This window comes from Anser brachyrhynchus (genome assembly GCF_964034855.1).
Source record: "Anser brachyrhynchus genome assembly, chromosome: 4".
Classification (NCBI taxonomy): Eukaryota; Metazoa; Chordata; class Aves; order Anseriformes; family Anatidae; genus Anser; species Anser brachyrhynchus.
In genome coordinates this window covers 53,390,407-53,527,754 of record NC_137698.1, presented here as the reverse complement: position 1 = coordinate 53,527,754, position 137,348 = coordinate 53,390,407, and the positions used below count along the sequence as shown (strand labels likewise).

Below are 137,348 nucleotides of genomic sequence, written 5' to 3'. Positions count from 1 at the left end.
CATTCTTCTAATATAACCATTTTGATGGGGTATGTAATAGGTAAGTTTTGTGGTATGGCTTTAGTAAGTTGGCTTCTGGAATAGAGTTTTAAACTGATATTTTTATTTGTTATCATTTATTTACAATAGAATTGCTTTTACTAAAGACTACACCCAGAGGTCTCAAGTGAATTGATTGCATAAGAAAGGTTATTTTTAACTCAAACCACCATCTCAGTCTCCTTCCAATAATATTGTTACATTTCTCACTTTCCTCTTCTTCAAGCAAGAATAGTATATTATAGAACAAAGACTTATACTAGCAAAATACGCAATGAGAATCTTCACAAGAGATTTCTCACAGAGAAATCCTTTTATTCTTAAATATAAAAAGTATGTCTGTATTACAAAAAATGATATATAAAGGAAATTTATATTAAGTATTGTTTATCAGCTGTTGAAACTGGACAGCTCTAAAAGTAATTCTATAGAATAATAATAAAATAATCTAATAAAGCATTATAGATAAAATAATATAAAATAAAAACAGGCTTGCATCTAGATGAACTGTGGGCACCATATGTGTAAGAAGAATTTTATTTTAAGCATATGTAAGGTGAGTGCCTAGGAATAAAGAAATGAACGAATGAATGAATAAATAAATAAATAAGAGCAGAAAGGACTCTCAAAATTTACAGAAATGCCTGGTGTTTACGTGTTCAGTGATGCAATCTAAGCACTTTTCTGACATCCTAAGAAAATGATTTATGGATGATGGGAGAAGAAACTTTCATGGCAAAAAACAGAACACCCAGGTGTGCAATTATTTGTATCTACTGAATTCTCTCTTGTTTCTTTCTGCATTTTTTCAATAAATTCATTTATTTTACGGTGATTTAAAATTCTTATATTATGTTGGTTTTTTTTTTGTTTGTTTTCAGTTTGTGCCTATTCTAGCATTTAAACAAGACAACCCTTTGTAACTTTGTCAAACATTTACAATCAAGAAAATGACAGTTTCTCAGATTTAATTGCATGTAAGAATTTGATGTTAAAAACAGCTGACAACATGGCAGATGTTCATCATGTGCAGTAGGACACAAAGGTGTTTTTTTTGCATCATGTCAGATGGAAATGTTTAGATAGTACTTAGTAGAGGCAGGTTAGGTGAAAGAAATATTTTGTTTTGGATCTCTGAGAAATAATAGATTATAATAAAAGGCTCCTTATGAAATAAGCTCTTAGGAGCTTCTTTCCTACCCAAAGAGAAGAAAAGAGAAGACTTGGACAGAAGATGAAGTATTTCAAAAATTTAAAACAATCAAAGAGGTCTCAATTCTTGAAGATGTCTCATCAGAAGGCAAAGACCTGATTTAAAACTTATTAACGATACTGTGAACAACCTCACTAATTTCAACTGTCTACAAGAAATTTAACTTAAAAACTCTTTGGCTAAATTTGTAATTAGAAAAAGATAGAACAATAGTCCTGGGTCTCTGGGTGGCTAGAGGTCAGATATCATTCTTAAGCTTCTTAGTTTGAAGCTGTAGTCTACTAGTCTACTGCTTGCTTTTGGTAAATTGTCTTTACAAAGATATATATATATATATATATATATTTTCTTGTTCTGATCATTGTTAATTTGTTCCATCAGAACTGATAGAAAGTTTGTTTAGTCTCATTATTGGAGGTGGTGCTATCTTAATAACCTTTCTCAGTTTTTCCTTACAGTACAGAAAACAAATTTGCAGAGACACTGCTCCATTAATCAGATTGATTCTAAGTCATTAATGGCTGTTAATTACTAAGCAAAAATAAACAAACATACCCCTCAACCTTTTTATTTCCTTCTAGAGATCTCTTTACACACTTGAAGGTTAGTTTATCTCTAACATAAATATATTCCATTTCATCAGAAATATAATTTAATTCTAATAAAATACATTAGAATTCTAGATCAAAGGTTTTTTGTAAAACAATATCATGATTTTACTAAGATAATGGTTTGTGTTTCACTATTCATATTCAATCTCAATTCTTACGGTTTTAATATGGTGCAAACTAAATGATTGTTCACTGAAACAGAAATCATTATTCCAATTAGAAAATACACTTGCCCTATACATCAAAATATTAAGACCTTTTAATTACTTGATGGATATAGGTAGATTCCTTTCCCCAGTGCTTCCTGAAAGAAATAACATAAAATCTTTATTTCATAGCAATGTTTCATATTAAACCACTAGCAATCTGTCAAAGAAAGGGGACATGAAATTTTCATAACTGTAAAATTGTCAAGTAAGAGCACCACTAAATTAAAATGTTACTGAATGTTATTGGTTTAAAAAAAAAGGGGGTGGAGGGGGGTGGGGGGAAGGAGAGGACGACAAGAACTTCCACACAAATATGTTAGATATTTTCCTATTTATTAGAACCCCCAAGACAATGAAATCTCAGGAAGACTCACTGTCAAAATACTTGCTAACTTTTGTGTGTCAGGAAGAGCTCAGAGGCAACTGAATCTCCATCTGTAAGAAATGAATAACACAATTTGCATTAGTAGGCTCTCAAAAATTAGGCTAAGTTTTAAAAATCAGTGAGCATAATACAGCTCCTAGACTTGCTTTTGCTTCATCTCAGCAATGTTGAACTCAGCCTTGGGATATGATGAATGACTTCATTAACCAGCTTCTTACACTAACATGTACATAGGATTCTTATCTGTATGCAGCTGCTACGGCACACTTGCTCCAGGTTTACACATGCCCATAGTTTACACATCTTCATTTACAGTCTAACTTCAAGTCAAAATTTAGAACTTTATTGTCAGTGTATTCAGCAGCAGTTGTCCCCAATTCTTACCACAGACTTCTCATATCACATTCTTCAGTCTTCCTATAAGCAAGAAAAAGGTAGAGAACTTCTGACTGCAGGTTACTGCTGTGAATGGAAAAGCTACCCCTTAATGCCGTGGAGTATGTAAGCTTTGTTAATATGATAGATGACTAAGAAGTGGATATTTAATTATTTACAGAAAGAAGTAGTCTTGTGAAAAGAAAAATAAAAAATGCTATAAGGTCTTGCATTAAAAAAAAAAAAGCATAGATTTTTAAAAAAGGCTATCTTTTATATTTAAGATTGCAGAAAACAAAGCTGACGGGGCATATGATTTGGGAGGAAAAGAGTTATTGACTGTGAGATGCAGATCTCAGAGAGAGAGAGATGAACGAAAAATTAAATGGAGAAATTTCCCTGATAGATTGGGTAGTTGTCTACATTTTACATATTCATAAATACAGTGCATGTGAAAAGAAGTGGTCGTCTGAACTTCATGTCTCTGTTAGAGTGATATGTTAACCTTTGTTTTACAATATGGCTTACTCCTAAGGATATTTTTCAAAGATTATTCAACCAAACTGTGTCAATATCCAATGGCAACTATAAACACAGTAAAATAGGAACACAGAAATTTAATTAAAACCTTTTGGAAAAAAAAATGCAATAAATAAATAAATAATGATAACCTTGAAGGGGCTGGATGGGGAAGGGAGTGCAGCTGGTATTTGTTTGGCAGAACGTATCTGTCAAAAGGGCTGATGTGAAAACTGAACAGGAGGGAACTCCAAAGCATGGCAGGAAGACAGACAAGAAATTTTGGGTATTGGGGAAACAAGTTTAATTGCAGTGCAGCATCAGGTAGCTGAAATCACACTGATCAAATGTGGCAGGAGAACAGGGTGAAGCTCCACAGAAGATGATGCCCACATGTCTTTGCACTTAGAATGGAAAGTAGAAAGGAAGTAGATGCTGCAAGTGGCATCAACCAATGCTCGTAGAGACAGTGACAGATATTTGTATTAACACAATTCCAAAGCTATATTATTTTTGGGCAGCATGAAAGAAAACATCTGTTGCAGAGAGTGCAGAGACTTTGCATTCAGAAGATGTTAAAGCTTTTATGCACAATTTGGAATTTAATGCATATTACGAGACTTTTATCGTGGTGCCTCACATAAACTGTGTCTCCCTTGTGAAATCTCACATTGGGGTAGGTTATGGGAAGCCAGTAGCCATTACAATGGTAATTTGAGCTGGGACAGAGTAATGGCACCATATTATGAACCAATAATGGGATACTAATGTTTGTAGTACAATCTTGCAGCGCATAACAATGAAGGGGAAATATAAGTTTAAAATCAATGCTTAATTAGGTGGATGACTTTCTGACTCTGACAGACACCAAGACTTGCCCAGAACTTCAGCACTGATTCAAAGCTTTTGAAATGTTTCTACCTTAGAGCACACAGGTCTCTACCCAGCAGTTTTTCGGGGCTGTTTTCTTTATCTTCGATTGCATAAAGTCACCCGAGTCTCTGAGTAACTTCTCGAAACCCTTAGATTTGCATGCAGCTTTATTCCTGTTGTGCAAGTGATCTTATGCCATTTGGCAGCACACACTGCTGCAACACATCACTATTTCAGCAGAATTAGAAAGCAAAAAAAGGGAAAATGCTGGTGTTTTGGGTGCAGTCAACTTTCTTTTGGTAAGTGTGAGGAAATAGCTGCCAAAAATTATTTCATTAAATACACTTTACATGTGCATACAAATGCTCCAGGTGGCGAAGCTTCACAGTGTGGGTCATGGCTGGCTACAGGACACCTTGCATCAGAAGTGATTAAATCAACCTGTTGAGTTAGACCAAGTTCAAATGGCACCCACAGGCATGATATGAAGGCAGCTTTATTCATCCCCTGCATGGCCTGAATATCATGCCTTAGTCATATGTGAGGAAGGAACTGGTGAAATAAACAAACATATGGCATGATTAAGTCTGCCACTGTTCTTACACACTGGCCTAAATTCTCTGCTGCTGCACAATGACATCAATCAGAATCTATAACTGGGGAGTGAAGTTGGGCTCCTCAAAAGCTAAACTGCACAATCTCATTTTTACTTTTATATTTGTGGTTCTGTTTTATTTATTTATTTATTTATCTATGGTTGGTACAAATGATGTGTAAGAATTCTGTGTGCGCCCTCAGGTTCAGCTGTACCAGCTTCATAGTCCATTAAGCTAAATGTCCCTGCTATTTTCACTAATTTTATAGATGTGATGTAAGGGTTAGGGAACTCTGCTAAATATCTCAGAAACACATTAAAATCTGAAATGTACAGATACTGTATGTAGAGCATGTTCATCAGTCCTTGTCTTCACACATCTGGAAAGCTGACAGACTGCTTGCTGGGCACTCACAGCACAAAGAAGACAAGTTTTATGGGGCAGCAAAACAGAGCAGCAGAAAGCAAGCTGCCCAGTCCTCTTTTCCTGCCTTTCATGCTTACATTGGGAATTCCTTAATTCAAAATATTATTTGAAGTCCCCTTGCTGAAGCTTGGGGGTTTTCCTAGAAATGTATGGAAATTCATTTAAAATTGTAATCTTTATGGGCCAGGGATAATATTATATAAATTATTTGTGTTTTCCTAAACAGATGCATTCTGTTCCTCTTAGAATATTACTAATTCCACCTCTGTTTTCTATTTACTGCCTGCTCACAGGTTAAGTCAACCAATTTGATTTTTTAGTGTACAATCATGATTTTAGGTCACTTCATTTAGAGCAATTAAGTAAGTTGCTAGAAGTTTCTGGACATACCAGGTCAATTCATTAAGTTTTATAATTCTTCTGAAGTTTAAATTTAACATTTTCTGTTGAATTACAACTCTAATTAATTATCCTCTGCACTATGCATCAAACGGAGATGTCTTCTCCTACCTTAACCTGCTAATAAATGGCAGTGTTTATAAAAAGGAATGTGTCAGATTCTCATTTGCACCAAGGCTGTTCATGAAAAATGATAGTAAAAGAGGCTTCATAGGGATGTAAGATGCACTGTCTCCAGTTTCAAAGACCCTTCTCTACTGATATAATGGACAGTTATTTTGATAGTGTCTAAATAAGGAAAGATCTAAGATTTTGTGAGTAGAGAGGCAAACAGGCAATGAAAAATGTCAGTTCTAGGATTTAGAACCCATTTTATTTTTATATATATATATACACACACACACTATTTTTTTGTTTGATACAGTGTTATATATTACTATAGGAAGAGATCTTTTCTCAATATCCCTAGGGACATGCCTGACTCTCTCCCTGTTGATAAGTCTTTTTAAGGTTCATACATTTTGTTCTACCAGCTTCATTGTTTTTAAAAGCCAGCCTTGGCAGATTTATAAATTGAAGATACTAGGGGGTAGGGGGTGGGTAGAGAATGGGGTTATTTTTTTGTTTCTGTGACAAAAAGGTATTTGCAGAAGCATGCTAACATTTCATCATCCTCAGGACTCTTCTGGTGTGGAAGGAGAGCTATATTTTGTGGGTGATTGTTTCCGATTCAGAGAGTAACAGCTTCATTCCTGTCCTGTATTACTATAAGCACATAACCTTTTTGTCCTGAATGAAATTATTATGAGCTGTTTAGAATGCAAGGAAGCAGAGATGAACAGTGAGCAGACCTGTCTAAAGCAGGTATTTGCATGGCTTCTATTTCCTGACCTGAAAAATACAATAAAATTACAGGAAAGAGATTATTTTCAATCAGCCAAAATTACTATATGACATTGCATTATCGCTATTACTGAATTTTTGTGCCTTTATTTATTTATTTATTTATTTATGTTTTACTACTTTAGTATTCCAGTCCAATTTTTCTTCCTAAAAATATACCTAGATGAACAGCTCCTGTACACATATACATTGCAGAGACTGTGGGGTCTCCCTGGGGTGGGAAAGCCAGGGTCAGCCAGGACCCAGGCAACTGGGGGGCAGCTGGGGGCAGCCCCAGCCCCAGGCATGGGGCCGTCGCTGGGCTTGGGGATGAAGAGAAGCCAGGATATCAGCCTGCAGGTGGGGGTTTATAAAGAAGCAGGATGGTACTTTTGTTTACAATCTGGGCATCCCAGACATTTTTTAAACTGTAACTTATCTGCAGCCTAACCCTCCAAGTATTCGCTCATTCAACATCACCTAACTACCGAAATGCCTGTAACACACCAAATGTTTATACCCCAGGGCTTGTACCCAGCAACAGTCCCCATCTGGAGCTGGTGGCTCCAGCAGAACATCTGGACAGCCACATCTGCCACCTCCTGGAACCCCTTTGCTACTCCAGATTTCTCAGAAAGCCTGTTTTTTGCCTGTTTTATTTATTTATTTATTTATTTTAATAATGAGGCAAGGAATGGGCCTGCCATGTTGTTGGGGTGGCTCAGTTAGTCATGCTGAAGCTGAGCACTCATTCCCCATCACATAACCATGTCCCATATGCAGCACTGCTTATAAGCAATCATTCAAAGGGCAGCTGGTGAAGAAAGCCCTGTCAGCAGGTGGGTAACGAGGAGGAAAGGACAGGTCTGATTTGGGACTTAACTTCCCCCTGGAGGTATGTTTCTATCCTCTGTGGCTTGTAAGGGAGAAGGAAGAAATTGTATTTTGTTTTACATTTCACCCTCACTGTGCAATCGCTGTTTATTTTCACATCCCTGACTCTAGCCTCAAGCTCCTCTCACAACCTTTCCCATGCAACCCAGAGCTTCTGACGGCTTCCTTACAGAGAATTCACTAAGGACTTCAACCTCAGCCTATGAAAACCATGGTGGCTGAGCACACCACACCTGCTTCAGCTTCCTCCAGGACCCCCCAGACCACTTCCCGAGGGTGATGCCAGGACAGCACTTCTTCACTGTGTGGTTGGGAGAAGCTGAGATCAGTCCATCAGCATCTCTCCCTGCGCTCTGCTTGGCCATTAGCTTCCCATATGCAGGTGCCTGACTGTCCATGCAGCACTTGTTCAAGGATTCTTCTCTGGGGCAGCACCAAACCAGCTCACAGTACCGTGTGCAAGCGTCGCGTAGCTGATACAAGCGAGCTGTGTGATCTTCCTCTGCCTTCTCTGCACTTTCCACAAGCTCAGTCTTATTTTTATTCAAGGAGAGACAAAGTTGGCTGCAGGCCCGGATTTGCAGCTGGTGTCTCCAGCTTACAGAGGGGAAAAATATAAACCATTAAACAAAATAACCCAAATTCTGTGCTGAATTTGCAGGCTATGAAGTTGGCATCATTCAGCCATACAAGACATTGGAAACATAGAAGGAGGTTAAGGCTAAGGTTTAGGAGAGTGTAGCGGTATCTACTGTCTCTCCCCCACTGGTGTCCAGTAAACTGAGAATCCTGGGGGGACCAATGCTTTTAGTTACATGGCTCTGCGGTGCAGTCCAGGAATTATAGCCTAAAAAAAGAAGGAAGAAAATAGGATTTTTCTGATCATGTGTTACAGAGAATACATTATGCCACTGCCAGAAAATATCTGCACTGCCAGAAATAAATTCCCTTCTTTTAAAATTGTAAATATATATACATATATATATATATATATATATATATATAAAAGCAGCTTGTTTTCCCACCTGGATTCTACACAAAACCTCAGAGACAGAAGGTACAGAAAGGGTGATTATGCAAGAAGGAGAATATATCTCTTTTCTCCTTTTCAGAACAGTGCTTTGGTAATTTAAGCAGATTTGCAAATATAAGTATTGTAACAGTTAATGGTAGCAATGGACCAGACAATTGTTTTGGACACATGCCTTCCATGGAGGCTGAGCAGCCAATTTTCAGGGCTACCTTTGAGAAACTTTGAGTGGTATATCCTATAAGTGAGCAGAAATGTGCCCTGTAAATGCAGAACACAGCTGTGTGGTATCAAGCTGGACAGACCCTACCCTATCTCTCTGGAAAGGTCCGGGTCTGTATTTACAGGTAGCTGAACTTGCAAAACTGTTAAACATTCATTCATTCATTCATTCATTCATTATTTATTTCTAGTCTTTCTGAGGAATGTGATGCTCTTTCATGAGGTAAGTTCTCATGGCTGCCATCTGCTTCAGAACATTGCTCTGCATTTCTAGGACGTGAACAGATGGGAATTTAAAGGGCAGAATTTTAAGGCATTCATCCTGCATTTGGATATACACGGGGAACATGTGCATTGATACCGACAGACTTTTGACCAACACAGGGTCTTGCTTAGCCACTGGGCTGCAAGATTAGGTCCTATGATAAAACATTTCACCCCTTCAGGAGCTTCCCTGCCTAGTGACACAAGACAAAATTTTTCAACTATCACACACAGACCAAAATGTTCACTACTGAGATAGATCGTAGGTAAGGTTTTTTTCCTTTGTTTTGCATTCACATGATGTGATTTCTAAGTTAGATGATCACACAGTTGATAAGCAAACAATAGGGTGCCATAATCTGGTAAGTCTTAAAAACATAAAAGTGTCAAAGAGAAAGATAGGTAATTAGGAAGATTTGGTGCAGAAAGGCTAGGTCTAGGCACAACATAACTGACAAGGATGTTCACTGATATAAAAACAAAGGAGTTATGAAAAGACTGTGATTGTACCCCACACTGTAATAAAGTTTAAAGAGAACCATTCTAGGGAATACTAATAGAAACAACATAGAACAAACAATCTCGTTGCATTTATGTTATATTTGTTGCAACTCTCCCTGTTCCTGTTTTGTCATTTTCAATCGTCTTGAGACAGGAGACAAGTCTTTATGCTTAGCTGTAAAGCACTAGCCATGTATGTCATGCAAAATAAATAAAAAATGAATCATGATAGGCATTCCAGGATATTAAGTAAATCAGCACACGCCTACTGCATCAATAATTCTTACTGAATATCCTTGGGTGACTGAGGTGCCAGCAGGGATGAGGAAAAATAAATAACATGCCTTCAGAACTGGGAGGAAGCATCAAACAGATAATCACACAAGCACGTATACAGCTTCAAATCCTGGTCACTTACCAGCTGAAAATAATCCTTTAACAGTTAAAGAACAAGATATGATAATTCTGGTCTTGGGTCCTGCACAATATTGCAGTTTTGCTGAGATCTTCAGGTAATGATGAGATGTGGCAAACATCCAAGAAAGAAATCCCTGGGGGTAGTCAACGCCTCTCCCACCATTATTAAAGCAATAATCTATGAAATTACTTCCCTGTTTACTACACTGATGGCTTTAGGCAATGAGGACCATGATCTTGGAAGTCCAATAGGAACTCATCTCCTGAGCCAGGAACAATTCAATAAACAGGGGGCCCCAGCACAGAATTGAGGTAATCATGTAGGAAGGATGAATTCAAAGAACCTAAAGATCTCTCTGCTCCCCTAGTACTTGGAGACTGGAGGAAACCACTCAAATCACTTTCAAAGCCATGCAGAATCTTTTTGTCCTGTTCTTGTTTTATTTTGCCTCTTTTTCCCCCTGTGGCAGCTTCACCATAAGTAGACTTACAGAGGGACACAGAAGCCTTCAGAAAACTCCTGTGGGTTTTCAGAAACACTAATGTACATCTAATTTATTTGAAGCTCATATGCAGTGGAGTTCTTCTCATTTCTGTACCCCACAGAGCAGCACCATGGCTTCCCTCCTGCTGAGATGCTTATCACAGGCTGGCTCAGGCAATTGCTGTTTACCCTAGTGTGAGACGAGACAGACTCACAAGGAGTATTAGAACATAGCTCTTGTCAGACAAACTTGATTATTCCTTTTAGTAAGCACTACAGAATTAGTGTATGAAGGGAATGGGATGTTATAATCATGCCTGATTTCAATGTTAAAAAAAAAACAAAAACTTTACTAGTATGATTAATTAAAATTGCCTTGGAGTGGAAGTGGGAAGCTGCAGTTAAAGATGATTGACAGATCCTATTGAGATGAGGGGAAGGACACAGGGATCACTGCAGAGGTAACAGGAGATTTTCAGAGGTAGAGAAAAAAGAGTTAGATACGCAAGTCTCAGTAAAAGCCACAGGGAATTGGGGCTCTCTCACCTATGTGCCTTTGAAAGTCTCTCTCACATTTTTATTTGCCATCCTCTCTAATTATCTAAGATAAAGTAAGTAGGATATTCATAAAATTCAGTTAAAAAAATAATAAAATAGACTCATGAATAATTGGAAACACAGAGAAAGGTAAAATGTGTCTGACATTATTTCTGGTCAGAAATAATTGAAAATCAGTGCTGTTTATTTGAAAAGGGCTGAAGTAACCAGAAAAACAATGGCAAGAAAAAGAGAGAAGAAAGAGAAAAAGAAGAAGAGAGAAAAAGAAAGTGAGAGAAAAAGAAAGTGAGAGAAAAAGAGAGAGAGAGAGAGAGAAAGAGAGAGAGAGAGAAAGAGAGAGAGAGAAAGAAAAAGAGAAAGAATAAGAAGGAAGGAAGGAAGGAAGGAAGGAAGGAAGGAAGGAAGGAAGGAAGGAAGGAAGGAAGGAAGGAAGGAAGGAAGGAAGGAAGGAAGGAAGGAAGGAAGGAAGGAAGGAAGGAAGAAAAAGAAAGAAAGAAAGAAAGAAAGAAAGAAAGAAAGAAAGAAAGAAAGAAAGAAAGAAAGAAAGAAAGAAAGAAAGAAAGAAAGAAAGAAAGAAAGAAAGAAAAAGAAAGAAAGAAAGAAAGAAAGAAAGAAAGAAAAGAAAGAAAGAAAGAAAGAAAGAAAGAAAGAAAGAAAGAAAGAAAGAAAGAAAGAAAGAAAGAAAGAAAGAAAGAAAGAAAGAAAAAGAAAGAAGTGAAAAAGAAAGAAAAGTAATACAGATCTTATTTCAGGCAAGACATAAGCTTACAATTTAAGAAGGCAGTAAAAAAAAGAACATAAAATAATGAATTCTATAAATGGGAATGTCCCTTTACAGTGCAGGAAGAGAATAACCTTTTTTCTACCCCTGTCTTTCTATTACTGACCAAAATGAGAATATGTGCATCTGTAAGTACCTGTTTCCCAAAAGAGTATTGAACACTTGGAAGACACACAAGGAAAGTAAGAAAACACTTTTAAAGAGACAGACTGAATCTCAATGTCAGCAGAGATACTTGCCAGGGAAATTCTGGACAAGTATTTGCATGACTTAGCCACAAAAACAGAAGCCAAGCCTGCGCTCTCTTTAGAGGCCAGGAGGGTGCCACTTAATTTTTCCATGAGGACATACTGGATCAGCAACATAAAACCTGTGAAAGAGCAACATTTTTTCCCTCAAAGACTAGGTTTAGTTCTGTAACGTGGTGAATCCAGAATTCTCTTGGGGACGGGTATGCAAGGACTCCACATCCTGCCCTGCCCAGAGAGAGAAGCACCACAGGCTCTGTTCCTCAGGGACTGGGTTTTTAATCCCTTGGGTTGCCTCTACATCCACAATAGCATGAAAGATTATTTTTAACACTATCTTTTTTAGTCCCATTTCCCTGCCTCCAGGGCATACTCTATGGCAATTGCTTTACTGCTCAGCAGTCATCTCAATTGCTGATGTCAGAAGCTTACTAATGTAATTTAAATCAAGGTTAGATATAAATCAAAATAATTCAAGACCAAAATGCCAGTAACTGTTTTGTACTACATTGAGTCCAATACTACCTTAGACAGAAAAATAGCATGAAATGAAACCCACAACTCACCTAAATAGGGAAGAAAACAGAAAATAAAAATAAAAATAGGGTCATTGATGGATGGTTCCCACACTTCATCCTAAACTAAACTAGCAATCTAGTAGGGAGGAGGAATATTCCATCAGGTGTTCCCTGCTGTCAAAATTTACACTTACTATGCACAGCATACATTTATGAACAAAATGGCCTGTCAGAAATTTAGCATGAAGTGTTGGCACATTATGAATTGATCAATATTAAATTAATGAATTGCATGCATGTTAAGCAGATAGTAGATAAAGTTATGGTATTTCAGCATTAAATGTTGCTTGAGAATCTGGAAAGATTATTTATCGCCAATTGTGATCTCCCTTCTTTTATGTTAATTTAATTTTCTTCTTGTTACTGGTAGTCATCTATTCTTGGGTGACTTCTTGCTAAGAATTACACTGTACTGTAATTGAAATGCTTACTGTGCTCAATACTAGAATTACATCTAATACGTACAGGAAAGATTATACAATCTAGTATCTCAAGACCAATGTCATCAAACTATTTCTACTCTCTCTCTTTATGTACATAAAGGAAGATAAAGTAACATTTTAAATAAGCAGATTTTAAAAGGCAATACAACACAGAGACTGTCAAATTCCCACTACCTCTATCTAGTCTGTTGTTGCTTCTCACTCTCTTTTTCTTTCTTTTTGGCCCAGCAAAAAGAGGACGAGTCCTCAGGGGAAGAGAAAATTCCCAAATATTTATTCCCTTATAATCTTCATTCACTGCACTCACTGCATTTGTGGTTTCCCCAATGTGTTTTACACAATATAATGCCTGAAATTGAGGGTTTCCAGGGTGCCAGCTTCCAAAGAGATGGGAGTACAGTCAGTGCTGAGTTTCTCCTCTGGGCACCATTTGTACTGTTTTCTCAGCACCCCATTCACATTACCATGAGGCCAGTTTCAAAGAAGGAACAGTGTGCTAAAGCAGCAGAGCTCTCTATCTGCTGCTATGGAGCTACACGTAAGGACTTGGTCCCATGGGACAGATGTTCTCAGTGCAAGCAGCGATGATCCAGCAGTATGAAACAATGGTCCCAGGTCAGATACAGTGATGAAGGGTGTGCCCCTGGAGAGGCAGCTATCCACCACAGCAGTCTGTAAAAAGTGGTATATCTTTATGAACAGACATACTGCTCTTACCTGCTCTGTGCAACCCAGAGTCATCCTGTTTGAATTTGGATCATTGTCGCAGCTGCAGTACCAACACAAAGTGCGTGTGCATGGTAAGATGAATACTGATGATATTGGGATCATATTTATCTGTTAGCAACATTATTAGGGATTGCTTCCATTGGATGACTGGACAGTGATAAAGAGATGTAGGGTGATTCACCTGACTTTACCTTTCAGCTTGTGCTTCATGTTATCTTCTTGCCAATAGTACTGAAGTTTCCTCAAACAAGCAGCACTCACAGTGTGCTCAGCTTCCCCCATCATTTTCTAGCATGAAGCCTGCTGTAGTCCCTTCTGAATTCAGTTATGTAACTTCAAGTGAAGAACAGATAAATAGAAGTGATTATAAGAATGTCCATAGTAACAATGGAGAAAAGAGAGGCAGAACAGAAAATATGAAATTGGATGAAAATTACTTCTAGATAACAGGGCCTGGAATAAATAAAGCTATTTGATGGCCTGTAATATATAAGCTAAAGTAATGTGTGAATGCTATTTTTATGGTGAGCTATACCAATGGTGTGATCCTGTAAATAGCTAAAGCCTTCTTGAGAATTTCTGAGCACTCCCAAGGAACTTGGTTCAGGACATGAGTCACTCATAGAGTGAACCCATCATTGCCCTGTTGTTACCCAGTATACTAAATTGAGTTTTCCACCTCCAGTAGGAAGTGTATTTTTGAACATCATTACTTGAACAAAGACAGCATTAGAAAGTCAAATGATTTTGAATAAGCACAGTTTTTAAAGGTGGACATGATGTTTTAAATACAATTTAGTTCATTTAAAATTCATTGAAACTGAATTCTAAAATATATTTCAAAATTAATTTCAAAGCATGTGCTCAGTGGCAATTTTATGGACACTACCGACTTCTGTCCAAACATTTTTGCTCATCTGATTTGTTTGGTAGATTTTTCTTCCAGTAGATAAATAAAAAGAATAAAATCCAAAACTTGAAATTTGGGTGAGAAATAATCCTCAGAAATAGGTTCAGAAGTAATCCTTCAGCAGTAATTAGGCCACCATGTGATTATGATCTTTCTTCACACATTTTGAAGGTGTAAACTCCATTGCATGTACCCCTGTTTCCCATCTGCTCAGTTAGGACAACAAAGAATATAAAAATAGACAGATGTGATATCCATCATGTGGTCTTAAAAATAATTTTTATAGTGAGTAAACATGGGCAACGAGAACTGTTTTTGTGGTAGATTCTGATGAATAGTGTAGAGTAGAGTAGAGTAGAGTAGAGTAGAGTAGAGTAGAGTAGAGTAGAATAGAATAGAATAGAATAGAATAGAATAGAATAGAATAGAATAGAATAGAATAGAATAGAATAGAATAGAATAGAATAGAATAGAATACTTGAATTTTGTGAAATATTAGTTCAATTAGGACATTGCTTCTAAAGGAAAATTTGTTTTATTTTTATCTGTTCCTAATCTTTAAAAACAGTTTATAATATACCTTTCTGTGTTGCTTAGCATGTTAAAAATTAGGAACTAAACTTGGCAGAAATATACAAAGGGAGATGGTTTTACAAGTTCAATTCCCAATAACATAATGATTTAAGCGTTTTTGTTGACTTAGAAAAAACTTTCTGAAAACAAAATATTTTTTTCAAAACGACTTACTTTCCTTCCAGAAATAAGTTTCATTTATATGTTATGTGACCTATTAGTATTTTATCTTATATTGATTTTATTTTTTTTATGTATTTTAACAAAGCAATTATCATCTAAAACTTATCATCTGCTGGCTAAAAACAACTTGTTCTATAATGAGATAAAAGTTAATGTCATTATTCTAACTGTGAAACATAACCCTTTAGAACGTGAAAATAATATGAAAATTATAATTGAAATATTGAAAGAAAAATAACAAATTTATTTTTGACATTCTTTTTCAAATTTAAGATTGAAAAAAAAATATTTTGATCTATCTTTCCTTTCCAAAGAATGTGTATTTTAAATGTATAAACTTCACATGGAGTGGAATTTTAATGGACTGACCACCTCTACTGAAAGACAATAAAGGACACAGAATTCCAATGTTTGTAGACTACTCCTCTGTAACAAAGTAAATAGCTGGAAAAGAAATACAATGAAAAAGGCTGAAATGGATAAAAGAGAAAGAAGCTAATTAGAAAAGTAAGAAAAAGAGGAGAAAGAAGGATGCAATCGAAAAACCCAGCTCTTACCACTTCCTGCTTCTATTAGAGAATTCTCTTATAACACTTGGGAATTTCCTGCCAACCCTATCCATCTAATCACCCACAAGCTCCTCAGTTACACCAAATGATGTGGCTTGCCATCTCCCTAATCACAGCCTGTAATCTTAAACCTGTAAATTAATAAACACATAGATGGGGTTGGAGCTGTAACTGTGTGAACTGTATGAAAAGCGTGACAGGCATCGCAGAATATGCCTGGAGGATTCACGGGAGCCATTGCTTTTTCCCAGTCTCTTACTACACGTGCCAATTTTTCACTCTGAAAGAAGGAGAGTGTGTGCTGTGCAACCCCCCGACCAAAACACTTAATCTGAAGATGCTAGTGGGGTTGCTAAGTAACAGCAATGTGGTTTATCTGACACATCACTTGTGCCTTGCGAACACTTCAGTTCTCTTCAGGAATGAATTAAATCTGAGAAATTTTAGGTAGTCCATTAAAAGAAAAAAAAATATCATTAAAAAAAAATCTACATATTGACAAATTAGAAGGGATAAACAGGTCAAACAAATACCTAGCCATACCATAGGCAGGTAGTGACTGAAGTGCTAAGAGTAAGTAGCACAAAACAGTCTCCAAACTCAATGGCAAGGTTTAATAGAAAGGTTCAAGATACTGTGTGAACCTAAAAGGCATCATCCCAAATGGAAACGGCATAAAATAAAGACAATGGAAAACTGCATAACCTGTGAGAAGCGCTATGAAGTCAGATTCAAAAAGCAAGAAGAAAATTCAGTGTGAGATTCTCAAAAATTCTCATTAGTCTTATTTTAAGTTATGAAAATGCTTTCAAAAGATGAAATGCTGGAGTAAACTGATTAGTTGAATGGGAAAGAGCAATAAGCTCTTTCCAAGTATAGCTGTCTGCACCACAGTTACCTTGTTATAATGAAAACCATATCAATTTTCCTGTATCTGCTTTGAGAAATTAGGTTTGTCATAGAAAAGACTATTCACAGAAAACTTTATTTTGTAAATGTGTAAATTTTCTGTGATATTTTAAATCCTCTGTTTCTAAGATGATTTTTGTGAACTTGTCGAGGTTGGACTGCTTTCAGTTCTGTTAGTGAAAACATGCAGTGTTTTAGTTCATTCCCCCCTGCAGCCTAGCATAGCTCTTCCTTCTGGAGTCTGTACTGTTGTTCCGATTAAATGGCACTGCACTAAACATTGTTCGCCCACTCCTGAAACATGTTTTTTTGTTTGGCTTTGTGTTGTGTGGTTTTTTTTTTCATTTTTTTTTCAGCAAAGTAGTTATGAAAACATTAAACAAAGCAAAACAAAACAAAAACAATTTGCTTGAGTCTCTTAAAGAGAGGAGATAACGATAGCCAAGAAAATCTACCAGATGGTTCTTTTAATAAATACATTAAAGTCTCTTTTATTTTTCTCCAATTTTAGCGACTAACATAACAGAAACTTTCAGACCATCAAACCAGTTTTCACAATCTGTCATAAGTTTGCATTTCACAGAAATAATCCTGACAAGCACTAATAGATGAACGTTGTTGGTGCAATAATAAAACAGTATAAGGCATATTTACACCATCCTTACATACAGAACACTGTACACACAAAAAAATCACAGACCCAGAACAAAGCAAATTCAATCCCTTAGACGTTTTACGTTTATAGGCTTGGTATCAAACAAATAATTCTCCAAGCAACAGACAACCTCTTGTTCTTGTGTGATTTATTTGTAACATTGTGCTCATGCAAAATAGGTATTTGTTTTATTGCATTAACATTGAAAGAACATTGGGAGTTAGTTCTGAAACCAGTTCAATCAAATTTTTAACCCTGTTTCTCTTCATCCATAGCAAGTCTGAGTCATTTTTATTTGTGACATAAAACGAGGCATTAACTGATGATTGAGATTTTTATTTGATAAATTCCAAAATGATAATGAAGCTCAACTGACTACAGTTCGAAAACCATCTTTCTTCACCATGCACGTTTTTCTTTGCTATTATGAGGTGGTTTAGATGAGACACTTTTTTGTATTTTTAAGTTTCTATCTTTTTATATATATTTTTAAAGAAACCATGTACTATCCAACATCCACTGTTCACAGAAGGAAATAAGCAGCAGGAATAGCTCTGGTGGCAGAGTTGGCCAGGAGGAGGACATCAGTAAGTTAGTGGCAACTTATTAAACATCAAATGCCCCAGAGATATGTAATGAAAGAGCTGAGTACTATAACCCATATTTCTGTAAGAGTTCAGACTGCCAGGGACGTTTGCGCTCTGGAAAGTAATCTGGAATGTGGATTTTTTTAAAATCTTGAATGCATTTTCTCATTTCTTCCTCAACACTCAGCTTCTCACATACCTTCTTTTTGGAAAGATTTGTTTCTCTGGACTTGCTAATGAGAGTTTGAAAGAGTTCACTGTTCCTGCGTTTGTCTGGCGGTGGCATCCACTGCACTGGGGCCTTCTTAGATGGACGATCCAAAGTCAGAGTATTTGGCTGGTGAGCTGTGGACTGCTGAGTGCTAGAAGCATTTTCTTGAGGAGTGCTTGCTTCTGAGTGGCTGTCACAACTTGAGGTGGACAACTCGTTGCAGGAAGTCCCACTTTCACTACCCTTGTCCAAGACTTTGTCGTGCTTCCTGTCCTCATGGTCTTGTTTGGGGGAAACAGTTCTCTGTGGTGGCCCTAATACAAGGCAGGAAAGAAAAAGTATTAAATATGTATCGGTTTACACAGAAAACTGATCAGCTGTCATTTAGAAAAACACGACACGGGGTCTCAGCTGAGATAAAATGGAGGCATTTCCTTTTAGTCAAAAGAATTATGTCAGAGTGGTATGTGACCTCTAGGTCTGGTCCTACATGTGTGTTCAGTTGTCAATATCCTCACACCTAAAAATGTTTTCAGCAAGAATTCAATGCCTGCCTAGGAAGAATCCAGGCAATGAAATATGTATAATCCTCACAGATTATCTGCATCAGAAATCCCTGCAGGCAAGTTTGAAAGAGGTATTTTGCCACCACATCCCCAGAAGTTTATTATGAGAAATTAGATTTTGTAGTATTAGGAAAATACTGCCATACATTTTGCAATCTCTTTCCTTTGCTTAAAGAAAAATATTCCAAGGGCATTGATTTTTTAATTTTTTATTTTATTTTCATTTTTATTTTTTTGAAACTCTAATTTATCTGTTCGGAACAGTCTACTGATACCATGCCCTACAGATGTCAGCTATGCAGAAACCCCGGTCTCCAAAAGAGTATTAATCCTGGAATAACAGAGATTGTTCTGTACTGACAGTCTTTAGGCTTTTTATTATTATTTATTTATTTATTTTTGCCATATACTCATTTCACTCCCCTCCTACTGTCAGTTGTTATGCCAGATTTGCCTCAGTGCACATTCAGGATTAGATTGTACATCTCCTACTGCACAAGCTGGCAAGGAAAAGGAGGCTATGAAGTTATCTGCAACGAAGCACTCTGTAGCAGCAGAGAGAGCAAGCTGATGGCCTATCAGCAGGAATTGCTCCGTGCTTCATGCAACTGAAAACAGGATCAAGGCTGTATTCTCTCCAGATATTATTTTTGCTTTGAAGTCTTGAGCAGAATTATGAATGTGAAGATGGTTGTCGCTAAATCTGTACAAGTATTTTCATTTCCGAAAACTTATTTCAAAACTCCAGCTGTGAAATGATGTTATGCTGACATCATATAAACATCATGATGTCAGTTTGGGACACTATCTAAAGCTCACAGAAATATGTACAGAGTTCAACAGGCTTCGGATCAGAGCAAAGATGTTTAAACATCTAAATGAAAATGAAGAGCAGTATTTCAGTGACAGTTGTGTGTCTGCTAGGAATCCTGACAGAGTCCAAACAGCATCTAAATGTCTTATCAAACCTAGCTTACCCTTACAGGTTACCCAAACACCACAAGCATCAGTTACTGTCTTTGCTTGGACCAAAACTCTGGGTATGACAGCCCAACTCCGAGTTAGTGGGACAAAGTTGCAAGGAGATTTTTGAGTCACTTATTATTCTGTTTTTCAGAATTACAAATCAGAAATACAATTACAATTATAAAGAATGCAGGAGCAATACAAACACTCTAGTGTCTTTTTGACAGTGCAGTTCTATGATTCAAAGGAATCTAAGAAGATGGCAGTATTTTATAAGAGACACAGGGGAAAACAAAAAAAAGAAAAACACAAAACCAAATATATATAATAAACTAACAAAGCAGCACTCAACAATCTGCTCTTCTTTTGTTTAAGACAGCATCCCAAGATACTGTGCCACATTTCTGTAGTCCACCTGGAGAAATCCATGAATAATCAAGATCCAAAGAGAAGAGAAAACAATCCATCAGGGCTTGTACTTACATTATTCACAGTGGAAATCACAAGTGATTTTCTACTTCTTTAGTAGAAAATATTTAGTGCACGGCTGCAGAAATTTCCCTTCTCTTTCTCTTCAGGTTCACCTTCTTAAATAGATTTACATGCCTGCCTTCTATTATTCTATCTGGCACTTCATTTCATACCTCAAAACTGTTGTATGAATATGCTAAATGTAGACAGTCAGCTGACATCATGGAATTACTCTGCCTGTGCAGCATGTGATTATAAAACTGAGTGATTATAAAACTGAGCAGTTAATCAGATAATGATTTCAGTATTGTTACTGTGATTTTCAATAACATAATTAACACCAATGTCTAGTTTACAATCATAGCTTCTTCAAATGTAACAACAGAGTCTGCGATTGAGAAATTAGTTTAGTGTTAGCAACACCCTGTAGACTTCAACTCTGTCTTTCCTGACCATTTTTTTTTTTTTTTTGCTGTAACCACGTGAATCAAGATATTATGTCTAGTTGGTCTATTACTTCTTTATTGCTATTCCTTGTTTCTCCAGGGCTCAAACCTGCACTGTACTAAGGATCTAATTCAAAAAAAGTATTGAAACACACATACATACTTCCAAGAATATAAAAAAAATAAATCCATTTTACAGCTACAAGGTTATCCAACTGCCTGATATTAGCAGGTATGTAAATGTTTATTTGGATCAGGGCCCTGACGTTCAGTACCTTACAGCTCTGAATTGCCTAAATTCACAATGAATTTAATCCATACACAGGTTTCTCTCACACCTCTCCTTTTAAAAATTAACAGATACTCCCTCAGAAAGAATTATTTATATGCTCCTGTACTTCTTTCTCGATAGCGCATTATTAACAGAAGTAAGAGTCCTGCTGAATTAGAGTTTTTTTTCTCACAGTATTTTACATCTGCTTAAACCCCCAAAGAATTTATAAATACACAATCAAGGGTCCTGAGAAGAAATTTCTTTTATTTTCAAAATTAGGGATTATTAGATAAATTTAGATATCTCTCTGTTTCAGAAAGCAACTCCTTATTGCCCTCATTTGTGACTGGGACTGTGTGATGGGGTGTTGGCTCCACTATACCTTCTCAGCCCTTCCAAAATATCACCAAAGATGTTCACACAAATCAGTCTACCTGGAAATATTTATTTTCCACAAGTATAGAATAGGTCTATAGAATAGAAACTCAGAGAAAGTATATTTGCTCTACTGTGCATGTAACTAAAAGGCTTCACTGACTTCCAGCCTTCACCCTTTCCTGTCCCTCTTTCTCCTGCCCTTTCCAGGACCTCTTACCTGCTGCTGGTTCTCCAGCTGGAAGCTGGAAGTGAGTCACTGCATCTTGGTCCTCTCCAACTCATTCGCCTCTACCCATATATGTCTGGTTGTCCTCTCCACTGCCCAGTTCTCCCAACATTTCCCAGTTAACACTTTTCTGGGCAGTTCGAATACATAAATAGAATAATTGAGTTGGAAGGAACCTACAAAGATCAAGCCCAACTCTTGACCACTTCAGGACTAACCAAAAGTCAAAGCATATTATTATTAAGGGCATTTATCCAAATGCCTCTTGAATGCTGACAGGCATGGGGCATCAACCACATTGCTAGGAAGCCTGCCACAGCGTTTGACCACCCTCACAATAAAGAAATTTTTCCTAATATCCCTCTTTTTTTTAAAAAAAAAAACAAACAAACCACAACCTTTTCCTAATATCCTCCCCTGGCCCATCTTTGTGCTGTTCCCGTGCATCCTGTCATCAGTTATCAGGAAGAACAGGCAGGTACCTCCCTCTCCCCTTCCCCTCCTCAGGAAACTATAGAGAGCAGTGAGGTCACCTCTCAGCCTCCTTTTCTCCAGAGTACACAACCCAAAGTGTCCCTAGCCTCTCATCAGAAGGTGTGTCTTACAAGACAAAAATTTTTAGCAAATACTTTATATTTATTGAGAATGCATCTTAAAAACATTGCAGCATTGTTAATAAAATAATGATGTAAAAATCCAAAACAACCTTCCATGTTTTAAACTGATTTCAACAAAAATGAAAACAGGAGGACAACAAGGCTTAAACTGACTGATTATCTTGGAAGGCTCGAAAACATGATAGCAAAGAGAACAAATGCTATTTTTATTTGTATTTATAAAAAAAAATCTAATCCAACAATATGGTTTTCAATTTGATTCATAATTTTTGCATGAATGAGAATATTGGCAGTATGTGATTTGCATATGATTTTGCATGACACGAAGACTTTTTTCTCATCATTTTGCGTAGCTACATAGGATTTCAGTCTGGTACACAGCCTTGTTAATACTCCTGAATGAAATTTTCTTCTACTTAGTTTCTCACATTACATTATTAAACAAATCCTATTGTTTTATGCTTTATTCTTAAAAATCTAAGTAAAATTAACTGTATTTAATAATCTATTGTAAAAAAGAACAACAACAAAAACCCCTCATCAAATCCCATATTATGATGGACTCATCCATCTTGTATATCTACCTTTTTTATTACTTTTCACCAACATTCAAAGTATTGCACTAACCTAAAAGCTTAGAGAAAAGTCACCTGTGAATTTTGATGACAGGTTATGATTACTGTGAGAACATTTTCATTAACAGACTTCTGAGTACTTAGTATGTTACTTTTATGATAAAGGACTATTTTTTTTTTTTTTTGTCTAATTTCACCTTTATTTTTTAAAAAGATTTTTTTTTTCAAAAAAGCTATAACAAGATAGCTCTATAAACCCAATATATTTGTGGTTTGTATTGTTACTCTGATTTTCAATAATATAATTAACACCAATGTCTAGTTTACAATCACAAGGGCACATACTCTGCCCTTGTGAGGCCTCACTTGGAGTACTGCATCCAGGTTTGGTGCCCCCAGCACAAGAAGGATGTGGACCGCTTACAGTGGGTCCAAGGGTGGGCCATAAAGATGATCAGAGGCATGGATCTTTCTTCACCTCTCCTCTGAAGAAAGGTTGAGAGACCTGGGGATGTTCAGCGTGAAGAAAGGAAGGCACTAGGGTGACCTCACTGCAGCCTTTCAGTAAGGGGGCTTATAAAAGAAGATGGAGAGCAACTTTTTGCTCAGGCAGATAATGATAGGACAAGGGGGAAGGGTTTTAAACTAAAAGAGGGGAGAGTTAGATGTTAGCAGGAAATTCTTCCCTCAGAGGATGGTGAGGCACTGGAACAGGTTGCCCAGAGAAGCTGTGGATGCCTCATCCCTGGAGGTTTTCAAGGCCAGCTTGGATGATGTCATGGGCAACCTGATCTAGAGGTGGCATCCCTGCCCATGGTAGGAGAGTTGGAACTAGATGGTCTTTAAGGTTGCTTCCAACCCAAGCCATTCTATGATAATCTGTGGCATATTAATGATATTTCCACTGATAGGAGAAAATCCAGCTAATTCCTTGAGACCAGCATGGGATTCAGCTTGCCTCTTACCACCAGAGTTGTAGGTTAAAACTAGCAACTGTAAGTTCTGTGCTATATCATCTTATTGAAATCTCTTCTGTGAACATACACTTTTTGAAGAATAGTGCTTGATGGCAAAGAAGTTTACAAAAGGACCACTGCACTCTGTCCTCTTAAATGCACAACAAAATCAAGCTAAATCAACTGCTCTATGGCCAGAAAAAGAAATATAATATTTGTGTTGTGGTGTTTGCTTGTTTGTTTTTTTAAAAAATAGCAAGTAAAATAATTAAAAAGCAAATAAATAAAGAAATAGATAAAGAAATAAGTAAATACTCAGTTTTCATCTTGTGTCTCCTCTGGAACAAAATTTCAAACCAGTTTTTGGATTAAAAGCCAGATCCAAAGAATGCTTAGTATAAAATAGTGAAGTATTTTTCAGAAGGAGGATTGAAACTCAGATTTTCCTATTTTTATTTCTCCTTTCAGATGAGTGATCAACTGCTATGGGTAGCCAAATGCTCACACTTGTGTGTTCTTTGACCCAACTGAGACTTGGCTTTAGTCAATGCAAAGTAGAATAGCTTCAATAAACTGAAGAGAATGTTCCCTTCACCTTCAATTACTCTAGTGCCTTCAGGGTAATATATACATTTGGAAGACGTGAGTTAACTTCCCTCAGGCACAAGAGAGAATTAGTATCTGGGAGGCTTTGATTTATTAATGCTTTAAGCCCTGAACTCTTGCATTAAAGGCCAATACTGTTGACAAACCAACTTCGGTACTTGGAGCAGAACCTAAATTTTATGTGACCTAAGAAAGCCAAGCAAGTCAGCTTCCAGATGAGACTGACACAGAAAGGTCTTGTGAATTGCAGCACAGCTTCCTTAACATGAAGAATAGCACTTAGGTTACTCACATCTTAACAAAACAGTTTTGTAACTATGACCTATGATCTGGCAAAGCTTCAAGTTCATGTTTTCAGAATATGCAAATTGGTTTGGCTTCACTAACAATCTGATTCTGATCTGTGAATCTGGTTCCAAAACTGCATCCATTTAAAAAAAATGTTTTAGACCAAAATGTTGACCCCATTCAAGTCAGAGACAACATAATCTGTGACCTTAAGTTATAAAAAATGGATTTCAAAAGAGTGTTCATTCTAGTGTGAATGTAAAAAAAAAAAAAAAAAAAAAAAAAAAAAAAAAAAAAGATCTTGGAAAGTAATTTAATGATGAAAGAAGGAGTGAAAAGATACTGTCTTATTGTTAATGTTTCAGAGCATCACGATTTTTAGCAATGTTTATTTGTTGTTTGAATACGTGGATATTTCAACAGGAAGAATATCTTTGTGATTGCACATTTGATGAAGCATTTTATTTAAATCCCCTTACCTGCCATGAAAAGTTTAAAAGGCACTGTGTAGAGATTTTGGCTGTACCGGGCATAGATCTCACAGGAGAAATTACCCTTTAATAGTGTTAAACTTGGTGGTGTGTGAATGGATATGTGGTACTTGAAGGGAATGAACCAATTCATCTTTCAGATTAGTACCACATGCCTGTAAGTGATAAGTGCTCTGTCTCAAAAACAAAACAAAAAACACAACACAAAAATATTTTTTTCTGTCACATTTACTACCATCTGATGTTAAATTAACTTCTAGAAAGGGTATAGTAGAATGAGTTAAACAAATCATTTATTTATTGAAAATTTCTTTTACTTCCAGTAAAGCTGTATTTGAAATATTAACATTATTCACAATATAAAGAGATTAACTTATATAGAGGGAACTACCTTTGTTATTTGGAATGACTGAAGATATGCAATAAGCACTCTGATGCCCAACTTGAATTCATTAGATACTTCAACCTAGTCTTGTTTTGAACAAATAACAAAACCATACTCTTTCCATTTATTAGTTTTCTGACTGGGTTCTGTGATAGGCAGAACAGTACATAAATATAGGAGAGAGTCAATGAAATTCTGACACAATTTGTTGCATTCCAGTAAAACTAACAAAGAGTCCACAAAACCGTTTTTAAATGTATTAATCTGAAAATTGTGAAGATGTACCAAGAAATGTCATTTCTTGGACCCAAATCTGAAACCTTTCTTAAGATAATTTTGATACTTAAGGACAACTTAAAAATGAGTTCATTGATATATATGAAAAATAAATAAAAAAAAAATCATAAAAATCAGGCATCTTCCATACCTTCACTTGCAACAGTGAACAGACCAAACTAATTGTATTTCAGAAATATCTCAGCAACTTCTGGTAAACATCCTTGTCATTCATTTCCTAACTGTCAAGTAGGTTTGCACTCAGCTCTATGTGCTAATATTATCTGCCTCTTTTTGATTATTTTTCAGTGGCCAGCAGAGTTAAGAGCTAAAATCTTTTGTTCTGTCCACAAGAAATGTTTGTTAGTTTTCAAAAAAAAAAAAAGAGCTATTCCTTAAAAAAATAGTTAATTAATATTAAACTATACCAAATCATCTTCAAATTATTAATCTATTGATCTGAAATTTAATAAGACTTATCTAGGGTGATATTCTCAATTGACCACAAAAAGAAGTCAGGAGAACAGTATCAAAAGCAGGACATTTTATCATGTAGTTCTTATAAACTCCCTTAAGACTTCATTGCTTCTTTCCCCTAGCTGATGCTGACAGAAAGCTTATCTTGTTACCGTTGATCACTGGAAGAGAATTCCTTGATGCAAATCCCAAGCTTCCAACTCTCTCTTTAAAGCTAAAAGGAAAAGTGTCTTCTCAATTCTTTCAACACCAGGATAGTGGTCTAGATACTACAATAAAATCCCAGTTTCAAGGATCCAGATGTCTTTAAGTTGTTCTGTTTTAACTATTTTCTTGAAATTACTTCTACCACAGGCTTAAATTACAAAAAAAAAAAAAAAAAAAAAGAAGTCAGAAGTAGACAATGCACTTGCAAAAGCTTTATGGGGGCAGAGTGACAAAGAAAGATAATCATTCCATCTTCATATTGCAGAAACAAACCCTAGATGCATCTCCCTCCCAGGATTCATAGGACAAACTATAAATTACTGTTTAACCTATGGGTTTATAGACTCACTATTCTCTTTCCTATCCTGTATCCTTAGGCTGCATTCAAAGAAAACAGGTGTTGGGCTGGGGAAGGACTTTTAGATCCCTGTGCTTTCCTTGGATCTCTGAGGTTGCCAAATACTTCTGGCAACTTATCATTCACCTTCCTCACTCCCTTTCCCTTTCTTCTAAGAACATATTTAAGGATAACCTAATCAGGAATTTCAGTCTGTCATCAACTGCATTGCTGGCTGCTGCCTTCTGCTTTGTAAATATTGATATTGGTTGGGCATCTGCTCAACTGTGAAACAGTCTTTTAGCCACTGGATCTGTATTTGGCAAAGCCCTAATCAGAGCTTTAGGCAACACGAAGTTGAATCCCTTTCCACCAAGATAAGTAACACTCCTTTTTGAACGACTCACATTTTATTTTTCCTAAATTAGTTTTAACTTCTCAGCTGTCAGATGCAGCTCCCTGTGTGGCCACACAAATGCTTGTGCCAGAACTAAAGGCACCAAAGGGACAGGAAAGAATACAAGAGAAGGGATTGCATTTTTCAGAGAAGGCTTATGGCAACTTGAAACATACATGAAACTTGTCTTTTTCCTACACACGCGTACAGTAATAATGTCCTCATCAACATGTAGTTTACTTTCAATAAAAATATACCTGGAATGTAAAAAATACCCACTCAAATAAGATCTACCAAACACAAACTTATTTCAGTGGGACTTCGGGGATTCTGTCACTTCCAAAAACACTGCTACGCCCACAGAAGCTCAAAAATTATTTCAAGACTGAAGGAGAGGGATTAAGACAATGATCTCAGGAATCTTTGTTTTGATATTTTCTTTTAATGTAAATTCATTCACAACCCTTACATTGGTAAGAACTCTTTGTGACGGACAGCATGGGCAGAAAAAAAAAAAAAGACAAAATCCATAATCTCAGACAATAAAACAAACTTTTTCCTCCACAGTTTTACTTCTAGTTTGTCTGGTATCATCTCACATTTCTTTGCTCTGTCAATTACTTTGTCAATCACTTTAGATAAAATGTGTAATCTCCACTTCTTCCTTCCATCTCTTTCAATTTCACAGGTTTCTTTCCTACTGGCATGCAAAATAAATTAATGTTAATGTGAATTTACAGAATGTGTATAAAACACACTAGTAGAAAGTTGCCAAAATACCACGCACTGGCTTGAAAGAAGTGTCTCATTAAAGAAATATATTTTAGACATCAGCAATTTTGGCAGGCTTACATGATACTAATGATAGCACTATAGGCAGTATGCAAGTACAAAATAATGAGAAATATACACTAAGAAGAAGTCTGTATTTTAATTTTGATTATTGACAGAAAGCAGAGAATTAAATGAACAGTTTAAGAGTCCACAGCGAGTTTTCCTAAGAGTTGAAGAACTAACAGAGTGGCAATTCAGAATATACTCAGATTATATTTGCATAGTTTTATGCCTTTCCTTGCAGGTTCTTGGGATGTGTCAGTCTTCAAGAATGCTGTGAAAGGAGCAGAAATGTTTGCTGAAAGCTTTTCCTCAGTAACAGTGATGACCATCAACGAAATCTTTCTTACTTCTATGTACAAGCTTTGAAGTACATTTCAGACTAACATTTCAGTAATAACAGTGCCATTCACCTATTTTATCATTAATGGCTGGTACATGGAAAATAAAGTAAAATAATATGAAATTAATGAGGCATCGCATCCTAAACTATGTAAAGCACATGCTGATAATAGCACACTATATTTAGATCCAAATTCCTAGATCAGCCTTATGGAACATTGAAAGCATTCACCCTAATAACTATAGAAAATGTGAAAACATGCAGAAAAACAATCTTATTTATCTGGTATATATTTAAGTAAAATAAAAGTTATTGAATATTGAATTCACTCAACACATATTTTCTCCTGTGCAAAAAAACCCAAAAAAACAAAGAATTTGCAAATGATTTGTATCTAGAAATATTATATATCTACACTTACTCAACCAAAATATTGTGACTATATCACATAAACCCACAAACAAAGACTGAAGACTGAATTCACTGAATGAATTCTCTTTGGGAAACAGTGAAACAGCACAGATCACAACTGCAGTGCAGTAAACAAAACGTGAAATCCTTAACAGAAATCCTGAGTATTTGCAGAAGAGCAAACTACATTTGTGACAACACAGAATCAAAAGCATTTAAGGGACAAGAGTACACTGATCACAGTTAAAATTTCAAAACAGCAATATTCAAAACATCAAAAAAAATTGTCATGCACTTCTTGGACAACATGTGAAGATAAGTGTGATGTTATATATCTTGAACTAAACTAAATGCTATCATGTAATCAGATACAAGGAGTAAAAATGAAGACCCAAAAAGGATTTGCCTTTATTAAAGATGTGGCTGTTATTAATAATAAATTTATTCCTCTTGCAGTTGCAGACTATATGCTCTATTAATCACCTGCATTGTGCACAACGTAGTTAGGCTGCATCAGCATTAATTAATAGATGACCTTTGCGCCTAAACAGTTTAAAATCTAAGAACATGACAAGAAACAACAGATGGGAAGAGACAGATGGGAAAGTACCAAAAAAATGCAGTATTGGTCAGCATGATAGGCTGCTTGTCTCAGACCTCCAGCTGTCTAATCTTTTGTCAAGACCTATATGAGCAGCATAGAAACAGAGAGTTTTAAGGAGGATTTTGAAGGAGAATAACACAATAGCAGTCCAGATTTAAGAGGTATTTTCTTCCTCAAGTAAGGAGCAGTATCAGCAATGACATGAATGTGAGCAATAGATAAAGTCACCATGGTCTGGTTGAAGCCATGAGTTAAAATTACAACAGGAAATATGTGGGGGCTAGGTGAGGATAGTCAATCAAAGGCCTGGAGTGTGAGGACGAACAACTCACCTTTGACATAAAACTGAAAAATTTAATGTAGGGACTGAGAAACAAGGGTCAAAACAATAAACTACTTAAAAAATATATATTATTTATTTATTTATTTATTTATTAACAGCACAGAGCAGATGCTCTGTAAGGAGAAAAAGTTTTCTTTTCCACAGTTACGTACTTAAAGTTTGGATGGAAGAAGAGGAAAATAAAGACCACTTATTAAAAGTATAATTAATTATTCATGTTTCTAAGCAAGCTCATTTAAGACTAAAAATACATGTTGCTGTTAATATACACAAAAGTGCCTATGACCAGTTTTCATTTTTATGTAATTTTCATTTTTATGTAATTTATTTTGATAAGGTAGAAAATACCATTTGCCAGAAGATTTTTCTGTGCCCTCTGTTATGCAGCTATGTAGGCCAATGGAGCTTGCTGGTCCTGGTTAGCTTTTCCATGATTTCCTCAACACTTCTTACAATACTCTCCTAAAATGCTTTCTTGCACCACCGTAGCTCTTCCTAAAGTAGTCCTCCCTTCTTCCGGCAGCACTAATCAACAGCTAAATTACACCAGACCTGTTCTGAGCACTTTTAGGTTCTTAACATCTGTCCTGCAAACACTATATCCACTTCTGATTCTATTCAGCTTATTATGGATGCAACACAATGCACGAATTTGTAAGCTGAGAGATCTTACCTGCAATATTTATTTATTGCTTAAATCCCTCACCAAAAATATTTGCTGCAAGGTGACATCTAGTTGTGCCCAATGGTTGTATTTACATGTAACATTTCCACCCCTGACCAAGTTAAAAAGACACTGGTTCCCAGCCCAGAGGAAACCAAGATTATGATAGGTAGGAGGAATTCATTCTCCCCTTATTTCCAAAGTTTCAGATATCTTATCAGGAGACACAATAAATATGCATAACTGAGATATTTAATCACTTAACACAGTTGCATGAATAAATTACGCCCACCACAGACTGAAATGTGTTTATTTAAGCTCATTCTTTCTTGAAATATTAACTATATTTGAAAAGTTTTTAAATAATAAAAATGTTAAATAATAAAACATGCACTGATTTTCCACTATCTTGCAAATTGAATACAAAATAAGTCCAAAAGACTATCATTTCTTTCATTATTGTTAGAATTTTGGATTTTATGAAACATACCATATCTTGAGATATTCACAAAACTTGTCTTATCAGTGCAGAAATATAGATATTAGTCAATTATCTAATTTAGCCCTAATAGAGGCAAAACAGACAAACTACAAGAATCAGTATGAGAATTTCAGAGAGATACACATTCACTTATACATTTTACAGCAATTCCAGTAAATTATTTGAATAATGTTTGAATTAAAAGTAGTAACAACAAAAGCAGTAAGAGCAGAAAAGAAAAATATATTTAATGTCATTTTGGGACAGTTGAAAGTACTAATGAAAGTTATTACTTCAGATTTCATCTGCCAAACAAACATGAGCAATTTTCATTTTAACATAATTTTCATTTTTCCTACCTAATAGGAAAAACATTTCATAGAAAATTACAACCTCACTCTGATTATCACTAACAGTTTTGCCTCAGTGTGACCAATGTCAAGTCAATAATTGTTTTACTAGAATTTCATTGTCTAAACTATTTTACTTTTATTTTATTTTTCTGTCTTGGACAGGCTCAAAAGAGGATTGGCCAGCAGATGGAATAATTACTTGGGAGTATCATCACAAAAAAAGTTACCAGGTTAGAATAGCAGCATTCAATGCATTTTAGCAAGTAATCATTCATAATGAATATAATCTCATTTTGTATTAATTGGCATCTTCATTGCATTCATCTAAGAGCTGTAATATCTTAGTTGTACAAATATACTAAAACACACAAACATTAAGATCTGGAAGAAGATAAGGGGCAGCTGATATGAAAACACTTCTTTCTTCTAATAACCATAAGGTTTGGGAATATTTCATCTTTCAGAATACAAGACTCATTTGTTGCCTTACAGGTGACAAAAAGAGCCTAGAATAAGTCGTAGTTCTGCATTTGGAAGTTTCCAACAGCATCTCAAACTGAAACCTGCTTTTGACAACAGCTTGAGGTGGTGCTTTTTTTCTGTCACGCTCCAGAGATGACAAAAGACTATATGCATAAGGACTGTCAGGGGTGTATGATGTAACTTCAGTAACTCAGACTTCCAAGTGCTATCTGTGTGGTGATTAATCAAGGAAAGGCCTACATGTTACTTTTCTTCTCACTCTATCCCCCAAACAGGAACCAAAGGTCAAAATACTCCTCTCTTTCATTGGCCTCAGGATTTTTGTACAAAATGTTTTGCTTCCAACATCTTGTTTCTCTTAATATTACTTCGTCTGATTGCCTCAAATGTTAGCTTCATTTAACCAAGTTTTACCAATGATAGCATATCTTTCCTAATCAGCTGTACATTGAGCTTTCAAATGCAACAAGACATTTACACTGAACAAATTGGTTTTGTGTCTGAAAATGTTATTTTCTTCTGCTTTTCAATGTCATTATGAACATCAGTGTGCCCCTGCCTTGGTGCCTGAGTTTCTCCATCTGTTAAATGTGGGTGGTCTCTTCTGAAAATGTTTTCCAGATCTACTGCTGAAAATATTGTATGATAACTGGATACTCATAATATTAAACCAGAAGAAATCTCACTGAGATGGGTTACACAATAAAGTACAGCTTGGGCAAAGAGAAAGTAAAATCAAGATCATAAACTCAGTAACAGGTTTATTTCTTGAAACTACAGAAGATATCACCCTTTTTCATTCTTACTTGGTTTCTGCTCTGCTAATGAGTGGTATTCCATGGTATCACTGTGGTTTGACAAATTTAGGAAAGCAAATGAAGTCTAAACACGAGGCAACTACTCTGTCCTTAATGGAAAAGATGAATGAAGATCCAATGATCTTAACATTGGTTCTTCTGGCTGCTTCTAATTGACTTTGATTTTCACTCATCAGTCAACAGTTTATGACATTGTTCCTTATTTCCTTTTAAAGAAAGTGCAAAGAAATTTGGAAAAGAGGAAGAAAAATGTGTCAATACGGAGTCCTGCATTTTTCATACAAGCTATTGTAAGTTACATGCTGAAAAGCTAGCTTTCATGTTATCCTTACTATGCATGAATGGCAGAGCTTCAGAGCTGCCTGTATTCCAGACGAGGTCACAGATGTGAGATGAACACTGGTAGACACTTTTTTTAACAGAACAAAAATGTTGATGTTTCCCTTGAAAGAGAATGTATTTAAAACAAAAACAACAAAAGAGGAACCAATTTCAGAACAGGAAATAGTTCTGTCTTTATTTCTGCAAGGACTTCTTCCACACTTCTTAAATTCCTTTCCCCTCATTATGATTATGAGGGTAAAAATCCCTGGCAAAATATATTTGTAATATCCTAGTCATAGTGGAGGTTTTACATGTTTTAAGTATATGATGGACTAGAAAAAATTTGCTTCTTCTCTTGCTCAGGATGTGTGTTTTTGTGATTTTTGCTTTTTATTTTTTTTGTCTCTTAAGACAATTTTTGTCATTTCAGCAATTTACATGTATATATATATGATATATATACACAATATATATATTAAAGATGAAATCCACATAAGTAAAAAAATGAATAATTATTGAATTAACTTCCAATACTTTGGAAATTTTCTGTTTTTCTTTTCTTTTCTCTTTTTTTTTTGGGGGGGGGGGAGGGGAGGAATAAATTCATTTAAATCCGTGTGCCTCAAATGTTTTAGCTTCTGATGAAACCCTTATTTTTCACTGAAAAAATATTTCAGCAGATTTTTCTGAACACAACCATATATATATATCCTCCTATATCTCCCTAAGTCTGTAACACAACTGAACCAATAGTTCTACAGATTATTATTTTATTATATATTTCTGAAGCTATTTAAAGTCTTTATGTGAAAGACTAAAACAAAGAAAGGGGCAAAGAATATGGACTATTTTAACATGCATGGCAAAGTAATTAGAATAAGAGTATTTATGGATTATGCAGTATCTATGGATAATGTAGACATAGATAATGCAGTACTAAAAATATAGATATAGGAATACATTGCTATTAATGGTAAGACATTATATAATATAACATAAAATATGACACTTTTTTCCTCAGCAGGTGGAGGCAGGCAATTATTTTACAATCATCATATCCTTTGCTTCCTACTGCTATTGTTTGCTCAGTAATGAGAATTTCAGTTCTGGCACATTCATAGGGATGCATTTTTGATAGCATGGATCAGATCCTGATCTGAGTTGCAGTACTGTAAGTATAACTTTGTTTCAGCTATGCTGAAGGAGGTGCTTTGGTCTTTCACCAAACTTAAAACAGAACATGAGTTCACTGACAACATCTCGTTTATTATCATACATCAGCCTGAATATATGCAAAAGAGACACAGTGCTATATTCAGCAATGTTATAGATGGACCTGGAGGAACTTAACACCTTCTGAAACTTCTCTGTTTCAAAAAACTCAGAAATGCTTTCATAGTCATCATCAAACAGCGCTGCTAGGATTGGAACCATTGTATTGCTCTTGCAGTTCATTTTTATTGGTTGTGTATTTAGATATGTTTTTAAAGCATAGCTACTAGGAAAGGATTCATCATTTTTAGATGATGAATTATTTTCTGCCTTGTGGAACAATCTCAGTAGGCGGTCCAGGAACACAGACATTGAAAGCTAAAAGCCTGGAAAATAGAAAACTCTGCTATAGATTGCACAGTGAAGCAATAGCTGAGTCAGGTTTCTCAGGATGACAATTTTGGAGTTGTCCAGCATATATACTTAAATCTTCCTTTTTTTTTTTTTTTTTTTTTTTTGTTATGTGGTTTTCAGATTTTCCATAACTGGAACATAGCTTACAGATGTTTGCAAAACATTCATTTGATTGAATGCTTCTCTCCTGTCATCTCTCATGTAAGCAATGAAAAATTTGGAAAATTTCCAGTCATGTTTTCCTCCTTTATATTTCTTTAATAAAGGCTTCACTAAGTGTATTAAGCATCTCAGTTTAGCCAAAATAAAAGGAAAACCTTATGGCTGGGAAGTAAATGAGTTAAAGAGGCTTGGAAATAGTAGTATATGGTAGTGTATGGTAGTATATGGTAGTATATGGTATGTGCCTGCTTGATTCCTTAACCCTTGTCCAAGCCTGGATATCAGGACAAAGTAGATTGATGTGAGAGCCCTCTTTTCCAAAACAAAAATAAAGCTCTTACTTGCATCAAGGGACACCCTGAGAATTGGCTCAGTTTATACAGAAGCAAATATTGCCTGATATGCACAATTTCAGACATAAGAAATAGCGATAGTCACTGAATGGGAGTCCACAGCATTAAACTAAACCCCCTCTGTGAGCAGCATGTCTTTTCAGGATTAACAATTTATGAAGTTAATGCAAATCTAAGTATGCAGCTGTCCTTTTCTATTTTTAATAAACAAAAAGAAAATGTCATGAAGGAAAGGGGGAAAAAGCTGTTTCTCAGCTGCAACTGTACAGAAAACAGTGGCAGCATTATTCTCTGGGCTGTAAAATTGTACTAACCAGTTTTGTCATGGAGCTTAAGAATACAAGATAGGCCCAAACATTTTAACTCAATTTATTGTGCCTTCATGTTATTATTAAAATGTTCTTTGAATGAACTTATTTTAACTGATCGTAAAATAAATATGAGTTTATGTGTCATGGCTTTGCATAAACAAGTGTTGCTGCTCTAAATATTCCAAGATTTCATTGACTTTTCTTGCTGTTTTATGCAAGAATTAATAATGTCTTAGTTTCCTTAGGCATTTAAGCATGAAGAATCTTTAACTGCTTTGCCAAATTATATACATGAAGGAAAAACTTGCAGCATTTAAGTGCAGCAGTCCTCTGAGTGGGCTTTGTGTAAATATACATATTTTTCTGCTTGCCGTGGGTTTCTTAGACTTTGGTGATGGGTGTGCTATAAATATGTTGATAGGAATAGAATCTGCAGCTGCATGAAAAGATGAATTCTGAGTAATAAATATTTTGCTAAGACATCAGCACAACTTCTCACTCATTTGAGGAGTATTGTGAAACTTCTGCAGCAATGATCTGCAAAAAGCCAGACGAGGAGGATGGATACACAAATACAAAGTTGGCAACCTTTGACTAAATGGGAGGTGAAGATGCACTGAAAATTGAATTGTTAAGCTAGAGAAAAGTGACAAGTGGTTTCCCTTAGGAATCATTCTTGAGAGGAGTGTCTCATTTAGTATTTGTAGTCATGACCTCTGCACAGAAGCATGCTGCTAAAATGTGTTGTTGACACAAAGCTGCAAGAACTGCCATTAAAAGGGAAGCTGGAGAAATGAACTGATGCTGAAGACCAAAAATGTTAAAAACAGGATGAAATAGATCAGTATAAAAGGCATCTTGAACATTATTAACAAGAATTTCTTCCCTAAGTATCTGAGCTGGAACAAAAGGATAGGAAATAATTGGTTGTGCTAATTGATCACAGTGCCTCTGAACAAAGTAATACAGACATTAAAGAGTAGGATGTATGCAATTCCTGAGCATGACAAGTCAGGCATACCCAGAAGAAAATACTGAACAGCTCTAAAGGGAAGACCTGACCCAGAATACCACATTTAATTACGGCTTCCCACAGTCTTGAAAGACAATTTCAAATCAAAGGAGATGTAGAAAGAGCTTCTAACTTTCCCTGTTCCTTCCTTCCTTCCTTCCTTCCTTCCTTCCTTCCTTCCTTCCTTCCTTCCTTCCTTCCTTCCTTCCTTCCTTCCTTCCTTCCTTCCTTCTTTCCTCCCTCCCTCCCTCCTTTTTCTTTTTCTTTTTCTTTTTCTTTTCCTTTTCCTTTTCCTTTTCCTTTTCCTTTTCCTTTTCCTTTTCCTTTTCCTTTTCCTTTTCCTTTTCCTTTTCCTTTCCCTTTCCCTTTCCCTTTCCCTTTCCCTTTCCCTTTCCCTTTCCCTTTCCCTTTCCCTTTCCCTTCCCTTCCCTTCCCTTCCCTTCCCTTCCCTTCCCTTCCCTTCCCTTCCCTTCCCTTCCCTTCCCTTCCCTTCCCTTCCCTTCCCTTCCCTTCCCTTCCCTTCCCTTCCCTTCCCTTCCCTTCCCTTCCCTTCCCTTCCCTTCCCTTCCCTTCCCTTCCCTTCCCTTCCCTTCCCTTCCCTTCCCTTCCCTTCCCTTCCCTTCCCTTCCCTTCCCTTCCCTTCCCTTCCCTTCCCTTCCCTTCCCTTCCCTTCCCTTCCCTTCCCTTCCCTTCCCTTCCCTTCCCTTCCCTTCCCTTCCCTTCCCTTCCCTTCCCTTCCCTTCCCTTCCCTTCCCTTCCCTTCCCTTCCCTTCCCTTCCCTTCCCTTCCCTTCCCTTCCCTTCCCTTCCCTTCCCTTCCCTTCCCTTCCCTTCCCTTTCCTTTCCTTTCCTTTCCACAGAAATTACAGTGCTGGTATAAAAATAAGTTGATTTAAACCAATTGTGAATATAGTAGTAGCTTTTTAACAAGCAAAACAACAAGGTTTTGAAATTTGATAAATTTGTTAACAGGATTCCATGTGGTTGCTTCTGTGATAGTACAGGAGCAAATTCAGTAAAATGGTAATTGTCTTCAAGCCACATCTATGATGAGGCATCCAGATCAGCTACAGCTTTGGATTTGCCTAGATATTTTCCTATTGGTAATTCTCAAAGGCTTTTACTAAATGAGAATGAACCACAACAGAAAATGGGTTTCCTTGAGTCATTTCTGCTGGGGGCTACCAGATTTATTTATTTTTTTCTCAGATTTGCACAACTTTTCTGTTCCAAGTGACCCAGTGATGGTACGAGGCAGAAGCAACATCCCTTCCTTTACTCAGCCTATATAAAAGATCACAGTGTCCAAGCTTAAGGACAAACAAATGAAATGTGCTGTCATGCCACCCTGTCAGAAATGAAGCTGGTCAGCTATACACAAAATATTTTTTGAAAAAATCCTGCATCTTGCTCACAAACAAACAAAACACCCTCCCCAATAGGTGTTTCTGAGAATTTGTTAGCTCCCAGTAGCATGTGTATTACATGTGTGATGTTGAGAATATGGTGATCTTGGCCAAGCTCTAAGACCAAGACTGTGTGCCTTCCCAGGCAAGAAGAGGCTACAGAATATTTTGAAGTCAGATGAAAATAATGGGAAAAACACAGAGTCGAAAAAGTATTTCACAGTTCAAACTCTATATTGATAATGGAGGAAAAAAAAAGGAGGAAAAAGTATTTCACAGTTCAAACTCTTTACTGATAGGAGAAAAGATGAAGCTGCATTAGAAGAGCTGCTGGATTCGACTAACTTTTATTATCTATTTAAAGCTATACATGATTCTCTTGATCACTTGGAAACAGAAGCCTGCCCTAACAGCTCGGTTTGGGTGTAATGGTAGCGGGTCCACCTTTCAGTGAAACCCTGTCATCATAATTGGTGAATACATATTCTGCACGCTGTTATTTCATCTCTTTCATGGCTGTCAGTCTCAGCACTCTCAACACAGTGTTTCTTCCTCCCACATTCTCTTTAATTTCTTTAGCAAAGGGCAGGTAGTAGAGCATGATGTTTATGCTGCCATCTTTGCTGCTGTTGCTTCCACATCTAATGCATCTAAGACAAGTTGTTAAATCATCATGAGAATAACATACGTTATGAAGCAGATTACTTTATTCTAAAAACACTATAGAGTAATGGTATTTTTAACATAAAGCTAATCTCTCTTTATCACTAAAATCTGCATAGGGCCAGTTAGAAGTCTAGTAAACATCAAATTATTAGTACTACAGGTTATTAAATAAATTCATAAATTCATATGAAAACCCTTCTTCTAATTCAATAGGGTAACTCTTCTGAGGTTATGTTAATAACCTGTACAATTCTCCAATGCATCTGCAGTGGTTATCACTTACTCTGAAAAGAACTATACCGTGCACCTTTCTGGGGCAAAATTTAACATATTCCTATCTTTTGAAGGTCTCAGCAGCAACTGAGTATAATACAATATGCACTGACCAATGAAACTAAGTATCTGTTCATGGGAGAGGAACAGGGGTAAAATTAAGGGCTGTATAAAGTTAACAGGCACAGACATCCTCTGGTGAATCTTAATGAATGGGGACAGAAGATCTTAAGCTTAGTCTCATCTGTTCTCTGTGCAACTCTGGAAGAGGTTATAGCCCCCTGAAACAACAAAAGAAAACAATGTGCCTGTATCTCAGATACCTTTCAACACAGCCCATTAACCAAATCTATTAAAATTTTCATGTATATATATATATATATATATAAATCAGTGTTGTTTTAAAGGAGTAAGCACTAATAAATGTTTTATTATTCTTGTTTGGTTCCATCATCATACATCAGAGTTCCTTCTATCACTGAAATACCATATATTTCTAATGTAAACAACAGTACAGCCTGTCAATTGATATCCTGTATTTTTTTACAAACTGTTGTGCCAAATAATCATGTAGTCCATAAATAATATTCTTGGTGAACAAGTCTACCAATATGTACCAAATACTTCATACTAAGAATATTTTTGCTATGGATTCATATTCTCTACAATTTCATCAGTAATGTATGTAAGACATCAGTAACGTATGTAGACTATGTAAAATAGTCTAATTGTATTGATATCTGTGCTGTTTTGACTGCTGCAGAAATCCATTTGGATTTATGTTTCTTTTCCAAATTTTTATGTAGCCCAACCTCACTTTTACTACTCTAAACAGACGTTTCAGTGTTGATTTTCTTTATGCTCTGACCTTTATTAATGAAATACTGAGCAATCTTCAGATTGTAGTTCAAGTCTGAATTATGCAAAGGAAAGCTCTACAGATAAATAAACACTAGTAAATAGACGCAACTTCAGCTACTGGCCAAGGAGATTGTTCAGGATGTGTAATTGCAAGCAATTTTCTTTGAACAATTTTATACCCAATGCCAACAACCTCTTTTCCAGACAATAACCCTACAACAGCTCTGTGATACCTCACAGAGGTATCTGTGAGGCCACTGCCTAGGCTTAAGCTTCCCATAACAGCCCCACACGTCTTTTAATGCTGCATTATGATTATGCTACACAGTCACTCTTCTGATGCCTGAAGATACTCATGATGAGAAGTGGGGGACTGTCCTGCAGCAGAGTTTCATAATGAAGAAATTGGGCATTGCAGTTTAGCAAGATATTATAGATAAAAATCACTCAAAGTTTCTTGTGGCAGAATGGTTTGGAATAAAGAAGGCAATTCTAGCTTGAATGCAAACTTACATATGGAGCTTAATTTGTCAACTTGGGGGATGCATTTTGGAAAAAAATATAGGTGGAGAAAAAGAGAGAAGGATGTATAAGATGATTACACCTTCCTGGTATATAAGCATACATCTTCATGGCCTGCGTACTTTCAATATATAAAGCTCCTGTTTTCCAAATAAAAAAACTCAACACCCTAATTAAAAACAGATATGTTGAAAAACAAAGGAAGAAGCATTTCCTAATCCTATAAGGTAAAGTAATAAAATGCCAGCTAACGGCATAATGAGATAAGGAATAGAGGCTAATTGGTGATAAAATGTCAATATTCCAATAGACGCATACTAGCAGTCCATTAAAATTAATTAGGCTCTCTTAGCAAGCAATAAATCATGCAAAAGACAAATTGAAAAGGAAATCAGCTGACTACCGTGAAACACTCACAGGTTGGTTTACCAAAGCTAATCTTTGGGCAAATTAAGGAGTAGCCCAGACATGTTAAACAGAGGATTTGAAAAAAATGACCAAAGTCTAATATTAGTACAGGATTAAGAGATTACACCTGAAAATCTAAAGGCACTGTTGATCTGCTCATGTTTTAATTATAATTTCATTTATTGATATCATAAAAAAAAAAGTATTAGGAAAGCTTTGAGTGAAGGGAAGCACTAGACTGGAAAACTGGGCTGCTTACACACAGCCTTGTTCTAGAAGCTGTTAATAATTAGTGTGCAGCATGTAGATGCTGTAGCTTCATTCTGTGTTCAGAAGGGCTCAATGTACCTGTTTCTGTACACACTATCAACTGGATTAAAACCTACGGGGCATGAATGGAAAACGAAGTGTAAATGACTCAGAGGCCTCATTTGCAGAATCAGGGCAGAGGAGTAGGAAGTGCAACATGCATTGGTTAAACGCATAAAAGCAAGCAGACGGAGGGTATGCGACTATGAGATAATAAAAGCAGCATTTCTTGGATTACCACAACACAGAACGGTGTTGTGCCAGTAGGATACAACATATCTGTCTAAATTAAAATTATTTTTAGATTGAGATCAATGATGGGATTTTATATTTCTATGACTATTCTCAGCTCTTTATCAAAAGATGTGTGAAAAGGAAAATGTGACATTTTAAAAAGTGTATGAAACACAAGGCACAAAGAAGCAAAAGAAAGAGAGGTTTTGTGTTAATATTTGGTAGAGGCAAAGGCACTATAGGAATAATAGGATACAAGAAAACACACTTTCTGGCCAAATCTGAAAATAACAATTGAAAACTTTTTTTTTCTTTCTTTCTTTCTTTCTTTTTTTTTTTCCCCTAAACTAATCACAATAATAAAAAATGTATCTGATGAAACTAGGAGAGAACTGACACAGAGCTCCACTTTCCCACAAGCTAGACCTCCTCTAATTATATGCAAAGCAGAGTAAATAGTTTTCATTTATTCAAAAATGATGTTCTGACAATTTGCATTAATGGCATTGGTGATAAAGGAAGGTTGGAGAGGACCTTTCTGGTTTTGGGTTTTTTTTTTTTTTTTTTTTGTATACAGTAAAAAAATCTATATTCTTTTAAATTTCCAGTCTTGATCTGCTCCCTGGGAAATTATGGGGAGGAGGAAAGGGAGAGGAAGTTAGAGGCAAAGTTTGACAACTGTTTGCTGGATTTAACTATTACTTTGTGCTTGTTTCCTTTTAACTATGTATTAATATTCTATGAAATTATCTCTGTGGTAAAAATGCTAACTGGAACGGTGATTTGCAGTGAATAATGGAGAGTAGCAGCAGAAAATAAGCTTTCGATTTGTAATCCTGTAAACTCTCAATTTGTGTCTCTCTGTGTGAGATTGCCTTAATGTAATATCAAAAATATTTTAAACCAAAAGTTAATAACCCATCTCTATTAACTTTCTTTCATGTAAAAATAAGTCAAATATTGGCCTTTTTAATAGTTGTGCTTGATGTCTGCTCAAAATTGCTTCAGGAAGAGAAATTTTGTACTCTGTTTTTTAAATAATTAACTGATCTTCATCTGTATCCTGCATTTCTCTGCTGGACACCAGTGTGATTTCCTCCAAGAAATCTGACCTCTCAAAAGAAGTAATATGCAGCACGGAAAAAGTGGTCCTGAACTATAGATCCGGATTGGCTGTCCCATACCCACTGAGCATCCCCTTGAACAGAGGTCTTAGCTCCATGCTTTACAAAATATATGTTCTGTCTGCTTCGAAGAACAGGCTCTCTTGGATTTTGTTTTTCCCGTTGTGCTTCATTTCTTCACATGGCATATGGTATACCTCAAACCAGACTTCAAAAGCTCATGGATCACAAAGTCAACGTCAGTACTTTAAGAAGAAAAGTAGTGCTTAAAAAAATGTGCTGCAGTCATGAGTATGAATTTATTTTCTTAGCTTATGTACAAAACTCTCACTCTGATAACAATCACTAGCTCTGTTACACTTCCATTTCAGACTATCCAAGTTACTGACAGCTAACACATTACACCGCAAATTATCTATGGCATATTTTCAGTGCTACACCTGAGCACCAGGGTAGCACTAACATGCGTCAGGCATATCACTTCTGGCATCAGATGAGCTTCAGCAGCACTAGCCTGGAGATGTGTTCCACTTCACCGTATAGACCTGTCCCATGGGAGGGAAAAGATATCCAAGCTCCAGTAAGCTTCAAGCAGCTCATTCTTCTTTATTTTGTTTTTCATTATTAATTTGAAGATTCCCCTTATATTTTCCATTTGTAGAAATGGAATTCTCTCTATACAACCTCTGCATAGTTATTACGTTTTATATGCATTACTATTATGTCAGCCAGTCAGACCAGTGTGTCCATGCAGGAAAACACAATCAATTATTACTTTGGTATTGTGTGGTTTCTGGAAGACTGGAACTTAACACCTGTCACTTTCTGATACATAAGGACTCTTAAAACTTCCATTTTTCAATAAGTTTACTGTTAAAGTCAACGTTTTCTTAGGGAATAAATATATAGGAAAAGTTGAAATCTCCATCTAAGTTTATTTGCTGGATTTGTTTCATGATTACCCTTAAGAATGCAGTGTAGATGCTAGAGTATAGCCTGCTGTCAGTTTTAAACCACTTCCCTATTCACATTATTGAATGAAACAACTCTGGGAAAATTCTTTAGTTAGGATTTGCACCCCATAGATGCAGCCAATTTCTTAGATTCACTTAGAATACATATAAAGATAGGCTATTTCTGGTAGTAATTTGAGGATTTAATTAGTTTGATTATCTAATTCCAGTTCAGTAAAGACTAATTTGCTGATTTGACCTTGCCGTGATAGAATGTTTTATATTTGCTCAGTTAAAGATTATGTACAGTAGCCTAGGTTTGGTGATGTGTTGTAAGAGTAAATCTTACTAATACTGCCTCTTAATATCTCTTGATATTAGAGGTGACAACAGGTGGTCCATAGGAGACTGTGAAACCTATGTTTAACAAAGAAGTTCTAATCAATAATAGGTTTTACTATTAATTCCTGCTCTTTTCTTGGTTTTAAGAGGTTACTTTCACTTAATTAATCAAAAATTAAATAGTTGGAAAGTGTGTGATACTACTTTTACTGGCTTTACCGGAATTTTGTATCACATAGGCAGAAAATGTTAGATTCTCTGAACTAAGCTGTAAAGGCCCAAGGACACTACTTCTTTTACTCAGAATGGGAAGGAGTTGGGATGGGGGAGGAGTGGAAGAGCTTTCTGGACGACTTTCTCATGGAGATTCACAACAGAGGTGGCTACTGAAGCAGAGGCTTCTTAGCATTTGTCAGGCTGTCGGCAATTCATCAAAATTTACAAACCATGTATGTTAGCTCTGGGGAGAGCAAGGGAGTAGCAGATTATCCTAGTCTCCATTACTGTACAGAACACAGGAAAGAGCAGGAGATACAGCAGTGTCCTAATAGGTTATTAATTTATCTCAAGAAACTTTACAACTTAATATATTGTCACAATTACTGTGTTTGTTTCAAAGCTTTCTATTCCTCCATTGGTGCACTACTCATCATCTATACTGCCCTTAACCCTTCTTTCAGATAAAGAAATAAAATGCTTTAATATTTCTAAAAACTAATAGTTGTAAGTAAATAAGAGTTCTTATCAAATTGTCAAAATATTAAACTATTTTTCATAGCCATACCTGCCAAATACAAAAATGAGAAATCTGTGGACTACCTAGCATTATTTGTTTCAAAACATTAAGTATGAGTCCAACCCTGCATATTTATCAGAAATGGGAGCTTCAGAAAAGAGTTCAAAGTATTCTTGTTTCAGCTATCTATGATACCTATGTGTCATTGTATCACTGTTTATATAGCATCACTTCTCTACTGTAAGGAAAAAGTGTTTAACTTACTAATTGAGAAAACCAGGCAATAAACACTTAGAAAATGGAAAATAAGTGATTCTGAACTCAGGGCCTGTTGGAAATATTTTGAATACTATACATGACAGTTAATTTATTTTATTCATCGACTCCAGATACTATGCATAGGTATGAGTATGTTCCAATATAACTGAATTTAACACCTATAAATATTCAGAAGGAAAATGCTTTTCCTTCAGGGCATATATTCATTCATTTGTTCTACCTAACTAGTATCAGCATCCAGATAAATTCCATGATGATAAATTGATATTATCCATGCATGGTGTAAAGGTTGTAATTTGTGACTGAATGCTGTTTTGTTTTGTTTTGTTTTATTTATTTTATTTATTTTATTTTATGATTATGAGGCAGCAATTTCCCAGTAGTGATACTTCTAAATGAAACTGAAGAATTCTGAAGGTTAGTACTTCCTGAAGTTCTGAAGGTTTTAAAGCTTAAATAAATTTTTAATTAAAAAAAAAAAAGAGAGGGAGAAATGCAGGGTACAGGAAGCCTGAAGGAGGTTTTTAGGCTGGATGACGTGAAGTTCACTGCAGACCATGATTTCAAAGCTATTTGTACAAGGTACAGAGTAACATTTTGAAATCTTTGAGGTTTGCTTTTTACATTTTCATTTTTTTTTAAACATTTTGAGTCACAACCATATATGACTAAAAAAGATTGATGGCTTTACCTTTGATGATAAATAATTACATTTCGGAGATATATTCATTTAATCTGTTCATCAAATAAAACCTTTAAAAAAGCCTGGATTTCTCATGTCTTTTAAATAAATGAGAAAACATTAAGAATAAGCATGTAATCCAGCACAAAAAGTTGTTAATATATAGGTATAGGTAAATTCTAATTCTAATATTCTAATTCATTCTGATTTTCCCAGGTGTAAAAGACTGAATTCTGCAAAGAAAGTTAGAAGTAAAAGGAGCAAAAAGATTAATGAGAAAATAGTTTTAGAAATATTTGGAAAGCACCTTCTTGAAGGAAAAAGGCTAATTAAAGAATATTTTCCAATTTATGGATCTTAGTGCAGTGACTATATATATAAACCGAAGGAGTTACAGGAACAGGGCATGAAGCTTCTGACTTTTAGGACCCCAATCCAAATTTTGTCAACAACTACTGCAGAATAAACACCACCAAATGAGCACTGTCTTGGTGAAATGGGTGTTTATTTTCTCCTTACTAATTATCCACAGACAGGCTGACTGGCTCATTATTAACTCAATTGTGTGGAAAAATGTGAGCTGGAATTTCTCTGCTGTGCATAAACTCCTTTGACAATTTGAAATTGAACAGCAACATGCTTTGCTATTTTAATAAAATTGTACAATGTTCTGACTAAACATCCTAGTGTCTGAAAAGTGAAAATGTAACATACAAGGAAGTTATATAGATATTTACAGAAAATGAATTATAATTGTTTATTGATCTTGATTCCACCATTTTCTATTGTGATGGGAAGGGCCATACTGCTCAGCTGGTCCTTAGACCTCTACTGCAGTGTGTTTGTTTAAACAACCGCAGAACTGAAGAAATAAGGAATCTCCATACTCACAATGGAGATCAAGAAAAACTGATGCTCCAAAAAGATGTGCTAAAATTATTATTTTTTATTTCAAACAATACTTAATAATGGTAATGACAAAATCTCCTCTAAGGGTTCTATAAACTATTTGATCATGAAAACTTACAGAAAGACTCTAGTAGACTTAAATTATTGAATTTTACAGTGAATACTAGCTGTCAGAAAAAAAAAAATCAGGCTTCTAATAATAAATGATAATAATAATAAATAATTAATGGTATAATTCTCAGAAATTTCAGTTACTGAAGTTGTATTTTGGATACTGAGAACAGCAAAACAATATGACATAATTGGACTTAAAGGCAAAAATGATAACTCTTTTATTACAGTACCCAAACTCAGCAGTGTGAGAGGCATCAGCATATCCTATGAACATATATTGGAAAGAACTTTTCTTATTTTTATGTAAAAGAGAGCAATTACAAAGCCAGCTCAAGTGATCTCCCTTATACAAAGCACCTACACCATGCCCACCATGGTTTTATGCCAGTAATCAACAGCAGCAATCATTTTTTTCTGTTTCAGTTTAGGTGTAGATGCATTTTCAGCCTGTATGATACAACTGTCTGAAATACAACCCTATTCTTGCCTGACAATCATGTCAGCCAAAGAGAGGTGAAGGTCTTCGACCCTCTCACGAAAAGAACCTTTGTTTGACACTGAAAGAGTGTGGACGCAAAAGTCAAAGAGTACCAGTTATCTACTGGACCAGAGCAGTGATGGGTATGTGAAACACAATAATCTTTAGTCTTTCATAGACACCAAAAGGCTTCCTCCCATATATCCTATTACTCCTCCCTACCCATCAGTTGCCATAGTATTCTCACCTGCAACACATACAGTAAGATGGCAGGAGATAAGAAGACAAATGGAAGAAAACCAGATGAACAGATTGATATTTGAGTAAGGAACCTCATCCCAAGCAGTGGCTACAAGTGAGATTAAAAGGTATTTTGCCTTCTTCAAAATCAGGTTATACATGGCAGAGTGGATTTTAACAGAGAGTTTGAATTTTCTGCATGTAGCTATTTTTTTCCAGGAAAGAAAGCTGTATGCTGTCAGAAGTGATATAGCTCCCAGAGATTTTTATTTTTTTTTATATTCTTATCAAAATGCAGTAAGTCAAAACAGATGTACTTCATGCTTTAGGAATGAAAACTGATAGAACAAGAATGTTTAAATTATCATAAGTAAATAAAAATCATAAAAGCAAGGTAATTCACTTTCCTTAGTGCTTCAGGCTGCCCTTTTCTTGAGAACTGATTGAGTAAGAGTAGTTAGTTGTCCACTCCAACTCAGTATTACTGGAATTAGCTCTTAATATTCAAGTTATAAGAAGTATCCTCTCAGCTCACACAGTATAATCAACCATTTTATGAAAGAATATATTTGATTAGTTTTACTTTAGACTGGCAGGTCTTGAAGAACAGAGACGATAGATTGATTTTTCTTTTCTATATAATATGCTAAACAAAAGAATTGCAAGGTATAATTTATAGCTCAAAATGATGAAGTACTTCGGAGACAGCTCTGAAATAGTGATTCCAGGATTTCTCTCTCAACTTTTTTTTTCCCCATTGTGCTTCAGCCCCAAATATGGAACAGTCTTTCATCAACAGGTCATTTTACTGCTCTCTTTTCACCTTTAAGAAAGCAGCCAATATGCTAAAACGTTAGGTAAACTACTGAATTCCAGGCCTATACTAACACAATCAAGAAAGTATGTGATTTTACCGACACAAGAACTGTTATCTTAACTTATATCTTTCTGTAATCCATTTTACTATGTTTCTTTAAAGAGCATACAGAATTAAAAAATAAGTTGCAAACTTCAGAAAAGTATTCCTTTTTAAAATTTATATAGTTTAAAAAACCTATGTTTACAGGCACTGTAATAATAAAGCTCTTTTACATTTGTCACCAACTAATATTTTGTTAGTTTTTTTGTCACACAATTTTAAGGAAGAAGATTATGACAGTATGATTTTGCTTAATGTGCTCTGTCTATGGAGTCTGTCTGAAAGTAATCTGTACTTCACGTGGAATGTGAAAATTTCACATCTGCTGTATCACAAGGTGAAAAACATTTTAAAGGAACAATATATATACACAAATAAAGAACTGGTTGGAGAGAGGGAGCAAAAATCCAGACTGAAAAAAAAAAGAAAAAAAAAAGCAACCAAACAATAAGAAATAAGCATCAGAGTGGAATTTGGACAGGATTAAATTCATGCTTCTTAAATTGATGATTCAAAACCTCTATAGGGCTTATGAGTTTATTGCCCGTAAAGGAGGCAAAAACCTATTGGCATCCCAGTATTCAAGTGCTGGCTAAACTTGAAATTCAACATAGGTAGGAGGTAATTAGGCCTCTGGCAAAGTCAAAGCTCTGTGAATTACTAGATATAGAAATATAGTATTAGACATTGATTTCCAACGCACTACATAACTTTGACAATTTTCTCAAGTGAAGCCTCACTGTAAAAGACTGAAAACCACTGGTACACACATGTAGGAATGCACACATTGGTCACCTGAGCCAAAACCATATGCTGTACACCATTTGGATCAGAGCTAGCTTTGAAGGGCAAGCTTTACCTGCAGATTACCCTGGGCAGGTTTCATCTACAAATTACCCTAGAACAGAGACGACCTGCAATAAGGATGAGGGGATCCTTAATGCATCTCTCAAGGACCTTAGTGTCACTCATCTCAAAGCATCACATAGTCACAACCATTTGCCTGTAAATGACTCCCAAAAATCTGCAATTCTACCCGTGCAATTTTCAGTACTGAAAAAAAAACACTGGCAAAGATCCTTCTTTCAGAGAAGTTACGCAAGTATTTCTTCGTAGAGGATGAAGAAGATGCTGTCTGACTGAACAGCAGCAAAAGCATCTACAGAAGGAACCCAAGGGGCTAACCCTTCAGTCTTCATGTTTTGTTTCACTAAAATCTTACTATGTTTTGTTTCATTTCATAAGAAGATTTATGAGCACCCTGAAGAAACAGTATCATTTTTAGATAAATTCTGTCTTTATCTACAGGAACCAGAAGACAAATCAATTTTAGAATACTAATTACAAGATGAGAGATACAAGTCAAGACACCCAATCAAAATCAGAAAAGCAATAGGGGCAGATGGCCTGAAAAAAGAATTCTTTCATGCAGTGCAAAATCTCTTAATCCTTAAAATGGGGAAAAAAAATCAGAGTTTCTAAAAGTATTTGGCCTAAAGAGTTATATTTTTCTTGTGATAACTACTACTGATATTTTTCTTTTTATGCAGCCTTCAGTGTAGGCTGTAATGTATTTTCAAGAACTTCTATGTTTGGGAAAATATTTTACTTATAATAGTTCAGCAAGATGAGGATTAACAATATTTCATTGTACTAAAAAATAGCTCTGATAGGTTGTATTAGAATTTAATTTCATTTTTGGTAAGATTTCCTATATTATTTGATCTCAACCTCTTCTATGTGGTGATTCATACTGAAACAGCAAAATATCACATGAAAACAAAGAAAGATGCATCCATGAAGAACAGGATTCTCTCTGGAAAATCTACACACTGTCTGATGTAGGCAAAAATAAAACAAGAGCAGTAGTTATCAAACAGGACTCTAAGTTTGAGAAGTGTAACTGATCCTTAGTATGATGGAACACAACTGTGAAATTTTTTTAGAGTGGTACTTTTTCCAAGCTGGCAAGAAAGTTTTTGGTGAATTCAGGTTCTTATCAGGGACTGAAGCTAATGATAGCAAAAGCCTCATAAATAAACTCCAATTTTCAATTTCTACTACATTACACAAACAAAGAGAGTAGTAATTAGCAGCTGCTTCCTCAGCTAGGACCTGCTTGGTAAAGTTTATACAATCTCTTAAAACAAATATCTGTGTTGTGCTAATTATGATTCAGATAGGCAGATGACCATTTCAGATGACCAGAGGGTTTAAGTGCCTAAAAAACTGAATTGATCCTATGAGCTCAGTTATACGAATTTGTAGGACTGCATCTCACAGGTTTAGAAAAGATTGAATCAACTCATACCATTATTAGTATTAGATGAAAATGAGTACCTGGCAGAGATGTTTAGTTTATTAACGAAGTTATTTCATTAAACATATGCTTATGAAATAAAAGAATTCCTCCTAATTATTATGATCACATCACTCCACTCTTTAGCAGATTGGTTTCATTACTGGATTTAGAAGTTGACTTTTTTGACCTTATTTTGTAGGGAACAATCCAGATGGTATAACCTGGGTACTGGCAGCACTAGAGATGAAGCCGATCTTAGCTCCTGTTAAATTCTTGCCTGCTCTTTGATCACACTAAGCAAGGTTGAATTTATTTTACCTGAAGGTGTATCCTGCAGAACTTAAAAGACTAAGTGCTACTAAGAAGCAATAGAAGCATACATAATTTAAATGACAGCATGCTTTATACAGAGGGTTGTCAAGGAATATGACAAAACTATGAAGCAAATTGAACAGAATTTAAGGAATCTAATGCAGTTGGTAAAGCTAAATGGGAAAGATTAAAAATCCTAAATAAAAGAAAGGTCAATGGAAATTAAAATAGCTATAGACGTACAATAATTTTGGTGATTGCCTAGCACATTTCTAGTATTTTACAATTAAAAAAAAATGCCAATAGGGAGAAAATGGTTAGTAATAGGTTAATAAAGAAAAGAATTGGAAGACAGGAACTAGAACAAAACTCAGAAGATGAGTCAGACTGCAAACACTATTTCAATTATTGGTGGAGGTTTTCTTGCTAGTTGAAGTTCTCTTGCTGATGAAAATGTGTAAGGTTTGCCGACACAGCTCAAGTAACCTTTTATGGGTGTCATCATGAAGATGCTGTATGAAGATATAATTCAAGCAAAAATGGGGTGGTTTGCACTCACTACTTCACGTTTTTAGTGCAACACTATGCAACATTGACTCAGGCATTTTATTTGATTTGCTAATGGTAAATAAAACAAGTTTCTTTTTCTCTCTCCAATGCATGCACATACACACAGAAAGCTTAGAAAAATTTTGACTCTAAGTATCAAAGTACTGCAAAATTATTTATCTAAAAATAAAACTTTATGCTCTAATTAACAGCAAGCTCACAAGAGATAAAACTACAGTAAGAAAAATGAGAAGAGCCACTGAAATGAATGAAGCAGTGCAGACTTCCTAGGGATGGTTTCCATCTGTACTCATGTCCCTGAGATGTCCTCATTTGCCTGGCAGTATCTCATTAAGATGAATGGGCCACTTCACAAGTCTTTGGAGAGTTTCTGAAAGGGCACAGAGACACGAAAGAGAAATGATAGTATTTACCTTCTGCACCATTTAATGGCTATTTACTGGCATGGGGATCGGGTGCTTTACATTTTAAAGAAAAACAACAGAAAGATCCACTCAAGTTCTCAGGTTTCAGTGTTCTTGTCAAACTCTCCCATCTACTATTAAGAGTTTTTGTTTTGTTTCATTTATTTTAATTAACTAGTTTCCTTTCATGTTTCTAATTCTAGGGTGTAGTAAAAGGCAAACTATAAAAAGTTACTATTAATATTGGTAACCCTCAAATATACCTTCATGACAGGTAAGTGCTAGCCTAAATACCTTCAGTATGTATAGGTTTAATTGTAATACCATTAAAGCAGCACATTTCCTTTTGGTACCTAAGGCACATTCTCCAGCTGATCTGAGAGTTGTTAGTTTGTCTTCAGAATTCACTCCAACTGAACGGCAAGCAGTACTTAAAGCAGCAGGATAAACCTGCTATTAGACTAGCTTAATGGAAATTTCAGCCCACTTATTAAAAAAGAAATGGCGGTAGGTAGAAAGAAATGGTGGTACGTAAAGTTCTGGTACAGCTCTAATTATGCCAATGTAATATCCTGGGGAGCTGTAAAGGCTTAGAAAATTTCGAATCAATCTGTTCAAAATAAGCACAGTTGGTACCATCCATCCACCACACTTTCTGGTGGAATCTAACCATGCTCCCTCTCTTCTAAACCAAATTGTCTCTGGATGAAGTTGAAGATTCAGTGATTCAGTGAAGAATTCCTTGCTGCCTGGGACTAATGGACTTTTCCTGATGGAAAAAACAGACCACAAAACCAGAGTCACTAGTGCATCTTCTTCTAATTTGGTACTGATTCCTTCTTTGCCTTCCTACAAGTAATTATAAAAGTAAGTCACAGTGCTATTGTTCCATTGCAAGTTTGAGAAGAGAAGAGATTTTAGCAATACCTGACATGTACTCTAACACTTGAATGGGAAAAGAGGAAACTGACCCCACAGCTATGTGACGGTTGGGTACATGTGATGGAGCCAAATGCCTGATAAAGGCAAGTGATGTATCTTTGCAGCATCACACGTTGCAGTTTGGGATATTCAGGATGCACATTAGGAAAAACTTTTGCACCAGGAGGGCAGTGTGACACTGGAACTACATAGCTCAGAGAAGTCATGAAACCCCTTCCTTTGCAGTTTTCAGGATTCAGCTAGACAAAGCCATGTCTGACCTTGAATAAGGATGGTGACAGTCCTGCTCCTGGCAGAAGATTGAACTAGACGACCTTGGGAGATTCCTTCCAGCCAACATTTCTAAGATTTGATGAGAATTACAGACATAGATAGGCCAAGTAGGATGCCTTAAATCAAGAAATGGAACAATATTTGTAGAACTGGAAGTCAGATGGTTTGGAGGCATTTGAATCTCCTTCACTCTGGGGCACTCTGGGATCATGGGTTTATTTCTAATTAGGTTCTTCAAGTATGTCATGTTCATCAATCCATCACAGCAAAGCTTTAGCCCTAAAGAATCTGTACCTCTCTTGGTGAGTTTGTGAAAATGAGATCTGAATTCCTTTCTCCTGTTTTTAAAACCACTGTCAATGCCATAGCATGTTACAATACAAAAAGGCAATGGACTAATTTTTTCCTGATTTGGAATTTCTCATACCCATATTTTAAAAATCACTAGATATAATTTGGCAGTCAAATCCTCAGCTGATGATATAACACTCCCACCTTATGCAACATTTAAGATTTCGCACGATTTTAAATTTGCATAAAGACAATTATTTGTATACCTATATAAATAAAAAGATCATCAAAACCGTTAGCTGGAATTTATATGCTGAACATATATGATTTTCAGAATTTTCAGTCTCTTTTGCTCTGGAGGATCACACCTTTAGCACCACACCTTTAGCACCACAAGATTTTGTGGCACACAGATGGCTTGTGCCACACAAACCGCTTTGCATAAAAATTTCTCAAGAAGCGGGAAATTTTCAACCTGATGAAATATTTGTAATACCATTTTTCTATAGAAAGTACATCTTATATAAATATTGCTCAACAGATGAGTTCATTTTTAATTCAGTCCTCCTAATGCTTCAATCTTTTCTGTTTAAGAGCTGAAATGAAAAAATAAAAAATATGCACTTTAAGCCAGTTGGGTTTGAGTCAACTCTGTATGATTACTGTTAGACTAGAGAAATTAGAACGCTTGAAAGCAACTGAATAAATAAACATTCATTCTTCACGAAACAGAACCATACATCTATGGACATTAATTCTGTGATTAACATAAGTTACAGTAACAATGTTGGGTAGCCAAAGGACACTATTTACTAAAAGACTGATTTTAATAATTCTCAGATAAAGGAAGTAAATTTGGGATTCTCTCTTTCCCCCAGCTTTTAAAAATTCTAGTGATAAGAACAGCTCATGTGGAGTCAATTAGCTTCTCTTTTTCTATGTTGATGTCAGTTTTGCAGTTATACTTGGCATAACAGCTTTGATTAAGCATTTTATATAATTGTAAGCTTCCTGAGGGGACTTAGAATGGAGCTATCAGGTGCTTGGGTTACATTCCAGATGGCAAGAGATTTGCTCAGCTTCACACTCGTCTTCCCACTGATGATACTAAACCACTGTGGAATTCATTTGCAAGTAATTCCGGGAACCATCAGGTTGAATTTCAAAGAATTTTAAATACCATCAACTCTGCTTTAAAAAAAAAAAAAAAAAAAAAGCAGATGAGTTGCTGTGGTTGTTTTTTAAACAATTCCCAGGTTTTCCCTTGAGTAATTTTTAAACCTGTGTCTGCATGCATTACACTCTAAAAACACTGCTGCTGGAGTAAGGCTACAAGGGAACTGAAACAGCCACCTACAGTTAATCCTTTTCTATTCCAAATTTTATGTGAAGCTAAATGGAGTCAACATTATCTAGAAGCAGATAGGTATGATATGGGAGTCAGGAGAAGGCAGCCCATAATCAGACTGCTTTGGGCTACCATCACACCTGGGCTCCATTTAGGTGAATCTACTTTAACACAGAAAGTTAGCTTCTGCAAGAGAAGGAAAGTTAGGAAGCAAGTAATCTCCCCTGCAGAGACAGCAATGTTAAGGACATGTGGAAGCAAACCTGGGGACACTGCCACTCCGTATTCCAGAAAGCTTCAAGCATGGATGGCTGCGAGGACAAACAGAATGATCATTCTCAGAAATCCCTAATAAGCTGCTCCAGTTTTTTGCCATTTCCCTGTTCCTAGCGGGCTGTCGATTGGATACATGATTCCGAGTTACAAGAACATTTTTATGTGTGTTTATAACATGTGTAATGATAGAGGTGAACTGGCTTCTAGATTTTTCCTATCCCATGAAAATGTGCATCTAGAAGGGGACTTGAGCACTGTGGAAGTATTTACACACAAAGCTGTGTTGCCCAAATTCTGTTTGGTGACTGAAAATTACTAAATTCAGTAGGCACTGTTTTGAGTTTAGAAACACTGCTTCTGGTAGACATAAAACTGACCTAGTTCCTGTTTAGCCCGAATTTGGCATTATTTGACTTCAGGCATCCTAAAAGACTTCATCCACTGGATTTTAGGCTCAACAAGAACTGAGCCAAGTTCGGCAAGAGAACTGTTTTTTTCCTCCCATGCTCAATAACACATGGCTTTGACAGCTTGACGATGTCTAAGGAAGAGGAAGCGGTCATGGAGGATTCAGTGCTGTTTTTGCAGGGAATGACCAACAACCACAAAGTGACTGTCCTGCAAGAACTCTTTGAAAAAGTGGCTAAAGACATGCCGTCAGAGGAGAGGAGTTTGGAAAGATATTTTTTCCTGAACCAGAACCAAATTGTTATTCAGCATACTGAACAAAATTCTCATCCAGAATGAGAACTGAACGAAAGCTGAAAACTACACAGAGGTTACTGTCTATAAATAAAAGCTCATCACAGATGTTGCTATGTGGGGAATCACTCAAAGGTATTGCAACAGGTAATGGCAGTGAAATTAATGCCTGATAGCCAGGATGGAGAACAACAAAGACAGAAGCGAGTTCTTTGGTCCATGTTATCCACTTCTTTAACTTATGATATGAGAAGGTGGAAGACCAAATACTTATATAAAGTATAGATTGACTTGATACTTATGGCAAAAGCTACTGGGGGAATGGCACAACTTTGAGTGGACTTCACTAGTATGCCTGTAGTATGACTGTAGTTTTCAACTGAAGATTTATCAAAATCCTGTCTAACATAACTCATTATGCTCTGTAAAACAATCAAGGAATGTAACTGTGGGTAGTGATTTGATAAATTAGCATCAGCAATCTAGTGTCAGACTGTCTTAACAATGTAAGTCAAAGCCAAGGAACTCTTACATTCTGTTTGTTTTTTTTCAGGACACAGCTATTTCAAATCCCCCTTGCCTCTGCATGAGCAGAATAGAGAAACATTGCACTAGAGCATCTTAATTTAGTAATAGTATAAACATGTATAGTTTCATTCTGAAAAAGACCTCTGCTTTCTTATTACTAAAGTTTGCAGGTGTTACCTTCAACTGACAGGAGAAGAAAATGTTAAAATGGTGTTTCACAATGGGGGATTTTTTGAATCAAAAAATTAAGTAATGTTAAATACAGAGTAAAGGTCAGATGAATACGATCTTGAAAGATCAGGATGATGAACTGCAAGTCTTTAAAGCCTCTGAAATCTCAAAAAATTTAAAAAGAAAGGTCAATAAAGGATTTAGTCAATTTGCTGATGAGTAACACTTTAATGAAAAATGAATCTTATGTTCTATCAGATGATTAAAATGTCATGCCTGAACTATATTACTTTCCACAGTTGTAGCAACAGTTCTAGCTACATAACTGAGGATTAAAAGAACATTTTTTCAACTCAAATAATGATATTATCAGACAACTATTAGAAGTTTTAAACAGTGATTTATAGGTTTACAGAGTTTTTCATTAAAATAATCCTTAGAAAACAACATAGTAATAATAGTAAAACCCATATAAAGCTGAAGTTAAAGAATTAATATATAGCCGAAAGGATATCACTTTAATAAGATTTTAACTTTGAACCCTGTTTTGAACTTACTATAACAGGCATTTAAATGTATTAGTACTGATATTTTTTGTGTGCTTAGAGCTAAACTCTTAGTTCTAACATTTTAATCCCTCAGGTTTTGTTTGTTGGTTTGTTTTCAAATATGAAAACACCAGCCCTGTATTTGAATGAAGTGAAGCCTTCAGAACATAAGCACCAATTTTAGCCCACTATTCTTTGTCCTATTGATTAAAACAAACAAACAAACAAACAAAAACATTAACTATTAAGTTAGTTAATAATAATTTCCTATTATGTTGATAGGAAACAACCCAACAACAACAAAAAATATTTTCTGCCACCTTGGATATTTGAACACGTAGAAAATAAAGAAGCCATTCAAGGAGTGACTACTTGAATATAAACAATAAAGGATTCCCTTTTCTGCAGTTCTTACAGATGTTTTTGTTCAACAGAAGAGTCAAAAAAGCACAGAGCTCCTTCTGACTGCAAGGAAATCTTCAGGAGCAAAATCAGGCAGGATAGCAGACCTGTGCAAGTTTGCTTGTGATTCAGCTGATTTCAATTTATGAATTTCCTTTTCTCTTACCTACTTAAGTTCTATGAAAGATAACTATTTTCAAAAGAATCTCTGAAGTTATTCTTTCTATAAATAAAACTCCAAATAATTATCTCATCCCATCTAGAAACTGCTGTGTAATTATGTAGCATCCAAAAGTTAGGAAAGTTAGATTTCAATCTAGTAACTATTGAGATTTCATTTGTTCTTCATAGACTTTTAATCTATCAATAATGTTTTATAAATTGTAAATGCAATCACTCAGTTTATGCAAATAATTATTCTCTATTGCTATTGAAAGCATACAATCCACAGGCAATAATAAAAAAAAATCATTTTAAGCTCCACTAATTCTTCACATAAAACTATTTTAGAATCTATGCATTATATATTTCCTCATACTCATGTTTTGTCACTGCCAGTACTCGTCAAAAATATCTAAAGAGATCACATTCTTAGTTCATCTCAGAGCAATATTCAATTTTTTTGAATTTGCGTTTTATCATTCCTCCTGAAATAACGTAACGGAGCATTGTAAAAGTTCGCTTCTTGTTCTTGTATGGATAACCCATTAGGTATTTGGAGAGGTTTGCGACCACGTGAAATGCCAAGATGTTATGAAGACATCATAAAATTATTTGCAGCTCTATGATGATACTACATTGATGTCTAGTCAAGAAAAAGCTTCGTCATGCTACCCTGCTAACAGTATTTATTTAAACAATAAATACTTGAAACCTGATTAATAATAATAATTAAAAAACAATCAAACATTAAGCATCCAATGGATGTCTTCTGAATTTTCACTTTTGCAAAGTTTTCCCTGCTCAGTTTTAAGACATATTCCCTACCTCTGAGATGGAAAAGATGACTGTTACCTATAGTGAGATAAAATGGAAAGTCCCATCAAGAAATTTTTAAATGCATGAATAATTTCATAGCTAAGAATGATTCCTCCTTTTTTGGGACTATGATCAGTCTGAGCCCAAGGCAGCCTGACTGAACTTGCTAGTCATGTCATTTCAAGTAATCAGAAAATTTGTGGGAAAGATGTATTGATAATGAAACCATTCTAGTGCTTTTTCGTTTAATGCACACTTGTATTGTCCGTTGTCTTCAGTTGTTTCAGGAGACACACATGAATGTTTCAAATAAATATGCAGCAGCTTCTTAGGAATTTACATTACATATATATTTCAAAGATCAATTACAGGTCAGATGGTCCCTGGCTTCTGCGAAGCTGCAAAGAGCTGCAGAAAAGGGATAAATCCTCCTTAGCCTGCCTTGTGCAGCCATCTGGGAAGAACAGCAGCTCCAATTCTGAATAACATGGCAGTGCTTTCTGCATTTTTGAGCAGAGAGGAATGTCCGGACTGCTTGGACAATCCCTGGAAAGGCAGACGGAAGTGAATCTTCTTTTCTCTTTTAAGAGATGTTGCTTGAGGTGTGTATTATCTGCATGCCATGCCTTTGTGAGGTCATTGAAAGGATAAGGATTTTGCTAAAGGATTCAAAGGAAGAAAAGGAAATACACTGGAATGCTGGGATTACTAAAACTCTGTTTCATGTGACAGTCAAGTGTAGATAGACCTGACCCTGTCAGATGTTTCTGTGTGGAGAAAAGTAAATCTTCAGCTACTCTAAAAAGAAGAAAGGAAATTGGGAAGATAAGGAAATAGACTTTTTTTTTTTTTTGGTTCCCTCACTATAAACTATGGGAAATAAAGGCCAAGTCATCACCTGTAAATTGGTGGCAAATATTAACATAGTCTTTACCCTCAAGGCAAATGAGACAGCTCAGATTAACAATGAAAACCTCTCATGGCAAACAGTAAATACAGGGTTGTCTTTTTTAGGACAGAGGCTCTGGGTCTGCCTACCCAAAATATCCAACTAAAATGCATTGAAGTTAGCAGTATCTTTTTTCCTAAACTTAAATAGGATCACAGTGAAATCCCTCAAATGCTCAAAGTATTCTAAGAAAATCAATGAGTGTTCATATTTTTTCCAAATGGACTCTTGTAGCAAAATTGTCTCCTTATGTCAAAAATAATTTTGTGATGAGAACTTTCACAACGGAGAGAAAGAATTTAAGGACAATGAGAAAATATATCAAAGTATGCAACATTGCAAGAAAAGGGGCAGCAAATCACTTTTGGCTGCTATTTTAGGCCAATGTTTTTATTAACTACCCTGACAATCACAGAGCATCAGCTATGATAGAATAAATGTTAAGGAAGAATGAGTGAAAAGGAACAGAAAATATAGAATGAGACTAAATATTTTCTTAAGAAGTACTTACAAAAATGCACAAATCCCACGTTTAAGTTTTCAGATGTGCATTTTTCCTGAATACAAACCTTGTATAGTGAATGACAGATACAAATAATGTGATTTCTATTTATTTTTTTGCAATTAATAAACTAAAAAATACCAGTGTCACAGGAAACTGGGAAATTTATGTGTAACCACAGAAAAGAATATTTGACATAGAAATGACAACAGTGTAGCTTTAACTTTTATTCATGGAGGTGTTTTAAACTTTACATATATATCTAACCTAATTAGATATCTTTATCTAATAGATTTATCTTATAAATCTATTACTATTCCCCATCCCTAGGTAGCACTGTTTAGCCATTTCTCATTTACTAAGACTTATAGAGAAGGTTAGCACTGTCCTTTCATATTGAATGCACTTCTTTTGCCAGAATGGCCAGAGGGCGATCTCCTTCAGCTGAGCCCCTATCTATGCTTTTTCTGGTGTGTGTGCATCCATCCATAGCATAGTGCCAGGCAGATTTTTACTGTCAGTTACATAACCAGTTGATGCTATACCACCCAAAACAGCAAATACCACCAAAAATATACAGCACCACTCTTGATTGAAGAAGACAAGAAACTCGAAAGCTCCAATGCATTCCTAAAAAAGACTTATGGTAAAGAACCTGTAAAACTTGTTAACTTCTACGTAGCTCTTCCTACAACCAGTAAAATTCATACTTCAGCAGACTAAATGTGCAGTGCTGTAGTGGTAAAGTGGGACTGCAGGACTCATTCATCTTTTCCTTTCTGCTTATTAAGAACAGCAATTTTATTTTTGTATTTCTACTCAGTACCTTTATCCTCTAACACAATTACACATTAGAGATCAAAACATGGGGAAAAAAAAACCCTAACACTATCAAATCAATTATTAAAACTGAAGCTGTTTTTATTGTCTTGGCCTCAAATACTAAGTTTATGAATTTTCCATAATTGTACCTAAGGAATTAAAAAACGTGGTGCTAACGTGCATTTCTGCTATTAACATTTTTATTCTAATGCCATTTATATTAGATAATTTGTACAGTTTTTATCCCTTAAAAAAATGAGGTTTATTTTTTATTTTCCAGGATAAAGAGTGATCAGTTTTACATTCCAATTAAAACAATTGTTGGAGTGGGCACTTTCCAGTTGAATACTTCCCTCTCTGCCCAGGTGTTTACATATCCCTTGACATATGTCTCTTTTCTTGCTATACATTTTTTCCAGCCAATGTTATAAGTTGGGTTTTCAAGTGCTGTGACTGAAGCTATGAAGGCAAGGAAATAAAAGATGAGCAGGTTCTCAAATGCCTTTACATTTCATATGACTTTCTTTCTATATCCCCTCTTTTCCATGTTACGAAATAATCATAAACTCCTGGGACCACAAACGCCATGTGGCAGATATTAGCAAATCAGTATCTCAGGAGAGGCTGTACCCAGAAATATGATTGGTGTGGTTGCCCAAGAGACCAACACTGCTCAGTACAAAATGCTTCTCACCCGCATCTGCCATAGGATAAAGTTATAATCAAAAGCCTTCCATGAGCTCTCATGCAGTATTCTCCAAGATGCAGGACAAAATATGCCTGACTTAAAAATTACTCCTGTAAGCAACTTGTAACTATGTGCAATGCCCTTCTTCTGCTCAAACAAGCTTTCTCCCCAAAATACCATCTTTTTTCCTTACTTGTGAAACATCTTGCGTGATTCATTTCTTTTAATAACATCTTATATAGATTAAAAGTTTAACAATGTTTTGATACAAAAGAGCCTTTGCGTAACTGCGACAGAGAGACATAAAGCTAATATTAAATACAAAGTTGTGTCATATTCTATACATTAAATCCAGTTAAGCTCTGACAGAGCATCTGTAAAGGCTTCCTTGAACCCTCCCAGTGTTTACTTTGGTGTGAACTAGGTTCATCCCTCAAAATTACGATAGTTGTTAACAACTTTAAACTACTTGCAGTGGATGAGGAATAGGAAAGCCCTCAGTATTTCTGAGGTTAGAAACCCAGACAGGGCACTGGCCTGGCATTCTGTCACCTGTGAGGGCATGATAGAACAGAATAGTACAGTTGGAAGGGACCTTCAAACACCATCTAGTCCAACTGATGTCTGTATGGCCACTGAAACAGCCTTAAATTAATAATATGCCACTCCAGCAATGAATAGCAAAGGCTCTGAACCCCACGGTTCACCCCATATTGTTTTGAGAATCCTGTAAACAGAGAAGACAGCTCCTGATACAGAGACAACAATCTAACAGGCAATTAAACTACCAGATTAATAACTGCAATGTTTTAAGAGCAGTTTCTGACCTCAGTTATACCACTACCAATCTACTGCAACGTCCCCATAATTCACTAATGTGTTGTTTTTTTTCCTACAAAGTTCCAGACTAGGTATGAAATACATCTTTTATTGTGCATTAAATAAAAAACATAAAATTTTTTTGCATCAATCAGTTCAATTTTCTGGATGCCAGGATACTAACAGATATGTGGACATCTGCGACAGAAAAAAAAATGCTTGCTTCTAGAGCTGACAGCTCACATAACTAACGCTTCATCTACCATATGATCTATTGGAGACCGTGATCAATCATAGCTGTGATTTGCAGACTTAGGCATTCCAATTCATGTAAAAACTTTGCAATGTAACACAAGACTATGAAGAAACTGTTATAATTATCTGTTACAGGAGTGCTGTGTTCAACATCATCTATTGTTTCCTGGCAATTCCAGGCATTTCCACCTTTCCCCTTCTTCCTTGCCCAATAAGAAACTGGAAAACTATATCAAACAGTACCGGACTATTAAACCATGCCCCAGTGACAGCAACCCTACTGCCGAATTCCTCAATATAAGCCAAATATTTTGTTGATAGTTACATATGACAAATCCCTTATCTCATTTATTCAATCTTGTTATATATACTGGCATTATTAATATTTTCCTGTATAAAGCCATTCCTTTTGCTATATTTTTCTAAAGTAAAAGATGTTTGTGTATAATACATTGAAGTCAATATATGCACTGTATTTTTGTTGTCCATTATGCTAATATTTTATTCTGAAACAAACCTCCAAAGGCCTGCTATAAGCAGACAGCAGATGGAGGTGATGAATGCATCCATACATAATCATGGCTGCTTTTATTCTTTTTAGTGGCTGGAAAACTTCCATAACATGTATTTTGTTCATGTACTCATACTCATTTCTGATCTACTCTGAGAAGTTCTCAGAATCAAAACTACATAGAACTGGAACTGAATGTATTTTCCATTTTCAGGGAAGATTTATTCTTCAGAAAGGTGCAATGGAAGACTTGGGAGCATTCATTCAGCAGTGTTGAATGTTGCCTATGAGGATGTGAACTTTTTTGACTTTGTGGAAAGTCAGTGACGATGGAAACACTCAGGGCTTTGATGCTAAAACTGACCTTTGATAATTAGCTAGAAGAAGGGAAAAAAAGCAATCTATTACATGCATGAATAACCTTATCTTAATTGCCAGCAAATGAAACCAGCCTTCTTTTTTTAATGCCTCAGACTTCATTCACCTTAAAAACTTATGCTTATACTTGCAAGTTGGTACTTGCAGGAAACTGAAGCTCAGGAGAGCTCAGTTAAGATGACTAGAGCCAAATGGACCCATTTTGACACAGGCATGGTCAGACAAAGAAAGAGTAAATGCTTTGATGTGAATCCCAGCTCAAGTGAGAGGGCACCTATAACGAAACCCCATCACAAAGCACTGACTCTAGCAGTAAACTGTTGCCAAGAAAAGGAGATTGAGTTTCACTCAGGTAAAAATGTTAGATTAGCACTGTGCCAATTCAAGATTTTGGTTTATTTTCACATCCATCCCTAGAATGAAATAAGGCTATATGATAACATTAATGGAATATTGAAAGAAATATTATTAAATTTGGAAAAATGATCTTCTGGCTTCAGAACTTGACATTTTTACTGAAAATTTCACTTACCGTGGGAGTTCACAACAATTTGGTTCCCCCGTTCTCTTTTATAGGTTTTCACGTGCACGCAAGTCTTTCAGAAACCCCAGAGTTGCAGAAGTCATATGAATATAAGTCCCAGTCAGTAACAATTGTAAAATTTCACAGCAGGGTTTGCTGTTTCTGCTTGGGACAGGATCCTTGAGTTGCTGATACTGGCTTCTGGATAAATACTAAACCACAATTAGGGTCCTTTGCCCCCCACAGAGAGTGAAAGCAAGAAACAGGGAGAGGAGAGAAAGAAAGGGGAGGAAAAACAGATGCCTGCAGCTAAAACTCCTCATGTTGTGTGTGAGCAAACACACTGCAGCAACGTAGCACTATTTCATTAAGGTTTTCAATGGACAGCAGGCAGTTGATATCACTCACAACTCATCACATTGACCAAAAATAAAAATAAAAAAAAGGAGGGGGGAGGAAGCTGAAAGCTACAGAACTGTAGCACCCAGAAAGGTTAATTACCAGACACTTTGAAACAATACAAACACAGCTCTGAATTATTATTACCTTTTTTTACAACTCAATGAAATGTTTGTCAATTCCACAGAAAAGACATATAGCCAAACCTACACCTCCTTATCAGTTTTGGTAGTCTGAAAGTGCCTCTCTCTAAAAGTGTATTTACTTGCAGTTTGGATTATGAAACTACTATGGAATATTTAAGTTCTCAATACAGTCTCTATACACCATGGAGTTATTTTAGTATATTTAAACAGGTAAACTTAACTCAGTATGGGAACTTCTAGGTTCCATCTCTTCTGTGAGACTAGGTACAGGGGACAAAAGTCCACTAGTCTAAATAGATAAAAGATATTTTAAAATAAATAATACCAATTCCAAACATCCAAAAACAAAAGGCAAGTCTAAACAATCATAACATTGGCTTTAAAATCTTGACAGGAAGAAGGAAACAGGATTTGTCTTTTTACTTTCATCCTTGTGAAGTACACCTTTCAATCTTTTCTTTGTAATCCACAAGAGCCAGTACTCATTTTAAAATATAATTTAAAAGCTTGAATTCTGGGTAATTAGATGAATCCAGGAACTTGGTTTTGACTTTTGGAGGAAGAGGACTGAGGTGTGGTAGGAGGCTCTTGGTAAATCATGGAATGCCATAAAATCTGGGGTGAGCAAAATGTTATATAATTTCTTTTTTATAAATAGTTATACATTCATGAGCCTTACACTAAAAAAGTGTTAATTGTATGTGGCTCTTGAAGACATTACATTATAAACAGATATCAAAACACTTCATGAAAGTAAACAAGACCAGTACAATTACTTTACAGATGGAAAATATGAGTCAAAAAGGATCGAAACAACCTGACAAAGGGAGCATCCAGCAACAGCCTCATATTAATGCTACATCTCAAAAATTCCACAGAAGTATTCCTTACCAAATGCTGTCTCAAAATAGTAATCTCTACACTTACGGAATTTAGTCATAGACAATAAATTGACCACCTTAAATAAAAGGCAAACTGCAAAGCCATGCAATGTCTTGCAATTTGTTCATACATTTTTTCTAAAAATCCTGTTTCAACAGCTAGCATAACCACCTGGTAAGAACCATTTTCTGCAAGCTTCAGATTTGATCCAAATACAAAAACCTGTTCATATTGTCTTTTTGATTATGCAAAGCTTTCAGGACTTAAATCAGAGTAAAAACACACCAAAAAAAAATTTAATTGCTTTGACTGTGTGTCTTTCACACCAATAAATTAAGTAAGGGCAAAGTATAAAAAGAAAAGGGAAAAGTAGGAAGGATAATTTCAATGTAGTGATTAGATTCCTCATGTACTTGTCACTAAGGCACTGTGAAACATTAAATCATCGGAAGACCCAGCCATAGCACAGCTGTTGGTAGTTTAGCAGTATGATACACCAAGATCTCCTTCTCAGTAACATTTCTTTGTCTTTGCTCTAAGCAGTGGAAAAAATCAAGGGGTGGCATATCATTAAACTGAATATATCAAGTAGAATACGTTTTCAGTATTTAGTTTAAATATTGGCAATTAGCATCAAAATTTTAGGATGTAATCCTTGGAAGACTTATGTGAAAGCTTAAATTTACTCAAATGCTTAAAGTTTATAAAATGTATAAATCATTGACTGTCTAAGACATCCGTTTAGTCCTTGTGATATAAAATAACATGCCTTTATAGAAAGTATTGCATTGCTGTCACTATTTTTGCAATAGGAACTTCTTGGAACCTCACTCTGACTACATGGGCAAGGCAACATTTCCAAAAACACACGTGGACACTTCATGCAGGAAAAGCTGGACATGGGAACATTCACAATTTTCAGAATTACAGTTCAAGGTTTACAAATCTCAGTGATTTGGGAATATAAAATCATTTGGCCGATTATTTACAGGTTACAATTACGGCTGCGTTATGGTCTGCCACATACAACAAGATGTTAAGTTCTGAAAGAAAAAAAAATATTTTTGAATGGAAGCTTAGCCCTAAAAAAAAACAAAAACCAAAGCACAAAAAAACAGCTTACACTTGTAAAGGCTAAACTATATTTTAGAAAGACAATATTCACAGACAGCTTCCGTTCATTATGAAGCATGTTTCTAATTTCCTACTGCTGACTCACAGCAATTAAACTAGGAAACATAGTCCGGATAGAAAGACTCTGGCAGGCAACTCACCGCTGGCTGATAAGCTTATTCACAATGGTGAAATTGGCTCTAGGGGCAAGAAATGAGGTGTCATGAAATCCTACAAAAGAACAGTTTTCATGTGCTTTAATTTGAAAATTACAGAAAATGGAAAGAGATGTATGGAATAATTATGCTGACAACACTGTGCTTTTAGTGACAGAAGACAAAGTCAGAACAAAAACAAGCAACTGAAAACAGAAGCAAGCTGGATAAAGCATTAGGTTCTTTTCCACCTGAATGTTTCTTTAATGAAGCAGTAATCTCTGTCTCCTGCATTAAAGAAAAAGGTTTGCATAAAAAAATAAAATCACTGTTCTTCCAAATGAAAGCAGCAAATATGAAAAAACAAAACAAAACAAAAAACCCACGCACATTTAAAGTGACAAGTTGCAATGGTGCGAAGCACAACAGAATTCAAGTAATAAATGAGGCTTTTGCATAGGATCTTGAGAGACATCCAGTTTTCAACAGTTAGGCAAATATATATACTCACAGAAGTTTCAGTAATGCTCTGTTGTAGCAATTGCAGAGATATTTCCAAACCTGTAACCTTTAATTGCTTGTGTTTTTTATTTCTTTATTCATTGAAATCAACTGTGAATCTGAGTGGCCACTGTACCAAATGACAGAATAAAGAAGTCTCAGGTAGTTGATTCCAGGCCCCTGTTCCTATGTTTGCACAGCAACATAGACCTGGCTATGGCACACCACAGAAATGCAAGGTCCCAGAGAGCTGCCTGTAACCGGCAAGCTGGGACAATGCATCAGTACCATCTTTATCACGCTCTTATAAGTATGACCAGGACAAGAATTAATAAAAGAAAAAGCCACTTCAGCTTTTTCAGCTATTTAAACGAAGGGAACTTAACACCTTTACCTGTATCTACGCCAGAATAATAGCATTTTTATATTTTAGATGGTCCCATTCTTTTTTTTTTTTTTTCTCCTCGTGTCCTATCCATCTCAGAAACCTTCTTTTAACTGGAGCTTTAGCTAAAACAAACAAAAAACACATAAATTTGCTTCCCAATATTAAATCTCCCTCCTCCCTGGCCCCCCTCCTTTTTTTTTTTTTTAAATCCTTTCTAATGGTACTGTTTTTCATTTGGTAAAGAGTTTCTACAGCTTTCAGAAATAGGTTCTCTCAAACACTGCATAAGTAGATTTTGTCTGGGATTTATACTGCTCTGCATTTGATATCATGTCTATTGAATCCAATTGCCAAGATATGCATTTTTTCTGGGTAAATGCTTTCTAAATTGTGAGGGGAAAACCATACATATTGTTTTTTTTCATACAGCCAATTTTTACAAGCCATTTTGTCCATGTATCTTCTCTTCCTTTTATAAAATAGGTGTATTTCAAATTTATTTGGGGTATTTCAAATAAGATTTAGTTTTTACATAAGTGCCCTTCAAAGATGGAACAAACAGCACACGTTACTGGTATTTCAGATCACCAGTAATACAGAATATTTTGTGTTGTAAGATCATGCATGTTGAAGAACACTAGGAGTTAGTTTATATTACAAAGAGTACTTGCAAGAGATAATGGCATAATCATCATTAAGGTGTAAAATGCAAAACTATTGGTCTGGGCAAGCCTTCCAGGCCAGACAGGCTGTACCTGAAGTCGGGGATTTTCAACAGCCGAAGCAAGAAATAATTGTTTCCCACTCTGTCCCTGGGCATTTGGAGCGAAACAAATAAATGAAATAAATCTCTGATTGGTAGCCAACTGCAGAAAGAAATACTGAATACTAGTAGAAACATTGCACAGGAACAAACACTATGTGCCTAGTTTTCTAAGTAAAAGTCTGTGTCTGAATAAAGATACGTACATTTTAAGTAATAACATATGTGAAACTACAGAGCTTACAAATATTTTACAATCAAATACAGAAATGAACATGATTTTTTTTCCATATGCAGACTATGTTAATGTCCATAACCATCTTATTGCCATTGAAAATTCTCAAGCATATAGCAATATTGCTTAGAACTCTGAGACTATTTATCATTCTCAAGGTCAGATGCTTATCTACAACCAGCTAGACCTTAATCAGTACTACTGCTGTGTGACAGTAAACATCTCAGACTGTGGATTCTTTTTCATGCTATGAAGAAAATAGGAGAGTGGGAAATGCCATCTTACCTGAATACTGTAGAAGCACTTACAGTTCCCTGCTATTGGTCTCTACTGCTTGTCTATTTTTTTTCCTCTTACATTTCATGTCTCATCTATCCCATAATAAACTTCTCCTAAGTTTATAAAGTTATATAAACATTATACTCTATTTTTCATGAGCATTCTCCAATGAAAGAATTTCAATATCCTTGGTTATGGACCTCTGAACTCCAGACAGGAAATCACAGAGGCATCTGAAGCCTGAGATCTACCAGTCCTATCAGTCGAAACATTTAAGTGTTCATGAATTCAGTGACTAAAACTTATGAACTTAACTTAAAATTAACTCCATTCTCAGCAATTAAAACATCTGATACTTCAAAACTGTTCTATTCATGAAGTAGAGAAAAAAAAATCAGCAACTATATTATGAATTATTTTCTCAGCTCTTTTCAGGACATTGCATGATGTGCTTTGTTGCCTCAAAGTTTTCTCTACATTAAACATAAAACATTACCATATTTTAAAATTTAATGAACAAGTCATAAAGAAATTACAAAGGAGCTGTGAATGAAAGTTACCTTAGAAGTGTCTTAGGTAGGTGAAGTTTAATGTTGGCTTTAAAATAAGTAGTTTAGCATCTGTCAACATAATCACCTACCTTTTATTATCAAGACATTTTCTTTTGGGTGAGATGCACTATATTCTATGGAAATTGCAGTTTGCAAAATTATCTTCCAAAGAGCATCCAGAAATCTATTTGCTTTGGTGTGCCAGCATCTACATTTCAAATACTAACACCAAAATATTTTTTCTGTCTTTATATATAAGTAGAGGAAGTATCACTATTGGATCACCAAGTACCTACACTTTTCAGGGCATTTGATATTTGACATTATCTTACCTGTTCTTCATGCCTCTCCCTAGCTAAATACCCTATCCGTCCATATACATCTCTGATTAAATATCCTCTCCACCCAAAATAATGGGGCTACTGACTACACGGTTTTGGTTTGAGACAGCACAGCCACATTAACTATAAGCCTTAAGGCAAGATATATAGTTTGTACTTCATTTGGCTACATGACACTTTCTACATGCAGATAATCTTCCTTTTGATATTTCCATGTGCTATTTCTTCTAAATGGATAAACAGCTTATTTTGTATTACAACATTACGATTAGTTTAACAGAACCTCCTGAAAATATTAAAAACCTATTAATAATTTTTCAGTTTTATTCAGATGAAGCTTTACACTTGGGAGCATAAATTTACCCCCATGTGAAATGATATTAACACTAAAGGAGGTAATCTCATTGTCTTAAAAAAGATATACAACTTCAATCCTTCCAGAATCCTTTTGAGGTATCTCTCTGTCTCTCTTAACCATAAAATTAACAAATAAATAAATTTCTAATGACAGATGCTTTAAACCTTACCTACATTAGGTACTTAAAGGTAGTCTAAGGTTTACAACATGGACATTCACGGTGGGCATATTCAAGGCATAAGCATGTCTTTGAAGTCCGGATATAACTGCTGGTATTTAGCAAAAACTATGGTATGGATAAGCTCACATATAAAAGAAAGGCTTTTAAAACACAAATTAAAGTAGGATATCCAACTTGCAGTGGCCTGAACTTACTAGTTAAAATGCCTTATTTGAATTGTGACCTAAAACTAACAATATCATTGCACCAAACCACTAGCAAGCATTTATTTTCAGATTATTAAAATTATATCCATTATAAAAAAAAATTATATCCATCATAAAAAAATAAAATACTGCGATATGGTTAAAAATTGCTTCTGGATAAATATTTTAGATATTAATAACATAACTTTTGTTTAAATTTTGTATATTGTGCCATTAATTATTATTATTTCTTAATTATGTTTTAGCACCAGCAAGTAATTAATTTTCATCATACTTTTCAACTTGAAAGACTTCAAGAACCTAAAGGCATTCTGTGAAAGCTTTGAACTTTCTATTTCCTTTGTACTTTCCATTTCTCTCCCCTGGTCTGCTGGTTCATGCTTACACGCTTAAAGATACAGCAAAAAGGTCACAAGTAAAAAAGGCAGCTCAACCAGCACCGAAAACAAAACATTATCTGAGCAAGAAAAATGAGAAGTAAATCTCTATAAACATAGTTCACAAAGGCAACACAGACTGTTGTTGAAACAATTTAGTAAATGCCTCTGTAGTGACACTGTTGTCAGTAAAGCTTACATCTCCTCTCCCAAGCTACTAAACCAAATGTCCTTGGCATTCCAGTTTTCTAAACCATATGAGTGAAATTAGTTCTCAAGTGGACTTAAATTACTACACCCTGATGTTTTGCAAATTTCCCTATGAATCTCTGACTTTTCAGATCAGAACCCTTCCTTTTATTTGTTATAGACAGCTTGGAAACATAAACCATTGGCTATTCCCTGCTAGGACTGTCATTTTTTACATAAAGAAGTAAAATCACCCAAGTATCTTACATTTTACAGTCTTCTAAAACAAAAAAGCTACCAAATTTATTTCAGAGCATTTCCAAACAGCCATGACTACCTAATATCCAGGTGCAATAATCAGATTTCTGTAGCAACAATTCAACAAAGCACAACTAAAATCTTCCAGAAACTTGTTTAGGAACAAGGTTTTCAAACACACTTAGGATGCCTTGACAGTTACATACTTTACTATGGATCACTGCTGGTGATATATGTATGGCACTTCAGTCTACTATCTTAGCTATATTTTGCATGGCTTTTAAATTAACAGTATTATATTTTTAATGTAGAGCATGTGTGTCCTGGTTCCAGTTAGGACAGAGTTAATTTTCCTCCTAGTAGCTGGTAGGGTGCTATGTTTTGGATTAGGATGAGAAGAGCGCTGATAACATGCTGATGTTTTAATTGTTGCAGAGCAGTGCTTACACCAGGCCAAGGACTTTTCAACTTCTCGCTCTGCCCTGCCAGCGAGCAGGCTGGGGGTGCAGCAGGAGCTGGGAGGGGACAGACCCAGGACAGCTGACCCAAACTGGCCAAAGGGGTATTCCATACCATCTGATGTCATGCTAAACAATATATAGGGGTGGCTGGCCAGGGTGGGGGGGCCGGCTGCTCGGGGATAGGCTGGGCATTGGTCAGCAGGTGGTGAGCAATTGCATTGTGCATCACTTGTTTCGTATACAGTATTATTTTTTTTTTCCTGTCTTAATAAACTCTCTTCATCTCAACTCACAGGCTTCACTTTCCCATTTCTCTCCCCCATCCCAGAGAGGGAGGGGGGAGGGTGAGTGAACGGCTGTGTGGTGTTTAGCTGCCAGCCGGGTTAAACCACAACAATGTGCCCAGAAATAGATCTACTGGTGTTGTTAGCAAAGCGTTTTTTTAAAAAAAGCAGTATTAGTCATATTAACAGCACTATTATAATTCATTTTTTTTTTATGAATTAAGAAAAAAAAGTCAAGTTTCAAAGTATTACTGAAGGCAATTAGTAAGCAGCAAGTCTATTGCCAACAGTTTGCATTTTCAGTGCCAGTCATGAAATGACATATGGATAAAAGCAGACAGGCTGCTAGCTGGCAACAGCGTAAGTCAACAATGAAAAGGACAACATTAAAACAGTCAACATTAGTGTTTTCCATGTCAGGCTGTTGATGAGTCCTTGAAGAGATTCAAGGACTAAAGAAGCAAAGGTAAAGGGAAACCTTGGTACTGATAAATGCAAAGAGGCAATAGCAATAATGGCACTGGACTTGCTATTTTTCTCTCTGAAGAAGGCAGCAAACTCCTACACAGATGGGAAAATAAGAGCAGGTGGCAAAAATGTGATGTGTGTGTAAAAGGACACTGAAGTTATTTGAGGTATGAATATCCAGATGAAATGCCACTGCTATATATGCAGAATATAATTTCTTGCCTGTGAGGAAATAAGGTCATACACTGCTCCTCTCTATGAAGATCCAGATGGAGTGGTTTTGATCATGTTATTACCCATAAAAAGTTACATTTTCTTGCTTTCTGCTTCTTCAGCCCCACAGGTCCCAATCCCCAAACACCACACCAGGGCTGTGACATGAGTGGTGAAATCCTGCTGAGGAATAAACACAACCGGCAGGAGCATGTGGCATTGCTCCTCAGGGAAAGAAGCAGTGGCCCTGAGCACAAGCAGCAAGCGCTCATTGTAAAGGGCTGCTGCAGTCACTGAAATAACGTGTTTGCTTGTAAATTAGATCAGCCCAGCTGGGATGCATTGAGGAAGTCAATGCGAGTGCATTTGCACCATGGGATTTGGTTTCAGAATTATGTGAATTAGAAAATAATTTTGAAACAAGAGAGATTACTCCCAAGTAAAACCATGCGGTTCTTTCAACTGCCCATGCTTGCCATTACGATCGCTTATTGTGCCTACTGGGCCGAAGAACGAGGCATAAGATGATATCATAGCCAGTTACATTTCTGCCTGTGTCATCTGTCATTGATTGGGGATTTCAGTCCCATAAATTCAGCAAACTGATGAGAGCACTGCTGCCCCCACTGCTGTGCTCTGATGAATCACTGCATGCTGCGATGTTGGCCTTTCTTTCAACTACGTCTTGTGAAGGCTGTTTCATCTCTGCATTACTTCATTGCCATCCTTGTGGTGTTGCCACCGCTTCAACGTGCTGCCAGATATTGCCATTCCACCTGTAGCAAATCTTAAAACATTAAGAGGTAAAAAAACTCTGAAAAAAAGATTCAGAAGAGAAAAATCATATCACTATTCTTGAAGAAGACCACTGAGCCATCCTAACCACATTGCAACATATCCAAAAAATTATCTGTTTGAAAGCATACCCAGAAGGAAGTGATAAATGAGTATATCACTACACAGACTATTTGATGTGACTTGCCAGATGCCATCCAAGAAGCTGGTTTTCTTGTATCTGTGCTGAGGCCCCTGAGCTTTTCAAAAAAGAACCTCCAGTATGTGGCAAACTCTTAACTGAAATTAGTCAAGATTACAAACACCTACTGTAGCAGTTTCTGCTTTTTGACAGGTGTGACTAATGAGTTACCAGCTCTTGTCATATGCAATGGACTTTCATTTGACAAAAAAATGAACTAGTTTAAGCTATCATCATCTCCAGTTGAATACTCAGGGTGCATAATGATGCAGGCAGTTGAGAGTGTCATAAAGAACTGAGGAAGACTGGCTGACTAAGGCATGTGTCGTGGTTTTGGCTGGGATAGAGTTAATTTTCTTCATAGAGGCTTGTAGGATGCTGTGGTTGGATCCTTGGTGATACCACACCAAAGCTTTTGGTTGTTGCAGAGCAGTGCTCACACAGAGCCAAGGACTTTTCAGCTTCTCATGCTGCCCTGTCAGCAAGGAGCCTGGGGGGCTGTGATGGTGTTTGTCTTCCCAAGAAACTGTTATGCGTGATGAGCCCTGCTTTGCTGGAAATGGCTGAACATCTGCCTCATGATGGGAAGCAGCAAATGGAATTCCTTGTCTTGCTTTGCTTGCACATGCAGTTTCTGCTTTACCTACTAAACTGTCTTTACCTCATCCCATGAGTTCTTCTTACGCTTTACCTTTCCAATTCTCCACTATCCCACCTGGGGTGAGTGAGAGAGTGGCTGTGTGGTGCTGAGCTGCTGCCGAGCCTAAACCACAACAGCTTGTCAGATCCTTCACCTCATGGCAGGTCATTTCCATAGCTGGACAAGGACAATGTGATCAGTATTGCTACAGCACAGCCTCCACCTGTGTCTCTGTTGAATGTATGGGATTTTATTCTAACACTGACCATCCCAATTGATATCCAGACACTCCTTACTACCTGCCACTGTCCCTTATGAGACACACTGCTGTTGTGCTCGAGGTATATGGGGAGTTGCCATCTCCCAAGGAACGTGCCCAGTTGAGGGTTGTGGAAGTATTGCAAGTACATCGTGTGAGTCTATGTTGTATGGATGGGTATTTCGCAAAAGAAGGAGCATGTGTATCTACAAGGGAGACTGCAGTTCTGGGGGACAGGATGAAAGTTGACAGCACGTAGACAGATAATAAAAATATATGTGGAAGAGATTAAACTGGACTTAAGAAATGTCACAGAAACTTCCCAGATAGACCAGGTAGTAGAGGCAGGAAAAAGAAGTTGTACATACCTAAACATACATAATGATATGCTGTAGTTCTGTATGCATACAATCACAGAGCTGTAGAGCCTGCCCTATGGCATTGCCCCGTGCAGATATTTGTGCTTCACTGCAGGTGGGTTAATCACCAAGTTGCCCTAGTAAAGCAGCCCTACAGATCTTCTGTGGAGCCAACCCTATCATCAATGGCTAAGGTTCTGTCTGAGATAGGAGAGACAGAAGGCATCACTCACACTACTGCCAGAAATCTGACAACTTCTACACTAGGGGTTTCAAAGAATCTGGAAGCACAAGACAAAAACTTTAGAAGACAGTGGAAGAGCAAAGGTTGTGGTTATTTCACATAATCTGGCTTAGCAAAATCAAAGATTGGCCAGATTATTTATATTCTTCTTCTGTGCTTATGGTGTTGAGCACAGGAATACTTAAGGTAGAGGAGAGTGTGCAATCTATTCCAATTTCCACCCACTTGCTCTTTTGGAAAGGGGACACTGCCAAAATGTGCTCTGATGAGAGATACACACGTTTCAGCCCCATATAGTTTCATAGCCAGGAGGGATGAGCAGCATTTAATGCATGCCTCTTCACCAGCTGTTGGCAGGCAGGAGATCACTGCAGGATTAAGTAAACAAAAGCAATGCACTTAATAGCAGATCAAGGTACCTGTACAGAACCATGTAGCAGGCTCGAGGACTTGCAGCTAAAGGTGAAGATACAAGCATTGAGAGGGAGTGCAAGAAAGAAGGACCCAAAACAAGACAAAAATCATTGTTTGGAAGTGTTGTTATTGACGGAAACTTTTAAGATATATAGCTCTAAGGATTTTGCTTGGCCTCATCTACAGACTGAAGAGGAAAAATAAAAAGTAAGGACTACACTGCAGGGACCCTCAGCACTCTTCTTCCATCCCTTGCCTACTCCCTCCTCTTTCTCTGCCTTGCTCCTATTCCTGTCAGCTCATCCATGCCTTGTACACTTCTGGTGACACCTTCAAGGTGTGGAGCACAGCCAGCCACTGGGGCAGGGTCCATGAGGTGAAGCTGATAAAGAATAGTCTGATTCTCACCATTTTGCTGCTAAGACAGAAAGCTGCATCACTGCTTTCCGTGTATTTTGTGCACACTTCACAGGCTCATAGCTGCTTACACATCTGGGTGAGGCTAAAGGAAGAGGTACTACTCAAGATGAGTACCTTCTTCAAAAATGACAGAGGGGGTCTTGCAACACAGACTCAGGTAGGAAGTTGCAAGGAAGTTTCACAGAGTTTCACAGCTGGGAAAGGCAATGACTCAATGACTGAGAGCTACTCAGCAAGAGGCAATCTTTGTGAACACAGCTGAAATGAAGTTGGTTTATTAATTGTATGAAAGGTCACAAAGATAGGTCACAAACGCAACAGGCTATTGTAGCATGGGAACAACGAACAAAGCATATTCTGCTGTGAGGCAGAGTCAGAAGTCCAAAATCTGAGTTAATATTGAAGTGTGAGTTACCAGTGAAGCGCTTTCCTAACAGAAATTGGTGTTTATATATAAATATATGTATCCTCCCACCATTTTTCTTTTATATATATTCATTTGCTAAGGATTATGATGAAAGTGTCTAGGAAATTGAAGACAAATGGTTCACTTTAAGAGCGGAAGCTATACTGATTTTACTGGTGGTCGTGTGCTGGTAATGAGGAATCCTGAAAACTAAAGATTTAAATATGAAACACACTCTTATCTTCATTACCATATGTTCCAAAAACAAATGCTACCTATGGTCTTACTAGCAACATCAAAGCTTTTGAAATTTTTGTGAAAGTCTTACATTTTCCACTTGGCTCAAAGACACAGAGGAAGGCTCTTCAAAGCCTTTGGGAATACATTGTAAGCACAGTTATATTAATAAGAAAATGCCCTGGCCTTGTAACAAAAAGACCAGCTTGCACATTATATCCAAGTCCACGGGGACATATGCAGGTGGACTAATAGGCAAAAATACCGATATCAGCTTATTTCCATTTCAACAGGAGCCTGATACAACATATTAGATGAGAAAGTTGGAAATCTTTCAAAGAAAAAACTGTTTGGTATTTTAAAAGCAACTATCTTTTTAGCATATTATGTGGAACTGAAGGCCAGAGGAAAAGATTGTTATTGAAAATCCTCATCTTTTTTCTTTTCCTTCTTACTCAGATAGTGCCTGACAGACACATGTGAAAATGTAGATTTTAACCTTTCAGATATCTACTTCACATAATTTCAGTGAGTGTAATATTATACTGTCATATTTCTCCGTGAGGCAGTTGATGATGTTGATGAAACAAATGGCATCTCATGATTACAGAGGAAATGCCACTGATTGACCAAGAATTCAATTATAGGCAGCTCAGGAAGAGAATGTGAAAGATTCCACAGCATTGCATTTTAAGACACAATACACTACTATGGAAGTAACCAAAAAGTGTAAAGCTTTTTACCCAAAACAGAAGTTTCTCTCTTACACCTTTGAATATATCTCAAATAGAAATGGCTATGCTAAGCATTTAAAATTACTTCTGTCAAAAAAAAGTTCAAAAACTTCACATTACTTGTAAAATTTACAATTCTATCTATCTCAAAAACATCATGATTATATCTTTTAAGTGGATTCCTATTCTACTATTTCCAAATAATGCTACAAGTAGTCCATAAATAATAAGCAAGATACAGATCGGTGTTTGTGGTTGAGAAGCAACGGCTCTGACAGTGCCAATGATACCTTCTGTTAAAATAAAATATTGTTTCACAGCCAAAAATAACATATGTGAATATGTGTATAATTGACTCTCTAAAACTCACGGCATGCTATGACAAAGCATTCAAAACAATTGATGAGAACTTTAAAATTCTGAATGTAGAAGTGAAAATACCATAAAGTGGGGCTTAATACTCACTGTGAAAGGGATCTGAAACAAAACCGTGTGAAATTTAAATCACATACTACTTCCTATTTGTTCCAAAGTGCATCTACTCCACATAAAGTTCTGAAGTGGACTGCCTTATCAATTTTCTGCAGAAGAATTACATTGCAGGAACAGTTTAAATTTAGTTTGCACCAAAAGCCCAAGGCGAGCAAAATGTCTAAGTTAGTAGTAAGAATGCCTCTTTGCCACTAGGAGAGATAATGAATCCTATTACTAAAACACAGCAGTATGCCTAATTGTGAAGTCACATGCAAGTTATGGCATTAACATTAGCATTTTTAATTTTAATCCATTTTTAATATAGTTTCCTAGCAAATTGGTACATAAAAAATGTAAAGAGGAAACAGCAGGCAACAATCAGCTCTTGATTATGCACTCAGACTCTGAAGGGGTTGGATAACCTAAGTAACCCCAAACCACGTATAATACAAAATATGAGTAATATTAGGCCCTAAGAACACATAGCAAGGTTGTTACAGATGAGCATGGAGCACAAACATCCCCAGGGAGGCACCCAGCAAGCAGTTACAGGCATATTGTGCATTCAGTTTGGACATTGCTGCACTTCTCCTGCAATGAAAGCAGCTCAGGCAGAGCCAGCTCCGGTATCTCTGCACCAGCAGCACATTTAACCCTGAAACTGAGTAATGCATCCATGGAAAATTAAGACCTGGCCATACCTGGCTGTTCTGAGTCCATTTGTTAAATGTGTCACCTGCAACTGTGGCTACAGCAAATGAATGGAAGTTTCCCTTGCCGGGTATTGTGTATTGAACAATGTTTTAACTGTTCAGATCTTCAGTGCATTAGCTATTTTTTCAATTTAAAGACTAAGATAACATTTCTCCTAACAAACTTTCACCCAGTATTATGGATGTTGCTTTAACCTGCCATTTTGTTTCTATTAGTTATTAAGTTTTGTACATATACTCAGGATGGAGAAGTAATTTACACTGAATTGACTCAATGCATTTTCTTTCTACTTTCCTTTCCTTCCATTCTATTTCAAACACATTTATTCATGTAATTCCTCACCTCAGTTTTAATTCTGCAATACACTGTATTCTCCACTTACTCACACGCTTAGTGCAGCCCTAATAAATACCTTGCAGATTCATATTAACTTCTCTGATTGCCTAACACTATATTTAAAGCAAATGGTAATCCCAATATGTCCTAGAGATGATGGGAGCAGTAAATCACACATTTAAAGTGTATTAAAATCTTCAGGTGTGAGGGACTATAAATGTTTAAAATATCACTACTGAATACTCACTGTGGGAAATAAGACTAATTGCTGTTATACCTCCTCATAATCTTATACTACCATTGTCTCTGGCAGAAAATAAACAATATGCTGGAGCCTATTTGTCTTGCTTCAGTTAGGAGACCTAGAAATATTTTTAGTACAAACTGTGAGAACAGCTACCAAATACAAAATATGACTGAAGGGTACTGCTAAACTCACTGACTAGTTGACTGAATATCATGTTAATGTTATTTTGTATTTACCTGTACAAGACGAAGGATTTTGAGACTACAACCTACTACGCTCTTTTCATCAACACACGCTAAATTTGTAACTTCCCCTTAAAATTACTAATATTTAATAAATAATATAGTTAGTACCATTTTAAATACAAAAATTGGACTTGACTTTTAAAACATTCAAGTGTTTAAGAATTCTATGCAGCTAATTTTCCTGAATATCTACATTAAAGCTCAGTAATAATAAAATACAAAAACAAGAATGCATTGGGTAACAACATACTTATTAAAAATTAAAAAACATATTTTAACGACAGGATAATTCAGTGCTGAATGTACAATGTAAAGTCATTTTAAGCTTAATGTATGTAGCTGTATGGGTACTGCGGTTCAGCAGCACGGTTAAAGAAACGTTATTAGACCAACACTTTTCTGCAGAGAAATATGCTGCTATTATCTCAGTGGGAGATAACCCTGGCCTTTAACTTGAAATAACTCAGCAAGTTACCTTCCTGATAAACAATGCAATATTAATATCACAGCTGGGAGCAGTTCTCTGAACACTCACAGCAGGTATCAAATTTGTTGCTCAATTTTTGTTGGAAATATAGCATTCCTTTCTAACGGACATATTTAGCTTCAAGAAAGAGGAACAGGTAGAGTTCAAGATATAATTAATTTTATATCAAATTAAAGGACAAAACAAACCACGGAGCAACAATTATTAAATTATAGCATGCACAAATGTTAAAAACTCTTCAAACCATGTGTGATGGTATGATGCAAGATTCTTAAGTTTAATATACATGTTAGTAGTACACAAATAAGCATATAAAAAATGAAAAGAAACCTTAAGGAAACACTTGTGTGTGAGTTCAATTTATGGTCTCAGAGATAACCAACTTTTTTTTTTGAATCCACTTTAAAATACATCAGTGATAATCCTAAGCATTTTGTATGCTTCTAAAATACAAGAAACAATGCTGTTTTAAATTGGAAAGGGTGAAAAGTCCAACATGGTTATTTATTCCACTTTTGAACATCACCGATCTTAACAGACCACTTCTATACCTTTTAAACCACAAGAACATCATGCAACACACACCATTTTGCAAGAGACTGAAATCAAATACAACACAGAAGTGCAGTAGGCTACTCCACTCAATTTCCAGATTATTGCTACTTGCATAATCAAGGAATTCTCTTGAAAAAAATAATAAACTGTACTTATCATGAGAATTTCATAACAAGATATTTTCCAATAGCAAGTGGTGACAAATGCAGCTAAATGTTATGTTATTTCATTCTAAGCTTAATTTTAACTGTAGCTCATTTTGGCATTCATCACAGTTCTTCTTCCCTTCTATTAACACCTGAGATACAAGTGCACTGAAAAACTCAAGAATGGAAAACCAGAATTTTCCAAAGGAAAAACACATGCTGCAGGCCAAATTTGAAAACTGCTGATTCTGTCTCTGATGTTTAACTAACATTTCATTATCATTGTGAGGATTTTTGTTTTGCAGTAGTCAGAGTTTTAAAAGCAACTTATACGTAAATTTCAAAGAGCAAGCTAGTATCTGTTTGAAAAGAAAGTCTTTGTGAAAAATAGACTTTATTCTAAAATATGTAAATGCCACAATAATGATAAAGTCTCATTGGATGTACTCTATACAATTCTAACATTTTTTCCCCCCAGAGGCTCAGATGCAGAAAATAAAGGTACTGGGAAAATTAGACGAATGTTAACACTATCAAATAAGAGTACACAACAAAATCATACCTTGATCATGTTAGCAAACAAACACAGGAAGAACACAGCTGTTCCTAGAATGGACAAGAAGGCCTATGTAAACTACCAGCAAATAAGAGCAAATCACAAAAAGAATAAACTGATTCTGGGTAGAGCTAAGGCTGGATGTTTCAAGGTGGCTTCTAGCCAACAAAAGTAGTGACAATGGACAGAGTAATAGGCTTTAAATTAACATAGACATATTAACAGGACTATGTACACTTATTTATTGAGGCAAGGGGCTGGACCTGAGCATCTGCAATGCCATGTCCAGGCTTATGGCTTATTTTTCTACAAAACCAACCAGTGCAGCTGAAAGTTGCAGCGAGGCTGCGACAAAGCTATTTGCTTTGTTGTCTCAATAGGTCGCTGGAGGAAATCTAGTGTTTTATCTTTATCCTCTGCCTTAAGATATAGAATGTATTCTAAATAAAGATTGAGAGACCAGGTAATTCATCTCATCTGATTCTTAGGGATATTTGATTTCTAATTATATTTTGTTCTTTATTGATGAGATTTGAGTTACCATACCTTTCTTACAAACGTACACACTGGATTACGTAAAAAAAATTAGGTTCACTTCTCAGAGTGACTGCTAAGAGCTTTGCAGGAAGGAAGACTGACTGCGAACAGAGGAAACAAAGGTGCTGTCATTCATCTCCCACACAGCTGCGCTAGAAAGAACTGAGAATATCTAATTTCTGCAGACCATAGCAGAATGATTGCCATCAGCTCACAGGAATAAAATTATTACTGTATTCTATTAATTTACATATGCTTTAACCTATGTGAAAACGCATCAGACCATAGCCAATTCCTCACTGGACCTTACTGGATACAATCCTTCATACTCTTCCTCAGCAGAACCGCTCAAATGTTAAGAATTTGTATTTTGGGGTCCACTGCAGTATTGCAGGAATTACATCTGCCAAAAAGTAGATTTTCAGAGAATGAAAAACAATGAGGTGTACAATGCTACAAAACAGGCAATTCTGGTGATTTTGTTAACACAAAGGCATGTAACACTAATTAAAATATAGGATTCCACGTTTTATTGCATATTTTTTCATAAAAGTTCTGTAACAAAATGAAGCTAAAGGCTGCAGCTATCCTCCCTAAGCTCTTCCATCCTATAAATATAGCAGATGAATAAAACTTTCATGACAATGAGAAGTTAAATCGTCTACACAGATTGCCACTGGACACTTCTGCCTTCATCCGCACATCATGCTGATTGCTGTTCATATTGCCACTATGAGCCAGGACCCAGAGAAATGCAAAGCATAACTCAGGATGCCAAACTGATCCGTTCATACCATACAACAGAACCATGTAATAAAATCAAACTTTTGCAAATGTTCTACAGATGTTACTACGGAAACCTATTTTTTTTAATTTTATTTTTATTTTCAGAGAGTCTATTCCCATTTGTTAAAATGTTTTTAAGTTCTCTTAAGTCCTTACAATTTTTTGTAAGCTGAAAGGAGAAGTGAGGTAAAATTTCCTTTAACAAAAATCACTATAGTCCAGAAAAAATTCCACCCTCCAGCCAGGAAAAGGAGAATTACAAACACAGGGTGAAGCTGGCCAGACCAGTGATTCGGCAACCTCTGTCTAAAGATTTTTTGGCAAATACTTCAATAAAAAATTAACAAACTCACCACTCCCCAGTGATTTAAATAATGCAAACAGAAAGGAGCAACAATATATGATACATCATTTACAAACATATGGAAAAAGTGATGTGACTTTAAAATAACATAGGGAAATTAGAATTTTTTTTTCTTTCTTCATTGTGTCATACAAAAATATGGAGCTGCTCTGAGGGATTTTCAACTGGTTTCTGACAGAGTAAATAAATAGTTATTAGTACTAGAAGGTATAGATTGAAGGTTTTAGGGCAGATATTCTATTTTGCAAAACTCGTTTCAACCGATTCTTTAAATGTCAAATAGTAAAGCAAGTACACTAAGAACACAAATGATAAAGTATTAGGCACATCCACAAAGTCCAAGGGGAACACACAAGTGAACACATCATGTTCTGGGGTTTGTATTACTGTTTGATTAAATAAACTGTATTTAGTCACTGTGAAAAGAAAACGGAAAAGGTCTCTCTTCTCAACTGCTTCTGTCCTCGTTCTCAGTTTCCCACGTCTTTGAAGCATCTCAGCTCCCTTCTTGGTATGACAAACTTGGCTTTCCCAAGCCAGTCCAAGGAAAAACAGCGCTGGCACAAGCTGCCCCTTCTGGATGTCAGAAGTGAAGGACCGGTGGTGGGCAGCAATTTCCAACAGGCCGGTGAGCCTCCAGTGTAGCATCCCAGACTGAAGGCTGTCAGTACTACAATTGTGAACTAAGAGAAAGAATAATTTTAATAGTGATACTTAGGATCCTCAGGACCAGCAATTTTGGATATTTAAATTAAAATGCCAGTTCTGTTTTTGCCTCCTGTCTGTATACAGCACTGTGATCATCACAGATAAATATCCTGTCTTTTGTTGCTGACTTCTTAACACGTGGCAGAATTGAATATGATCTTTTTTCTCTCAAAGAATTCTTCTTGAATTTTAATGGCTTATGATTCTCTTGTTGTCTTTGAAGAGAATATTGTTTTCCATAAAAACTCAGTTCAATATTAAGTTTCACAAAGTTAACATGACAATGAGGTAATGCTAAAGTTGCACATCTAAAGCTAGAAACTCGAGTCCACAGAATACAGGATGGGGAATAAAAATAACTGAGCATTAATTTTTAGGATAGATGCTTTCTGTGTTTTCTTAAATATTTTTCAAGTTGGATAAAATTAGCCATTTTCCCATTAATTTTTTAGGGAATTTTTCCAAGAAGAAAATTCATTAAATAATTGCATAGTAATATTAGCACAAACTATTTTATTTCAGTTTTGTAAGTTTATTGGCCCTAACTGGGAAGGACATAAATATACCTCACTACCTTAGTTGCTTTTATATGAAGTGAGGCAGAAAGTAACTGCAATAAACAAAAATATGGAGAAAAACAGACTAATATCTTTGCAGCTTTTATATTTTTGTCTGTAATAATAAATAAAAATGCATAAAGGTTTACTTTTTATGCTATAAGGGCAGCCACAACTTGGCTTTTCAGCTGGACCAAGGATTTGGATCTAAAGGAGAAACCAACAATAGTGAATGGAAACAAAGGACTTCGAGTATGTTGCAGAACTTATTCATGAAGGAATAAAAAAAAATGAAGCCTTAAACAGCGAGATCATGTATTTCAGTCTCCATTTTAAAACATGAATTGAAAGAAAGAATAAGGAAGCGTGACATTTTACAAAGAAAATACAAACCTCTTTATCTCTATTATGCCACCCAAAGAACTTACACCGCTGTGGAACAGAATGTGACCATGGGAAGTAACAGTTAAGGAATGGAAACAAGGGAACCAGCTGTTTCCATATGTCTGGCAAGACAAGATGAGAAAACAAAGACAATTAAGAAAGAACCAAAGCTGCTGTCTTTTAAAGGTTTTAATTTTGATAAAAACAGAATAAATCATAAAATGAGGTAGAGGGATTGTCTGTTAAACCCCCTGAGAACAAAGTCTTCAACTGCTGGTAGAATGCCTTCCATTTAGAAGCAATTGTATAAGGCAACAGAGACTTTTAAATTAAAATAACAACAAAACTTAAAGGTAATGAATTAAAACAAGAAAAAAGAAGAGTAAGGAGAAAACACAGTGGCAGAAAAACTAAGTGACAGCAAAGAAAGGAGTTAAAAATGCATAAAAAAATCAAAACAAAAGAAAAATAATATCACAGTCAAAAGGATAATGAACATATCTATAAGCCTCTCAAAAGGAAGATGATGGCAAACAAATAAAAAAGCTATATAGGTTCAAGTAAAGAAGGAAAAGGAAGAAATTAGGAGGACAACAGGAGTGCATAATGAATATTTTGCAGGAGTATCTGTGACAGGAAAAGCCATTCAAAATTTAATTTATGATAGGATGTTTTTCCCAAGTCCAATGAGTTGGAAGGATATCTCCCAGATGATGTTTAGAGTAATTCAAGTGTAATCTGCAAAACTCGACTGGTAAGCAATTGGATGGCATAAAAGCCGTACCAAGGAATGCTAACGTCAACGTAGCAACAGTAATAACTCCGTGTGGAGGTGACATTTCAGATCCAGGAGGAGGCAAGCAAAACATTGGGGAGGGAAAGTAGTAGTAGGAACCCATAATGAATGTGCTCTTCATGAATGTCAAGATTATCAAAACTGGATAGGTGTGACATTGTTTTGTTTTTCAAAAACACAGCCACAGTAAACCCAAGAAAATAGTCTGGAAGAGCACATTGCCTTTTTGAGGAAATAAAGCTTGGATTATGGGTGTGCAAATTTAACAAATATGTATTCCTTCTGCTTGCAAAGCCTGATTCTTGAAAGCAAACCAACTGTTTACAAATAAATCACAGATATGAGTAAAGACAAGTCATTTGGGTGGTTTGAAGAATCCTGTCATTCATTTGTTCTTCAGATCTAATCAGAACTGCCATATGAGCAAGATAAAAAACTGCTATTAGAGCAAGATGCTCACGGATTGCCTGAACACGAAGATTGCTGCTGCTTCTCCAAATGCTTAACATTGCTGTTAAAAAACATGAGAATGGCTACAAATCTACTGATGAGATAACCACATTCAAATGAGACTCTCTAATTATTTTAAAAAATATAGATGTTACGTTTCTTTGCTACTTACATTGAATGTTTACAATTTATCTTCTTTTTAAACTAGATTTTGATCTGCATACTACCCAGATTGGTTAGTGGAGCCTCTCAAAATGCAATTATGTTAATATTAAAGAAATTCTAGCAGGGGGGTACCCAGAGGGACCCTAGATCTCTGGCTACCATGTATCGTCCAGTATGTGAAACTGTGTGCTCACAACAGAAGACTGAAAGGAAGACAAACTCTGGGAGTAGTTCACCTACTCTCCGAATCCTTTTTTTCAGAATTCCCAAAGATCTACATCAAAAAGAAAATCCAAATTCATCATCTGACCACAAGATGTTTGGGAAAGAAAACAAAAGCAAGACAGAACGTAAAAAACAACAACAACAGCAGCAAGAACTCCCACCATTTTAAATATCTGCATAATACTGTTCATATAAACAAATATTAACTTTTATAAATACTGATTGTATAGATAGTATTTTTTTTCCTTAAAATACCCCAGACATTTTTCCTCTAACAGCTCTGTGCTATGTCTCCTCTTGATGGGAAGAAGGAGCCTAACTGGAAAACAAGTTTCTGTTTTACGTAAATCTTCACGGCATCATATTTATATTTGAATGCAACTGTGTTGTTTTTTTTCCTTAAAAGCGAGTAGGTATTTTTCTCAACAACCTAACCTGATGATTAGAAAAGTCAGAGGTGGGAGGTCTATATTCAGTCATTTGTTCTCTCTGATTTATAGAACTGGCAACTTCTACCTCCCACATAATTGTCCCAAGAATTAGGCTCACTTTCTAGCACAAAGTTCCTGACAAATTCCGACTTCGCACCATTTGTTGCTTTTCCTAACAAACAAGGAATAGTTTAAGTCAAATACAATTTGAGCTGCATTTTTATAGCAAGCCATCTGCATCTTCTGGCAGAATTATGTAATAAATTATAGGCAGGACTACGCTTTCTGTGAACTACAAAAAAATTACAGCAAGTAACAGCAGCACATTTTGCTAAAAGTTTCTGTGAACATCATGGTAAAAGATAGGAAAGCCAAAGGAATGTTTGCCTGCCAGCAGTATTAATGAAATTTCAGCTAGTGTGGCAGACCTAGTAAAAACCAGTGAGAGAAAAATTTGTTTTCCTGCATTTCAATTTGTTTTTATCCAGCTCATTCAGTAGAAATGTAGCAAAAAAATAAAATAAACCTGAATAAATAAGGCAGAAGCTGCATTCATTGAGGTCCCAGGAGACACCAACTTTAGTTAAATTTTCTTTAAGAAAATATATTCATGGCAGTAGTCTTCCCAGCCCCAGGCAAAAACTTTCCTGATTTTAAAATGCTTAACTCCAGTGAGCAAGATAAAGGTGGTGCAGCGAATTTATCTCCTGTAAGTATAAATTTGAATGAGACTTGAAACAATGATCTTATTTCTGAGCAAGTCCCCACCATGAAGAGACTCTTCAGGAAATCCACATAGAGAAAGGTATTTCTTTGGTAACTCTTGACTTCCTGATACCTTTTTTTCAGTCTCTTTTATACCCTCTTTCTTTCAGCTCTTTTTCATACAATCAGTTATTCCTGCATCCAGCCTATTTTTTTTTTTTTTAATTATTTCAACTGCTGCTTTTCTTTTAAGGTGTTTAATTTCTCCTGGTACTGCAAGTGACTTTTTTTGACCACAGTCTATTCATATTTGCATTTTTTCCAAAATACTCATGTCCTTATATAGGAGGATTAAAATGAGAGACAAGGGGTTGTAGGTTTTTTGTTTGTTTTTTTTTTTTTTTTGGGGGGGTCTGGTTTTTAATAACCTTATGTTTTGAAGGCCCTCACCGATAAATTTCGAACATTATACCTTAATTTCAAGTTCAATTTCAATTCCAAGCTTCCTGCTTTTACATTTTTCTCCAAGTGCGACCATACATCCAATTCCTTGCCCACCAAGTGGTCCATCTATAGAATTCAGGTCTCTCCAATTTAGGGAGAAGGATGTCACGCCAGACAGTGTCAAAGTGACTTTGCACAAGTCCAGGTAGATGACATCAGTTGCACTTCGCTTATCCACCAACACTGTAACCCTGTCACAGAAGGCCACCAGATTTGTCAGGCACGATCTGCGCTTAGTGAAGCCATGTTGTCTGTCACTTATCACTTCCATATTTTCCATATGCCATAGCATTGTTTCCAGGAATATCTGCTCCATGACCTTGCCAGGCACATAGTTCAGACTGACTGGCCTGTAGTTCCCCAGGTCTTCCTCCCCCCCCCCCCCCCTTTATAGAAATGGGGGGTTATGTTCCCCTTTTTCCAGTCAGTGGGAACTTCACTGGACTGCCAGAACCTCTCAAATATAGTGGCTTAGCAATTTCATCCGCTAGTTCCCTCAGGACCTTTGGATGCATCTCATCCCATGGATTGGAACACCTTCAGGTTCCTCGGATGGTCGCAAACCTGACCTTCTCTTACAGTGGGCACTTCTTCATTCTCCCCGTCCCTGCCTTTCGATTCTCTAAATTGGGTGGTATGGCTAAAGCCATACCTAGGAACTACCTTTCCTTCCCCCCCAAACCCCAGTCATCTCCCTCTGCTCTCCATCCCCACAGCTCCAGCACCTGGTTTTCTTGGAAAGAGAAGGAAGCTGTGTTTTTTTTTCTCTGACTTCTCAGCATAGACAACACATGGCTCAAAACTGTGAGGCAATCTGCTCTGAGTCTGGATGTATTCTCAGCTCTAACTCAATAAAATGCTTCATATGAAGTTTCTATGGATGCAATTCTTTAGGGACAGCACAGAGAAAGAGACCTGGTTCATTTCACCTACAGCCAATGCAAGCCTAGTTCAATCAGTTTGAATGGATTTTCTTTTGTACAACAGAAGAGGAGAAATAATTTACATCTTCCTTTGCACACCCATATGTGGCTGATTGTAATCCAGTCTCCTTTGCAATTCTTTGAGCTATGTATGTATAAGGAAGCACGAAATAGAAGGATTTGTTCCCCCCCGGACAAATTAAATCAATTCCCCTATCATGCACTAGTGCTAATGCACTGCCATCTAGTGTGGAAAATCAATATAACAAAAACAAAGCAAAGAAAAAAGGTTCAGCAACATGGTAGATGAAATGCTATCAGCTTCTACCAAATGTTTTGAACCTATATAAAACATTCCATTCATAATATTAGTCACTCTTCTTTAAAAATATATATATAAATCCTGCCTTTTATAGAAAACTGCTTGACTTGACAGACTGCAATGGCTTCCATTAGATTGTACTGTGTCAGGGCAGACAGGTTCATCAGAGCTCTTCATCCCTGTAGCCTCATTTGAAGTGACTTTTGTAAAGCTAAAAATAAAATTCTACAGTATTTAACAGCAAGAATTTTTTACTAAAAGACATTTTTCTTAATTAGCACCAACTTAATTTCAGACTTACAATTTCAAGGCTTTATTCTCTAACTCACAGTCTATGAGAAGCACTGCATCTTAACAGATGGACTGCACAACCAGAGATCAGGGACTCTTCAGTTTTGTCTCTGCATTAGCTGAAGATCTTCTCATATCTTTCAAGAAGATTTCTCTCAATACAGCCACAAGTTTCTGTTGTTTTGCATCCTGTGCAATTATCTACAATTGCTCAATGGACACACAAAGGACCTGACCTGTTTTGCTTGGACCAACTTTTCACTGAAGTTACGTACAAATGATATAAACCAAAAGCACATAGCCCATAATTTTACAAAAACTGCAGATTTGTTATAAAGACTGATTATCATAAACGTTATCATAAATTGTTTCTTACTTCTATAACTTGCTACAACTTCTACGTTACCACTCAGCTAATCAAGAATTTTAATTACTCAAGTAACACTGTAGTCTACCTCTTTCCCAAACTATACCATGACAGCGTTATTTAACTGGTACAGATATTCCTTATCATCCCCACCACAAGAAAATCCTGCTTCGAATTCAGGCTGAACCAATGTCTCTTAGAGGCCACATAGCTAGTTTCTGCATCTTGATTAAAATGTAGTCACTTTTTTGTCTCCAGTAATGCTGGAGAAATACTGTTAATTTGGAGGAGAGAAAAGAGAAAATGTATTTATGTGCCAGTGAGACTATTTTCCTACCCATTGAGGGGTGAAACATCATCATCTTAAAAGAGAAATATGTGGATAGAAAATCCTGTATAAAAATATAATTCATAAAGAAGAATTATAAAAAGCAGAATTACTTTAGCATAGTCTTCTATAGTTGATAATTCTTATTTATTTGATGTAGGATTTACCATTACATACAATGATTGTTAAAATCAATAATTGTATTTTGATACAATTTACATATAAATATAAACTGAACTAAATGCAAAGACCGCAAGAAGCTTTCACCCAAGATGAAACTAATAGTTCTTAGTTTATGCAAAATCATTTAGGAATTCCTTTGTGTTATAAGTCACATGGTAAAACAAATTATTTCAACACTAAACATTCTAATAATCACCAAGGATCAATGAGATATTTGTTTGACTATTTAAGAATGTATGAAAAAATAACAGGCATATGAGATATGGCAATAACATCCTGAAACATACTGGTGCAGCTATCTACTTCTTAAATGTTAATAAAAGGAAAAGAAGCAAAGTATCTTGCCAAGAATTTAACTCCTGTCAATAATTTTACAAGGAAAATACATCTCAAAGTACTTTATTTATATTCCTCCCAAACCACCACAATATGACTCAGAGTACTGAGCCAGGGTATCACATCTAGCTAATACCTTTTCTTTAAACATTTATAGATAGTTAAATATAGACACAATATAAGATATATAGATTTAAGGTTATGACATATCAGATTTAAATATTTGGAAATACTGCGTTGGTAATTTGTTACTGTAGTTCCAATGGTAATATACAAATAAAGGTAGAAAGAGTACTGAAAAGAGGTCATAGCACCAACAGACACTAAGCTCCTCATTCACATGATCATGCATAAATGAAAGGCTTTTATTTTTAAAATAAAAAGCAATTATCTGCCCCTCCAGGTTTTCTTCCTCCAGGAAGAAGGGATGACAGACATAAGCAGAGTTGTGAGATCAATTAAACTCTGGAGATGAGCCTAAAAAGTCCTGAAATGAGGAGGCTGGCCCATGCAAATCACTGAGGGGTTAAACTCCACGGCTCACTGCATCTATGACATAACACCAACTTAGGCACAGAAAGGATTTACCAAAGCCTCGTGGCTGCTCTTACTCAGGAACCCTTCCTTCCCTCTCTGCTATCGTGAACAACTGGTTTATGCATAGAATTGTCCTATCCTGGACAGAAGTTAGTTCTTTGCTTATGGAAAGAAGAAAATGGAGCTCATCGTTTTGAATGTCTAGCAGTTTCTTCTAGGTATACTACAGAAGATGAAATAGCAGGAGAAACCCATAATAAATTTCTTTTTTTGTCATAGACTGTACACAACCAAGACTTTTTCCTTTTGCATTAATTATTTGGATAATTAAAAACAACTTAAAAATACACACATTTAAACTCACTGTAACATGACAACATTTTCTTGGTAGCATCTTAGCATTTTATTGAAGATGCACCACAATGGAACATATGGTGGACATGAAGCTTTTAAACATCAATAAAAGGGAAAAAGTTCTAATGCATCTTCTTTTTCGTTCACAATTTGATAGATTTTCGTGGTAGTAAATCAGACAATGATAAAAAAAGACTTTCTAGCCACTGGAATACAAAATCACAAATACAACACTACAAAATCAAAACGGATATTCCCCCAGTGAGGTTTCTGACACTTCCCTATTAGGCCCTGGATAGCTTTAGAAATCCACTGTAGATCAGGCATATCTTATGAAGAAGGTACTTCAGTACTTACAGATAGATTAATATAAATCCAGGAGAACCACTAAAAAGTAATTCAGCATGGTTCATGTTTGCTTGATGATTTGTTTCTTAAGTTTTCCAAGCTACCAAAAAAATTCTGCTCAGCATATTTTCAGTTACTATGTAAACTGACTCAAGCTGTGCTGGGGAAAAATACAGAGGCTGAAGAGCTCAAGCAAAAATATGTCATACTAAAGAAACCAAACACCAATCAAAAATATGAAAATGAGGAAAATCCCAAAGAAATCCAAGGTGATCTGTCATATTTAAATTTTATAGGAGGTATCTATGTCTCAAGAATGGCAATGAAAGTGGTTAGAGATTTAAACAGTAGTGATTTAGTATATTTTTTTTACATGTCTTTCTTCAAGCAAAAGTTGATCAACCACCATAGTAACATCCAACATTAATTTTGTAAAATTTGTGTAAGGTACTTTCTTATTTGTGGCCTGTTCAACATTCTACGGTTCTGAATTTAAGCCAGAAAGTCCTGTAAAAAAAAACATTTTCCTGGAGTATTTGTTTCAGTTCAGACTAGATGTAAGATACAAAAAAGTAAGTAAAATGATAACGTTAAGTTCAGGTTTTGAACCTCGTGACATTCGGAGTAACCAGAATTTAAAGCTCTCTATAATCTACTTCATTTACCTGCAGCAGTTCCAATACTAAGTTAAAACACCTAGCACAGAATCACAGGGTAATTGAGGCAATCTCTAATCCAACATTCTGCTCAAAACTCAAAGCAAAAAGAAAGGTCTGGCATCTATGAGGCCAGACCAGGTTAACAGAACTTGATGCTGTTGAGTCTTGAAAACCTCCAAGGATGCCCAACATACACAGCATCACGGCACAGCCTATTCCAACGCCTGAATGCCTTAACGCAAGAGACTTTTTCCTTCTATCAAGGAACTTGTAAGTCTATTAAGAAGCTCTAAAGCTGAGTGTTACACAGCTGCTACAAGTAATATGGAATAGTCTTAATTTACTGTGTTGTAGTCTAACACCACACACCTTCCTGTACAGAAATTATGGCAACACATTCTGAACAACCAGTAATTACCCAGTAACTTGCAATAGCTTTGCTATACAGCTACTTGATAATACAGTAAATAGCTTTTACCACTATTGCTGTTGTACAGTAGTATCGCTGTTATAAACTCATTTAATTGAGCAAAATAATGACTGAGAGGTAGACACTGATAGATTTTTTTTTTTTAAAAAAAGGTGAATTTTGCTAAAAATGTCGATTTCTGTATTGCTAAACCTCCAATATAGCCACAGGATAAAGAAGTCAAACAAGTACAGTTTATTGCCAGTCATGAAGGTAAGAACCACCAAGTTTTCCAAACCAGCAACATAAACTTCAGTTCTTCTATTCCTACTGTTTGACTGGTACTCAAAGTGCAGATGGAAATTCTTCCTGAAGTTTTCTGAATTTTCTGAAAATACATTCAAGACCATATGCATTGATTTGGAGCTCAATTTTAGACTCATGCTATTCTAAAATGTGATTAATTATATGGTTCATTAAAAAGGATATCTGTTTTTGCTAGTAGCCTCACTATTGATTAAAAGAAGATAACTGTTTCCAAACAGATGTATTAAAGATTAAAAAAGTGCATCTTCTCAAACTTCAGAGTATTTTTACTGTTTTCAGAAAATGCAGCTAAGCAACCCCCCAAGCTCCTTTAAACATTTCATGCATCTTAAGTGTGACAACATAGATAGGCTTGCATGCAGTCACTTTGTCAATACTAATTAAAAATCAAGCACTTTTACATAAGTCTGAAAAGCAATTTTTTTTTCCTAGGTGTTTTGTTTCCAGGTTACCTATTGCTTATAACACAAGCTTTTTTTTCCTACTCCGTATTTTGTACCTAAATGTAAAGAATATTTGGATCAACCTTAGTAAATCAAAGATTACTATTAAATTTACACCATTTCAGCAGCACCATTGAAGAAACTCAAGTAACGTGCTTCGTCACTGAATAAACCTTTGCTAGGTATAACTCTTGCCTTCCTGGTGTCTTTGACCAGAAACCCTTGCTTTTCATGTATAATAATAACTCAAGGAGTTATTTCTCATGTATTTTGTGTCATAAGAAGTTCATGAAATTGCATGGAGGAAGGAGGGAAAAAAAAAAGCCATGAATCACTGCCCCGGGATTTCAAGGCTCTGAAGCAATCCCGTGATGGTGGCCTGCCACAAGTCCTTGGAGGACACAGCTCTTGGCTTCTCTGCTTGTAGTCCCAGAAAGCAGGCAATCACAAATTCCTTCCACCCGCTGCTGCCAGGCCTGGTTTTAAGGACCCTGGCCACCAACGTGGGACTCCTGCACAGGCCAGGATCCCATATCAGGCCCAGGACCCCCAGCAAGGCCACAGCAAGGACAGGCTCCAGCTCCCCAGAGCCCAGCCCTGGGTCCCAGGCCTACAGCCCTGCTCAGCCCACCTAGCCAAAGACACCGAGAGGCCCCCACATATTTTTGGCAGCACTGACCCACATCCAGCTCGCCCCTAGTATGTCACAAAAAACTAAAGCCTCTGAATAGACCCAAACATGTACTTGCACAGACCACGCAGGCTTTATTCATCACCTCCACAGCAAGAGGATTTAGGAATAAAGCACTGCCAGAGCTCAGCCACCAGGGATGTGATTAGACAGGCAGCATTTACCCTAATCTCTTCTACAGCAAGTGCCTTCTTCTTCCTGTAATTAAATGTGATCACAGATGCAGTTATTTAGGGGCATAATTTCACCAATTTAGACACCAAACTACTTCCATTGCAGGTGGAAAATACAAGTAATGAAAGGGTGCAAGCGAAAATGTGAGTGTTGTTATGACTGGAGGCCAGGCTGATGGCTAATGATTATATGAATATATATAATCCTGGCAGGTTATGGGATAAAACAAAAATTCAATCAGTACTCAAAATGTCACATACTAAATAACCCATACATTTCTGAAAAGTTTGTATCTTTTATCTTATGGAGTTACAGCGTTATTCTAAAGCTTACAGATATTGTTAGCTTTTATTCTCAATTTTTGGAGGGGGGGATGATAGCTTAAGGATATACATTTTGTCTATCTTTGTCTGTAACATTTAGAAATGCTATATTCATTTATTATATCCCCAGAGACAAACTGACAGCATGAAAAGATTTCATGTGAAAAAAGAAGATGGTCAGAAATTGATGTTTGAGTCATGACAAAACAAACACGTAGCAGCTATGTTTACCTTTCTAAGGAATTGCTAACATAGAAAATTAAACTCCACAGGTATTAGGAAAGTAAAAATTGCAAGCGGGATTACAAATTAGTGTTCATAGTTATATTCCTTTCACATTTTTTGTTATTGTTTTAATATGATAAGGCATATGCACATACACAGATACTGACAGTTCCTGCTCTCAAGAAGTGGTTCTGAGAATGGATGCCACTGAAAAACGAAGGTGAGGGGTTTAACGCCAAAAATTTGGATACAAGAGGACAGATCCAACCTTACTTAAACAACCATCCCATTCTATCTTGCATCACACATAGCTGAATTTTTTTGATATTTTTTTCCTGAAGTCCAAGTAGCTTCAGTAATATTGATCACACTCTTACAAGATTGCATGCAGTTATTTTTAGAAGGATGAAATGAGTGATATTTTTATTCCTAAACACTGGAAAGAGACAAAAATAGGTGAAAAGGCAAGAGTAACCATGCCTCTACTTTGTTTCAGATCAACTAAAAAGCCACAGTAGGCATTAACAGAAATAGTAACAGCTGTCTGCAAACAACAATACTGAGAAGTTACTGGGTATAAATGGGTGACTTAAGAAAAAGGGAAAGAAACTGTCTTTATTAAGAAAGACTAGCAGAAAATGTTGTTTAGCTTTAATGCGTAGACAATACAGTGGAGAAAGACAACCCTGATAAATTTTCCAGACTTACTTTATCTGCCTTCTAACACTTTTGTAGTTTGTTTTTATATTATTTAGTATTCATGAATTCCAATGAGAACAAAAGAACCTTGGATTAAAGACCACAAGCATTACAGAATACTTCTACTTACACATAATAGATATTTATCATTACTCTGAAAGTTTTGCTGGTATGGTGGTTTTAGTGGAGATTTGATTAGTAGGCAGGAAAAAAAAAACAAAACCAAAAACATCTTGTTATAATAAACTGTTTTTAAGTTATGAAAACATATTGAAAAGAACTATATCATAGCTTTTTATATGCAATTCTGGACCTCTTTAAGATCAGTCATCCTTAAAATATATTTCACTACATACAAATATTGGCACCACCCCTTTTTTATTATACTTACAAAGGGTCAAATAATGCATATACTTCACAGACTCTCCAAGTTACATTCACGCTCTAGTTCAGCTATTACGGAACACAGTTAGGAAGGAATAAGTAGATTTCTCTTTCGCATTTTGATATTAGAAATACTGTGAATCTAAACTTTCAAAATCTGTAGCTGAGCTAATGTTTTTTCACTGAAACTAGATATATTTGGAAAACAAAACCAAACTTGCATGTCCTGTCAATAAGGCATAATAGTTTAAATACATGGTCCAGTGCATACCACTACCAAACTTTCATCTTGATGTGACTTGTATCCAGCCTAGTCAGAGCAGGGTAAGAAAATTACATGCAAGCTTTAGATTCTCAGTTCTGGAGCAAGTGGTGGAATTGAGGCAATTAGCTGAACAGAAAGATGAAGGAAAAATGCAAAGCACGGGGGAAGGAGAGAAACTGACAAATAGAAAAAAAGATGAGCAAGTCTGAGATGAGAAGCAAGTATGGAAATAAGCAGCAAACAGACAAAGGTGGAAAATGTTTAATAAACATCCTCTGGATATACTTACGTCAAACAGAAACTGAAAATCAGCCCTAGAGACTCTTACATCTCTCCAGGACAGGGGGAAATTAAAAAAAAAAAAAAGAATTCTACTTTTACTAGGTGACATAGTACCCACTGAGCCCACTTATGGTTGTTTTTTCATATACAGCTTGTCATCACCAAGTAGGTAAATGAAATCAAGACAAGGAAAAGTGAACTGATCTTCCAAAAGAAAATTCTTCCTCTTAATAAGTTCGTTTATTCTGGGAAATTGCTTATTTGTGCAAAAGGATAAGAATACCTTGTGTTTGAGCATTTAAAATCGTACTGCATATGTCCACTTTAATTCTTTTGTACCTTAAACTGCGACCATCAGATAGGATAGACATGGGTATTTCATTAGTAATCTGAATAAAGAAAGGAGCTTGCTAACTCTGCTGGGGAAAAACTTTTGAATCACGAACAATGTTGCCAGATTATATACCTCTGAGTATCATTAACCATGTGTGTATACATGATACATATACCTATGCATATAGACATGCTTGCATTAGAATTTAGACATGAATTTCTTCTTATTATTTAACAAATTTAAAAAGCTTCACAGATATCCAAGAGCTATACAAAATATTTACTGGTTAAAAGCCTCTGGAATGATAGCACACTTTAATACCTTCCATAGAATACACTTACATAGTTATAAACCTTGAAAGAACCTACCAACATCCATGTTCAACAATGTATATACACAACAATTTCACTATTATCCTAAGTTGCAGAAGTCTGTTTACAACAAAATGTGACAAGAGTCCCTGAGCACCAACTCCTCTCTCTCTGGGAGTATTTGTTAATACCACTAAAGAGTAAATCCCAGTAAGGATGAAGAAGAAAAGATACAAAACACATCTGAAGGTTTTAACAAATAAATAAAATATACTGCCTGATTTCATTTCTGAATTACATCTTTGTGCTAATGCAAAGAGAACATCTCTACATATTATGTACAGTAAAACTGAACGCATGCTAAATAAAGAGCTGGAATATTTAATTTCATTAATAAAAAATAATGACAGTGTTGATTTCTCTTTAGTTTTTCATCCCTCTCTTTCTCCCCCAAAGAAAACATGCAGCATATCTACTTCTATGCATTAGTTACTCTTGCTGCATGTACTTGCACTTTGGATTGAGTTGTTTGTCTCTGGACTGTTATTCACAGTGTTGTAAAAGTGTTGTCGAATCCCCTTCAAAAGGAATTTCTATTACTTTTTTATTCTATAATCCATTATGGTTTTCCTTATTCGCTAAGTGCATATCATTGAAACAGAAAAGAAGTCGGGCACAGTGTACACAAGCACTACAAAGCAAACCTGACAAGCACACACAGCCCAGAGGCAGCAGAAGCCGCCTGGAGGCGGAGGCAATCCCCCGAGGCAGTGGCTCCTGTCTCTGCGCCTCCTTTGCTCAGAGCCCCTGCAACAGAGTTCAGGAATATGAGAACAATGAGAAAGGGAACAACTGAATTTTGACCAGGAGAAATGGCGATGAATGAATCACTGAGAGCAGTCCTCCCACTGCTTATGGCCTGGCTGGCACGCATAGGGTAAAGAATGGGTAAATACGTTGCTCCCAACCTTGGAAAGACAAGATAGAAGTCATACCATAAATATGAAATAATACTTGCTTAAACATTTTTAAACCATTGTATTCATCTCTTCGCTAAAAATGGGAAACATTCATTGACACCACTGTGATATTTACATGTGTGGTGAAGTCCTGAAAATATTTAGAGATGTGATTACATAAGCGGAGTGGCACCTTGCAGCTAGATGCACCCTTTCATTTAAATGTCTTCTGAACCTAAACTATCAAAACGTAACAAAGTTTTGTTACCACATTCTGATAAAACGCAACCAAAATTGAATGGTTGCATTCAATTCTTTTACAAGTGCCATGAAAATTATAAATCATCACTGCTTGCCTCCTGCCAGGATTTTGTGTACTGGAAACAATTATGACACTAAATAATTACTCATGTAATTTGAATTTCACTTTGATGTAAAAGACTAGTGCAAGACTATTTGGTGCTTCGGTCCCAGTGAAGGTCTATCTCTCAGCTGTGAATGGGGCTTGAGTGTGAGTTTCACACACTATTTGTATGATTAATCCCATTTAGGTTAAAAAAAATTTAAAAAACACTGAACAATCCTTAATGTATATGAGACAAAAGCTAAATATGCAAAGGTCATTACTGATTTAAAAATAAAAAAATACAAGTAATGCAAAATATTTAAAGAGACGTAGTTAAACTCTACTGAGAATGATAATTTCATTTCAGACCTAGCACTTTTTTCTCCTAACATTTAGTTAATATATGAACTTTAATTAGAATATAAATTACCTCTTCTCAAAAAGAACATGCAGTTTTATCATGCTAGAGTGAACAACCTCCCCAGGAAATCCATCATGAAGCATTTGATTTGCTAAAGAAAAATGAAGTTTTGCCAGGTAATTTTTTAAAGGATTTTCCATTGGACTTGTGGCTCAATTTAAGAGCCATGATTTGAGAGTGCCATTACTATTCCTGCCACTTTAAGTAAGAAAAGTCTAGCAATGAGAAATGAAATAGTCATCCTCAGATACAAAAATATCAATATCTGCTTGCCAAGTTAAGATGTTATCTGGTATAGTGACTCCAGCTTTCCTCAACAATTAAATCAAGCCAAACAACCTCCAACCAAATAATCAGCCTGTAGTGTGGAAAAACCCTGTAAATATGACCTTGGTCAACTCAACTCTGTAATAGACTTCTTACATGACTCTGGCAGTAGAGTAATCCAAAAGTAGAGATAAAAAATGAGATGGAAGACCAGAGCAGGGCCGTGTTATTCACTTCTGCAGAGACACCCAGGATGTGCCTAGCTGCTGAGAGAACAGAGCAATGCTGGCTGGGGGCTGTACCAGGCACCACGCTGGTCCTGGTCACCCCACAGGAGTGAAATGGATGCATACCACCTTCCATACTTTCCTTCTTTGTCCTAGATACCTGCCTCAACAAAGACCTCACCCTTAAGCTGATAACACACCAAAATGTGACTGATTATTTCTGGATGGTTTGTTCAGATCATGCTGATGTTCAGCTGGGCCACAAAGAGTGCCCTTCTTAGGCTTAGGTTAGTGGAAACCACTTCAGTCTTTCCTCACGCCCGTAGCATTTCATCTTTGAGAGCTGGCTGACAGGCTTTTCATTTCTGAGGAAATATGTTTAAATGCAGAACTGTGGCAGAAAGAGGATAACGTGAGTATTGTTGAGCTCCCTCTTTGTGCAGCGCTCAGTGAATTTTTGCACACCACACAAATTCTCATCACAGCATAATGAATTCCATATTTGCTGCAAAGGAGAAAAGCAGCAGTGAAATTACCAGCCATATCACACTGTGAAAGCAAATACGTTTCAAAATATGTTTTATTAGCAGTAATGTTTTAATTTTAAATCATGATGTTGGAGCAGTATACTATGAAAAACTTTTGTACACAAATTCTGCGTTTGAACAGTAGATAACTAGAAATTCATGTTGACAATAAAGAAAAAAATAAGATATGATTTGCTCATTCCACTGTCAAAATGTAAACATTTCCCTGCAACCACTGTCATAAATCCTTGAAAATACATGAAGTGATCTGACACCAAGAAGCAGTTTTCCTGCAAAATATTAGAGAACCAGCAAAGTCAGCTTCTCCAGCATTGTAACTTCGTTCCCAACCAATGCATAAGAAGTATAAGTCTGGAATAGTTATCAAAACTAGTCTATTTCCATTTCCAAATACCAGAAATAATAGCTGCTTGTATCAAGGAATCTGTTACTCATCTAGTAGTAATCCTAGTATATAATACCAGGACAGATGTTTCCTCTGACAATCCCCAATTTTACTTTTAAAATACTGTGCAACAGTTCCAATCCTCAGTTCCAAACATTAAAGCAGTTATACAGTACTTAAAAATTTAACTTTATTTTAATAAGAGCAGAATGTAGATATAATGATTAAAGCTCAATCACAAATCATTGTATTGAGTCTTGCATACTTCTATTTGAATTTAAGAAAATCAAAAGGTTGCCGGTATCATTTTTAGTGCAGTGTCTTTACACACTAGCTGTAGAGAAACTCTGGTTTTCATTATCTATTGAAAAGCAGAATTTGTTCTAATTCCTTTTTAATTTCATATCTTAAAAAAAATCAGTCCCTGAAATTGAGTCTGTAGATTGAAATGATGACTGAAATTAGAATATCAATTTCAGTACTCTGGATTATTTCACTATGTCAAATGGTGGCATAAGGAAGATATTCTCATAATAGTAATTTATGACTGTATGCTTTGATTCATCCTTTTAAGTTCAGGGACATACATTTTGGAAGATGTCAAGATAAAGCATACTATTATTTATATATTTTTAAACAATATTAGAGTTAACTGGACTAATAAGCAGAATATCCTGAAGTTGTATGTCAATTCTCTGAAGTCACAGGACAACTTACAAAGTCACTAAGTTCTAAAAAGCGTCACGCAATAGTCCTACCAGGACCAACATTCCTAGATTCTGATACTGTCAGAAATCTAAAGCCTTCCTACATCACACTGCATCATAGCAGGGAGACGTGATGGATTAAATACACCAACAATTTCCACTCAAATCTTTGAGACTCTGATTCAGGCTCAGAAAAAATAGCCCACCTTCACGTTCCACAGAGAAGCAATATCCTTATTTTACTTTTGGTTTAGTCTCCTTTCTCTTCCAAGCCTAGCAAGTTCCAGGTATTCATTCCATACATAAAAAGGGAGGTTAAAAAAAGTATCAAAGACACACTCCATGTAGCAAAAACACTACCAAATAGTGATGGATGAAGAGCAGCTTGGCATTGCCACAGAAACCACCCACAAGATGGATCTCCTAACACTGTTTCCTCAGAGCAGTTTAGGGTTACCTGCCAACACACCGCCCCCTAGCTATCCCAGTGGGATGTTGAACTCGATTTGACATTTACAGAACAATTAACATCTCAAGCTATTTTACCTACGTTTTTTCTCCATGTTTCAATCATCACCTCCTGTTTTCTTCTCCTCTGTATTACAAAGATATAAACAATGAGGTGGTGGTGTGGTATTTTGTTTACTTGTTTGTTTTTGAGGTCGGAGTGGTTTTCTTTTTTTCATTGTTTCCAACAGATTATTCCACTAATGATTAGGAAATTATTAACACTTGTTTATGACAATTTCCAGAGACACCAGTGTAATCTCTGCGTACTATGACCGAGCAGAAAATAAGTGCCATAAATTCATGCAAATGTCACCTGTTATGAATAAAAATAAAAGACACGGAAACAAAATGTCACGTGAAACAGGGATATTGAAACAGAATACGACAGTTTTTTCATGAAATATTACTGTCTTCTTCTTACAGTATGCATGTCAATTCAGAGTGGATCGCTTCCAGCTGAGCATGATGCTCTCAACACCCATAAGTCAGATTGTGTAGCAGATGTTAAATGTAAAATCCATTAAGACCAATTAGATTCTACAGAAGAAAAAAATATAGTAATAGCATGCACAGACAATTCTACATTACACAATAGCACCAAGAGATACAGTGAACCACAAAAGAAAGGCAAAAGCTTAAAAATGTAAATTACACAAAATCCTTAAAAAGAGACCTGCTAACAGGGTTTGCTAAGTTGTCTGCAGCCATGTGAAGTATGGTCTCCTTGCTTCTGGTCTTCCATCTCCATCTAGATGGAACTTCTGTGAGGGCTATCTCCTATGCACACTGACAGGTAATTAACTAAAACAGTGGTCCACATGATGGCCTGAAACTAACGCAACAAAAGAGCTTGAGCCTCTTTCCCAAACTGCAGATGCGTTTCATACTGTGTTAACAGAATCAAATCACTCTCCCATGGGTTAAGGTCTGTAAGCTTCAATAGCCCTAGTTAGTCTTCAGACTCTGAGCAAGTATAGCTCAGAGCTGAGCTACTGGGAAGAAAAAAAAGGAAAAGTGATGCGCTCTAGTAGAGCCCTTTCAATACCACATTAAAAGCTACCAATTTTATCGGCCATTAGGAGACAGAGTTTGTAATAGATACATGGAACTGATCTGTTGAGCACTTTCCAGAACTGAGCCATCAATATGTAGTAATTGTGGAGACAAATGAAGCAGTCACTGCATAGGTGATAGTTTGCACACCACTGAAGGCAAGTAATTATTTAAAAAAAAAAAAAAAAGAATTATGCACACTAAGGAAGCCTGTCTCTCTACGCATCAGGACATGTTGCCAAAGTCTAAAGCATCAGCTCAAACAATCCCTGGTTCTTGAATCAGATTTGAATCAAATAATCCATCCATGGATACTAAGCAATCTAAAAACTAACTAAATTATGTTTAGTACCCAAAGTGAATTTCATCTGTCACAACATTTCAGAAAGTGGAAATTATTTTCTTAAAAAGTGAGATGGGTCTTTTCAATTCAAAATACAGAAGATAGAGACACACTAGAAACAGACCTGAAATTCATTTCCCAAAGCAGAGATTAAAGGCTACCTTTGGCCTTCAAATGTTCCTTAGTAGCTTGGGAAGAAACTCATTCAGCTTGTCCTGATCTAAGGCAATGGCTAGAATGTGTATATCCTCATGTATTTTTCCACACTTTCAGAATTGTCCACAAGTCCTCGGGAGAAACAGTTGGAGAGAAAAATGTGTGGCTGCTATGGAATTACAAACCAATAACTAATATAGCTGCTGGTCACAGGTGTTCATGATGTGTACAAAGCTGTCTTTATGTGAGTGAATAAACAAATACGGTCCTGGCAAATGGTCTTGGAGAGACCACAGCCAGTAACCTTGACCAGTCTTCTCCCCCCAGTATACAGCAGCAGGGCAGGCTTTCAAGGTTTGCTGTCCCTTCAATGGATTCTTATGCAGGAGTCAGAAGCTACAGAAAGCACCCAATCCATCCAGAGCCCTCCATTATAAAGCATTGTTTTATCAGAGACTCCGTCAACTGGACATTTAGTCAGTTAAAAAGAAAAATAATCCCTAAGGCATTACTTCAGACATTGTGCTCTGCCTGTTTCTCTTCCCATTTGGATGTTGTTTTTCTTTTTTGTTTGTTTATTTTTTAAGTTATCTCAACATTGTTACATTTTGGAAGAGTCTATCATATAATCATACAGAAATGTATAAAGTTACATTAAGCAAAGGTTGCCAAACTAGGCTACAAAAATTAAAACGTGTTCCCCTTCTTTTAAGCCTACTTTAGCTCAGCCATTGTTTGCACCCAGGATTAGGGAAAAATAATAACATTAGGCAAAAACTGAAGTTTTCATTTACCAAATTAAGTAATTAACTACCTGTTTTACTTGTTATAACATGGTAAGCTGGAAGCCAAAAAAGAAATCGTGGTGTACAACATCCAATTCATCCCTGGCATGATTCCACATAAATCAGTGGCATTACACCGGGGATTAATTTGGAATGCTGATCTGAATTAGAGCACTGTTCTATACAGCAACCTCATCATAACACACACACAAAAGAATCCAAAACATTGTAAGCATCACAAATGCACACAAATAATTAGGCACATAAAAAAAAACCTATGTCTGAGCAAACAGAACAGGCTATTTCATAGTCTTGATAGCAACAATAAGGAATTTCTACTATTTTGAAAATTAGTACGTCCCTTTCTTCAGAAAGGAAAATTAATTAATGCATATTTTACATGATTAAGTCCACCCAGAAGAAAGTAAAGCTCCTCTAACAACTCAGTTTTCACATCTCCTAATCAGATATGATCAGCTTGATGGGTTACATAATGAATCTTCAAAAGCTGTTTTAACATAGTTTTGAAGACTGAAGAACTGAAGTTTGTTCACCAAAGGGTGGTCACCACCTATATAACATAGAGCAACGTGAACTATTGAATGACTTTCTCCTCCCAATAGAAAGCCATTCACATCTCCCTCCTCTATTAAATCCTGTGCACAGGTCCGGTTTTGCATACAGAACAGGTTGCTTCTGTTTAGCCCCACTCCTGGTGGGGTTTGGGTTTGTGTATCTCACCCAGGGGCAGATGGATGCTCAACAAGAGCGCTTCTCCTGCCCTCAGGCAGCAGGAGACCACACAAAGGCAGAAGGAACAAGGTAGGGGATGGAGAACAGCAGGGCTCTCTTAACTCCGCAAACACAGCAGTAAGGTTTAAGGCTAACCTCTGCTGCCTTTCAGAGACAGATCTCTGCCAAGGGCTGGTGTTTTCCATCCAGCTGCTATTTCAGCAGTCCAAACCCCTGCCCTACAGAGGGCTGAGTACTTCGTAAGACAGAAACCCAGCATTCTCCATCACTTGATTCCCCTATTTGCGAGTGACCCGCAACCTTTAAGGCTACGCAGAGCCAACAAGCAGAGTTACTTAAGAGCCGTGTACACACCACAGAGTTTTTGTGTATACATTTGGGTTTTTTCCTCCCTTGGAGCCAGGCTCCTTCTTGCTCCCCCGGGACATGGCTCTGCCTTTGCTGCCCTCATCGGGAGCACGCCCGCTGCCAGCAGCGTGCTTACTCCGCAGCTAACAAGAGCTGAAGGCAACGTAGTAATGAAATATTAAAAACCCTTCCTCTCTCCCTGCTCCAGCGGCGCAGTCCCCGCACCATGGAGCGGCGCAGCCAGCACTGGGACCCGCCGCGATGCCCCGCGGGGAGACCCCGACACTGGGCAGGGGGGCTGCTCCTCCCCAGAGCACATTCGCCTCCAAAAGGTGCGAACAGCCCCGATTTCTCCAACTGGGTCTTGGGGGGGGGGGGGGGGGGGAGAACCGCTCCCGTCTGGACTCCGGACATCAGGCAGCCCCGGGCTCCCCCCTAGACAAAGTACCGTGGCAGTGACAATGCTTAAAGAGGGGTCGCAGCCCCATTTTTCCCCCAGTTACACGTTGCTGCGGGACAGCACGACGTTTTTAGGGTATTTTTTTAGGGGGCGGGGGGGCAGCAAGGTGCTTTTGTTTTTTATTCAGGGGAGCGGGGAGGCAGCTTTAAGCGGCCGCCGGACGCCGCCGCGCACCCCCCCGGGGGCAGCACTTACTGAAGAAGATGTACTCGGTGTAGCTGCTCCAGATCTTGTCGTCCCTGTACTGGTTGATGAAGGCGGCGGTGCCGGTGGAGTTGCAAGCCACCATGTGGAAGCCCGCCTCGGAGAGCCGGTCGAAGGCTTGCTCCAGGTAGGTGAACTTGAGGTAGAAGCGGGAGGTGTACTTCTCGGGGGGGCGGTCGGGGTCGCGGCTCTCGTTGAGGGTCTCGCCGAAGACCTCCTTGGCCAGGGCGATCCTGCCGCACACCATGATGCGGGCGACGCGGCGGAACTTGGCGTCCGCCTGGTTGTCCCGCACCGTGGTGTAGGAGCCGCGGTAGCCCACGGTGAGGAAGCCCGAGCGCTTGTCCAGCGCCGCCCGCTGCAGCCGGTCGCTGCTGCCCTGCGAGTTGCTGTCCTCCAGGTCGCTCTGGCAGCCCTCGTCGTTGAGCGAGCTCTGCTTGGTGACCTTGGGCGACAGCAGCTTCACCAGGTCGCCCAGCTGGAAGTACTCGGCCTCCCGCAGGAGCCGCTCCTTCTCGGGGAAGTGCTCGGGCAGCGCCAGCTGCTTGTCCCGCAGGTAATCCAGCACGTACCTGAAGAGGAAGCCGTCGCGGTCGATGAAGAAGCGCGCCCGGCTGTCCCTGGGCAGCTGGCGGGCCGCCGCCGGGCCGCCCCGGCAGGGCGAGAACATGGTGGCCAGCGTGCTGTCCGGGACGCTGAGCAGCGTGGAGTGCCTCGTCACGTACACCTGGCCCCCCACGTTCAGCTCCACCACCTCGGGGAACGGCGAGCCCGACGGCCCCGACACCATGTCGCTGATGGGCAGGATGCTGCCGCCCGCCTCCTTCAAAGCCATGGCTGCGAGCGGGCGGGCGGGCGGCCGCGAAGGAGGGTCTCCCTCCTAAAAAAGGCGGCCTCCCTCCTTCCCTCCCTGCCTGCCTCCCTCCCTCCACCCACCCCACCCCTCCTCCTTCCCCGCCGCGCCCGGAAGCGCCTGGACGGAGCCGCCGCTCTCCGGCTCCGCCGCGGGGCGCGGCGCCGGCCCTCACCTGCCCCGCGGCGCCCCCTCGCCGCCCCGCCGCCGGGACGACCCTGCCCGGCCCGACCCTGCCCGGCCCAGCACGGCTCGGCCCGGCCCCGCCTCGCCCCGCCCGGCCCCGGGGGGTCCGCAGCAGCCCTGGCCCCGCGGCCGAGCAGCCCCCGGAGCCGGCTGGCACTTGGCGAAGCGCTGCCGCGCTGCCAAGCACGGCCCAGGGGAGAGCCAAGCCCCTAGCCCGGCTCCTCCCCTTCGCCTCGGCTGCCGGGTGGCTTTTTTGGTTCGCTTCGGATTATTTTTATTTATTTATTTGTTCCCCCCGCTTAAAAACCTCTCAGGCTCCCCCCCCTTCTGTCTCCCTTACGCTGCCGCGCCGCTCGGCGCTTACAGAGTTTCACAGCCAGAATGACGGTGGTCCGTCCAAAAGTAGCATCCAGCAGGGTGCATATGACAACATATTTCACCGTATAATCAGCACGCCTTCACCGCGAGGGAAGGGGAGGAATTTAATTGAGGGCATCAAAGAAACGGGTGTTCAGCCGTGCCGGTGGTGTGGCTCTGACAGGCCACGTTGGGACGCAAACGCTGCATGCATCGCCGGGGTCTTGATTTTCAGAGCGCTGTGGCAGAAGCTCAACGCGATCTCTCACTTCGCAACGGAATTGGGGTGATTCAGAGCAGAAGAGAAAGTCAGCTGCCACCGGGATCCAGATGCCAAACACAGATTTTGTCTTGGAACACATCACCATCTGGATTGTTGGCTGTGTAACAACTAAATTTGTACTCTATTTAAAGAGTAGATTTTTTTAATTTTTATTTATTTGTTCTTAGCCGGAGCCACAGCTCACCTGCATCCAGATTTCTGATGCATGTACTTTCAGTCTGTGCTGCTGGAACGTACTAGAGTGCAGACTTGTGCCCATGTATTGGAAGAAAGACGTGCAATTGCTCTTGCCAGTAGAAACTGAGGCCTAAAACTGACAGGATTTCTCAGACTCCTAGTGCCAGATCTAAGTGTGACTCCGCTCTGCTGGGTACTTCATGGCAACACTTTAATTTTTTATGATCCCTTACAAGTTAAGTATTCAAGCCTTAATTATGCCATATAGACACAGTAGCCCAGCACATTCATAAGTTAAATAACGATCACACTTCAGTCTTCAGAAGACAGCCATTCACAGGTAGATACTGTTGCAGTCTGTTACCTCCTCACTAGAAGGTGCTGGTGAAGAAGAGGAAGTTTCCTTCAGCAGTCACCAGAAGCTCAGTCATGTTCCTCAACCTATTTAGAAAGAACTTCTTCAAATGCACTAGCACAGATATTTCTACAGCACTTCATCCCACCTGTCTTAGGTACCTCTTTCGAGATGGAATGAATCAGTCTATGGTGCTACCATCTCCCTCCATTTGCTGTCGACAAACCTTATATATAATGTTTAGAGAGCACTCCTAACTTTCACATGGCTAATGTTAGGGGAGGTGCATCCCACCTATCCGTTGGGTGGAGAATGTTGGAAAGACAGAGAGAAGACTTCTAGAAAACTAGGTTATGTTATGCTTCAAACTTGAAAATTATTTGGGTCTGAAAGGGCTTGTTATAAAGAATAAATGTACAGAAAAGATACCATTAGTGCCTCTTCTTGACCACACGCTGAAACTGATGAATAGTTTTGAAAACAGGGATGACTGTAAGAAACTAAGCCACATTCTCTCTCTTTGTTTGAAATGCTCTTGAAGGTCAGAAAAAATATTCAAACTGCTAGACAAGAAGAAAGCAGGGCATCATTGTTTATTGACCATTTTGTCACATATTTCTTTAGGTGCAAATCCTTAAGGCATGAGAGAAGACGGTTTCCTTGTCTTATTCTTGCCTTCAGGGTTTCTCCTTGAGAATTCAGTTGAAACATTTCTGCTAATTTCTAAGAGGACAGATTCCATACCTGCCCTCTTCTGTGTAGTATGGAATAATAATTTGTCCATGTCTAAGACAACTTGTGCCCGAGCACTGTATGGCTGTGATGTTGCAGCATCACACCAATGAATGGCACTGAGCTGCTACCATACCTAATGCAGTGCCATTAGCAAGGAAACAATTGCTTGTCTTTCTCATCTCCAGAAACACATGGCTACAGTAGAACTGTGTTAAACTTTCTCTCTACTGAGTTGTGTTTGTAAGGACATAATCTAAGGATATGCAACTTGACAAATGTTAGAGTGAGATCATTTACCACGTAAGATTGCCCAAGTTTGGCAGGTTGCATAGGAGTCATGCATAAAACAAATGTTAACATATTACTCAGGGAAAGTAGAAATTTCTTCTCAAGATTATCGGGGGGGGGGAGGGGAAGGAAAAATTAGTCCTTCATTCTTCCAGGCTGAGCATTCCAGGCTGAACAGCCATTGTCTGAAGCACGGGAAAAATGACCATACTGAATGCTTGCAGTCGCTTCTGCATTAAGCTCCTGTATGCTTCCAATTGTTTGGTCAGCTTATGGTTTCCTCTGTGAATAAGTACATTCTATGCCCAACAATGCATATGTCTGGGTCAATGACCAAACCTCATATAAATTTCAGAGGTAGTTTTACATGAGAATGGGGCAGAGAGAACATATTTGTGCTCTATAGGATAAGAAGCCTCTTCTTGCTTACATAGTATGTCCCAACAATGTCCTGCAGTGCCATGTGGGTGAAGCCTGAGGCCAGTTCAACAGAAACAAGTAAATGCGCAAGTACATAAGTAAATTTCCTTATGCTTCAAATGGGTGGTGGAGTTTGATTCCTAAAGTAGAGCGGGAAAAAAAGATGCAGGTGAAATCAGGAAAGTGATTTCAGGGAGCATTTTAAGATAGGGCGGAAGACCTCTTGTAGGCAGTAATTTCTGTCTGAGATTCGCCAGCCCTGGCCTTAGGTAGGCACACTGGTGCAAGCAACAGACAGCAACAACAGCCCCTGGGAAAGCAGTCAGCCTGGACAGACACAGGCAGACCATATTCCTCAGTGAAAAAGCTTCCTTTTACCATAGTCCTTCCTGCCGTGGAGTCATTCCAGGTGCTGGCCTGATCAGGCTACATGATAAATCCAGACTTCTCCGCAACGATCATGCTGAGAGGGGAAAGTAGCAGAAAGGAGGGGCAGGGAGATCATCCAGACTGTATCATCCAGATCAACTGGGTCATCCTTATGAGAAATTCATATAGATACAAGCACACGTTTGCTGCTGCTCAGACTGCTCAGTTCTGAAATGGAAATCAGGATATTAGGGACTAATACATTTACTTGGCTTATTGCTCTGTCAGTTTTTGAACTGATAAAGGTTTACACCTGTAATTTTTTTACACCTGTAAAAGGTAAGTTATTTACATTTTAAAAATGTTTCTGTAATCTCTGTTATGAAAATATATTTGGTTAAAAACTGATAAATAAAATATTTAAGGTTTCTGAGAAGAGTGCTGAAGGTGACAGTTACCTTCACAAGTGACTTGTTCCCAGACAACAGTTAAGATTAGAGCATATGTTTTAAAGATACATTTCACCATTTTTTAAAAATAAATTTAAACAAATAAAAGTTCACTATTACTATCCGTGGTGGTTTCTGCTGTTAGTCTTATTTTTACATAGTTGAATAATACAAAATGAAAGATTCATAACCACTTTTCAAATTAAATTGCAAAATACATCATATTCCCCTAGTGAAAATGAACAACAAAGTAGAGGATAACATGTAGGAGAAGAACAAACAATGAAATTGGCTGCTTAATCAGAGGTTCTTAGAGAGAAAATTATGAAAACTCTGTAATCCCGGTAAGTGAATAAATTAAGTGAACTTTTTTTAGCAAGAAGAGTCTTCTGGCAGATTTCCAGTGAAGTCAAAGGGAATTGTTTCTCTGTCCAGAATTGCAGGATCAGGCAGGAAGAGCATCAATCAGAAAAATATGATTACAGTGAGAGGGTCTATAATAATTACAGAAATCACCTGATAAGCATTTAGGAAGATTATGTTGTCTTTCAAGAACTCATCAGCCCCCCCAAAATGACATTAAAATTGTAGACAAGTGTGTGACAAACTGCCAGCAGAATCATATTTCTCAGTAAGCCCTAAAAGAATTGGCTGCTTTCATGGTTCTCTCCTCTTTTTGTTATAATTTCTGTCATTTTTCCGGTTATTAATATTTTTGTATTAAGAAGTTGTACATCTTTCTTGTTCTGTGTTGACAAAAATGCAACATTTCAATGAAATGGTTGTTGTTTTGTTGTTGTTATTGTTGTTGTTTTCCTAAAGACTGTGAGCTTGTCAGGTTTCTATCCATCTAACAGTGGTCAGTTCAGTATATGTATTGTATTTGCTTCTTCTTGGGTCTTCTCCTTACTACATTTTCCTTCTAATCCTGAATCCACCTTTTATAACCTTAGAAGTATTTCTATGTAATGTTTCATTATTCCAAAATGATTAGAGCTCTGTCATACAAAAATTTAGAAATAATTTTATTCATGTGATTAATTCTCAGAGTTAAGCAGAAGCACACATGTAAACTTACTACTGTGGGATTTTGTACATTCAGGACCTAAACAACATTGCGAGTGTACAGAACATTTCATACATTTAAATGAGTATTATAGATTATTTAGTTGTACCGCTGGGACTGAAATCAGGAGAAACTAATCTGCACACTTGATTCTGAGAATGTGGGAACTTTCTTCTTTACAGTCTGTAGTAATTGATTGCTCTAATGTAAGATGCATTTTGAAATGTACCTGCTGGTTATTAATGTTTCAGGGATTATACATTCTCAGGAAAAAAAAAAAAAAAAAGATTTGGTGAGAAGTTATTTTTTTCAGTCAGGTTAATCAAGAAGAATTTAGCAAGTTTTGCTTCTCAAGGACTGGAAGTTTTAGTCACTAACAGCTAACATACCTGTTTTATTAAAGTATTTACAAAGATTACCAGTGTTAAATCAGATCCATTGTACTGTGGCTGAAGTGAGTTGTTTGAATTATTCATTGCAACAACTGGACAAGCTTTACGTGATGAGTTCTTGGGGTCCAAAGTCATCTATGGAAGTTAAAATAAGCTGGGTCTTTCATACTGTAGCTGTTTGAAATGTTCCCTATACTATGTTACAGTATGAGAGAACACACACAAAAAGAATAACCCCAGGAATTATAAACCAGCCTTGCTTCATTACAATATTTCAACTGTATTATTTTATCCAAACAAACATGAGAATAATTTGATGTTTGGTGTTACTGGACTCGTTACACAAAGAATGCACAATTTCTTTTGCTTCATTAAGATTAAAACATAGTAGAAAACAATATAGCACTCTGAATTAGCATACCCAGAGTACTTAAGCTCTTGGTTCCTTTTCAAAACAGAAATGTGTCTTCTTTGTGAATTTACACTAACCTAAATCTAGCTAAATTCTAGCTTCACTGGAGCAAATTTTACATTTAGCATACTCTGCATCTAACCACCTCATAGTAAGAATGTGTTAGCTCGTTGTTAATTAGGCCTAATAGCCTGGACAGTTATGCAAGTGTAAGCTGGGTATAACGACATTTTTCTCACTTTTCTCAGTGTAGTCTGTATTCAGCATTTGAATGTACTATTTTTTCCGTCTTCTTTCATTTATCTGTTTAAAAAACCCTCTTTTAAATGTTGATCAATGTGAAGCGATCTCCATAAAAATCCTGTGTATTGATGTTCTGCTCAGCTGCTCATTTCTTTCTTATTCTCCAGCAGCAATTTTCCAAAGCCTGCTAAAATGAACAGCCTGACAGAACACACATATATCTGGCACAGCAGCGTTTCATTATAGTGAAGTTAGGTTATATTTCATTAACACCTGGCTCCTGAATATTAAGTTTATAACATCCCCTTAATATAGCAACAGATATTACGCAGCTATGCTCCTTTTTGCTATTGTCCAAACAGGGAACCTCATATTCTCTTGCTGCCATTTCTTTATGAACGTAAGTCGAGTTAAATCCAGAAGCATCAGGAACCGATAGCATATATGGGTAGTGGTATGTACTTGTGCTGGAGCAGCTAGAGTCTGACTGTAACTGTTTTGTCAATAAAAATTCTGATTTTTCTGTTTTTGATAGATTCTACATAATCACAGCTCCCTTTGGCTTCAGCTTGTGTTTGTGGTATTCAGGAGTTCTTATAAGTAGGCACTTAGTGTCTGAGTGGGTATATACCTATAGTCTAGCACATGGAAATTAATGCAGCAGTGTTTATTTCAGGAACTCCCTACAGTGGTACAAATTATGGCTCCACTAAACTCGGTATAGATTTTTCCTGTTTGCTGTAGGTTATCTAATATTGGAATGGATGATGATAATGATCTTTTCCTTCTTCATTAAGGTAGAAAGTATTAAAGAAAATATAATGCACAATACTTCTGCAATATAAGATTATACTTGAGTCAAATGCACAAACCCAAGAAATGTCACGTTTCTGGTAATATCACAGCTTGCCATATTGTACATCAACACTGCTGTTGGATGAGTCAAAAAGGATGTGTCAGACATGGCTCTTATTCTGCAAAACACTTAAGGCCAGATCTATAACAGGATATACAAGACCCTATCATGATACATTGGAATTAATGTGAGTGAAATGCCTAAACAGGAGGTAAGTGCTTCAATACTTGGGTCTGGACATATAGAAACTTTTGCAATAACAGCAAAAAAGAGCCCCAGTGGATATGATGAGATGGATATTCACATGCTATGCAGGATCAGAGGTTATACTAAGTCTTTGCTTCTCTGTCAGTTATACTGATGTTTCATTAGTATGAAACAATATTTATATAGAGCATAAAATAATAATTCATAATGCTTTAAAGCATACTGTCTACTCATTTCATCCTGAAAGAGACAAAATTACATAGTGAAATATGAATTTCTGTTTTGTTTCTTCTGTATATTTTTTCTTCTTTCTTTGTGTACTTGATACTTTCTTCCTAACATTTCTTTGAAGAACAAAATCAGAATATAAAGATAGAATTTCTTTGTCATGCAGGGAGCTGCATTCACAAAAGCAAGCTGTGGAATGGATTATAATGATAAATTAATGATAGCTTTAAAGTAGAAGAAAAATTATGAAAGTGACAAGGCTTCAATGAATAGCAAAGTAAATTTACACTTGAATGCAAAAATCAGTATTAACTACTAATAACAGTGTGCATTTGATTTTTCAGCCAACAAAATTGTTGTCACTATCAAAATAATATTAATAAAAGCCATAAAGTAGAAAGAATAAAGTAATTTTTTTCTGTGTATGTGTGCTGGACTGACCGAAAGGATTTAGAGAGGGCTACCTCCCATTTCTGAGAGGACAATAAAAAAAATGAAATTGGGATTTTCACAGGTGCTATCGAAAATAGAAAAAAAAAAAAAACAACAAAAAAAGACACAAAACCACACATATAAGGGGACAATAACACCAAGAAAGGCATATTTCAGTAGAAACACTGTACGATGGTTTTCTCCTTATTGTCTTGCTATAGTTTATGACCATTCATGTTGTGATTGACACTTTTTTATTTGTAAGAAAAGAACCTCCTTATCAAGCGTATATGTCTGTATTCTTTATAGTAAAGTATGTCAAGTAAAATGTTGTTAATTAACTGTAAATAACGACTTCACTGTTACAAGGTTTTTATATCAAAATAGGCAATTATATCATGTATATATTGATATACATATATTCATTCCTGCTGACATTTTCTGATTTAATATATAGAGTGGAGGGAGGAAAGACTTCTAGAAATTACCAGAGTGCACCAGTACTCAAGTGTTTATTTGTTTTCTACCTTCATAAGAGTATCTTATGATCAATAAGGTAGTATTTTATAGTCAGCTGAAGCTATTGGAGAAAAGCCAAACCCCTCCCAAATATGGCCTCGCTAACAATTGTATGCATAGAGATGATGAAAACAAAAAATAGAGTAAATGCTAACAGGAAAATGTACTTTTGTGGTGGAAATGTGCTATATAAGAGATTAATGGGGAATTTATAGACATTAATATACGGTAATGTAAGCTCAATAATAAAAGGTTGTTAAAATGCCTGTATAAAATGGAAAGAAGTCTAGCAAAGTAGGTAGGAGAATGAGAGAGCTAGTCATATGAAGAACAGTAGGATATTACAGGCATAACTTAAATATGGCTTGAAGATTACATTAACTGGGCTATTAACAATGAAAGATATATATTAGATGAAGCCAGCAGAAATGTGAAATAGGAAGTCTGTGAAATGGGAAGCCTGTACCTTCCTTATGAGCAACTACTCTTATGAATGAAACTACTTCATCCCCCTTTACTTGGGGGCAGAGGACCTGGAAAGGGTTATAAACTGTTGTTCTATCAGCTTAAATTGGCCATCCAATTCAATGTGGAGAGCCCATGCCATGAGAGAAGGGTTTCCTTTTTCCTTCTTTCCCATGACAGGTGTTCATATTGGCACTGATTCGTTTGTTCTTCAAGTGAAGAACAGCAGCCACCTGACAATTCCTGAGGCTTCAGTGTCATTAGGGGTTGAATTTGAATAGGTCTCAGAGAATAAACTAGTTACCGAAATATTGTATATTCCGCCTTCTCCAGAAAGAACAGCTCAAGTGTGAAATGACTGAGGAAATGAAAAGGCATATGGAAAGGTCAAGAGAGCTTTTGGAGTAATGGGAGATTTTCTTAAACTAGTCATAGATTTGAGAGAATCAAGTGGAAGAAATGAAGCTAGTAGCGTGTATGTGGAGATAAAACACAGCTGCAGTTTTCTACATAATAAATTTTAAAATACTTTGAGCAAAAATACTGCTGATAATCACAAAACCTACAAATGTGGAGAAGTATGGAGGATGTCAAGCTTAAACCTGAAATTAAAGCTAAAAATAGAGGTGAAACAGAGGTATGTCCTATTAAACATCAAAATGCAGGAACTAATAATTAAAATACAAAAGGTTGAGGTACTAGGGAACTCAAAAGATAATACAATTATTGAACATACTAAAGGTAGCTGATGCTGCAAGCAGGGAATGAATGTAATATAAATACTTATACATAAAATATTAATAAATTATTAGAATTAAGAGCAGAAACATTGCCACACAATTTTGGATTTGACGAATAAACCTTGTATTGTAAATTATATTAACATTGATTTCAGTTTTATGTAGCATACCTTGTATTAAAATTCATGAAACTTTATTGGTTTTGTTAATTTTTCCTTCTGCTGGAAATTGGGAATTGAGGGATCATACTCCTAAAACAACAAAACATTCGAATCTTCAAACTGACTCTTTTGTCTTTTTAGACATTATCTGTTTTTTCTGTGTGTATATTCCAAATTTTTCTTAAATTGAGGTTGGCAGCCTGTGCTCCGTCAGCTCTTGGGGTTCACCAAAATGTAGCTAAGGTAAGCAGAATTAATACTGACCTAAAACTAACATTAATTCTCAAATATTTTGGTGCTGTGCAGCAAATTACTTCAAACACATTTTGTAACTGGATTGGAGAAAAAGCAGAAAAAAACCTTCAGTATAACTTGGTTGTATTATTTTTTTTCAGAATGTGACCTACATGAATACTTACACCGATTTTCTTGGTTTTATTCCTATCTCCCAAGCTGATGACAGCTTCTGATGTTACACACCAGAACAACTGCACTTCTCCAAAGTGAAATGCATCTTTTTTTTTTTTCTAATATGCGTGATAGAAAAAGAATTGTGCTAAGCTGCAATATGCTAAATGATCAAATTCTAGTAATTTAACCTACTGAGACTTCACTGTGTGTAAATCGGTAGAATTTGGCCTCTAGAGTCATGTGTATCTCTGGGAGAAAAAGCACATTTTTTTTCCAGTAATGTTAAGCAAGGAATGAGTGTAGCCAAACTTTGCACGTGTGGAAGGAATATGGTCTCAACCAGTTTATTCGTCCTATAGGCATGATACTGTAACATATAATTAGATTTCTACTGCATAGTTAATCATAGAGGCTGGTTTCAGATGAAGTACAGTGTCTGGCTGCCATCCATGCATTTTTACTGTGTTAAAAGAAAATTTGTTGATAGTGTCAAATTCATATTCATGAATATCTGTGGTTGAGAGTGCCCTACCTAGGAACACATAACACTACATTTTTATGGTGCCATGATCAAAGGATCAACACATTTAAACTCTTCTATTTGTAAAGAGGTAGAAATAGGACACCTTTTTTGGTCTTCTTGAAAGCTTCCTGGTTTAGTTTCCTCATGGTTATGTTAAGAGTTACCTCTATTTGTTCAGCGATGATAATGGGCTCAGGACATAGAGCAGAAAAGACATTGGCCACGGGACCCTACAATTCAAGACTGATAATAAATTATGTGGTGGATCGGGTATATTCCTAATAGAGCAGTGCATCAAATATATTTTCATACTGATGGGTAATAATACTTCCTAAATAATTGATTAAGGCTACCTGGTCATTGGGAGGCATATTTCCAAGGAAGAAAATGATTGCTTTCCATAGCATGGAAGTCACTTTGGAAGAAGGCACCTTGGTGTTCCACTGATCTATAAGAATAACCATATGGGGACACTAAAGGAGAATGCAGCAGAATAGGATGGCAGAGCCGAGATTTATCTCCTAGAGACATAGAAGGTAAAGAAATTGAATAAAATCTAGGCCTCCCTGAAATCTCTTGCAAAACTCTCATTTACTTTGGTAGGATTTAGTCTAGGAAATCTAGAGTTTATCTTTAAGCTCAACCAGAACTCTGATTTAAAAAAATTCCAAGTAGACAAATTCATAGCTATTAAAACGCAGAAAAGTAATCTAAAGACTTTAACCCTGATATGAAATAAGTTACTTTCCCATCCTCAGCCTTTTTTAGACCAATGCTGGCTTGAGGGGATTTGTTACACTTGGATGAAATATCTGAGACAAAAAGCTCAATGAATCATGCAAAAAAGCAGTGAAAGTGCTGGGAGGTGCAGAGGGAAAGATTGCCTGTTAGGGGCTTAAATAGAAGGGAGAGTGGAAAGGAATCATTTTTTGAACACATAAAAATATCACCTGAAACAAAAACCTCCAGCTCTACAGAAATATACTCTAGAGACTTTAGGGAAAACTAATTTTAAATGCTGTTTTTCCATGTCTTCTTTTATAGAGGTTTACGTCTGATCTACAGCTATTAATGATGAAACCCTCCCATGTTAAGAAGCAGTACTGGGCCTATGTACTCCCTAAATCTCACTTAAACCTTCCAAATTGGGTGTAAGCGAGACAATAAAATGCAGTGCACTATTGTGGATAATGCCAGAAAGCACATTTTCAAGTTTTTATAATGAGATAGAAATACAATTTATATTTTTTTCTTCAAATGAGCAGTGAAATGCTCTCACCATGGGTCAACAATGCCCCATTGTTTTGTTATCACCTGCATGCTTTAGGCAAATATTTCATTTCATATTCAGTTGCTATACTGCATAGGCTCGTTATACAGAGAGTTGTCTGAGTTAGGTTACATTTATATTCAAATGACAAGTCATGATTCATTTTTTAAAAGATCCTTTGATAGCACTAAATAGCCTGATTAGAAATATATCATTATGGTACATTATGTCAACCAAATCTTTATGAGGCAGCATTCAGACTGGCTTTAATGTTTATCTTCAGTGACGTCCAGAAACGGAGACTGAAGCCAAGCATGGTCATGCCGAGAATGGAAATTTGAAGAGTCTTTTTCATTTATAATAAACACACCCAGCTGGGATCACAGCTGCTAACTAGGGAGCCAAAGCTCTAGCTTCCTGCTACCTGGGAGGGTCTAATTACAAAACCACCTAGACCGGCTCTCAAAACTACAATAGCAGGGTCAGGAGTAATTTAGGCATGGGCCAGAACGCTATCAAAATAAGGCATCTGAAACACCACCATATCACTAAGCAGTGGGGATATTTTATACAGTAATATAAATCCAAAGAGCTATTAAATGAAACTGAAGTAATATGCTTCCAGGGGTATTTAACTTCAAAATCCTATTTGACCCAGTGTGCCTGATCTCCTTTTACAAAGCCATTTGGAAGATAAACAAACAAATAAATAAATAAATAACAGAGGAGTTTAAAAAAAAAAAAAAAAACACTGATAGAAGTGGAAGTTTAACACTTAAACAGAAAAACACATTTTAAATAAGTCCAACTTATTTAACAGATCTTATTAAGTGAAGATCTAGAAAATCAGATAGAAAAGTACTCCATACAAGTCCATCTTCCTTATTCTTATTGTAAGAACAAATGCTATAATAAACAAGGAAGCATAATTGTCTTTACTATATTTAGATATTCTTGTAATTGTACTTCAATTTACTGTATTTGGGGAGATTTTAAGGTAGTACAGGAAAAAGATTTTATAAAAAGTAAAAACTGAATGTAATTAGTGAGTAGTGAGATACAAATATGGATCAGTAGTTCCAATAGGCCCCCTACTCCAGGAGTTTGCAATTGTTTTCCTTTGTTTTGTGTGTATCAATAACCATGTTTCTTTATACTTCTAACAGAAATGGCCGGTCTCTGTCAGACCCTTTTCTCCATCATCAACATTATATCAATCAGGTATATTTTATCATGGAATTTTAACACACAGCTTTCTATTTGACAATTAAATCTATATTATAGACTGAATTTGCCTTCAAGATTTGCTGATTAAATCACTCAGTTTTATCTTTCCCCTCTCAGTCCATTTCTTCCTGTCTTTTTTTTTCATTTTTCCTAGTGTAGTATACAGCTTGCCATAAAGGCTTAAAAATAGAAAGTTTAATTATTATACATGTATTGTACTGTATGGAAGCAAACCAGTGAACTTCCAAATATGACACTTAAAGATAATAATACAAATTGAATGTTTTTTACCCAATTAAATGATCTTTCCTGCATGGTTAGAATATCAGTGAGGTAATTAATCAATTAGCAAGTGATGAATGGCAGAAGATAATAACCAACTGGACAATGCATGACATAAAACATAACATGATTCAATTGTATATGGTCAGGTTATAGATCCTTTGGATTCACACTTACACCCCATGGTGTCTAGTACTGTTGCCATATATCAGACTGGTTTGAACAAAGAAACAACAAATCCAGAGCTGAGGTGTGCTGTGGGGCTGAGTGCACCTAGTCCTTGGAAGAGTAGAAACAGAAAAGTCATATTTGGATTTTCACTGGTTTGCTTATTCTCTCTGGCTTGGGGCCAGCTGGCTGTGGCCAGCGGAGAAAATTTTTGTAAGAAGGGAAAAGCCTTCCTCTTCCTCAGTCTCCCCACTTCCTTCTGGACCTGCATAGTAGGAGGAATGAAGAAAGGACAGAAAATTGTCACAGAAGAAATTAAGAAGTTGTTATTTTCTTAGCACAGACTGTTGCTTCATAATATATGCACAGGACATCTGAGAAGACAAAAAAATTCTCAGAAACCTTTTAATACTTTTACTTTAGGATTACTTTGTCTGTCATTTCACCAAACAGTGAGGCATGCAAAATTTCAGGGAAGAAGCTCTATTATGTTTCTATTTTCTTTATCCCTTGAAACATTTTGATCATTCCTGAGTTTTTTGGCTTTAATAACCTGAAGACTCACTAGCATATGACAGTCCTGTAGGACTTTATGAAGTGCAGTTCTCCACATCAAGCCACTGCATGACATGTTGTAATGTGCTTTTTGTGCACTCTGCTCCTGTGTAGTTGCAGAAGGAACATAATGTTCAGACAAATTAAGGGGACTGGGCAGTGACAGAGCTATGTTTAAATGAGATTTGGATACCCCCAATAACTACAAATCACATCTAAAGGATAGGTTGATCCACATCGATTTTTGGCATAGGAATTTATGATCACCATGTTTTTGAAAAATGGGTAGCACTGAGATAACAAGTCTAAAGTGCTTATGGTCTTTTCCTTCATAATAAGCTCATGGCAAACAGCAGCAAGAGTTCAGGCAACTATCTTTACTGACAATTTAAAACCTCTACCATAGCTATCACTTTTGTCCTCTTCAATCACTTATTATTTTATTTTCATTCAGAATCAGGGAAGAATTCCAGCTATTTTTCAAATTCTTGCATTTATAATTAAAGAATACAATTCTTTCCTGCAGTCTGCTGTCTAGCGTGTTTTTCCTTCATTGTAGTTACTAAGGCAATAACTTCCTCAGGCACTATATTAACTGCAGTTCAGCCTGATCTTCACATTCTTGCAGGTTCCCTTAACACACTGTGGAGTGCATTTCCACAGCTGCCTCCATAGGGACCTCCTCTTGGGGTCTCATTGAGGGCTACTCCGAACACGATGACAAAAAACATGTAAGGGAGTAGCTGCCATCTGAAGCAGCTCTGATGAACAGGCTGGAAGTAAAAGGGAAACAGTTAAATGAAGAAGAACATTCTTCATTTACCCTTCTTCCTAGTTTTCTACCATTGGGCTATGTTTCAAGAGGGTTCAGGACTCAGGAATAGACGCTGTCTTATGAGAATGCAGAGTACAAGCTGTATATGCATTTTCATGTGTGTTGTGTAGGATCAGAAGCTAAAAGCTAGTTTACTAATCTTTATGAATTAATCAGCTGCAAATCTGATAATTTTAAGTGCATAAGGGTTCTATTCTTTCTAAATATCAGCTTCCTATTGATATTAATGAGAATTACATGAGCTTAGTTATGGTGATATTAATTTAGTCATAGAAAAACATTTTTCTGTTTTAAGTAATCTGGTTGTAATTTCCTAGGACATATGTGTCTTTTTTTCATCAATAGAGGGACCTGTGGTTTACACTAACACTTGTTAAATACAGTATAGTATTTATTTCAATATACAACATGTACTACCCTACCTTACTGGAATGATCTCATCTTGAAGATTACCTCCTACAGGAAGGAAAGATGTGGAGAGTTTTATTTGTTTTTCAGTGACTTATCTATTTCTATTGATTTTTAAAACTCTATCAAATTGTTATTGCCTGGACTTATAATTCCTTAACCCTGAGCTTTATTTCCACTGTAGACATGATAACTGTGTTAATTATTCAAGAGGCTCAGACAACTTTCTACCAATAGTTACCAGTACAATAATGTTGAAAATAAAGATGAAAAAAAGAAAAAAGGGAAAAAAAAAAAGTGAAAAAGGCAACATTCTTCCAAACCCTAACCTTCCAAATGTTTCTTGCTTATTTAACATGGGAAATAGCATTCCCATGAAATCTACTTTGCACTAACAGCCAGATGATTTCCTGATGCAAGTGGTCCACAGAGGGGAGTACAGATCTTACATCCCCTCCTTTATGTAAGCATATGTGATAATCTTCCATCTTGTTCTTAATCAGAGGAAAACTCAGACAAAAATGCAGGACAAAAATCTACTTTAATCTACTGCAGAGATTAAATGGTGAAGATATAGTTAATGGAACTTTATTTGTTAGTTCTGAGAAAAATTGCTACAGCAGCCAAAAGACACACACCTATATATCATAGAACAGTGCAACATCTAGCAAAATAAATAAATAAATAAAGAAGAAGAAAAAGGCTTGTTGCTGTAAGCTTCCTGGTAAAAATCCCTCTTAAATCACAATAAAAGACTCAATCCCTAGCATAATACTTTCTGAAAAGAAAAATATGGCCTGCCAGTATCCTGCCTTTAGCTGGGAGGTTGGGAAGATTTCATTCACTGTTTATCAGTGTTTATGTCCATGCCCTTTCTGTACAGATGGAAATGTAGTGAAGCAGAAGCTATTTGGGGAATATAAGCAGGCTGGCAAAGGCTTACAGCAAGATATGAAAATAAAAGGCTCAGTCCTATGTGTCAGAAATGGCAATGCAAACTAGCTCCAAATCTGGGATGAATCCTTCATTTTTTTAAGTGTTCCTAGTTTTATTTTTGAAAAGTTACTGGTCTTGAATTTCTGTTAAATAAGAGCTGTTAATCAAATGGTTGTTTTGTGCTTCAATTATATGTAGATGGATAGCTGACAAAGAAGGAGGAGAAATAAAATGTCAAATTACTGTGTCTGAAGGTTTGTTGAACCTTCACTACAGTGTTTATTGTGTCAGTGTCAGTGGTGGCTTCTATCATGTACTTATTTGGCTCCTGTGCTAATAAATGAGCTTGATGTCTCCCTGGGGATTGACACAGTATGGCCTTGGATTAGAGAGGATATTTTGTTTTCTATTGAATACAGGATGTCTCTACAGTCTTTCAGAAGTGTGTGTTTCAAAATAATGGAAACAAGAATTGAAATCATTAAACGAATGTACCCAAACATGCTTAGGTACTTTTCCTCAAAGGCTAGGCAAATCACAGATCCACAAAACACAGGCAAGAAGAAACCCCTCAGACACCTCTACATGGGTCTACAGTCTTGAAGCCCATGCTTGGTGCAAGCAGCTAAGCTTGACAACAGACAAGAAAGGAAGGAAAGGAAATTTATGGACATGCTGTCATACCTAGGGTATTAACTTCTCTGGGATCTGCCTTAGTCTTCGACTCCTTCACTTTATATGATTGCTGAAAACCATGTCCACTGCACTGTAGTGCTGGTCTAGGACTTACTCTGCTCGTTTCCAGATTGAATTTGTCTATTCACTCCCTGTTTGTCTAAACCTGCCTATTTAAGAGTGATGGCCTCTGTCCCTAGCACGGTATTCTCATCTGATTAACAAAAGGAAAGGGTTGAGGTGAAGTAGTTAAAGTAGTTATCTTATTGCTATTTAGTTTAAAACAAGATGAAATGCAAATTAAACACTGAGAGCAAAACCCCTGCTTAAGGACAGTCTCTCTGGAGCACTTTAAGCCCTCCACAGATAAATTAAAAAGTCATGACAGATTTTAGTGTTTTGTAATCTGCCCCTTTTCCTTACTGGTTCCACAAAAAGCTTGATTTTGGAGGTAAGGAAAAGTTTTTAGGTTGCCTTGTCTGTCCATGCCAGGCTTGGATTATGTTCACTGGTATTACGCCAGTTTTCTAGCCACCTCCAGAGCAGCAGCTTATCTTTTCTCTTTGTCAAGGATACTGCTCTATTGGCAAGAATAGTATGAAAAAAAAAAAAAAATACTGCAGTATTTTCTATGGAGACCAGCCAGGAGAAAAAAAAAAAAAATTAAAGTAAGAAAATGAGACAGAGAGGAGAGACAAAGGAGGAAATAATGGAGTAGAAAAGAAAGAGTAAAGACGTGAAGAAGCAAACAGAAAATTATCAGGGAAAATAGCAGAAATCTAAAAGGAAAAAAAATCTTAAAATGGATATTATTGGTAAAAAAAAACAAAACACTTTTTTTTTAATCCTAAAATATTCATATGTTGGCACAAAATTGTCAGAAAGACAAGAAGATAAGAAGAACTTGTCACCTTTTTTTTTTTTTTTGGTTCTTAGTATTTTCCTGCCTTTTGTCAATTAAATTCTATTCTTCTATTCTTCGCCCCTCTTTCTTTTTTTACTTACTGACTTTTTTTTTTTTTTTTTTTCCTAGCCAGGTAGCTTATGCAGTATTTTACTAGATTATTGGGGCATCCCCTTACTGCTGTTTTTTTGTTGTTTTTTTTTTTCCATGGTGAATCAACTTTTATTATGTCTCGGTGCAGTGACTTACTCATTAACACAATAGCCACAATCTTTGGCTATTTAGTATTACATTTAGTTTTAACACTTCTCTTTTAAGTGATTTTTTTTTGTCCTGTTCAAAGAAGTGGAAAGTAATAATGGGAACTCAAAGACTGCACAAGGACAAAAGCAATAATGATTCATATTTCAAATGAAATAAGAATTACTGCTAACTTGCTTACCTTTATATATCTGAAACAATAATAAAGTTTTCATTATTAATCTGGGAATAAAAGGACAGGACAGTCAAGAATAAGCAATAATTCTGGACCAGATCTCTTCTGTAACAATATGATTACTACAGAGGAGCATAGCTATAATCCAAGTTTGTCAACATATGCAAAGACATTATTGGGCACAGTAAAAATGTGGACATTAGCCAAGATTTTTGAGAGTTGTTTTCCAAGCCTTATTTCTCTTAACTGTCCCTAAGTTCTCTCTGCTTTGCTGAAATACATTTTTTGCACTCCCACACATAGGAGTGACATTGTGGCCATGAAAATTCCAGTTATTCATAAAGAACTTTCTTTTTCTCTCAGCAAATTGAATAATAGAGTGGATTTTCTTTAATTTTTGCAATTGTATTCCCAGAATATGTATAGGAATATTCTTCTGATAAGAATTACTAGGTCATTGAGTCCAGTGGAGTGAAAATGCAAAAAAGACGTTATAAACATTTTGTTCAGAAAACTGCAAAATACTTCTCAATGTATGTGGAAGTCAAGAATTTGTATCATAAGGGATAAAAGGGAGACTCTGAAGAATAACCAGTGTCCCAGAGCTGGTAGTGACTGGGAATTTGATAGGTGAAAATTCCCAGGACATCACTATTCATTGCTCGTTATTACAGGCAAACACATTAGCTAAGTCTTTTAGATTCCTCTCATAGATAAATTCTCCAATTCTCTTTCATGGCAATATCACATTGGCATCTTATCTTTCTCTTTTCACATGCCAGGAGTTATTTAACAGAAAAGAAAGTATTTCTACTACTCTGACATTTCAACAGAAGAGTCCACAGTTTATAGAATAAATTCTTGCTGTAAGTCCCTAAGTTCATGTCCTCCTATTTAACATTATTACATTTCAGCTTCGCTTTAGCCTAAGGCTGGTTCTTTTGTATGGCATTCCAGTCCTTCTCTAAGCTGGAAATATTTCACATCTGATGTTCCGACATTTTGCAGCAAAAAAAATGTGGAAGCACTATCAAAGTTGCAATACAATCAGTATTTTTTTTCTAATACAGACAGGATTTACATATTGATTATTTTCTCCTGTTTTCCTTTTTCATTGAGACTATGGCTTTTCATTTGTTTTCAATAACAGAGGCAAGTCAGCCAACAGAAAACTCAGTCTCACACATCAAGGTTAGTAGCTCTTTTCATGCCATCTTTCAAAAACTTTTCCTTATATGTTTTATCACAATTGGTAAAAAATCAAGATGAGTTTGCCAAACAACTTTCTCACAATATATGGCCAGCCAAAAGAGCATATGTTTCATACATAGCTCTTCTAGCTGAGAGAAGGAAATTTGCCACAACAGTGGGTACCACACTCTCAGGTACTGGTGTGGAAGAAGCATGCATTAGCAGTTCTTAGAGTAGCCCTCAAGAGACACGTTGACCGATAGGTTAAAAAATATGCCGGGTCCTTTCAATATATGTATAAATAGAATAAAATCCAAATAACATCATAAGCTTTCATTACTTATTAGCCTGCCTTGAATATCAGAAAAGTAAATCCCACTAAATCCCACGTATGCCTGCAACCAGACGCAAAGACTGCAACAAGAGTATAGCACTGATTTTTTATTTTTATTTTTTTTCTCAGTGTTATTTTTTCTAGTATTGTCTTAACATTTCTCTAGGTTAGCACCTCTGAGGTAGTTTCATTACTGGTAACAACTGTGAGAGTGGTGTTTCAAGTAGGAGAGTGTAACTATTTAAACATCATGCTGTTTACAGCTACTTCAAACACACTCAGGTAAACTACCCTAGTGGTGGAACTCCTGATAGCCATTACGACTTGCGACATTTATGCTCCATTCTAAATGCTGAATGGAGTCCTCAGGACAAAGCTGAAATGTTCAGGCTGTTGCTTAGATACTACTTTCACAGGCTTTGTATGAAAAATTTACTTATGCAGGCAAATAAATAGATAAGAGTTAATAGGCTGAACCTACAATGGACAAATACAAATCACTGCTTTTACAATATATTTGTATTGGAAGAAACAAATGTGGAATACGTAGAGCACTTACACTGTGCAAAATGAAAATAGCTGTGCTTTGCTGGGATATGTCCTCCAAATATTTGAGGCCAATCTGTCTTAATGAAAAGAAGTTACAGTAAGAAATTACATGAATTTGAATCACAGTTTATCTATAGGTATTCTTGCTATAAAAGGATACTTGAATACCGTGTTTGTTTGCCTATGCAGGAGTATCTTACAACTGGGGACCTTGCAACAGCAGATCAAAACCTATATCATATTCTGAAATTTGAAAATCACCTTAGTCACGTACACCATCAACTTTATTTCCTACCCCAGAGGAGTTAAATTTGCAATGGTTCACATATTGTATTCAGCATACACAAATTATGTCTAGTGAAAACTGCTTTACTAAAAATAGTTGTTCCTCTGCATAAGTATTAGATTGGTTCCTGCTATAACATTCCACCAGTAGAAAAACAAGCAAACAAACAAAAAAAACCCCAACAAATTCTGATATGAGTTCTGCTTTGCTAATATAATATTATTTTTTTTTTTTGGCACCAATAATTACTGACTTGGAGCAACACACTGAACAAAAAGGGTTCTGTGTAAAAGCTGACAGTTCCAACATCACAATAGCAGAGCATGATGTAGTTATGGTGACACACACCATTCTTGTGATATGCACTACAAATTATATAGGATTTTTGAGTAACTCCATTTTGTTCTATTGAGCAAAATGATATAACTACAGAAATTATTGTGTTTTGCCTTTTGTTATATTTTTTGTTAATCCCCTGCAGGATAAGTGTGTGTCTTCATAGGCTTTGCATTAAGAAAACAATTGTGAAAGCAGCAGAAGCAAAGAATTCAATACCCAGATTATACTGGCTGAAAGAATAGACAGACAAATAATTTTGAGTGATAAAAACAGTTATGCATTCTAAGACACCATTCAAAATCATCCAAATTTTCTCTCTTTGAACTAGCTTTTAAGTGTTTATTTGATTCTGTCTTAAGGATTTTATATATGTATATATACATATATTTATATCAGTTTGTCGTGTATTTTATATGATTACTACAAAGATTTAAAAAATCACTCAAGGTATTTAAAATGACAAATCAATCTAATAGATTACTTACTCCACACTACTTGTACTTTCCATCAATTTCCAAATTTTCACTACAAAAGCGTATAAACTATCTCTTAGGTACCACTTCTGTTGCAACTTCCAGATGAATACATACATGTATATGCCATTTTTATATATTTCTGAATCTGACTCATACCTGGTAGTGAAAAGGAACAGAGAAACTACTGACAGAAGCACCTGTCTTTAAAATATTTTTATAAACAGTTAGTATAACAGGGATGACATTCTTTACATTATATACTATCTCTGTATAATTATCCCATGGTAGATTATCACTTTCCAGACATGGGTTTTGGTGAGAGACACTGAATTTTAATGACCGATTTCAATGTTTACTTTTATGAAATAAGCCATGTTCAAATATTATCATTATAAATATCCTTAGAAAAAATGAACTTAATCTTCTCACCTGCAATCATGTCTCAGCAGAGGTGATCAGTTTTGTTTGGCTTTCTTTTTGTCTAATGGAAAATAACATTATTAAATATTATATTTTTATAAAATATTATGTTTGATTATTTTTTTCTCAACTTTTCCTTAAAGGATGAAGTGTTGGTTTGTTTTCTGTCTACAGAAACGTGATTATTCAAAATCTATTTTCCATTTAAAACCAAGCAAAATTAGCCCAAATGTTTAAATATCCAGAAAACGAGGAGACCTGAGCCATTTAATTACTTCTTTTGACAATTTACAATCAAAAAGAGGAAAGTCATGTTATAAACTTCCCAGTATGAATCTAATAGTATTCCTCAGTTCCATTTCCCTGCATAGGACCACACTTTCCTTTCCTTTGAGGAAATACCGCCTTGTCACAGATGACAAAGAAATGGGGGGGATGCCTATACAGAAAACTAGTTTAGCAATCCGCAGCTATTTGATGCTTGTGAATTTTTCAGAATAGGGTGTAATGTATTCATTTCCCTAAAAACCTTGCTGAATGGGAGCAGGTAAATGGGAGGAAAATGTCTACTCAGCCTTCAGGTCACACTCTGTGTGCCCGAGAACCGATGTGCCATGCAGATCCCTGGTGTTCAGGTCAGGCACCCTGCAGGGCACTTGGCAGCTCCCTCCTGGCCCACGGCCACATAAACCAAGGTGTGCAGATGCAGGGGATATATGCTCAGGTCTTGTTCTGGCAAGGAGTCTGAAAGCCTGGAGGTCATCCCTCACAGTGCAAGGGCTGGGCAGGATTCTTGTATCCTACGCTGCAGACATAGCCTGATTTACCCATCTGAATCTTTGTACTTCTGAACTTCTCCTTGCTAACTAAGGTCTGGTTCTTGTTGGATTAACTTTCCAGAAATGCTATAAGTGTATATTTACCCCTTGATAAAAGGTGGTGGAAAGAGATATCATTTCCATGGAAGTAAATCTGATATTAAAAGTACCACCATGAGAGAAGCTAGCATGTTATTCCACTGTAGAAAGTACCAGCATTGGGAAAAAGGACTTTGCAGAGGAATGTGTCATGTCTTATGTCTCTTGGTATCTTGTTTTAGCAATGGAGTGGTGCTACAATCTGATGGAGCTTTTGAACAAGTGCCTGAAGGAATCACACTATATACAACTGTGCTTTTTATTGACTTTTATTTGAGGTAGTTTAATGTTTCAGGATCAGGATAGAACTTGATTCCTTTCCATTTTTACCAGAAGTGATGCAATGCATAATATTGGAATGATCATAGATGCAGGTACTTCCATTCATAACTTATAATTAGTAAAGTCTACTTTTATGCATATACTGTTTACTGAACTGTACTTTTAGAATTAATTAATGTTCAAGTACAGTGTATGACAATTTCAGATAAGCTCTTGGAACAGTAAATACTACATCCATTCTCCCTCTAGTCACTCAGTGGAATTTCTTCCCCTTTCCTTTCCTTTTCCCCTCCCCATTAAACATTGCAGTCCACCAACAAAAGTAACATTCAGACAGGTTCAGCTAATGTCTACAGTTATATAGAAAATAGTAAGAACTGCTGTTTTTAATGACTAGCTGATGTTTGTATTAATAAATAATGAATATAGAGCTCAAAAATTCAAGATTTTTTTTTTTTTTTTTCTACAGTTTGTTGACTGTTCAAAATTGGCTGGTTTCAGTGGCCCCAGTTTCTCAAGATGGTGTGGATCCTGCGACACACATATAAATCTGCTAGAAACATAGCAAAACAAGAAGGTTTAATTCATCAGAGCATTACAGCTCTTGTTCCGATATTGAAGATCTTTGGTTTGGTGATAGTTTCATCTTCAGAGGAAGATTGTTTTTGTTTCAGTCAAGAAAACTGTCATGCCATATATATAAAAAAAAAAAACACTTTTTTTTTTTGAGCCAATCAAATACAACAAAGAAAATTCACAAGTTATTTTTTTCCAATTGTTTTATTCATTTTGGCTAAGCCTGTGCTTAATTTTTTATCTGTAAAAGCAGCTGTCCTTCAAAAGGGCATGAAATGGGCATGTAAAGCATTGTATGTTTTTAATTTATTGAAACAGTACCATCTATTTATTTGTTCATTCATTCGCTCATTATGCTCTCTTATGATCTTTACACTTATGAATAACGAAGTCACAGAAAACTGCAGTTCAGCAACAATATGTCACTATTTAAGTTTCTGAGCTGCCCCTTTGAAATCACGTATATTAGAGGGCAGAGTGAACAATTTGGAAGCTCAGTCATGAACAACAACAACAACAACAATAACAATTTTTTGTATAACTTATCTGCAGCACATTCATCAGCCAATGTAACTTACAACAGCAACACATATCCTAGCATACTCAATATTCTGTACAAAGAAGAATGGAAACGTGTTTGTTTGTTTGTTTGTTTTGTAATTACAAAAAGTATCCAAACTATATAACCACATATTTTATTTATGTTATCCATGACAAAATTATAAGAGAGTGGACCAGTAAATGACAATACTGTTTCCTTCAGTTTTCAGCTAGCTGAACTCATTAATGCTTACTCTGTTGATGTTAAAAACCTTAAATTATATCCTATGAAAACATTTCAAAGACATAATTTGTCTAATTATCTACTTACTGCTTTTCTACAGGAGAGGAGAGAGTGTTCAAACCACAAGGCAGTACCTGGAAAGGTACTATCTCCAGGAGGGCTTTGCCACTGGTTGCTTGAAATGTCTCAATATATCTTTCAGTCAGTCTGTTTGTGGCAGGACAGTAAAGAGCTGATGTGACATGCTTGATATGTTTTTTTCTGACAAATAATAGAAACTCTTTGAGCAAGAATTGATTTCTATTGTCACATACAATCTGTTCAGAAGCTCTCTGTCCTTGAAGAGAAGAGTCTTAAGAATTCACCATCTGGGCTGAATTAGCTGAATACATATGGAATAATTCAAGCCATTTACATTAGTCATCCACTACAAAAATATATGTATATACAGGATATATGTATATATATATGCATGTATTCTACTAGTGATCCATGTAATTTTTGTGGAGTCCTCCTCATGGAGTTGTAGGAGCTACACTTGGAGACTGACTTCTGAAGGGCATTCCTGCAGTCAGGGAAAACATTTTAGAGTGGCAGAGCACCAGGGTTTGAATGAATGCAAACATGCAGTCAATATGAGCAGCCAAAGTCAACAGCAGTAATCTTCCAAGAAGAGAGAGTTCAATTAGGACAGAGACAGCTGCTAATCTTTTCCTATTATTATTTAAGGGGTGAAAAAAAGGGAAAGAAGAAACTGAATATTTTTAACCAAATACAGCCCTCAGTTAATTTTTTTAATTCTCCAGACTAACCTAAGCGGTTTTATGTCAATCTGGACAAATCTGGAGGAGCCTTAGAAGTCAACAGTCCTTATAATATGATTATCTTCTATGTATGAATTATTACTATTCCTCCATATGGAGAATCAACTTAAAGTAACTTTAAGTTCTTGTATCATGGCAGCTTTGGATGATATAAACTTCTCATCTCTGGCAGAAACTTCCTGAAGGTTTATACACCAACATCTAAAAGTTAGTGCAGAGGAAGCAACATTTCTCTTGTGCTAACCAAGAATGACAGATAACTGAGTACCCACAAAGTACTGCTATTGTAGTAGGGACACCTTAAATCAATCTTCCATTACAGTGAGGAATACATGTAAAGTGTATTAGATTCACAACAGACTCTTGTTAGGGTACATATATGTGCATATGGCCAGCCCCGACACACAGCTACACTAACAAAATAACAACAGGAGAAATTATAAAATGCTGTAGAGAGCAACAAAAGGGAGCAAGGTATATGCAGATATCTAATCCTGACTTGTGGCTACACTAACGACATGGTGACATAAGAAGTAGCAGTAATGAGAAAGATTATTGATTAGAAGAGAAGGTTACTAAGTTAAAGCAATTGCTAATCGAGATAGAAATTACCAGTGCAAACATACCACAAGTACTGAAGAGGTATGAAGCACCAAAATTAGGGAGAACAGGAAAGAATAGAGACAGACTGTACACCTGGGAGATGATATAGGTAGTAAATGAAAACCCTTGGAAGAAAAAAATAGAGAGAGAGGGAATACAAGCAGAAATTTTCCATTTTACTAGCTGTATTAACTGAGTTGGGCAGCCTTCTGTTGATCTGCTTGGAGAATGAAAATAAAGCCTTTATTGCTTTGATCGTATGTGTATCTGACTTTTTTTTTTTTTTTTTTTGCTAAGGGTATGTATGAGGTGTTTTCTCTAAAGTTAGTGAGAGAACACCTGGAGGCGGTGGATTAATCCTAATAGCCATGGTATTTAACTTTCTGCAGAATCCGTATTCAGAGCTAGTCATCTAAGGTCCCTTATAAAATTATTGGGCTCACAAAGGCCAGAAAGCTTAACAAGCCATTCCTAAGTGCTGCGAAACACCCAGTTCCTTATGTAAGCTGAATTCAGTATTCAGTATGGATGCTAGCTGCCAAAACTGGTTGTCACTTACCTGTGCTCAGAGTATTAGCATGGAGGTAGTATGCCACTTTTTTACTCAGTCCTGTAATGGGAGAGGCGCAGCTTGATTTCTTACCTGAGTTAGATCCACATCTCCCACAGCATAATAAGAAGTTATATCATGTGGAAGATTCTTGGTTTCTTCCAATATATTTTGTATAAAATATTTATATAATTGCTGGATCAGAATTTATGTTTCCAAATCTTCCAGTGTAAACTACACTAAAATATATTTTTATCATTGTTTCTTTCTGTGACCAATGAATATGTATAGCACACAAAAAGTAGTCTTGGCACACCAGGAATGTCTGATCCATTAATACTCTCTAGTCCAAGGCTAAAGCATGTTGCTGGGATGAATAACATGTAGGGTTAACTTCTGATGCAGAGATAATTTTGTACCTATTATTTTCAATGACTCCTCAAACTCTAGCCCTAGGAGGCTCCTCCTGCCTGCCTTCTGCAGGAGATAAATACTAACATCTGTAGCAGACTGGCCTCCTCCAGTGAGAAAAACATTAGATGTCCAGTCTGGGAGTTTTACTGGGCCTCAGGCATAAGATACATGCTGAACTGCTCAGTGTTGTCAAAGCTTAGTTTCTACAAAATAGATATCTGGAGTACTGTTACATATCTGAGCCACCTTTATGTTTATGACTAGAGTTGCTTGGATAGCCTCACCAGAGTTATACAGAAATTCACAATATATGTCTTGTATGTCCAAGCTTTACTGGCAAAACTCAAGCACATGCCTGTTTTTCATATGTTCCAAAGTTCCATTTCTAATGTAAAAGATCCCTCATGCCTTGTGTTGAGTATAGCTAACTTTTCATGGGGGTTCATCATTTTTAGGAATCTGCAGGAATTTTATACCTTGCTGATTACAAATGAGCTTCTTACAGCCAGTTTCTGAAACAGAGGATGCTCACCCTTTGTTTTACAGTACAGAAGCTCAGCATATGCTGTTTACAGTTTTATGTTACCTTCAATATAATAAGGCCCAGGCGGGTGATATCTGCTTTAGAAGCATTGAGTTTTTCCACAACTTTGTGGTTTTAAGTAGTCTCTGATTGCTCTGCTGTGAAATTAGAGAAACAGCATACTTTGTACCAAACTCCATTTTAAGTTTTCCCCCTTCCACTTGTAAAGGGAACAAATAACACTTCATTTATTGTCTGCTAAATTAAACAGTTGTGGAATTGCTATAATGTTCCCAGTGGCTGCCATGTTGCAATCTACAAGCTGACAAAACTGAAGTCGTCTCATAATGTCCTCCTGGGACAGTGATTTGCGTTTTGTGTTGATCTGAACTTTTACTGTATATGTTACAGGTTTTGGTGTTTTTTCTTCAGCCAACAATCTTTTGTGTTGTACGACCACTTTCTACAAGAAAAGCAGGCAGTCTAATTTTATGTGTTCACTAAAATACGGTGAGACTCATTAAATCAGACCTTTTTAGATATCTCACTAGACCATCAGGCCCTCATTATAAATAGTTATGTATCATCTCATATGTTTACTTTTTTGAAGTTATTGGCAGTTTTGGTACAAAAATATTGAGAATTATCTCGATGTTAGAAGGTTTATTCACAGCACATGCCCTGTGAAGAGAGGCTGAGGGAGCAAAACCAGTTTAGACAGGCAAGGAGAAGTTTAAGGAGCAGCCTAAGGGCAGACTGCAGCTTTCTGAAGTTGTTTTTTTTTTAAGAAGTTCATAAAATGGCTTGGGTTGGAAGGGACTTTAAAGATCATCTAGTTCCAACCCCCCCCCCCCCCCCCCCCCCCCTGCAATGGGCAGAGATGCCACTGACTACATTAGCTTGCCCAGGGCCTCATCCAACCTGGTCTTGAATATCTTCAGGGATGGGGCACCCACAATGCCTCTGGGCAACCTGTTCCAGTGCCTCACCACCCTCTGAGTGAAGAATTTACAAACATGCTGAGCCTAACTCCTCAGCTGTGGTAGATGGCATAACAAGAGGCAATAGCCACAAAACATGGCTTAGGTGGTTCAGGCTGGACATTAGGAGATGGTGCAGTACTGGAACAGGTTGCCCATGAATGCTGCAGACACGTTTGGAAGAATTCATGACCTGGCTAGACAAAGCCTTGACTGATATAGCCCAGTGCTGGGGATAGTCACCCTTTGAGGGGGAAGGTTGGACAACGTGCTCCTCTGTTGTTTCTTCCAAACAACATTTCTATGAGTCTGTGATGTGTTTCTGTCATTTTCTCTCCTTAGTTCAGTAGAGATACATATAGAAAGCTGCTCTTAATCTACAAAGGGATTATTACACTGATTGTTAAAATAGTTTAACAGAACTGATTTCTCTTCTGCAAAAAATAAGTACAAATATGAAAGGCAATGAGGAATCTGGTTATGTAGCAAAGCTTCAAACCATTCTTCCATTTTGCATGTGGAAAGTATGGTGATCATGGAAAGGCAGAACTTACTGGGAGAAATCAAGGCTGGCATTCACCAAGATAGTAGAAATAATCGTGAAATATTTTTTATTTTTATTTTTTCCCATGGAATAAATGTATGTACTCTGTGCATTATAGTGCTTGGGGAAGTGATTTTACAGGCATGATTTATAGGATCAATAGTCAGACTTCATCTGTAATGTTTGTAAATTTTTTCATTGTTAGTTCACAAAAACAGCCTTAAGAGTAAATAAAGGTATACTCCTTGATTCCCTTAAGGATACATACAGACTTGCTATAGATTAGACACCTCCAAGAGACCTTTCAGAACGTTATCAAGGAAAACCTTTGGGATCTAAGCAGAGTTCTTTGATGGATTCAAATACAGCCGCTGCACTAAATATGCATCTCATGAAGGGAAAGTCGGGTACTGAGTAATGAATTCTGCCCAAGCCTCAAGCTCTGCTGGACTTCTCCCTATAACTTTCTGATGATTTGGTAGTACTGCACTAAAGAAATAGATTAGAAACTGACTGATCCCCTTCACAACAGTGACCTCAATTTTGTAGATGCTAAGAATCACAATCCAATCAAACAGTCTCCGTCTTTTCATTAGAGACAAGCATTTTATTTTACTTCTGATTTGTATTTATTTCTTTCTTGAGAACGTCTTTAGATTCTAACACCAAATAAGACCATTTTCCCTGAGGTATATTGTGATTTCTCAGCTTGTGAAGAGAAAAAAGTTTACAGGAGGCTATGGCATCAGTTAATTTATTTACAAGAACCTGCTTCTACTGATTAATGTTTGTCTGAACCAGAAGGAATCTGCTTTCAAGTTTTTTCATTAAAAACGTGAAAGCAATTTTGCTATCACAAACTATTTCTTGTCAGGAATGTCACAGTTATTTTACACTCCAGAGAAAGTCAAAAACTATTTTTTTTTCTGTCCTTAAGCCTAAACCCTGCCATTACCCAGGTATTTGGTGTTGCCCAGAAATCTCATGTCTTGATATTCCTAAGATCCATTCACTGATATTTTTTAATGACTTTACTCCAGATTTACTGGGGGGTAATTCAGAGTAAAACCTGATCTTTGCACTAGTTTTCCATCATGAGTAAATTGTGCTTAGTATCATTCTTGGACTTGGAGGGAAGAAATATTCTCCTTACTGAAGGAAACTGTGGATGGGATTGTACATTCAACATTAGCCTGGAGGTCAGCCTACAGGATCAGTATTCCTTATTACTTTAAATGACAATTTAGATTGATGGATTTACAAAAGGCAAAGGGCACAAGCTGAAACACAGGATGTCCTGTCTGAACTGAAAACACTTTTTTACTGTGCAGGTGACTGAGCACTGGCACAGGCAGCCCAGAGAGGCTGTGGAGTCTCCCTCCTTGGAGATCTTCAAAAGGCACCTGGACGTGGCCCTGGGCAACCTGCTGTGGGTGTCCCTGCTTGAGCAGGGGGTTGGACCAGATGGCCTCCAGGGCTCCTTGCCAACCTCAACCATTCTGTGATTCTGTGACAGACAGTGTAGATGTAGTGGCTTCCCCAGAGTTACCATAATATACTGATTTATATATAATGAGGATGCAGCCCTCAGAATATATGGTGAGTGATGCATTGCTATCATAATATCATTTCTAATGTAAATATATATGACAATAAATAATACCAAATAATCTAGTGTCTGTGTGCCCAGCAGAGCTACACTTGGTACTGCCCATACTCACCATGCTGTATCCACTTCTGTCCACCCCATGCTTTTCAAAAGACCTAGGAATGTGCTGCCTAAATGGCTTCCTGGTGCCACCTGAGCAGTGGTGAGAAGAGACAGGAGGTTCTGGCATCCTTCTTTGCTTCTCAGTCTACTGTTGGCATATCACTCCCCAGCATGATGCCGGACCCTGCCAAGAACTTCTCTTTTGGGGAAGCTAAAGCAGGGGGAAGGAGACCACTGGGCCTAGGAAGGACAGTGGATGAGGGCACTGTAGTGACAGTGGGGTGATAAAGGACTGCAGAAGAGAAGGGATCATGAAAAAACGATCACATTTCCTTTGTCCAGCAGCATCTTGTATTTCTGACTACAGTATAACCATCTCTCCAGCAGTTCATCTGAATGGCCCAATGCTTAGCTCTGACTGGCCAAACTGCAAAACTTTGGCTCAGATGGCTGAGGAAATTCATTGTTGTGAGAAAGAGCTGTGAAGAAATCTGCAGCAGAACCATAAGGAGAAATATAGGAAGGTTATAAAACCCTAAAAGAAAACACAAGGAGCTGGAGGACAGCACCTGGAGACTGAGAAAGACTGGACAGAAAGTCTCTTCAAGCATCTTCTTGGGTGGTGAGCATGCATAGCATAGCAGCTCACTGAATCCTCTAGCCATCTTATAGAAAAAAAAAAGACAAAAAAAAAGACCAAAAATAAAGTTAATTATTTTATAGTTTGAAGCCAGATACATGCTGATCACAGCATCTCTTTGTGCAAGGCTAATGGTGCCTGAACAAAATGACCCAGTACGACAGGGTTACACAACCAGTCATCACCTGCATAAAAATCCTAAGGATCCACGACTAACCACCAACCAGACTGATTAGCAAGTGGAACAAAAAAGAGACACGACCTCCCCCTGCTCCTTGTATGCTTCTCCAGGGTTCATTTTCTCCTAGTTGACAAGCTTTAATAATATTGGGATATGTGATGATATCTATTATACTGGTTTTGTTGTATGAACATTTATGAACATTTCAAATGTCATTCACCATCACTTCCAGGAATTTGTATATTCTCAATTTTCATAGCAAGCACTAAAAGCTCTGCCCTAACACCAGTAAATCTTGTGAAAGAATTTCTATTGACATTGAT

The 137,348-nt window shown here is 36.7% G+C and overlaps 1 protein-coding gene and 1 long non-coding RNA gene across 5 annotated transcripts; both read right to left on the bottom strand.

Annotated features, from left to right (window-relative positions):
- Nucleotides 1–17,282: 17,282 nt before the first annotated feature.
- KCTD8 (potassium channel tetramerization domain containing 8) lies at nt 17,283–106,021 on the bottom strand. Of its 4 annotated transcripts, XM_080590264.1 has the most exons (3): nt 105,070–106,021; nt 83,825–83,937; nt 82,501–82,849 (listed from the first exon to the last, which is right to left on the bottom strand). In XM_080590264.1, the coding sequence occupies exons 1-3, from the start codon at nt 105,911–105,913 to the stop codon at nt 82,637–82,639; spliced, it is 1,170 nt and encodes a 389-aa protein (XP_080446390.1). In that variant the 5' UTR covers nt 105,914–106,021; the 3' UTR covers nt 82,501–82,636. The 4 variants fall into 4 exon arrangements, with proteins under 4 accessions (XP_080446388.1, XP_080446389.1, XP_080446390.1 ...); XM_080590262.1 differs by lacking the exons at nt 82,501–82,849; nt 83,825–83,937 and adding an exon at nt 17,283–18,587 and having other exon boundaries at nt 105,070–106,016; XM_080590263.1 differs by lacking the exon at nt 83,825–83,937 and having other exon boundaries at nt 79,519–82,849; nt 105,070–106,020.
- Nucleotides 71,852–73,996, bottom strand: LOC308194376. Its single transcript, XR_013950486.1, has 2 exons — nt 72,957–73,996; nt 71,852–72,844 (listed from the first exon to the last, which is right to left on the bottom strand). It is a non-coding gene; the product is annotated as an uncharacterized lncRNA (long non-coding RNA).
- Nucleotides 106,022–137,348: the final 31,327 nt, after the last annotated feature.

What these genes read in the sequence shown, in the direction of transcription:
- KCTD8 (XM_080590262.1), bottom strand. Translation starts at nt 105,913, where the DNA reads ATGGCTTTGAAGGAGGCGGGCGGCAGCATCCTGCCCATCAGCGACATG. An exon ending in CACCGAGTACATCTTCTTCA is followed by an intron (nt 18,588 to 105,069) that starts GTAAGTGCTGCC and finishes GCCTTGTATTAG; the next exon opens with GGCCACCACAGAGAACTGTT.